Here is a 144179-nt window from a genome sequence, read left to right as displayed (position 1 = left end):
CATTTTGTCTTTCATAGTTTTAGTCTAGTTTTAGTTGACGAAAAGTCATTGCATTTTTTGTCAACTTTTAGTCAAACTGCAGTTACCGACATTAATTTTGGTAGCTATTTATATGTAGTCTTTAGACAAAAAATGTCATAATTTTTCTCTCTAGGCCAATTCAATTAAGCTTATGAGAAATGTAAATGAAGGTAACAGGCTGTATTGACATTGCACTCTTTAGCAGTAGCACTTGTGCATTTCTACATACCCATTTTCCTAGTTCAGTGGTTTTTAGAGTGCCGTACCCCTCTCTTCCACTTAGACTACAGTCACACCTTTTCTATTAAGGGACAGTGTATTTGCCCCCTTTAATCGATTTTTCCAGTTCAGTTTTTACCTTTATAAGTAGCCTACCTTTATGAAATAAATAATGCTTTAAATTAAACAATGTTCAATAAATATGCAATGATGGTAAAAACGAAGTGATATGGAGTCATTCATTCATTCATTCATTCATTCATTCAGTAACAAAGCAAGTTGCTATATTTATGAACGGGTCACTGAATCTCACGATTCGTTCAAAGCCACAGATTCGTTCATGCATCACCGGCGCTGTGTGCTGCAGTTCTGCTATGGCTTTAGTTGTAAAATAGAGCAATAAGCCAACTGACAATACTGTTTTAAATGTAGTAGGCTACATCACTTAATACCCTTCTGTTTGTTGAACTGTTGTATAAAATCAATGTCACATTTGAAATCGTGTGGATATTCAGGAAACATTGCATTCTTGTTCAAAAACACTGTTGGATGTCAGCCTGCATTTTGATCGCGGATTTCAGTCGTACAAACAGCGCGGCTCGTGGCAGAACACAGACGGACTAAATGAGAAATTACACTTTAATTTAAGTAGAAAATCTCAAATGAAGATCGCTAAACTCCAGCTTACATGTCTGTGTTTTCAGATCATCGGCGGATTCCGCGCTACTTCAGCAGTGTACATGGGGAGCGCGCGCGCGCATGGTTGCCAGATACTATTGAAAAGACCGGGTAGAAAACGTGTTCTTTTAACAGAAAAGCTCTGACTGGGGATTTAAATTATTAAAATCTGGCAACCATATGCCTGAACGCTCGTAAAAACAATCAATGTGTTGTATTTGACTCAAAGTGGTTTTGGTCAAGTTTAAAATTGTTTTAAACACATTTCAGTCTCATCTTTTTTCGTCAACGATAATGCATGTGTTGATATAGTCACAGTTATCGTTTAGTGACGTGGGTGTCGTCTCTCATCGTCTCGTCTTAGTCAGGGGAAAAAAGGTCGTCAACGAACATTTTTCGTCATAGTTTTCGTTAACGAAATTAACACTGCTCGTAAGAGAACGTACTCGGTTATAACGTAACCTCGGTTCTCTCTAGAAGAGGGAACGAGTACTGCGTATCTTGCCGTGCATGCAACACACTCTGGTTCGCTTCGGCGATGAAAAACCAGGGATCAGCTGCTCCGAGCCTTCCTTTTATAGGACTAAGCCACGCCCGTTTCGGCGGGACGTGACGCAGAGGGCGCAAAGCGCCCTTATTGGCCTGACGTCACTTCAGGCCTCGCTCGGTTGGCTGATGCAGTTGCCGCAGAGCAGCCAATGGGCGCGCGAGCTGTCTCGCCCATGACTGCATGCTGCTGCAACGCGTTTTGCAATAATACAAAATTATAAGGATAATTTTTTGGCTTCAATATCTCGTGGAAAAGAGGTTTTCCCCTAGCGTAATGTAACGACACTGACCGTCTGTCCGGTCAGATGTTCTGAAGTAGCGAATCATGATTGTTCTTCTCATGCTGACTAAATATGAACACTACACGTTCATATTCAGAAAGCCCTAATTGACTAGCTTTCTGACACAAGTCTCTACAAGCAGGCCCTGGTTAATGTTTTACCCGACCTAATGAAATCAACGAACAGGCCCCTGTTTGTTTCTCATACTATCACGTGCTGCGACCACAATTCCCTTACTGTGTCTAACGTTTGTTCTTTGTGTACTGAAGGAAAATTGCAAGACTTACCCCATTCAGTTGTTTTGGGACAACTAGGACTATCTTGCTTCTCTCAGCAAAATTATATGACGCCTCAGGCTGTCAAGTTAGTCTGCCCACAGAACTACCTTTGTTTTTGCCAAGTAACACATTCTCAAATAGCCCCCAACCCCTCACGTGGTATGCACCACGAGATGCAACAGATGGCGACCTCACAGATACACACACATACATACATATACACACAAACATCCGTTGTGTTTAACTTAATATCCTTTTAATGTATGTAACTCAGACTGGTATCTGAACATCCTGTATGTATGTGTGATTAATGTTGTTTTGATCGTATAGTTATGATCTTCGAGTGTTGGCTCTGTATTTTTCTCTGAAGAATGTTCTCCCAGTAGAACCGCATCCTGTAACCCGATCTCATTGATAACGGGGGCGCAACACATTAACACACACACAATCACGCACACAAACACATGCAGAAACCCACCACACAAGGGACTTTTACCCATAACGTCACTTTTCGATGTACTATGTTTATAAACCATAGGAAAGCATGTATATATATCCTATTGTAACATTAATCGAACTGCAAATGCCTATACTAATGCATAATAATGTATCTTTGCATTACTACAACGTCTATATTCTATTTCTGATATCTCTGTAATCCTCTCCAGCTAACGGAGTGGAATTCCGATAGCAGAATGCAGTAATGTGCATTGTTTTATACATTTCATATTTCTTGAGCAAATCTTCTCAAGTTAAATCTCCTCATGACTCATTCCAGTGGGCGTCGTCCACTGGACAGCGGAACTTCTCCCTTTTAAAATGCTCTGAGCTGATTCGTCCTCCACGCAATGGAGGCGTACACGGGACACTGATAAAAGTCCAAACCTTTATTTCTCACTCTCTTCTCCCTCCTCAAAAACTTTGGAAACCCAAGTCCGGACCGGCTTCGGCCTGCTTCTCTTTTCTTCTCTTTTATTTCTTTTTATGTTTTTCTATAGTCTAGTTTCGTTTTCCTATTCGCCTCTGTTCATTCACGAGCTGAATGAACTTAGCCGGAATCATTCCCGGCAACTTCACCTCAAAGAAAGAGACTCTTTGAACCGCACGCGCACGCCTCCCCTCAGACGACACGCAGGACCCTGTCTTCCTTCCTCATACAAAGAGAACCATATGCAATGCAAGTATCGATTATTGAATTGAACTTTTAATGTAATTTCTTTGTGGTCTCTCGAGGGTTACTGTCTGTGATTTTTGCCATAGCTTACTGCGATCTCTGATCGCAGATTTTTGCTTTCACTTCCGACCTCATCTCCCATCCTTCTCTCTCTCTCTCTCTCATCCGCTCTCTCATCCTTTTATGTCATTCTATCTTTCTCCAATTCTGATCATTTTATTCTCTCTCTCACTGTTATTCGTTATCTTGTATTGTTTAACTGTATTGTATGTACATAGACATATAATCCGTGTGTATTGTGTAGTTTGATATATTCCTTAGTTCGATGTATTAGTCCAATTATTAAATTCCATATATACTTGATTGATCCTGTCTATAATTCTCACATTACGAGTCCCTGAAATGTTTGATCTAGCTACAGGCTTTACAATTTGATTATGGTTTAGTAACCTAAATTTTATAAGGACAAAAAGAATGGTTTCATGGCCAGAAGCTATTCCTTTCTGAAATTATAAGAAGTGATAACTTTATTGAGAAGGTTAGTAAGTTAATCTTATGGTCGTTTGCGGGACAGACAACTGTTCGATAATTAAAATTAATTTTCCATTAAGGGTTATCTCATAATCGATCTGAAATAGGATTTTTGATATATGAATGATGAATTATAATTCGTTGTGATTGATTATTCATATATACAAATCGATCTATTTTCAACTTCGAATAAATTAATGCAACTGTAAAATGCAAAATATTAATCATATTCATGATTAATTATTAAAATTCCCTATAGATCATTTGAGCTAATATTAATATTAATGTACAACCCAGTGTTGCTACAGTAAGCTACCCTCTTCTAGAGAGAACCGAGGTTACGTTAGTAACCGAGTACGTTATAGGCACTATGTTAAACTATAACAAACTCATTAATGAAACCAATAAAAACAGAACTGAAAGTTAGAGAAAAAAATTTAAAATGCAAAACTATAACCTTGCATGGGCTAGCTAGATAATAGATTGTATGTGTATTAAAAGTTTTTATGTAGCCTATAAACATGTGCGTGAGAGCCTTTTATGTCGGTTATTAGTTTCTTCCTGGTGTTCAAATCTACTTTAAAACATAAATGTAAGAGCGCAGTGAAACTAAACTAAATGAAGTAAACCTGATGTTGGCTAATATTTCATAAATATTAATGAGTAGCTAATTGAGGAAACGTTGCTGCATATATTTAATTGATTCTTACCCGAAGATGATGCCATCTCAACTCCAACGCCTTGAAATCAGAATTGAAAGAAAAGCACTGAAAGACTCGCCACGCCTGCAGGAGGATGGAAAACAACAGTCATTCTGTATTGATTTGAGAGAATTAAGAATTAAGCTTGGAATCATGTGTTCCAGTTCGGTCCGTGTTTTGCAGATACAAACTCATCTTCATTATTCAAAATTCATATTGAATTAAATAATCATAAAAATGACAGCAATTAAATACATGTTTATATTGAATTGACAATATGGCAAGTGCATTAAGCAATGTTTGTTTACGACTGAACATAATTGACGTGGAGGTATAAAAATCCATGGTCACTTTTGTATACATGGAGTAATAGGACAGATCTCAACAATCACATATTGATTTTTGGCTCCTTTCAGAACATATAAAAGAGAGAGTTGAATTTGTTACTACTGAACCATCATTTTTAACAGATCACAAAGGCATATCTATTAAAATGAATGTGTTAATTGTTCAATCAAGTAGAGTTAAACAAGGATATTAGAAGTTAAATAATAGTCTATTGAAACATAATGATTTTTGTGACCAAGTTAAGAATTGAATTGTTAAATATTGGCAACAAGCTTCTTTGATTCAAACTTACAGTATGGGAAAAAAAACTATCTTTACCCGGAAGTAAATTACACCGTCGTGCGAAGTCATAGATATAGATGTCGCCTTGGCTACGGCAGTTCATTGGAACGAATGCGTATATATATATATATATATATATATATATATATATATATATATATATATATATATATATATATATATATTTTAATGAGCAAAACTTGGCCACTAAATATTTAATATTCAATTATTTTAATGATCACAATTAAAGTTTTTATTTTATTAAATTGAACAAGCGCAACATTCAGCATTCAATCAAATATTCTAAAAGATGTATTATTAATAATAATGTTATTTCAACATCTCGTTATTTCGACATAATATGTGTGTGTGCAACAAGCAAGATGTGCATTTGTAAATCCGGTGACGCGTGCATTGATTTTTATTAATAAACTAGTGTTTTCTGTCAGTGTCGGCTGCAAAGATGAAGTTGACGATCGCCATCTCCATAGTGAACGCGCGAGAAATGCACATAATGGATTACATAATCAGAGAGTTGCCTTTTTCTTTTTGTTTTGAATTATTTCGTTTAAAGACATTTCAAGCTTTGTGTATTTTATGTATTTCTTATGTCTGTGTGAGACATTCACTGACTTTCGTTAAGTTAGGATGAGATGTGCTGGAGTTCACGTGCAATGCAAGTGACCGCGCGGGCCTCCATGATTAGGGCTGGTTTTCCCGAAACCTTCTTAACGCTACGTCATTCTTAAGTTACACCTTAAGCTGTACCTTATCGTTAATACGTGTTTCCCGAAACGTTCTTAGTTAAGTATACTACGGTGGCCGAGAGAGCTCAACGCGGTGCAACTGAAGAAAACACATGCAAATAGAAAAAACACCCGCAAATTAAGAAAACATCTTCATCAGTTTCACAACACATGTGTGCTCCAAATACTCACAACACAACCAAATACAGAAACACGCTGCAAAAGTTCACAACACAAACAAATACAGAAACGCGCTGCAAATAGGACAGAACACAACGGAAATGTTTCCGGGGAACCCAATAAGTGACGGACGGACGGCTGGGACGTGCTTATTGCTTGTGAGCTTTACCTATGCCCTACTCTCTTAAAAGGGCAGACGGCAGAGCCCTTGAATTGGGCACTCTGGAGGGAGCGGGGCACTTGTGTGCCATTATGTTGATGAAGGGAGCAACGAAAGACAACGTAATTTCCTCATTATTTTCACCTGGGATGTTCCCATGACAACGCAGCGTGTCCATCAGCTGAATAGCTGTTCTTACCAGAAATATAGTATTATTGCTGTTAACATAACTGTTGCAAATAAATATACATTTTATACAACAAAGTTTTTAAAATATGCGTTATATCTGTGTGTGAGTGTCTCAACTTTAAAACTTGCCGTCTCATATTTGGACCCTAGCTGCATTCTAACATTTCTTATGAAACTTATTTTAACATAACATGACAAAATGTGTACAATGTAAGTAACTGATGTATAGATTAATGTCTTTCCCTCATGTTCTTTTTCTCTCTCTTTTTTATTTATTTATTTATTTATTTTAGTCTTCAGCTCATTGTTCTTTTTAGTATTCTTATGACATTGAACATATTGTAAATACATTTTGTATATTGTATACAAAGTTGTATGTCATAAACGTGTCATCTCTGTATGTTTTGCAAAAAAATTAAATAATAATAAAAGTAGACAGCTGTAAGCACGTCCCAGCCGGGTCCGTCACTTATTGGGTTCCACGGAAACATTTCCGTTGTGTTCTGTTCTATTTTCAGCGCATTTTTGTATTTGTTTGTGTTGTGAACTTTTGCAGCGCGTTTCTGTATTTGGTTGTGTTGTGAGTATTTGGAGCACACATGTGTTGTGAAACTGATGAAGATGTTTTCTTAATTTGCAGGTGTTTTTCTATTTGCATGTGTTTTCTTCAGTTGCAGCGCGCTGAGCTCTCTCGGCCACCGTAGTATACCTTCAGTAAGTCATACTTTCGTAAGGTTGGTCTGGACCACTCTTAGCTTTACCTCATCACTGTTGCAGGTCTATACGAATATAATTCTGAAGTTTTAATACACCCAGAGAGTGTTCAGTTAGGCTAATTTAAGTGTTTTCATGCAAAGAATAAAATTGTCAATCACACTGATTGTTGTTAGAATTTTAATTATATTATTATATAATAAAATTTTATACATTTATTTTAATTAAAGAGCGCTTTTAAATGCCAGTGAAAGCATAGGCTACTGTCAGTTAAGTCCTATTCGGACGCTAATATTGTTTATCATGGGCTCGTACGGTATTTTAAACATTTACAGGGGTAAGTCGGTTATTTTAGTGCCGTCTGAATCCATATCAGTGTTTTTTCTGACCCAACCCGCGTAAAAATACCTGGCCAAATTAGTACCTACTGTTTTTTGACAAACAGGTCGTGTGGTAATTTAATTGCCGTCTGAATCCACATCTCTGAGTTTAGAAGAGATTCAAAATCCACTGTTTAAATCCTTTTTGATCACTGCCGAGCACCGTACATGACGTACACTTTTATTACTGAAATGCTTGAAAGTATTTACAAGAACAATATTTCATCGCAGCTCCACCTCAGCGAACAAAAATGAGAAAGAGAAGAAAGCACATAAAAAATTAAAATGGTTATTATGGCAGCAATATATGATACAATTTTAAAATATGTAGGCAAGGCTATTATAGGCTATTATAGTTTGGATTATTTTTTATAATATCCTATGAGTCCTAATAAATGCAATTTCCACTATTTCTGAAGTGCTTATTTTATAAAGAACACCACTTTCTCACATAAACAGCCCCTGCACGAGAGAATAATTGATTCTCGAGCCATCGGTATCAGCAGATTCAGCACCATCGCCACTGACAGCACCCGGTAACGTCGCACGTAAGAAGGAATATCTTAAGCGGCTTCCTAAGGTATAGTTCAGGGGACACGCCTAGAAATGGTATAACTTCAGTTAAGTTATACCTTAAGAGTCTTCGTAGCGGGCTAAGAGACAACGTTATCGGGAAACTCAGCCTATGTCTGTTATATTTGTTTCTTATTTATTAAATCCAGGCAATTGGTTGATGAAAAATTTATTAAAATTAAGATACAATTTATACAAAACGAAATTCACTTTAAAGAAAGGCTTTCTACAAAGCAAAACTTAATGAAGTGGTCAAAATCATGTCTGACCCACTCCATGTCTCTCGATATACTGCGCATCCTATCTTACTCGTGCTGTTCACTTTTCATAAATCAACATAAATGGAAAAAAAATAACATTATAATATTTTAACAAATATGAAAATTATTTAATGGCTACAACAGTATAGTAGGCCTACAGACTCTCTATTTGTACAAATTGCTGCACATTCATTTAATTCTGAATTTTGCACACACAAGTTGAAAGGCATTTGTTCAAATCAAGTAATTGTGCGTGCATTTATTAATCATTATGATACTAAAATCATTACAAAGTAAGCTATGCTATGTACAAAAAATCAGATGAGCCCAGAATATGAATGCAACATTTACTTGTTCAATTTAATAAAATTAAAACTTTAATTGTGATAAATAACTAAAAACTAAAAGAGAATCAAAATTGTCCCTCTTGTGGCCATCAGTCAAAAAACTTTAATAAAATAAAAAATAATTGAATATTACATTTTAGTGGCCAAGTTTTGCTCATTTATATATATATTAATTAGGGCTGGGAATCGATTAAAAAAAAATTAACTAATTAATTGCACAATTTGCTGTAATTAATTGCAATTAATTGCGTTTCCCCCAAGCTTGTAATTATCAATATTTAAACTTAGAATAACCTAATTAAACAACACAGGAAAAAAAAGGAACAGAAAATAGCCCTATATTAAAATAATATTAAACATCAATAGATCAATATATTATTCTTTTTCAATAATCAATCAACATCAGCATCAATTTAACAGATTATTATTATTATTATTATATTTTTTTTTTAACTAGCTAATTATCAAAATAAAATATAGTCCTACAAAGTTATTATTACCAGAGCATGTGATCAGAGCTTTTACCATTGTTGCCCAGCATGGCTATACCAGCTCAGCAAACAGAAGTCTACAGAGAAATTTCACGTTATTTGAGTGGACTTTACTTTTCCAGTTCTTGGTACATGATTGAAGCGTTTGGGCCGTTAATGACAGAGCCGCCGACACACACACACACACACATACACACACACAGAACGGAGAGCGCGCCGCACACACGGAGTGGAAAAGACCGCTCAGTGAAAGCTGCGCGAGAATGAAACCTGATCGCTGAACACGGAGAGGTGGAACTGTATATTTCGGCCTTTTCAATAGCGGCCGCAACAGGAAATCATTAAAACGAGGCAAAAAAAAAAGTGCTGCGTTAATTGCGTTTTTTTTTTTTACGCGTTAAACATTTCAAATTAATCGCAAAGATTAACGCCTTAGTTAATTCCCCCAGCCCCAATATATATATATGAACTATCGCTACTTATATATATATATATATATATAGCCTATATATAGCGATAGTTCATTCTAAGTTTACTCAAGTGGAAGAATGTGACTAATAAACTTAGGCCTACTAGCACTATGCATTATATTCCAGTCCAAAATGCCAGATGACATCAATAAAGTTAAATCTACGTCGCATTATTTCATAACATTGGCCGCTATGGTGTCATTAGACATAATTATTGCAATTTATCATAATAGTTTGTAAATTGTGCTCGTTTACACTATTTACAACCTCTAGGCTTATTTATGTCCTGATAATGTGACGTAAAGCAAGTCGTGTTCTCGCGAGATTTGTGGGGGGCGCTCCTCTCAAACTTGCATTGCTGGTTTTTCAGCGGCGTCCCCCCCAAGCTTCACTACCAGGATGATTTGCCCTACTATGAGTTTGTTTACCACCGAAATGACTTTGAAGCTGTTATATTAAGGTACAATTCTTGCATAGTGTGCCTTTAAATAAACAGAACTGCATGCGTCTTGCGGAAGAACATTGTAGCCGGAGCTACTTTTCTATGTTTATTTCTATGACGCGGGTGAGTCACTCAGGCACTGTGACCCGCAGCGGTGCCGGTGTAAAGTAGTCCGAGTATAAACGCTTATTACAGGCTTACCGTAGTGATGATTCAGGATAAGACAAAAACAATTCTGTTTTGGTTGCTACCGTAGACATCAGTGTTTATTCTTATGTTCATTTAATGAAGTTATTAAATGTATTGGAACATTTTCTGGAATCTCTGGATTAAAGATGAATAAGAATAAGTCCACTTTATTCTCGTAAAGATTGTGTGTTGAAAGAAATTTGTGGGATACCAATTAAAGACAATACCACATACCTTGGGATAATGGTGTGTAAAGATTTGAATCATAGAAGCCGATTCAATTTTGAGTTTATTATTGAGAAAATTAAACACCGATTCAATATGTGGCCTATGAGAGATCTGTCCCTAAATGGACGTATTCTACTTTCAAAAGCAGAAGGGATCTCAAGGTCTGTTTGTCAGCAAATATTATTCCATATACAGCATCGATGCGGTGAAAAGTTGCCAAGCCAGCAGTGCCTGCTTATGAAAGTTTGCCAGTTTAACTGGGATTTTTTCATCTGAGAAATTACATTTTAAAAGAAAATTATTGCCACCCAAAGAGTTAAATATGTAATTTTGGAAAGCATTCCATACACTATTGTTATTTTTAATAAATTCGATTATCTATTCTATTTTAAACACATTATTGAGATCTATAAAATTTAAAACTTCAAGGCCACCAAAGTCTCTATTTTTAGTTTAGAATATCTTTCCGTAAATTGTGTATTTTCTTCTTCCAAATAAAATCATAAAGAATCTTATCTAATTCTGACAACATTATTTGGAACATTTGCTGACTATAGATATATAAACAGACCTTAATTTCAAAAGTAAGATGTGTTTCGTTATACAACTTTTTATTTTACTTGGAAAATATCACATTCATGTGAAAAAAAATGAACTAAAGCTAAGCCAAGCTTTGAACAATTTATAAAAGAGATTAAACAATATGGTAACCCATTAGATAAAATTAAGAACAAAAAAGCAAGAAAGACCTATGAAGCTTTTTGTTACTTTAAATTATTGTAATTTGACCCCTGGCATGAACTACTTTATTTTACATGTTCTTATGTATGTTATTTTCTACTTCTTGTGAGATGTATATGTATGTACAAATCTTTGTATATATTTTTGTTGCAATAATAAAACACTGATCGAATGTGTTTATTCTCAAAGAATAATGAGTTTATTCTCTACATTTTATTTCGACTTCTTTCTAAAAAAAATTCTCAAAAAGTTTCACAAAAAATTCTTAAAGTTTTGTTTTGAGTTTTTTTCTCGAAAAGTTTAATCTCGCATTATAATGACTTTAATCTTGAGATGGTTTTATTCTTTTATTATTGCTTGGCCCTAATCCTGTTCTGTATGCAATAAATTAAATGCAACAACAATAATTATAATAATACTAATTATAATAATACCAACTTGTTGTTTGAGGAAAGTTAATGGTGCTCTAATTATTTTATGGTTTTTAAATGGCAGAATATTATAATGTAAGATAGGTTATATATAAAAAATCTTAGTAAATGGACCTTAACTTCCCTAACTTCCCATAGAGTCGGCTAGGCTTGTGGTCTGGGTTTAAACATTTCGACACGCAAAGTGAAGCATTCACGTGACTGGAAACAAAGCGAAGCTTGGTTTTTCGTTGATGTGGTTTCTCTGAAAACACAAAGGTGCTCAGTGACTGGGGGAACGTAAAAATAAATTAAAAAAACCTGTGTGTAGCCTGAGATAAAATCCTGCAGGCACCTCTGATAGGGACCCTCAATCAGAGTGATCTGGTTTAGATTTATGTAGTAAAAAGTCTTGACCAGGGATTAAAAACGTTCGTACTGCTTCATTTTGGTATTTGCATTGCATTCTTTTACTATTGCACATCTGATTAGTCTCAACATGCTTTAATTTGTTGTCGCTACGTTTGCATCAAGGTCAAATGTAAAGGTCAAAATGTTTGCATGTAAAGGTCAAAATGTCTTGCTTTGGTCTGCATTGTGGAAGTGTTCAGTTAATTCTGCTTACTGAAACTAAAATATATAAAAACTAAAAAATGTGATCACAAAAAAAAAAAATGTTAACTTAAAACTATAACAAACTCATTAATGAAATCAATAAAAACGGAACTGAAAGTTATAGCAAATTTGAAAAAGATTTTAAAATAAAAACGAATTTAAAATGCACAACTATAACCTTGCATAACCTAGATAATAGATTTTATGAGTATTAAAAGTTTTTATGTAGCCTATAAAAATGTATGTGAGAGCCTTTTACGTTGGTTATTAGTTTCTTCCTGGTGTTCAAATCTACTTTAAAACATAAATGTAAGAACGCAGTGAAACTAAACTAAATTAAGTAAAGTAGATGTTGGCTAATATTTCATAAATAGCTACTTAATGAATAGCTAATTGAGGAAACGTTGCTGCATATATTTAATTGATTCTTACCCGAAGATGATGCCATCTCAACACCAACGCCTTGAAATCTAAATTGAAAGAAAAGCACTGAAAGACTCGCCACGCCTGCAGGAGGATGGAAAACAATTCTGTGTTGATTTGAGAGAATTAAGAATGAAGCTGTGTTATGTGTTCCAGTTCCAGTTCCAGTTTTTAAACTTCTTTAATTGTTCTGTTATAGAATGATACAAACTAATCTTCATTATTCAAAATTCGTATTCAATTAAATAATCATAAAAATTTGTTTTATATATATATATTGGCTCCTGACCTCCTGATCTCCAGGAACTGAATGCCCTAGTATATGTGCATACAATGTTATCTTACAACTAGATAAAAAAAGTTTGTTGAGACAAACATTAAGTTGGCTTGAGAAAGCCGGACCAGAAACCCAGAATTTGGAATTTGTCCTCTGCATTTAACCCATGCAAGTTAGTGTAGATGTAACGGTTCTCTATGGATCAGTCTCACTGTGTTGTGTATGTGGAGCTGCATCTGCACATGGGGAAACCAAACTGAATCAGGATAGGCATGTCGATGTCACGATTCATGTCTGTGTTCCCGTCTCATCCTAGGTTTAGCAGTTCCCCGTTATGTTGATTAGTCATCCCAGGTTTTTCTTATTTACCACGCCCCTTGTTATCTTGTTTAGCTTGTTTGCCTTTGTATTTAAACCTCTGTGCTTCAGTTGTTTTTTGTCGGTCGTTGTTTCATGTAGCTGTTTCCATGTTTCTGTCCTGAGTTCCGTGTTCTGTTGTCTGCCTGGATTTCCTGTTTGTTTTATTAAAGTAATGCTTGCATATGGATTCGCTCTCCGCTTCATTCCTGCCTCATCATAACAGAACGACCGACCAAAGATGAATCCAGCAGGATTAAAGGGTAATCTCCAGCCAAGTAGGCGCCCACGCCTGATTCTGGTTCCCAGGATGGCCGCCTCCACGCTTCCTGAGTCTCTTTCTGTTCCTGAAACCGCGTCTATTCCTGAGTCTGAGCCTGTTCAGCCTGATCTTCACGCCGAGCCTGAGCTTCTTCACGTCAGCCCTGTCGGGCCTGCGCTCCACGTCAGTCCTGCCGAGCCAGAGCTTCACGACGTCACGTCTGCCGATCCAGAGACTGTTCACGTCACGTCTGCCGATCCAGAGACTGTTCACGTCACTTCTGCCGATCCAGAGACTGTTCACGTCACGTCTGCCGATCCAGAGACTGTTCACGTCACTTCTGCCGATCCAGAGACTGTTCACGTCACGTCTGCCGATCCAGAGACTGTTCACGTCACTTCTGCCGATCCAGAGACTGTTCTCGTCACTTCTGCCGATCCAGAGACTGTTCACGTCACGTCTGCCTGCCGATCCAGAGACTGTTCATGTCACTTCTGCCGATAAAGCCCCGCCTTGGCCGCCCGAAGGCTCGTCTCCTCCCTGGCCGCCTGCACTGCCTGCTCCGCCCTGGTCTCCTGTCTTGCCACAGTCTCCAGGCCCTCTTCCGTTTCACGGGCCAGGTCCGCCATTGCAAGGCCCTGGTCCCGTTCCCTGCGCGGGTCTGGCCCTCCATCCCTCCCCCTGGACCGCCTCCGCTCCACCACCCTCCTTAACTTTTCCTGAGCGTCTGGAATCCGCTCCTTAACCCTCTGGGGACCACAAACGCGCCCGCGCGTTTTGCTCGTTTTGTTTTTTTAGCAATGAAAATAAACACTAAATGCTCTGTTAATTTTGATCTTTCATTTTTGTGTAATACATCAATCGATCCTGTTCAGTTTCTATTTTTTTTCTGTATACTCACAATAAAAATAAAGTGTTTTGCTTTTTGACAAATAAAGAAAAATTAACATGATGCGATTTCTGCCTTCTCTCTGTCAGTAAACTCCCATTTGAAACGCGTTCGAAAATGATCTATAACTCCGCGAAAATTCAGTCAAACAGGCAAACAGACCCACGGGCATAAAGCTTGAGATCGCATCTTTTAAATGAAGTCATTTATATAAAAAACAAATATTCTCAGCTTCTGTAATCTGTATAAAAAGAGAGCGACTCCTGTCGAGCTCATTACGAGCTAATTCACAGTAATGTGACCACTCCCCGGAGAGCGCGTGCTATTCAAACGCAAATTCTGAGAACTATTTCAGAGCTGTGAAACACCCACATCAGCTGTAAACAAAGCGCGTCGCGACTCCTCGCGAGTGAGACATTATAGCCTACCTTATGGAGAAAAGATTCCTCAGAACAGTGCTGATGAGGAGCAATATCTCCTGAAATGAGGAGCAGATTCCGCTGAGGAGTGAGGTAGGCTGTTTTCTTTTCTCACGTGTGGAATAACGTTATGGAATAACGTTAGTGTAGGCCTATGTAAACCGCAAAAAGATGAATCGCATTTCTATAATATGACTCGCCTTTCTGTGAGATGAATGAAGGGGACATATTTGTAAAGACTGTTTAGCCTAAATATGAATCACGCGTCTGTGTGTGAAAGAATAAACTGCTTTGCTATAGCCTACTGAGATGAGTAAAAATCGACTGGAATATGTTGAAATAAAATGTATTTGTATAAGCAACGTATTAAACTGCAAAAAAAATACTATTTTTGTCAAAAATAAATTCATAGACTAAGATGTTAGATGTTCCAATGTTGGCTATATTCAAACTAATGAATTTTTTTTTCTTTTTTTTTTACAAAGAAAGAGTACACTTGAAATATTGTTGAAATTGTAATTATTGTTGTAATTGTAACATTTTTAATAAAATAGCAAAACATATTTACAAGAGAGATGTAAGCGAAGTCTTAAATGGTCAATATAAGTCTTCTTCTAAATACATCTTTTGTCCTTGCATTGTGGCTCAGTCAGTGTCACACCTGAATGAATGGCTCATTATGCAGAGTGGGTGGGACATTGTAATCTAAGGTGTAAACTACTCCTCCCCCTCGCATATTGGCTTTCCAAGCAAAACCTGTTTTACACCATTTAAATCAATGTATTTTTTTTTGTGAACGATAAAGCAAGACTATTTTTACATCATTTTGAAGCTAGAACTCAAATGGACAACATCCATTAGTCAAAAGTCTTGTGGACACATATTTAATATGTGTTTTGTGGTCTTAATTCAGCAACTTTCATTTTAATTTTTTCCAATAACCACGCATAAACATTATTCTCTTAAAAATACAAACATCTACATACACGTTGCTCGCATATTATGGTAGCCCTGTTTGTGCTATATAGAGTGAATTTACACCTTTGCCATTAACATGTTTATAAATAACTGAAAAAAGCACAAATGTCAAGGCATGTCAGAACATCTCAAGGACCCCAAAAACAGCTTAGTTAAAGGGGGGGCTATGTCACGATTCATGTCTGTGTTCCCCTGTCTCATCCTAGGTTTAGCAGTTCCCCGTTATGTTGATTAGTCATCCCAGGTTTTTCTTATTTACCACGCCCCTTGTTATCTTGTTTAGCTTGTTTGCCTGTGTATTTAAACCTCTGTGCTTCAGTTGTTGTTTGTCGGTCGTTGTAGCTGTTTCCATGTTCCTGTTCTGAGTTCCGTGTTCTGTTGTCTGCCTGGATTTCCTGTTTGTTTTATTAAAGTAATGCTTGCATATGGATTCGCTCTCCGCTTCATTCCTGCCTCATCATAACAGTCGACATCACGGACAGAGATGCTCTTTTTATTAAACTTGTTCAACTGTGATCGTATAGTGGGATGGTTATTTTTAACAAAACTACAGTGATACATGTTTACAATACTTTGGGCCCTATCTTGCACCCAGCGCAATTGACTTTTTACACTGACGCATGTATCATTCCTATTTTGCACCCGCGCAAAGCGCGCTTTTCCCTTCACAGAAGCACGTCGCTAAACTAGGGAATGAACTTGCGCTCCCTGGGCGGTTCAGCGCAAAAAAGGAGGCGTGTTCCGGCGCAAACGTTCCTTCATGCTATTTTGCAGGTTTAGAAAACAATTGCGCCACTAACCAGGAAAAAATAGTTTAAAGTCAGTGGCGCGTTGCGCATGTTATTCAGATGCTATTTTAAGGGCGCATGCTTGGCCATAATCAATGTAGCGTGTGCACAACGCGCATACACTTTGATTCTCTCATCTACACAGAAGCAGCAGTTTTCATTTTTGCAAATCATACATTATTATGATAGATAGATAGATAGATAGATAGATAGATAGACAATTTATTATAAAAGCATACATCTAGCTTACACATTTACCCAAATTATCATACACCTTTTTAACCGAAGTTAATTTGGGTGGGTTTCTCCATCCCCAACGTCCCTGACGAGAGCGTTGCTCTCCTTGGCTGTGAACCGCTCCTGGCGCGCGTCTGGCAAATACGCCGTTATAATAGGAATCCGCTTTAGAACAAAGCGCGTCTGCTCTTAAAGGGAATGTGAGATGACGCTCTGATTGGTTTATTTCACGTTACGCCCAAACCACACCTATGAATAATGAAGCTACTTCAGACCAACCCATTTTAGATTTGCGCCTGGCGCAAGAGTCATTTATCCCGCTGGGAAAATAGCAACAGCGCCAAGACCCGCCCACAAAGTTACTTGCGCTTTGCGCTTTGACACTTGCGTTTCAGATCGTTAAAATAGGGCCCTTTGTCTATTTCACAATAAAATGTAAAATAAAATAAATTAAATTAAATCTTCAGCTTCTAAGGCATTTCTGCTGTATAAAAACACAGTATATGAAACAGTACAGTGTCTTCAACACGGGAATAAAGCTGTTATAGTAACATAATACATATTTCACTTAACAAAAGTCAACATCAAATTCAATATCAGTTACCTGCACATGAGGAAACCAAGCTGAATCAGGATAGGCATGTCGACATCACGGACAGAGATGCATTAGCATTAGAAGCCATGCAAAATAAGTTATTTATAATTCAGCTCTGAGTCTAAAACTAATGACTCACTCGACACCAAACAAACGACATTCATCTGGAAAAAGCAGCTGAGAAGTTTGAGATATCCATGACCAATGTAATGGTGGTTGTACATGATAGTGCTGCCAAAGTTGTTGCTGCTCTACGGATTTTAGAAGAAAAGCATGGGATTGCTTCTCTCAGGTGTGCTAGTCATACATTATAGTTGGTTGTCAGCCATGCTCTAAAGGATCCCCAGATCAGCAGGGCACTGAGGGCTGCAAAGAGCCTTGTGGAACATTTTAAAAAAAGTGAGCTGGCCAGCACAAGGCTGAAAGCAAAGCAGCAACAAATGGGTACCCCCGAGCATACGTTAATACAAGATGTATCCGTAAGATGGAACAGTACTTTGCACATGATCAGCTGCCTGCTTGAACAGAGGTGGCCTGTGACAGCAATGCTTTCAGATCCTGATGACACACCACAAGGGAAGCGCTTCCTGGATTTAAAACGTGATCAGTGGAGCCTACTTGAGGAAGTGGAACAAGTCCTGAGGCCTTTTGAGTGTGCCACTGTCTTCCTGAATGGAGAGTCCTATGTGACTGTGTAATGGTGGTGGCCGCCCTAACATGAATAAATTATTTTAAAGAAAACTTCGGGCGCCAGACAGGATTAAAACCTGTCAAAATTTAAATTAACCCAGGATAGCAAGACATAAATGAATAACCACCTGTTACACAAACAAATCAAAATAATAATCCCAGAAAAATTCAGTTCACAATGGGATATTTATTCTTCAATTATATAATGTTCATAATAACAATAACAATAATAATAATAATAATACAAACTCCTTTTAAAAAAAAGGAGAAAAAAAATATCTAAAGTTCAACACTAGCAGTAGATAATCAGAAATCCGGTCTTTGAAATCCGTGCAGAAAAATGCGTCCCTCTAATCCACGTTTGCAGATTCGTGTCCACATTCATTCACAAATTGTCCATAAAAAAAGAAAAGAGAAAAAAGTAAACATTTGATAAACATCTCATTCATTTCGTTGTAAATCAACAACATCAAACAACAATTTTAACGGGCAGCACAATTAGGAAAAACAAAACACTAAGCACACAGAATGTGCGAATGTGCAAGGTATGCGAGTGGGTGCATGCGTGTGTAGCAGTGTGTGTAATGGCGGCGCAGAGGTACTGACCAAGTTTGCAGGTATGACGGCAGCTAGAGAGTATCGCGGGTCATCGTCAGACACCAAGATAGGCGAATAAGCAGCTTTGACTTTCTTCAGAACAGCTCAAAATCAGTCGGTCTGGAAGTGCAACGCTTCAGTCGAACTTCGCGATGCAACAGACATAAAATTCAGGAAGCATCAGACTGACAAGCGGCCGTCTTTCCCCAATAATCCACCGTACTCACAACTAGCAAACCTCTCATGCAAACAAACGGATGACACGTCTTTTCCAGGTATGGCACACACTTCCCTATATCCAACTTCCTTCCGTCGTTAATTGAAACACTCCACCCATTCACGCAAAAAGGAAAGTGAAAGTAAAATAAACAATGTTGTGGCACAGATTCTCTTCACTGCCACAGCTGTTTCCGCTCTACCTCCGCTGGTGAAGGGCCTACAGAAGTCCATATAGAGCACATTATTTGAGAACGCAGCTGTCAAGGCTTTCCAAGGCGTTGCTGCACAGGAGATGACATCAAGATAGGAGTGGGAAACTAAATTCAGAGATGATGGAGAAAATGTATGTATTATTGCAGCAGCCCTTGACCCCAGATTCCGCAAACTAAAATTCCTGCAAGCAGAGGACATTTTAAAAGTTCACCTCAAAGTTCAAGGTCTTACACTGGAAGAGAAAAGAAGAGAGAGGGAGCAAACACTTCAACATCATGGTCTTCTCAAAAGCTCGAGCACAGCTACTTGACAATTGTGGCCTTTTGTCATTGGATGGGAAATCAGTTGAGAGAGTGTCTTCATACAAGTACTTGGAGATATGGATAGATAAGCTTTCCTTCAATGAACATATTACTGCTTTAGTTAAGAAACTTAAAGTCAAGCTCGGCTTCTATTACGGAAACAAATCTTGCTTTACTTTTAGTGCTAAGAAGAAACTTGTGGAAGCTACTTTTCTGCCTGTAATTGATTATGGAGATATATTGTACATGCATGCTGCATTTTCCATCCTGCGTCATGTTGATTCAGTTTACCATGCATCACTACGATTCATTACAAATACAAAGTCCCTTACCCATCACTGCATTCTTTATGATTAAGTTGGTTGAACATCACTTAAAATTCGTAGACAACAGCACTGGTATATCTTTATTTATAAAGCTATACTTGGCAAATTTCCACTGTACCTCTGTAACCTCCTCTCTGTTTGCTCTGGTACCTATCAGCTACGCTCCTCAAAGTGGTTGCTTTTTAATGTGCCACGAGTTACAACCGAATTGGGAAAAACTGCTTTTTCTTATTTAGCACCTTGGGGGTGGAATAATCTACAAAAAGAGCTAAAGTTAGAAACCCTTATGTCCATAAATGAATTTAAAACTACTGTAAAGAGTGTTGGGATGGAGACATGTTCTTGTTTTTCTTAAGAGTCTCATTGTGTTTTATATTTTTATTTTTAACATTTTGTACTTCTTTTATCGTGAAAATGTAATTTGGTGTTTGTTATGTATGTATTTGTTGTGATTTGGCTGCTACCTTGGCCAGGTCTCTCTTGTAAAAGAGATTCTGAATCTCAATGGGACCTCCTGGTTAAATAAAGGTATAATAATAAAAGGTGGGGAACAGGATGACGCAGGTTAAGACAATTTGATGTATTCCACTTATACACAATAAAACAATATACAATAAGATTTGTTAACAACGTACCTCCTGGTGTTCTTCTAAAATGAGGGCGAGCCACAAATCCGTGAGTACAGTTTACAAACCCGTGGGAACGGATTGCGAAAGCGTGGGCACGGTTTATGAATTTGTGGGTACAGATTGCAAAAACTGAAGGCACGGTTTACAAATCTTAGAGCGCGGATTAGAAACTCATGGGAACGGTTTATTAATCCGTGGGCACGATTTGTTAAACCAAGAGAACAGTTTGAGAATTTGTGAGTATGGTTTATAAACTGAGCGGACGGATTGCGAAACCATCATCACGGATTGTTTTTTTTTCTCCCACAGGTGACTTCCCGGGCTCCGTTTTTTTCAAAGTATTTTTCAGAAAATGAATTAATAAAAGTTTGAAATACTTTTGTATTGAAGTTGTACGTATTATTTATTGTAAAGTTTGCCAATGGATAAATCAGCTAATCCAAAAAAGAATCATTAGATTAATCTGAAAAATAATCGTTAGATTAGTCGACTAACCGAAGAAATAATCGATAGATTAATCGACAACAAAAATAGTCGTTAGATGCAGCCCTAGTTGAAACGCTCTGTGATCCCATTACCCATCGGGTGGTAAAGGGTAGTATGCGATTTCTTTATCCCAGCCATATCCAACAGTTCCTCAATGAGCTTACTCTTGAAATTAGCCCCCTGGTCAGAATGCACACGCTTTGGGAAGCCATATATGCAGAAAATATCATCCCATAAGCGGCGAGCCACTTGTTTCGCTGACTGGTTCTTACAAGGAAAAGCAAAGGCCATCTTGGTGAAATGATCCGTCGCTACGAGAACATCAACAGACGTGTTGTCTCCCTGCTCTGCTGTCCAGAAATCAATGCAAATCAATTCCATGGGCTCTGTGGTGTGAATGTTCTCCAAAGGAGCACGAGCATGAGGCGCCTTACCAACAATACAACGCTGGCAGTTTATGAGATAATGCACAATATCATGCGCCATGCCTGTCCAAAACAACCTGTGTCTGGCCAATGAGAGTGTACGTGAGCATCCTTGGTGACCTGCGGCATCGATAATGCCATGAAGCACTTGTTGTTTCAGGCAATCTGGTACAATGAACTGATAGAGCTTGTTGTTCATGTTGTGATCTCTTTTCACTTTAAATAGCATACCATCTCACAGTGTGAGTTTGTTCCAGTGCTTGAGCAGCTTGATCACACTACGAGGCTCCTTTGTACGCTCACGTTTGTCAGGTCTCTTGTGCCTCTGGACATAGTAAACCACTCTACTCACAGTGCTGTCCTGCTCCTGCATAGTCAGAAGAGTGCTTTAGGCAGAGCAGTGGCACAATCCTCTTTCTCCAGATGAGGGATGACTCCCGTCCCCATTACACGGCTTGTCCCACCAGAGCAGTGTGCATCCAAGAGGGCGGAGATTTCCTGAGATGTTAACTTGCCCTGGGAAAGTGGGTGGGAGAGATCAGAGCTTGGCTCAACATCTGTGCTCACAAATTGACAGTTGTTTGTGTATCTGAAAGCATCTTGAACTGTTTCATCCAACACGCCATTCAGTTGATGTAACAAAGCATGCTCACAAGGCGATGACTGACACTGGACTGGACAAAAGGCTTAGTGCATCACTATAGCGACCCCTGCCCTGTTCTCCTCACACCACAACTCAATTAGTCTCCTCTGACCGTTGTTTTGTCTAATCCTGGCCTGTCTCTGTTCTCTTGGCTGCACAGCAGGCTCATAATTATGACTGAGGTCTGTCATACGAGTAAACATTTACAATTTCCTCAGCGTACGAACTGTCATTGCGATCCATTGCTTTCCTATTGTTTACTTTGACCGCACTCACTCCCGTTACGTCACGTCCGGTTTGGCGGTTTTCAGATGCAGAAGTAAAATTTTCTCACAAAAACGACCTTAATAACGTTTTATAAGTATATATTTATATTTAAATCTAGTTCCTACATTATGTTTCTATACATTGACTCACTGGGTACTCTAACCTGCAGTATGCCCTTTAATAATGTCACGCATGCAGACGCTTCTACACACATCTGTGAAAGAATGGGTCGCTCTCTGGAGCTCAGTGAATTCAAGCGTGGAACTGTGATCGGTTTCCACCTGTGCAATAAGTCCATTCGTGAAATTTCCTCACTACTAAATATTCCACGGTCAACTGTTAGTGGTATTATAACAAAGTGGAAGCAATTGGGAACAACAGCAACTCAGCCACTAGTTATGGTAAGCCACGTAAAATCAAAATCACATTGCGCAAAAGTCACCAACTTTCTGCAGAGTCAACAGCTACAGCCCTCCAAACTTCATGTGGCCTTCAGATTAGCTCAAGAACAGCCCTTACGAAAAAGAAGTATACTTAAAGTTCATTTTATGAAGTATACTTAAGTAATGTTCAAGTATATTTTTAAGTATACATTATGTATTAAATATACTAATGTCAATATGTACTAGTAGTAATCTTGTAAGAGTACTATTTTAATACCACTTGGGACTAAATTGGCCCACTTTTAGTATATAAAAGTATATGTTTAAGTGTAACAGTAGTAAACTTTAAGTGCACAACTAGTTCATAATTACGTTTCTCATTTGTACTGCAAGTGAACTTATGGGTATAATGGGTACTCTAACCTGCAGTATGCCCTTTAATGACGTCACGGAGGTGGTGGAGTAATAACTACTTTTAATGAGTTTGTTTGAGATCGAATTAATGCGAGATGTTTTGCTATAGATTACAGACATGACATCTGAGGACTATTTCTCATTTTTCTCAGTTATTTTGCTTTATTTCCAGATTCAATCATTGGCTCGTTCTCACTAGAGCTCGTTCACACATGCGCACTCTTCAAAAAATCTCTTAACAAACTAAAAGACGTTAATGACATTTGTATATATTCTGAATAAAAGATATAGATTGTATTGAATGTCAGCTTGCTTATTTTGCTCAAGATAAGGATTTATTGAGTCCACATGTCATGCAAACAAAAAAGTCTGCTTCTAACCACAGGTCGAGATCTGTCGCTCCAAACACACCATTTTCATTTCATTAGCTATAATGCAAAGCATAGATCCAAATGAAATCAAATGAGATCGACTCAGAAAATATGTCAATGAATGCACACGCGTCACCTCATCCACAAAAACACATCTTCTTTGTTGCATGCACAAATTATGATACACTTATGTAAAAGAATACATTTGTATTCACTAATGTGTTTTCGACTACCTCTGTTAGTGGTCAAAAGTGGACGAGCTCAAAACGCTTTAGACCCGTTTACACCAGTATTTAGCACTGTCTACTTGTGATCCGATCAATTCTTAATACCAGCTGTAAACACGGCCTCCATCTCCATGTTCACAAATTGCAAATCTCTCTTTTTAACACACACACACTGAATATAGTGGTGGTTATAATCTAAGATAAATCACTTATCACTTATGTAAAAAGAATTCATTACATTTGGTTATCTGTATCAGAAATTGAAAGTTCTAATGAAACTATCTACAGAATCTGTATCTATAGATATCAATAGATGTACCAAATAATTAATTGATTAACCATTAAGTTCAGTTGAGTTAAATAATAGACAAATGTATTTAACTGATACTTTGTGATTTTGTGTATTGTACTAACACAATTGAAAACATGCTGAAATGCACTTTTGATGATCTATTGAAACTTTGCCAACTGCTTGTGAAAACTGCATCAATCATTTCTCTGGGTAACTCGGGCTCATTTTAATGCTGTAGTCTTCAGTTAACAGACTGATCTCACAGCAAACCAAAAGGAAGTGGAATTTTGTATCTGCTGAGATCAGCCTCTGCTCTCAGAACATCTGAAACTGGAACTTCAGATCGAAGGATTTTGTCAATCTTTGGAAATCTGTAATATTCTTGTATTTGAATGACACAAAACACAGAAATATCTTCAACAACAATCAAATCAAATCAAGTATATTTGTATAGCGCTTTTCACAATACAGATTGTATCAAAGCAGCTTCACAGTATTAAATTAAAATAAAATAATACAACAAAGTTTGTTTCTAGTGGAATTTATTGATTGATAGAATAAAATTAAATATCCCCAAAATATCCCCAACTGAGCAAGCCAAAGGCAACAGTGGCAAGGAACCGAAAAAAACTCCATCAAGTGACCTAATGGTGTCCTAAAACTCCATCAGGTGACCTAATGGTGTCCTAAAACTCCATCAGGTGACCTAATGGAGAAAAAAAAAAACCTTGGGAGAACCCAGGCTCAGTCGGGGCCAGTTCTCTTCTGGCATTTATGAACTAGAGGCCGGATTGTAGTTTGAACTGTGAGATTAACAATATTATATGAATGCCTGGCCGAAAAGATGCGTCTTTAATCTAGTTTTAAACTGGGAGAGCGAGTCCGAGCAACGAACAGTATCAGGAAGACTATTCCAGAGTTTCGGAGCCAAATGTGAAAATGCTCTCCCTCCTTTGGTGGATCTGGATATCCTAGGTATGACCAAAAGCCTCGAATTTAGTGATCTTAAAGAGCGCGATGGATTATAGGGTGATAGAAGATCCGCTAAATAGACTGGAGCTAAGCCGTTTAGGGCTTTATAAGTCAGTAGCAATACCTTATAATTAATACGGAACTTTATAGGTAGCCAATGTAGTGATGATAAAATCGGTGTTATATGATCATATTTTCTTGATCTAGTAAGAACTCTAGCGGCTGCATTTTGGACTAACTGTAGCTTGTTTATTGAGGATGCAGGACAACCGGCTAATAAAGCATTACAGTAATCTAGTCTCGAGGTCATGAATGCATGAACTAACTTTTCTGCATCAGAAACTGATAGCATATTACGTAGCTTAGCAATGTTTCTAAGGTGAAAAAGGCTGTTTTTGTAACATACGAAATATGATTTTCAAAAGACAGGTTACAATCGAGTATAACACCCAGGTCCTTTACTGTAGAGGATAAAGTAACAGGACATCCTACGATGTCAAAGTTGTATTGTGAGAGGTTCTGTGGGCGGTTTTTTGAACCGATAAGTATTACCTCTGTCTTGTCTGGATTTAATAAAAGAAAATTACGCGTCATCCAATCTTTTATATCTTTAACACACTCTGTCAATTTGGATAATTTAGCGTTTTCATCCGGCCGTGATGAAATATAGATTTGAGTGTCATCAGCATAACAATGGAAACTAATTCCATGTTTCCTTATAATATTTCCAAGTGGCATCATATATATTGAGAATAATAGAGGGCCTAACACAGATCCCTGCGGCACTCCATAGTTTACTGGAATTATGATCGATTTTTCTCCATTTAAATAGACAAAATGGTAGCGGTCAGATAAGTATGATCTAAACCAGCTTAATGCTTGTCCTTGAACACCAGTATAATTTTGTAGTCGATCTAAGAGTATTGTATGATCTATAGTATCGAACGCAGCACTTAGATCGAGTAAAACTAGTATTGAGATAGTATTAGATAGTACTAGTATTAACAATACATAGATAATTTTCTAAACCTAAACCCTAAATAGAGTAGGTTACTGTATCAAAAGTACAGTTGTAGCGTCTGACGTCACTGATGTGATGAATAAATAAGATCAAATGACGGACTGGAATTTTTTTCAGTGAATGACAACTTATGTTATAATAAGTATAAACAAAAAAAAGTTATTGTACGGGTTCAGAAGTCTTGGAATGTAGGCCAAGAGCTGGATGAAGTTTATTGTTCTGTTTTGCATTGCACAATGTTCTCATTGGTCTTTAAAACGAGCCTCTGAAATGCAATGTAGGCTATCTGTATGTATATTTATGAATGTGAACACATTTTGTCCAGTAGTGAACTTCAATTTTCACATGTTCAGGGAGAAGTGAACAATGCATAGGCTCCCTCAATCAGCACTTGTGTAGATTTATGGAGTAAAAAGTCTTGACTGTTTCATTTTAGTGTATATTTGCATAATTTTACTATTACACATCTGATCAATCTTGACATGCTTTAAGAGTGTGTTGCTACGTTTGCGTCACTATAAGCTTAAATTAAAATGTCTACCTTTGGTTGTTAATTCAAATTTAAAAATGCTAAACTATAATAACATTGGCCAAGATAACAGAACTGATGTGTAAAAATGAATGTGAAATGTATCCTTTTATATAAGTCAGTTATTCTTCTTCCTGTTGTTCACTGCCACTTTTGAACATAAATATAAGAGCGTGAAATAAGTAAAAGAAGTAAACCATTGTCTGCTGTTGGCTAATATTTCATAAACACTGCAAAAATCATTGAGGAAACTTTGCTGCATAGACTATATTTGTGCCTTAATTTGATTCTTACCTGGGGCCTCATTTATAACCGTTGAGTACGCACAAAACAGGCCCTGAAAGAGGCGTACGCCACTTCCAACGCATAAGTTGTGATTTATAAAAACAAACTTGACGGGAAAATGTGCGCACCTGCACGCAAACTCTGACCCATGCGTACGAACGTTTTGGAGATGGAGCAGTTTGGCGACACCGATGGTGAGCTGGAGATTAGTGTCTTTTTAGACAGAAAATCTAAAGAAAATTAAACATCTACAGAAAGATAATACAAATATAATTTCACTCACCAAGCCTGTCACTTGAAGCAAATATCCATCCCTTCTTAAATGTCCGCGCCAGCGAGCGCGTTGGGCCGTTTAGTGAAACTGACGCAGTTTAAATAAATAAAATAATGATTTAAACTATGTTTTACTTCTGATATAAACATTTAGATTAAATATGCCATTCAAATTATGGAGTTAAACACTTAAACATGAAATCATTACTGGGAAGTTACAACATTTTTTATATTCAATCAATAGAAATATTTGTTGTGGATGCGATGCTTTTGAACACTTTTCCTCTGGCATGCTGTGTTTTAATGTTTTAACCACAGAGATAATTGCTTATCATGATAATACCAGATTGTCTGAGAAAATAGTTTCGTGCAAATAATGCCCAAGGTCTATCCGTTTCCATTAAAAATAGAAATCAATTAAAAATACAATTGGCCAGTGGAAAAGATTGAGAAAAAACTTTCTCTGAAATGTATTTTACACTATTTGATTTATGTATTCAAAAACAAGGCAAGGATAGGCAACTACTTGATTTTTATTAATGTAATGTGTCTTGTACCATTAAACGTTATCACGTGGATGAATAATTATATGCAAATGATATGCAGATAAGGATCTGCATAGTAAAACTAGGCGTTGTAAGCTCCATATATGGTTATTTCGGGGAGGAGACGCATGTGCGCACAATCTTCCGCTGACTGGGATTTATAAAGTGAATTCTGCGCAGGTTCTGGCGTACGAACGGTTTTATAAGTCTGAATATTTTTTTGCGTACGCCATTTTTGGCTTTCGGGCGCACGTACACTTTTAGTAAGGATCCTACACAAAGTTTTATAAATGAGGCCCCTGAACTCCACGCCATTTCAACACCAGCACCTTGAAATCAAAACAGAAAGACAAACGCCGAAAGATGAGACTCACCTGTGCCACGCCTGCAGAGGTTAGAAAAAAGTAATTTGACATTTTTCTGTCTATTAATTTTTCCATTATTAAACCAGAAATGTAATACGGAAGATGCAGTTTATTCTTCAACTCTGGTAAATAGAATAAGTTAACAAATGAATAATAGAACAAACTCATTTTCATTATTCAAAATTCTTATTTCATATACAGTACTGGTCAAAAGTTTGGAAAAATTACTATATATATATATATATATATATATATATATATATACACTATATTGCCAAAAGTATTGGGACACCCCTGCAAATCAGTGAATTCAGGTGTTCCAATCACTTCCATGGTCACAGTAGTACAAAACAAGCACTGGGCATGCAGACACTTCTACACACATCTGTGAAAGAATGAGTCGCTCTCAGCTCAGTGAATTCATGTGTGGTACCGTGATCGGTTTCCACCTGTACAATAAGTCCATTCGTAAAATTTCCTCACTACTAAATATTCCACGGTCAACTATTAGTGGTATTATAACAAAGTGGAAGCAATTGGGAACAACAGCAACTCAGCCACGAGTTGTGGTAGGCCACGTAAAATCAAAGAGTGGTGTCAGCTCATACTGAGGCTCACATTGCGCAAAAGTCACCAACTTTTTGCAGAGTCAACAGCTACAGCCCTCCAAACTTCGTGTGGCCTTCAGATTAGCTCAAGAACAGAGGAGCCGAGTTGTTGTTCGCAAGAACAGCCCTTACAAAAAAGAAGTATACTTAAAGTTAATTTTATGAAGTATACTTAAGTAATGTTCAAGTATATTTTTAAGTATACATTTAGTAAGTATACTAATGTCAATATGTAATAGTAGTAAACTTGTAAGTATACTATTTTAATACCGCTTGGGACTAAATTGGCCCACTTTTAGTATATAAAAGTATATGTTTAAAGGTGCTGTATGTAGTTTTTAGCGGCCCTCTAGCGGTGATGTTTCAGATTGCAACCAATAAGTTTACAAGCGCGTGCTCTTACGCGTGCTCGAATTTATGAGCGAGCACTGTGGGTACCGGCCAGACTGAGACGCGTCACGCAACACACGGGAGAAAGCATCCCACAACATGCTGGAAACTCAGGTAAACTCCCACGGCAACGTTACAATAATAGGCTACTTTTATCAGCTTGACGTTGAACTAATGCTCCATGCTCGTACTATGATAAGTAGGCTATGGAACCCTATCAACCGTGCCGAATTTTGCCACTGCAAACACCACTTCACATTTTCTTCAGGAAATGTACATTCTAGGTTTGTAGATAAGGTTTCTCCGTGATTCAAATGCCCTGCCGATGCTGATCCGTGTTTTTTACCCGAAGTTCATCCGATTCACGTCTGGCCTTACGAGCTTCAGCAGAAAAAACTTTTTTTTTTTTATCAATATGTGGAGTTTGTGTTGGAGTCTGTGACGTGTTTTGTTTTGCTGGGCGCAGGTCGTTTTTTAGTGTTATCAGACATGTCATAAGTTGCATAAGTCATAAGTCCATGTCATAAGTTGCAGTGTCGTCGCTGTTGAGTGCAAAGTCAGTAGGCTAGACGAGGCAAGAGGCTCGGGAGCGCGCGTGCAGGGCACGTCACTGGCGGTAAATCCGACCCGGGACCTTCACATAAAAATAAGAATACTTGCTTTCAGAGGTAATAGCAAAACCCGCAAAGTGGATAATTTTAATGTGAGATTACAACCCTTTCACACACAGGCAATAAAAAAAGGATTCGTTTTGGTAGAAAAGCTACATACAGCACCTTTAAGTGTACTATAAGTGTAACAGTAGTAAACTTTAAGTGCACAACTAGTTCATAATTACGTTTCTTCATTTGTACTGCAAGTGAACTTATGGATATACTAGTAGTTTACTATTTTAATACTTGTAGCATCTTTGAAGTATACTCTCAGTAAACTACTAGTTTAGTAGTTTTATACTACAAGTTTTCTTTAAGTGAAATTAACATCATACTTATAGTTTACCATTTAAAGTGAGGAGAACAAGTATTTGATACACTGCCGATTTTGCAGGTTTTCCCACTTACAAAGCATGTAGAAGTCTGTAATTTTTATCATAGTGAGTACCTTCAACTGTGACGGAATCTAAAACAAAAATCCAGAAAATCACATTGTATGATTTTTAAGTAATTAATTTGCGTTTTATTGCATGACATAAGTATTTGATACATCAGCAAAGCAGAACTTAATATTTGGTATAGAAACCTTTGTTTGCAATTACAGAGATCATACGTTTCCTGTAGTTCTTGACCAGGTTTGCACACACTGCAGGGATTTTGGCCCACTCCTTCATACAGACCTTTCTCCAGATCCTTCAGGTTTCGGGGCTGTCGCTGGGCAATACGGACTTTCAGCTCCCTCCAAAGATTTTCTATTGGGTTCAGGTCTGGAGACTGGCTAGGCCACTCCAGGACCTTGAGATGCTTCTTACGGAGCCACTCCTTTGGTCTAGGGGTATGATTCTCGCTTGGGGTGCGAGAGGTCCCGGGTTCAGATCCCGGACGAGCCCCCATTTGTTTACGATCTCTTCTGAGTCGCAACAAAAACAAGGGAGTCACCACACACCACAGCTAATTAATCAATGAATTTATTAATTCATGTAAGACAAAACGACATTAAGAATCAGTATAAATGACAATCAGTGTGTCAGTAGTTGTGTGCAAATGTATATCACTCATGAAAAGTAACAGTCCAACCATCCCACGGGAGATGGAACAAAAGGCGGCGGTGATCTCCCATATCCCTCACATCTCTTCAGTTCTTCAAACCGAAAAGAGTTCCAATATAGCGCAAACGAAACCTGCACAAGATCAGCCCAAACTCAGCCCGCCCGCTCTCCTCTCTGTCCCAGTCTTTAATAGAGCGTCATAATTACGTTCAGGTGTACAACCATACACTTCAGCCAATCACCTGCAACTCAGAGATAACAGGTTAATCACTGAAACCGTCACACCTGGCTGTGTGTTTCGGGTCGTTGTCATGCTGGAAGACCCAGCCACGACCCATCTTCAATGCTCTAACTGAGGGAAGGAGGTTGTTGGCCAAGATCTCGCAATACATGGTCCCATCCATCCTCCCCTCAATACGGTGCAGTCGTCCTGTCCCCTTTGCAGAAAAGCATCCCCAAAGAATGATGTTTCCACCTCCATGCTTCACGGTTGGGATGGTGTTCTTGGGGTTGTACTCATCCTTCTTCTTCCTCCAAACACGGCGAGTGGAGTTTAGGGACTGTTCGTTATTTATTTAAGGGGCCACCGGAGGAGTTTTGAGATCTGTTGTCAAAAAAGACATGACCCTCCCTTCGCCAGCAATAAATTTTTCTATGACCCTCCAAAATGATTGTGAAAAAAGGCATGACCCTCCCCGATAATTTATTGATTAGCCTAATTCTACTGGTTTGCGCGTGGCAAAGATGTTCAGATAGCCATTGTTTGTTTGTTTTTTAAACCATAAACTCTTGCTTTCTCATCTTACTAGGGCTGTAACGATAGACCAAACCTACGATTCGGTTCGTATCACGATTTTTGATTTTAGATTTGAAAAAAAATCATGTTTTTGGTGCTGATGCGGTGTGACTCGTTCAACATGTGGCGCTGCATCTAAAAGCTGTCACAAAGAACCGGCAAAAGTAATGATTATTAATATGTCAAATATAGCTAGGAGACATTTTAATTGTTTATTAAAGGGATACTTCACCTCTGGGAAGATGAATGTGTATTTAAAATAGGTCATTTAAGTAGAAGAAATGTGAAGAAATTTTTGAATTTGGAGCTTTCTAGACTGAGAAAAGCCAGAAAATGTATTTTTGGCTTATGTGGATGAAAGACAACAACTCCCAGAATGCACTTGCTTCGCTGCCTTAGAAGGCCACGCCTACCGGTAAGAGTGCGCAGTTGAAAACAACAAGGCTAACTTAGCCTACGTGATGAGTTTGCCAGGGATTTGCCAGGGATCTCTAGAGATCGCCCAAAATGTCCGGGATTCGGCTTTTGTGTTCTACAGTCGCCATTCATTCATCTTGTTTACTGTGGCGAGCAGGACGAGGCTGATGGCCGCGGGAGAACGGCGCGAGGCCGGTGGCGTCATTAGAGAGATGCGCCGGGTCTCCCATCTCTCACGGAGGAGCGGGAATTTTCTTAGCAAGGGTAAAACGCACATCAACCGATCACTTGTTTAGCGTTCATGTAAACACTACATTCAGATTCACCAATCGGAATGAATTCAGTTAGATTGAAACAAAAGGTGTGCATATAAACAATGAATGGCGACCGCAGAACGCAAAAGCTGAATCCCGGACATTTTGAACGGTCTCGCCCGCCGGACAAGGAAGATAGTAACCCCTACTTACTCAGCTTTCTCCTACTATTCAGCTTTCTCCACAGACCACAGAACAAGAGCCTGCTAGCTTAGCTTCCAAAGAAAGACGGCTGACACTGTGTACATTCTGTGAGTGAGATCCCACCCTCTATGGGCGGGCTGAAAACATGCGGAACAACGCCATCTACTGGCTGTAGTCTTTAGCCTCTGGCCAGAAAATCCTCCGATGACGCAAAATGACGATTTTTGCGTCATCGGAGGATTTTTTCCAGACAAAAAATACATAAATCTCTTGTCTCAGGGGGATATGAGGGTGGAAAGCACGGTAATTCGAAAATACTACAGGTTTTCTACTAATACAAAGCTTAATGCTAAATCCTGAAGTATCCCTTTAATAAACAAGTGTTTTCTGTGTCTACTGCAAAGATGAAGTTGACGATGCGTCGCAATCTTCTCAGAACGCGCCAGAGAGAAATGCACATTTCATAAGCAGAAAGCAGTCTGTTTTCTTTAGTTTTGAATTGTTCTGTGTAAAAGTAGACATTTCAAGCTTTCTATATATTTCTCAGGTCTGTGAGGCAAGTAGCCTACCTTACGCTGAGTTTCGGTTCATTTATGAGACAAGAGTCCAGTTCACTCGCCCGCGCCTCCGTGTCATGATTATCTATTTTCTACTATATTTAGACTACTTCTTATTTATTAAATCCAGATGAAACATTGATTAAAATTAAGATAAAATTAATAAAAAAACGAAATTCACTTTAAAGAAAGGCTTTGTGCTTTCTGTTTGAGGTCTCTGTGAAATTTTTAAAGTCGCTTCAGAGCAGTCATGCCCGTAATGGAGAACTGTCACGCCCGTAACATTATTTTTTTTTTTCACATAAATGCGAACACGAAAAATAAAATAAAAATAATATAATATTTTATGTTCTGTGGAGGCCGATCTTTATTCATCCGGTGGGTATCTTTGGTTTGCACAGTGTAATTTATAGAATTACTAAAAAATATTTTGCCACATGTGTATTTTTCACTCATATTAAATATAAAACGCATGTGTAGTAGACTGATATTTTTCTAATGTCTTGACTCCTTTCAGACGTTTCAAAATATTGGTATTAAATGCATTTTCTGAGAATTTTTATTTTAAGTTTTGACTGCAAATGTCACGTCCATAACACTGGAATCGCCCAATTTTAACGAATTTATCCTCAACTAGTTTTTGTAGTGTAGGTCTATGTATTTTATGTTAACTTAAATAATACTAATAGTAATTTAAAGATGTGGTAGCCCTACATCTTACACATCGTGGAAACAAAATAAGAATGGAGACTAAAATATGGTAGTATCGCGCTACAGCGCACATTCCATCAGCTGCAGATCTGGCGCCTCAGTCTCAATACTGTTAAATTCGACGTACGTTCACATCACATGTTAATGCAGCGGTAGAGTTACACTCACAGGACACTGTGCACTTAACAAAAGTTCATTATTTGCTCGTGTTTTAAAGCTTTGCCGGGTAAACATTTCTTTGGCATTGTGTTCTGACATGATGCACTTTTTCTAAGCGCGAACTGAAGTGCACGCGCACTGTCAAACAGCGCCAAACTGGATTTTTGTTGGGTCAGACCCATCTGATATCGAAGGGGGGCTGATAACGCGAGAGCAACATGGAATAAATGGAAAAAAATAGTACCAAACAAGCCACTTTGAAATGTTGCTGTTTTAATGAATATAAAAGTTGGGTGACCCTCCCCCCTAGACTAAAAAAAGTTGGATGACCCTCCCCTCAACAAAGAATAAAAAGACATGACCCTCCCCTATTTTCCTCCGGTGGCCCCTTCCATAAATACCAAACGGTCCCTTAGACCAAAAAGCTCTATTTTTGTCTCATCAGCAGTGTTGTTTTTGGCGGCCCTTTTAGTTTTAGTCTTAGTCCTAGTCTTTTGGACGAAAATGCTTTTTATTTTTAGTCACATTTTAGTCACTTATAAACTTGATAGTTTTAGTCAAGTTTTAGTCGACGAAAACGCAAAAAGGTTTTAGTCAAGTTTTAGTCAATTTCAGTAAATAAGAGAAAAAAAGAGTAGTCTTTAACAAATTAATTTAGGTTAAAAAGTATTGGAAATGGGCTTGGTTTGACAGATTGTAGCAAGTGTTGCAATTCATAACAATTTTTTTTTTTTGAAAAATAACCCCTGAAATGATGACTTCTGGTGAATATTGTGGAAACTAATTGATACATTTAGATAAATATATTTCATACCTTATAGCATATTATAATACAACTAATTAGGCCTATATATTTATAGAATAGCAAAGTAGGCCTAATCAATATACAAGACTGAACCACATAGTGAAATATAAAGGCTATCATGATCATTTTGCCAACAATGAACCATGGATTTGTTTAGTTTATAATACGTTTTATTTTTAACTTAAACAAATACAACATATAACATTCAAAACTCATCGGCTTAGACTGCATTTGAAGAAAAATAAACACAACAGTTTTCTGTAGCCTTGTGCAAACTTATTCATTAGAATTATTAGATTATCTCCTGATGCGTGCTGCTTAATATCACATACTCCACCGTGACAAACAGAAAAAAACGCGACGGCATATGGTACAATTGGCCTTGTATTCATTGTCCCTCACGCATTCCAGCCACGGGTAGTCATTTTCCCATTCAATTTTACATTTCTGTGCTGTTTTCTTTTTTGCCGGCTGCTCGGAGGTAGTCATTTTTACATTTCCCGCTGTTGTCACTTGTCGTCATCGTTGCTACGATACGTGACTCACAATGACTGAAACGACCAATTAAAAGGGCATTCTCTGATGATGTTCCAAGATGTTAAAGACGCTACGCTGATCATAGACAAACGGGGAGAAATTAGTATCTACCGCACCGTCAGGTTTTTTTCTCATAGTCTGACATATTAGAAGCTATGTGTCTGTCATGGATTTGCACTGAATTGATTCTCAAAAATACAGAACAAAGTGCGTTCCGTATCAGTTCAATACGGAACAAGACTTTTATGTGTCAAATACGGGACAATTCCGTATTATACGGAACGGTTGGCAACCCAATTGTGAACGTCAGACTTATAATCATTTTTGTTCCGTCTCGTCTCATCAACGAAAACTCAAAAACGTCTCGTCATGTTTTAGTCACATTAGAGCCATTTTTAGCTAGTCATCGTCACGTTATCGTCATAAAAAAAAGGTGCGTCAACGAAATCAATTCGTTATCGTCATCGTTGACGAAAACAACACTGCTCATCAGACCACATGACCTTCTCCCATTCCTCCTCTGGATCTTCCAGATGGTCATTGGCAAGCTTCAGACGGGCCTGGACATGCGCTGGCTTGAGCAGGGGGACCTTGCGTGCGCTGCAGGATTTTAATCCATGACGGCGTAGTGTGTTACTAATGGTTTTCTTTGAGACTGTGGTCCCAGCTCTCTTCAGGTCATTGACCAGGTCCTGCCGTGTAGTTCTGGGCTGATCCCTCACCTTCCTCATGATCATTGATGCCCCACGAGGTGAGATCTTGCATGGTGCCCCAGATCGAGGGAGATTGACTGTCATCTTGAACTTCTTCCATTTTCTAATAATTAAACCAACAGTTGTTGCCTTCTCACCAAGCCGCTTGCCTATTGTCCTGTAGGCCATCCCAGACTTGTGCAGGTCTACAATTTTATCCCTGATGTCCTTACACAGCTCTCTGGTCTTAGCCATTGTGGAGAGCTTGGAGTCTGTTTGATTGAGTGTGTGGACAGGTGTCTTTTATACAGGTAACGAGATTCTTAAAGAAAAACTAACAGGTCTGTGAGAGCCGGAATTCTTACTGGTCGGTAGGTGATCAAATACTTATGTCATGCAATAAAATTCAAATTAATTATTTCAAAATCATACAATGTAATTTTCTGGATTTTTGTTTTAGATTTCGTCTCTCACAGTTGAAGAGTACCTATGATAAAAATTACAGACCACTACATGCTTTGTAAGTAGGAAAACCTGCAAAATCGGCAGTGTATCAAATACTTGTTCTCCCCACTGTATATATTATTTTTGCTCTTTTAGTGTAACTACTAGTTTAGTAGTTTTAGACTGCAAGTATACTTGCAAGTTTTCTTTTAGTGTACTCCCAGTAAACTACTAGTTTAGTAGTTTTATACTACAAGTTTTCATTAAGAGAACTTAACATTATACTTATAGTTTACTATTTATATAGAATTTTTGCACTTGCAGTAGGCGTATACTACTATGTTCAAATGTTATTTTTTATTCTTGAAAAATACCTTTAACTGTACTTTAATTTTAAAAACATTTTATTAGCTTCTTGCAATCCTTTATTATCAACACTTGAATGTCGCAACATTTTAAACAAAAAAGATGAGAAAATAAAATTTTTGTCAAAGACTACGCCTTGATCAGATTCAGAACGATGATCAAAACACAGATGGAGTTGATCGAGTCCAACACCCCCAAAGCTTCACAGTCGTTTTCTCTTCATGGGTTACGCTTAATTTCATTTGGAAACATTAAGCAGTTTTGATTTACACGCTGTTTAATGTTTGATGATCACGTTATTTTACATTTGAGTGAGCAATCTTTTATCACTTGTTTCAGGTTCTTCTTCTCCTGTGTTTTGATCCGGGATTCTGTACTAGAAGATGTGTCTTAGCGCCCTCTATCGTATACCAGTGAAAACATGGATAGCTGGGAAATTTCGTCAATGGTGTTGAGAGTAAAGTAGTATTAAAGTAAATTCATATGTACACTACCAGTGGACTAGCCTACCCAAAAATTCAGATACGCAGAATTAAAAACATATCTGTTTTATATCAATATTTTAATCAATATTTTCAAACAATGTAAGTTTCATCAGACTGTATTTGAAAAACTATGTAAAAAAAAAGTATATTTAATAGGCTACTCAATCAAAAGAGTTAACACAACTACAAGCCAAGTATACTTTTAATAATTAAACTTTTAAGTATATCTCGATCAAAAGATTGAGTACAAGTACAGGCCACATATACTTGGACTTTTCTCTCAGTATAAGTCAAGTACACTTAAGTGTAGTTAAGTATATTTCTGAGAAGTACATAAAGTATATAAAATGTAGACTGAAAGTATGCTTTCTTCTTTTTAGTTGAAAATAAGTATAGTAATTGAACACTTGAATAAACTTATTTTTCGTAAGGGAATTATTATCGCTGTGTACAAGATCAAGTTCAGTTCCATGCTTATTTTATTTACTCTATAAACTATTCCACCTGAAAATGTGTTACTATATAAACTTGAACATGTTAGTTTATAAGACAGTGAGTAATATTATGTTTTAAAAAAAAGTATTTAATAAGCTACTCAATCAAAATAGTAAACACAAGTACAAGCCAAGAATACTTAGAATACTTAATTATACTTTTAAGTATATCTAGATCAACAAGTATAGGCCAAATATACTGTATATATGTATACAAATATGTCAGTATAAATCAAGTATACTTTAAGTAGAATTTGAAGTATATTTCTGAGAAGTACATAAAATGTAGACTGAAAGTATACTTTCTTATTTTTTAGTTTAAAAGACGTATACTAATAGCACACTTGAATAAACTTCTTTTTCGTAAGGGAGAGCATAGAGAGCTTCATGGAATGGGTTACCATGGCTGTGCAGCTGCATCCAAGTCTTACATCACCAAGTGCAATGCAAAGCGTGGGATGCAATGGTGTAAAAAAGATGAAGAAAAAGATGCATTGGGATTGACATTTAGAGACAATGTGAACTCTATTGGAGTTAGACAACACGTGTCAGGACCTACTCATTGTCATAATCATACTCTAGATATAATATTATCACGGTATTTATTTGAAACAGTGGCTAGTCATCACACGATGGCAACGCAGTCCTAAAGTGCCAACTAGACTCTCCCCTTTGAAGACCCCCTTCCCTTTAGGCTACCTCTTTACAGATAAAGTTTCGTCAAAATAATTCCGGTTCGCATGGACATGGGGAAGCGATTAAAAAAACCCTCTGTTTTATGAATTTTAAAGATCAGACAGGTAGTTTGTTGAGGTCACTTTTGTAGAGAAAAACTACGTGCATGTGCACATATTCAAATGCACACACCTATAGACTAAACATGTGATGCGCATGTGCATGCCGTCAGCGTTTTCACATATTCACGTTTTTGAAGTTTGCCTGGAGATGATAACTTTTTTTTAAATTATTATTATTATTCAACGCCTGCCCTGCACCTTGGAACCTATTTCAAGGTTTGCATTCTCGAGCCGCCAGGCACTGTTGTCGTGTGAATGAGAAGATCAGAGCACATTAAGGGTTTTCTGTTTAAACGGTGTTGTGTCGTCTAAGTTAATAACTAATGATCTTTGCAATGGAAGTGAATCAATCAAAACTAACTTTAGCTGGACAATAACTTTATTCTAGAGCTGCTGTAAACCTAAACACTCTCTGTTACTGTAATTTCCTGTTATCACTGCAAAGCTGCTTTGAAGCAATCTAGTGGAGGGGGGATTATGTCAAGTCAAGTCAAGTCAAGTCAAGTCATCTTCATTTATATAGCGCTTTTAACAATGTAGATTGTTTCAAAGCAGCTTTACAGAGATAAGCGTATAATTTAAGGTAACAGAGATTGTTTTGGCTTTATAGCGGTTCTTTAATAAAGTTATTTTCCAGCTAAAGTTAGTTTTGATTGATTCACTTCCGTCGCAACGATCATTTGTTATTAAATTAGGGGCCGCTAAGACGACACCATTCTCTCTACACAGACTTTAAACGCTGATGGCGTGCGCATTAAGAATTGGTTCTATAGTTATGTGCGTTTGAATATATGTGCGCAGGTTTGGAATTCCCTACAAACCAAGCCTAAACAAAGTACTGGTCTTTCCTTATAAATTTTGATACAGAATTTTATTTTATTTGTCACTTCGGAGTCAGTACGTAAATTGAAATTTTCCCGACGACGCTTTATCTGTAGAGTGGTAAAGGGATCCTCCATAGGGAGAGACTAGTTGGCACTTCAGCACTGTGTTGTCATCGGGTCCAGGCGAAGGTCCTTCATCAGATCTGGATACGGCCTGGAGCCGGCAGGCTGCGGGAAAACCTCGGGATAAACACAGACACTAAAATTAGCGTAGATGCCATTCTTCTTATGATGTAACGAGTACATCAGGATTTATGGGAAGTGTTCCTGGTTCCAGCTGACCTAATCTATGCAGCCTAGCATTGAATTATAGAAGTCTATAATGTATTATGTGAATGCTAGGTCAAAGAGATGTGTCTTTAGTCTAGCTTTGAACTGACAGAGTGTGTCTGCTTCCCGGACAATGTTAGGAAGACTGTTCCAAAGTTTTGGTGCTAAATAGGAAAAGGATCTACCGCCAGCAGTCGATTTCTAGGTATTATCAACTGGCCGGAATTTTGAGATCGCAATAGACGTGAAGGACTATAATGCGTTAAGAGCTCGCTCAAGTACTGCGGAGCTAAACCATTTAGTGCTTTGTAAGTAATCAGCAATATTTTTAAATTTATACAATGTTTAATAGGCAGCCAATGCAGTTTTGACAGAACCGTTCTAATATGGCCATACTTCCTGGTTCTGGTAACAACTCGAGCTGCTGCATTTTGGACCAGCTGTAGTTTGTTTATTAAGCGTGCAGGGCAACCACCCAGTAGAGCATTACAATAATCTAGCCTTGAGGTCATGAACGCATGAACTAATTGTTCCCCATTTGTCAATGAGAGCATATGGCGTAATTTAGATATATTTTTAAAATGGAAAAATGCGGTTTTACAGATACTAGACACGTGACTTTCAAATGAAAGATTGGTATCAAAGAGCACACCCAGGTTCCTAACCGACGACGAAGACTTTACAGATCAGCCATCAAGTGTTAGACAGTATTCTGGGTTATTACGTGTGGAAGTTTTTTGTCCAATAATTAGAATCTCTGTTTTTTTCAGAATTTGGAAGTAGGAAATTACTAGTGTAAGAAAAAATGATGTGGACGTCGAAGATCTCAAAAATGAAGTTTATTACAGCATAGCAGTGGCAAGGTACACAAAGCACCTTGGGTTCACCGGCGTCAGAATGAACCCCGAACATACCCAATCCTAAACCTTTTATCCTGGTCTTAATGTAAATGAAGTTGCTCTTCTTGCAACAGCTGTGGTCTGTATGTTAATGAAATTGAGACACCCCATGGTCCCTAATGTCCCACAGAAGGTTCTCTGTTATTCTTTCAAATAAGAACAGTCAAAGGTTAAAGTGATAAGATTGTTTGAAGTCCCTTTAATCAAGATGGTTCTCGATTGCCCTCTGTCACTCCCAAACTATAGGTGACACCTGTGCCTCTGTGATACTATTTTCATATTACTGAGATTGGATATAATCGTCTCTATATGATAATTAAGCTCTTTTAAGTGAAGAAACATTTGATATATATATATATATATTGGAGTGGAAGTTGTTGGGAACAGAACATAATTTCTTATGCTAGTCATCCAATTTTTTATATCAGCTATGCATTCCGTTAATTTTGTGAATTGGTAAGTTTCGTCAGGGCGTGAAGAAATATAGAGCTGAGTATCGTCGGCATAACAGTGAAAGCTAATGCCATATTTCCTAATGATATCTCCTAATGGTAGCATGTGAACTCTCTAGTGAACAGCAGCGGTCCTAGTACTGAGCCTTGTGGTACGCCATACTGAACTTGTGATCGATGAGACATCTCTTCATTTACTGCTACAAACTGATAACGGTCAGATAAGTATGATTTAAACCATGCTAGTGCAATTCCACTAATGCCAACATCATTTTCGAGTCTATTTAAAAGAATGTTGTGGTCAATAGTGTCAAATGCAGCACTAAGATCGAGTAACACTAATAGAGAGACACAACCACGATCGGATGATAAGAGCAGATCATTTGTGACTCTAATGAGAGCTGTCTCAGTGCTATGGTACGGTCACACAGTATATGTCATTTCAGTTTCGTATGTGTTTAAAAAGTTCTCAGACATAAACACATTTGTTTTGCTTAACCTATATTTATGTACAATTTAATTCTAAATTAATTTTAAGGTCACACAAAAAAGTCACATTACACACAAACCATAGTTCAAAATAATAGCATTTATCTGAAATAGAAAGCTTTTGTAACATTATACACTACATTTTAAAGAAATTAAAGAAAGTAATAGCCTACTTTTATTCAGAAAGGACGCATTAAAGTAATCAAATGTGACAGTAAAGACATTTATAATGTTACAAAAGTTTTTTTATTTCGGATAAATCTACTTTGAACCTTCTATTCATCAAAGAATCCTGACTCTTTAAAAAAAAAAAAAAAACATTAATAATAATCAGAAATATTTCTTGGCCAGCAAATCACATCAGCATATTTTTCCTCAGGAAGATTTCATGTTTTCTTGCGTGGCTGGATGTTGGACTCATGAACAATAATCACGTTGTTTGAATTCGTTAAAACTGATTTGGCGAAACCAAAACCCGGTCGGACAGTGAAAGGGATTAGCCGTTAGCGCAAGTCCGGATCGAACCCTGGAGTGACCAGACAGCAGAGGATTCTGTTTGCAAATCAAACAATGATTTGTCCCAATATAATAAGTAATTCTCAATTTCGAGTTTGTTATTCGTATGATCTGATGCGCGTGAGTTTGGACTGTGATTGGATGATGACCGGTGTCGTGATCATTCTCAAGTGTCCTGTTGCTGTTGTATCAGTCAGTGGTTAGATCAGTGACTTATTTTAGGGAACAGCCCTCAGTTCAAAGGAAGAGACAAAAGCCTGAGGAAGCAAATATAAATGTTCTTTATTGTCGATCAGTAGAAAGAAAGAAGACAAGAAGAAGCAGAGAGAGTCTAAGTCTCTCAATCTCTATATAGTATATGGGTATTAGGCAAGCAGACAGTTCTTGTTTCCAGTTCTTCGCCTCTGACAGCAAAACAGGAAGAAGATCTTGCCACTTTCATTGTCTTAAAAGGGACTCTAGCCCTTTAGTAAGATACAGAAAAATAAAATAGAGAGATAGGAGAATAGTACATTAGTACATTTTGTGATACACATACATAAAGTGTTATTATACCAAAGCAAAAGCTACAGAAAATTACTGCTTCACAACATCGTCCTGTGACGGTAAAAACCTTGAAATGGAGACATTTCTTATCTCTTACTTATGAAGACCAACACCCATTAAAACCACACAATTATAAGATGAAATAACAAAAGCAAGCATTCCAATGGTGCGTTCACACCAAAAGTGAAGCGTATATTCGTATCGCGTTACTCGCTCTAGATTACTCGCGAGTATGTTTGTTTTCCATCACTCGCGCAAATAAAAACATGCGGTTAGGAGTGTCTTCACGCACATCATCATCATCAACAACAACAACAACAACATTTCTTTCTGCCATATTTTCCGTTATCAACCATGTTGGAGATAATTACTCTTGCTTCCCTGTACCTGTTGTGGAACTCCGAAATGCAGAGGTGTCTGGGTTCACAGCACCATCCACACACACAACCCACACAATTTAACAATTTCACTCCAGGAACTGCGCCTCAATGACAGCCGTTTCCAGCGCTACTTGAGGATGACTTGTCAATAAGCTGTTAACTGATTGGCTTGTGCGACAACGCGTGTGAATTTTACGCTCGAGTTGAAAATTTCCGCCCAAATCGCGTCTTTGCATTGACTTTGTATGTAATCTTGCGCAAATAATTAAATTCACATGAACACGCCATAAGAGCTAGAAAAATAGGTAATATGGTAAATGATCAAATGGTTAAAATGTATAATAAGTGATTATATGATTAAATTGAATAATGAGATGAAAAAAATGATTAAATGAATAACAAAAACTCCATTATACTCCACACCACACTACTCTATTACATTCCACACTACTCTACTCTACACTGGTAACCTCTCGAAAATGCAAACATAACAGAAACCTTTTTAAAACCAAAAATAACAGAACATGAATCACTAAAAAAATCTAACCCATGGTAATATAAACCCATAGTATTTCAACATTTACTCCTAGGGTCTGAAGTCTGGCGTAACTCATTTAAAGTTCTGGTTAATCCATTTATCTTAACTAGGGTTCCCTTTCAGTCGCTCACGTCGACGTTACGTCTCCCGTTCCCTCCTTCAGGGAACGAGGGTTACATAAGTAACCGAGACGTTTTCTGAGTAACAAAGGCATAGAACATAAATAGTACAGATTACAAATTCTTGTTTTCTGGCTTCATCTTGATGTTTCTTCTTCATCTTCTCTATTTCCTCTTCATGTTTCTGTTTCATTTCATCACACTCTTTTTCTTCTCTTTCTATTATTTTTCTCTCCTCTCTTTATCTTCTATTGATCTCTTCTTCTTGCTCTCGTTTCAGATCTTCCATCATTTTCTTCCATCTCTTTCTCTTCTCCCCTCGTCTATCTTCATCCTCTCGTTTTCTCCTCTTCCACTCCTCTTTTCTCTCTCTCGCTCCAGCTGCTCATAACATCTCTTCATTTCAGTTTTCCTGTCTTCATATTCTCTCTTTTTTTCTTCTCTCTCTCTTCTCTGTTTATCTCTCTCCTTCTCTATCATCTGTTTTTCTTCTTCTCTCTTGGCTTCAAATCTCATTCTCATTTTCTGCAGTTCTTCCTGTTTTTCTCTCAGTTGTTCCTCATGTCTCTTTTCTCCTCTTTTCCTCTTCCTCTCATTCTCTCTGCTGTCGTCTAATTTTCTCTTGAATCTCTTCATCATCTTCCGCCTCTTTTATTTTTCTCTTCCATTCTTCTCTCTCTTTCTCTTCTTGTTCCTTCTTCATTTGTTCCTCTAAATCTCTCTTTTTTATTTCCTCTTGCTGTTTTCTTCTTAACTCTGTCATGATGTGTTCCTGCTCAGGTTTCATCTTTTCTTGATCTTGTTTATTTTCTTCTTCTCTCTTTTTGTTTTCCTCTTCTCTTTCTCTTTCCTTTTGCTGTTTATCACACTGTAATCTCTGATTTTCAATCTCTCTCTTCATCTCTTCTATTCTTTGATCATATTCAGCTCTTCGCTGTTCTTCCTCTTCTGATCGTTTCTGATCCTCCTCCTCTTGTTTGTTCTGCTCTGATTTTTCTTTCTCCTCAAACTCTCTCCTCAGTGTTTCCTCTTGTCCTCTGAACTTGTTCTCCAGCCTCTCTCTCTCCTCATTTATCTTTAGTTTCTTCTCCTCCAGTCTCTTTCTCATGAGTTTGACTTCCATCTTATATCTGGCTTCTAATTCTTTAACTTGATCCTGATTTTTTCTTTTATTCTCTTTTAACATTTTCCTTCTCTTTTGAATGGAGATCGCTGCCTCCTCAAACATCTCATTAGTGAAGTATCGGCCCTCATTAGATTTCTTCACCTCTTCTATCATGTTTAACAGCTCAGTAACTTGTGTCCGGTCTTGTGTTTCTGTGTTGTTAAAAGCCAGGAATCTGTTTCCACAGTCACTGATCAGTTTCTTGAGTTCATCATTTTTCTCTACATATTCTTCTATTGTCTGTTCTTTCACATCATCTCCTTTAGTGAAGAGAACAATACTGAAATCTGCTGCTTTTGGGCCAAAGATCATCTTTATCACGTCTAAATTGTCTTTATCCTCTTCTGTGATTCTTCCCACACTCAACACAATGATGAACACATGAGGTCCAGGTGCGGACAGTGAAACACACTTCATCATTTCTGCCTCCACTTGTTCATATGTTTGTGAGGTGTCAAGGAGTCCTGGAGTATCAATAACAGCTACTGATTTACCATCAACTTCAACATCTCCCTTCTGACAAGTAGTGGTCACCAAACGTTTACTGGCTTCACTGTGAAATTCATTGTTTCCGAGGATAGTGTTTCCTGTGGTGCTCTTTCCATTTCCTCTCCTCCCAAACAGCAAGATTCTCAAACATCCTGAATCTTCATCATCTGAAAATGACAATAGAGTTTAGAAATTAATTATTATTATTAATTATTATTAGTATTATTATTAATATAATATTAATGTTAATATTAAGGCAGGATCATGGAGATGCAGTTGCTGATTTCTCTCTGGATTTCCTCATTAGTAAGTTCAGTATCAAACAGTCCTGGCGTGTCGATCACAGTAACGTGTCGGCCGCTGATTTCAGCTCTTTCTCTCTGACACTCTTTAGTAATAGACTTTTGACGTGTGTTAAACTATAATATTATTATTTATAAATAAATTAGATAGATTAGATAGTTTTTTGTGATTTATTTTTTTAAATAAAATATCAAAAGGATAAACAATGCAGATTTATTTTCACAGGCATATTTATAATTCTGACCTTGAGGGTGTGTGTCTGTATTATGTGTTTCCTCTCTTCTTTGTATTTCCTGTTGTTTCTGTCTCTCCCATTCCTCTCGTTCTCTCTTCATCTCCTCTTGAATCTTCCTCTCTTGATCCTCTGTCTTTAATATCTCTTCTATACTGTTCTTCTCTTTCTATATATTCCTCTTCTCTTCTCTTTCTCTCTTTATCGTGATTCTGTTTTTCTTTCTCCATCTTCATCTTCATTCTCTTCATCTCTTCTTCATATATGAACTGAAGATCTTCTCTCTCTCTCTCTCTTCTTTCTCTCTCTCTTTTAAGTTTCTCATAATAGTCATCCCATGTTTCCTTGTCTATTTTTCTCCTTCTCTCATCCTCCTCTTCTTCTCTTCTCTTTCTCCTTCTCTCATCCTCCTCTTCTCTTCTCTTTCTTTCTTTGTCTCGAGTCTGTCTTTCTTCCTCCATCATATTCAATCTCTCTTTCTCTTGATTATATTCATCCCTCATTGCCTTTTCTTTCTTTCTCCTTCTCTCATCCTCTTCATCTCTTCTTTGTCTTTCCTCTTGTTTCTGTTTCTCCCATTCCTCTCGTTCTCTCTTCATCTCCTCTCGCATCTTTCTCTCTTCATCCTCTCTTTCTTTAATGTCTCTTTTATACTGTTCTTCTCTCTTTCTAAACTCATCTTCTCGCTCTCTAAACTCCTCTTCTCTTGTCTTTCTCTCTTTGTAATGATTTTGTATTTCTTCCTCCATCATCATCTTCATCTTCTTTTTCTCTTCTTCATGTTTGTTCATCAGTTCTTCTTTCTCTCTGTTCAGTTGCTCCAATCTCTCCATCTGAATAATCTTTTGTTTTTCTTGTATTTCTCTTTCCATCTCTCTGAACATCTTACATGAGTAGTAACTGTCTCCGTTTTCTTTCACCATGTCGTCTATCTTCTGCAGTAGATCAGACACCTGTGTTGGGTCTCCAGTCTGATTATTATTGAACACATGGTATCTGTTTCCACACGCTTCAATGAGGTTTTTAAGTGCAGGTTCAGGATTTCCAAGCCACTGTTCAATGGTTTTGTTCTTCAGATCATCTCCTCTGGTGAAGAGCACAATAGTGAACATTAAAGATTTCTCACCAAACATCTCTTGGATGATCTTCACTGATTGTTCCTCCTCTTGAGTGAATCGTTGTGCTAGACTGAGCACAATGATGAACACATGTGGTCCAGGCAGGATCATGGAGATGCAGTTGGTGATTTCTCTCTGGATTTCTTCATTACTGGATTTAGTATCAAACAGTCCTGGAGTGTCGATCACAGTAACGTGTCTGTCATTGATTTCAGCTCTTTCTCTCTGACACACTTTAGTAATAGACTTTTGAGATGTGTCTGATATAAATGCTCCTCTTCCTAAGATGGTGTTTCCAGTTGAACTCTTCCCAACTCCAGTTTTTCCCAGCAACACAATCCTCAGATCATCCACACTCTCCCTTGAATCTAAAGATAGATCAAATAAAAATATATTGAATATAACAATATATTGCATTTCTAGAAGATTGCCAATCATCCACGTCATCAGAGAATATTGTGTATAATTTATACTGAAGCATCATGTGCTAATCATATTATTTCCTCTGAACTCAGCATGCAATGTTAATGTTTTATCTCACCAATCAAATTAATCCATGCAGATTTTCTGATCATTACCTTGTGACTGAAACCACGTCTCTAATGAATGGATTCTCTTCTTCATTTCTTCAAATGTCTGCAGTTTTTCCATCTGTACATCCAACAATGTCTCTGAGGAGAAACAAACACCACTATTTGCCTCCACCATCTGCTCTAGTTTCTCCATTAACATGGACACTTGTGTGTCGGGGCCAATGAAATGATGTTGTCCTCCAAAACTCTCAATGACAGACTGTGTTTCTTCATTCAGTTCTGCTGTCCTGTCTTCTGGATCCTGCATTATGAGGATCATGGTGTGTTTGTTGATTCTTGAGCTGATCTTCTGGATCTTCTCCATTTCTGCTCGGTCTTCATTATTAAGTGGAGCATCAGGAATAATGAGGATGAACACATGAACTCCAGGATCACAGAGAGACACACAGCGGAGCGTCTGACGCATCACTTCCTCCTCTGAGATCTGAGTGTTGAACAGAGCTGGAAGCTCCACCAGAGACACCAGACGTCCATGAAGCTCCACGTCTCTCCTCACACACCCTGAGCTGAGCTCTGATCTTCTGTCTCCCTGGTTCAGGATCAGGTTTGATATGAAGGATTTTAATCTTCTGTTACTCCCACACAGAACCAGATTCAGCTTCACACCCTCTGGATCTGTCAAAGGAATAAACTAGGTTAACATTTGTGTTTTTAACTTAAAAGTAATGCTGCTTCACGTCATGTCAGAATAACTGCAATCTGTCAACAAGAAGTGTTTCCAAGCTGTGACTCTTGCCATAAGGGCTGTTCCTAATAGGAACAGAAAAATATCAAACCGTACCGTTCTTCATCCACGGAATGGCGGAATAGCACTTGGGAGAATTTCGACTCGGCGCAGTAATATCATCACTCCTGAAAAATCCTCTCCCTCTCACTTCTGTCATTAGAACCAACGTGACTTATTACTGCGCCGAGTCGAAGTGCTCCCAAGTGCTATTCCGCCATACATTATAGTTATCCTTTTTACCCACTTAGAACTGCCTCATCATCATTTACCTTTTTCCGGCTACAACTGAGTTCACACGGGACTTCAGCACGAGACTACAGCTAGCTGTCTAAAACACTATTTAGGTGAATTTAAACAACGGCTAAGTTACTAAACGCATCTTGTTGTCATGTAAGGGCCCTGTTCATGTTGGACAGATATTTTAATTGCATTTTGTGTCTGTTAAGAGGCACAAAGACACTATTTATGTATATGCCCCCATAACTGCCGTTTTAGCTGAGTGGGAGCGCTGGGCATTAGCTGTAGCAGCTCCATGTTGCAAGCACCAATCCGTTTTTTTTCTTTTTTCTATAGACAGTACTCACAAAGGTATAACGATCAAGATTAACTTTAAAATTGCCCGGAGTTCTCCTTTAATTAACTTAAACAAGTGACATTAAATGAATGAATGAATAATTCAAGACAAGAAAATTCTATTTTCATGATCGATATTCCTGCCTACAACTGCTGCTGTGTCTGCCAGTGTTTGAGTCATGCGCATAACCTCGCGTGCATAGACAATTCATGCGCAGTCACGGTAATGTTAAGTCACAAAAATTTTATTTGATCAATGATTGATGATTGACATTTAAATAAATGATTTATCCTTTAAATTTAATGATATTCAGAACAGAACCATAATAATAATAAAAAAAAACTATAAACAAGCCAAAACAAAATAATTGAAAGCGAAAGTGAAAGTAAGCAGTGTTGGGCTCACGTATCTCTCTCATTATAATTAAAATGTTTCAACATTTGAAATGTATTTTGATGCTAAACTATTCTTTATTATAGGCTTTGTACTTCACTCACATTCCAATATCGACAGAAAAAATGATCCTCTTCACACGCGCAAAAATGTGCTTGGAAACATCGCAGTGGAGCTCTGCTTACTGTGAATGTACGAAGCTTACTACTGACTATTTAAACAGAGCAGTGTAATTTTTATATGTTAGGTTGACTATTTTATTATTATATTTTATTAAGGCTATAATGAACAGGCTGCGATGTCAATTCAGTCAGGACCACTTCGCCAAGTATGGATAAATAGATTTATTGCGATAATATAGCATACAGTTAGTGTTGGCGGTATGGTTCTATTCTGGGCAAAACTCCCACGCTCAAACCCCCCATGGGTTACAGAACAGAACCAGCATGATTACAATTCTCAATTACATGAGTTGGAATGAGCAATTACATGTGAAATACAATACATGATAAAATTTGCCATGATTATACTGTAAAGAAAACAAGTGATCAGAAAGATGAGGGAATTGCTGATGCAGTGTGAGATTTAAGTGTGCCGCTGAGATAGATGTCGACACCGGATTGGACCACGTCATGAACAGCTGGCTAACAGCTGATGCGGGCTTGGCTGACGTGGCCTGCCTGAACTAATGCGATGCTTGATGATTGCAATTCTGGAATGTTTGTGTGTGTGTGTGTGTGTGTGTGTGTGTGTGTGTGTGTGTGTGTGTGAGGCGCGGGCGCGATCGAACAGTGGAAACATAAAAACATACTTTTTGTCATTTTGTTCATACAAGACATCATTCAAACTGCAAAATGTTGCAAAACGTTGGAGGATATTTTGCAAATAATGTATTTAATATGTTTTGTGCTCTGCTTCGAGGGGAGGGTCTATCGGGCCGGGGAAAGTTCATTTTCATCTGTACTTCTGAACCAGCTGTTTTTTCAATGTATGTTCAATTTCTGCTGTCTTTACTCTCTTTTTTTAATCTCATCTTCTTTTTTGCACATACTAATAAGGTATTAATAAGGTGTGTACAGAGTTTGGTTTTTTAATACCACCGTCGTCTTACGTTAAAAGCTAAGCATTTTTTACGTTGAGTGTTTTAGAAGGTCCCATTATGATGCCATTGTCTGGTTTAGCAGCTACTGCCATCTAGTGGTTCTCAGACAGCCATGTGTGTGTGTTTGTGTGTGTGTGTGTGTGTGTGTGTGTGTAGATCATGGCTAAACTGGCAGAATGAGGCCCCGTTTACACGTACATGGTTATTTTGAAAAACTGAGACATTTCCCTTCGTTTGCGCCCTTCGTTTACATGCAAACGGAGGATTCGCCAATGAAACCGATTCTTTCTAAAAACTCCGGCCAGAGTGGAGATTTTGAAAATCTTCGTTTGCACGTTTGCATGTAAACTGAGAAAAACGGAGATTTAGGCAGCGACGTCACAGAATGTGACTATTTTCGGGATTCTGATTGGCTGAGGTGGGCTTGAGCTTCTCGTTACACTGCCACCTACAGGTTTGGCATGCTCTTGACAGCATATACACAGGTTTGTGTGTATGATGTTATTTTTGAAAACGAAGAGGGGTGAAATGTCCGTTTATGAAAATAGCCATCCACGTGTAAACGTAGCCTGAAAGTGTCAAAATCCAGATGAATCAAATAAGATCAACTCAGAAACCAGTCAATGAATGCATGCGTGTCACCTGATCCACAAATCTAAAGGCCAATTTATAGTTCTGCGTCAAGTGTATGCCGTAGAGTACGTCGTAGGCTACGCACGTAGGCGTCGCCGTCTTGAGCATTTATACTTCTGCGTTGTGTCTGTGTTGCTCTGCAGTTACACCGCCAAAACGCTAGTTGGTGGGGAGGGTTTTAATGTTCCACAGTGTTTAGATTCCTCGCGGCTGTTTTGAGTTTAGGCTACTAAGCAACTGAAAGAGAGCGGATCATGTTGGAGTTGAAGCTTATCGAGGTGGAAAAACAGTTCATTTTAGTTTAATTACTAAAACTAAAAGGCAGAAATGAGAGAAGGCGTCAGAGGAGATGGTACGTGCGACCCGTGAACCTGTTGACGGTTGAACCAATTTAAAAATGACGGGCAGTGCAGAAGAACACGTCGGAAATGCGTAGGAGGAAATGCGATGTTACCAAGCTGACCAATCACAGATCTTGCGGTCCGCGTCGTTGCGACGTGTAGTTACATTTTTGAGGAGGTGCGCGTTAGGGTACGGCGAAGGGTATGACGTATGATACACGTCTATGCGTATGCTACGCCGTACCTACTGCAAATAAATTGGCCTTAACTTGTTGCATACGCAAATTCTGACCTACATCAATACAAAATTGAGGTTTTGTATTTACAACTATGTCTCTATTTGTACAAAATGCTATTACTAAATGTAATTCTGGATTTTGCTCACACAACTTGTAAAGTATTAGTTTAAATGTAGTAATGAGCATTTGTGAATTTGTCAAATAGATGTGTAGTAATGTGCACACATTAATAATCAGCACCAGGCCTATTCATTTTAGTTGTTTGTGTGTGGGTTGTGAAATGCTTGAAAACTCAAAATCCAAATGAATCAAATTAGATCAACTCAGAAAAGGCATCAATGAATGCACGCGTGTCACCTGATCCACAAATGCACATCTTCTTTGTTGCATGCACAAATTATGATACGCTAATACAAAAGAAAACATTTGTATTCACAAATCAGTCTCTATTTGTACAAATTGCTGCACATTCATTTAATTATTGTTTCTCTCTCATTGTCGGTATAGTTGTGGTGTGATCTCTGCTATTCTTTAATATTGAGAACAATTTTTAGAACTATATCTTTATCGTTATCTTTATATCGTCCTTAGTGTGAACAGGCCTTTATCCATAATGTTTTATTAAAGGAACACATAAATGTTTTAATGTTTTTACATCTTAACACTGCCAGTGATTTAATTCACTTACTGTCAGGACGTTTAAAGGTTGGACTTATTCTACCTGCTGCTGAAAGAAAAATCACACACACACACACACAGAGAGAGAGAGAGAGAGAGAGAAAGAGAGAGAGAGGGGTCTTTAATCAATGAACAATTACACACTTAACACAATCATACAAAAATATATTATTTTATCACCAATTAAATTATATATATATATATATATATATATATATATATATATATATATATATATTCTACCCTTATTCTTTATTCAATGAATACTGTAAACAGACTATAACATTATACATAATAACCAGAGTCAATTTTCAAAAAGATCAGGGGCTTTTAACAATAATCAGGGGCTTAAAGGGTTAGTTCACCCAAAAATGAGAATAATGTCATTAATGACTCACCCTCATGTCGTTCCAAGCCCGTAAGACCTCCGTTCATCTTCGGAACACAGTTTAAGATATTTTAGATTTATTCCGAGAGCTTTCTGTCCCTCCATTAAAGTCAATGGACGGCATACTGTCCATGTCCAGAAAGGCAATAAAGACATCATCAAAGTAGTCCATGTGACATCAGTGGCTCAATCTTAAGTTTATGAAGCGACGAGAATACTTTTTGTGCGCAAAAAGTAAACAAAAATACGACTTTATTCCACTATTCATTTCCTTCTCTCTGGGCCTCGAGCGAGTTCACGTAGTGTTTTTGCGCAGCGCGTCTGTGTTGTACGTCACATGTAGGCTCACTATTGGCCGACGCTGGTCATGTGTGATGCGTGTGACGTACAACACAGACGCGCTACGCAAAAACACTACGTGAACTCGCTCGAGGCCCAGAGAGAAGGAAATGAATAGTGGAATAAAGTCGTTATTTTTGTTTACTTTTTGCGCACAAAAAGTATTCTTGTCGCTTGATAAACTTAAGATTGAGCCACTGATGTCACATGGACTACTTTGATGATGTCTGTATTGCCTTTCTGGACATGGACAGTATGCCGTCCATTGACTTTAATGGAGGGACAGAAAGCTCTCGGACTAAATCTAAAATATCTTAAACTGTGTTCCGAAGATGAACGGAGGTCTTACGGGCTTGGAACGACATGAGGGTGAGTCATTAATGACATAATTTTCATTTTTGGGTGAACTAACCCTTTAAGCCACCAATAGCTAGGAGAGAACAATATGTCTGTTTTAATCTTCTGAATCTGAACTATTCTGAGAAGTGTCTAAAGTCCGGTCTTTTGCTTCACATTTAATAGCGCTCATTATAATCGATCTTGACGAGGAGTTAATGCTAATTTGCTAATGCGCACAGTACCTGGGCGTGGCCTAATTGACTCCTCCCCCATCAAGACCGTTATTTTTAAAGGAGCTGTATGTAAGAAATCTATTTCAATTAATCATAAAATGGCCCTGATGTGTCACTAGACATTAAGAAATCATGTTAATTTCAAATACTTATATCACTGACAACAGTAGTATGGCTAGGATATTGTCATTTAAAAAGTGGACTTGCAGCCCTCAACTGATGTTGATGTTGTCATTTTGTGTTTTGGCCTGAAGCGCCTCCCTCCACCTATCTACCAATCACGAAGTCAGTAGTGTTTCGGGATCCGGGTTGCCAGCTTTGCTCTAACCTACCCTAGCTCTAGTCGGATAAAAATGTCTAACGTTACTAAATCAAAAAGACCTCGTTATAATTCAGAAATTCGTCGTGACAAAGTCCGAAATAAAACCAGAATTTGTATAGGAGATGCTTTTGAAAGATGGAGACAGCTGAAAACGGAGAAGAATTTGAACACAGATGCCAACGTAGCTAATTTTCTCCTGGACATGTAAGTTAAGATTCATCTAACTTGTGCTTGGCTAACTTGTACTTGATGTCAATGCACATATCATATATTCATGACAGTCGAACAAAGTTATGCATGTTCGTGCAAAGTAACGTAACGTTAGCTCAGATGGACGTATGCTAACATTAGCAATGCATTATAGGAGCCCGTTTCTCTGTCATTATGCTGAGACGCTGAGGAAAACAACATTAGCACGCCTATTATGGCAATTTGAAACGTAATTGAGACAGAAGCCTAACTTTACCTCAGAAAAAATTATTCGACATTCGTTCTTCACGTATATTGTGGACTAAGTTACACATGCTGCAAGTTGACCTGTATTTCACATCACATATTTTAGCGTGTTATGGACGCGTGCTGCAGGGTAAGTAAAAAAATACAGCTGGTCACTTTCACTTATAGCATCAGCTAAATGAATAGCTGTATTACACATAGTGAGGCTTGTGCTTGTACTTACATTAATGACAGATACATAACGTTACAAGTTAGACTTACAGCTACCGTTCTGTCTGTCACATACGAGCATAACGTTACATCTTTACGATACTGTCACATACGAGCATAAATCTTTACGATTATATTTATAACTAATGACAATTAGTACATTTTTTAAATACATAATTACTTATCAAAATATCTCTCATGATGCATAAACATAATTAACAGAAAAAAACTTACTGTGTACGTCTCTTCGGAAGCTCATTGAAGCAGCCTACGTTTCTGCTGAATTCAGCTTATCTGGCAACCTCGAGTCAGGGGGGAGGGGGAGGGGATACACCGCTCTATAGTATTTTTAAAGTGATTGCAGTACCAGTTTTGGCCACAATCCTACATACAGTTCCTTTAAATTTATTTTTATTTTAACAGCATTTAATTTTCTTTCTTTTTTTTTAATGACTTTTTATTTTCATGAAAGTGACACTAAGAGTATAAATATTAAATATAATAGAGATAATAAAGTACTGCAGTCGCATTGCACAATGTTCTCATTGGTCTTTATATCGAGCCTCCGAAATGTAATGTATCTGTAGGCTATGTATATTTACGAATCTGAACGCATTTTGTCCAGTAGTGAACTTCAATAATCACGTGCTCATGGAGAAGTGAACACTGCATAGGCTCCCTCAATCAGCGCTTGTGTAGGTTTATGGAGTAAAAAGTCTTGACTGCTTCATTTTTCGTATATTTGCATCATTTTACTATTACACATCTGATCAATCTCAACATGCTTTAAGATTGTGTCGCTACGTTTGCGTCACTAGGCTATATGCTTAAATGTAAATGTCTAGCTTTGGTTGTTAATTCGAATTAAAAATGCAAAACTATACATAGTATAGTTTAGTATAATAGTATACATAGTATAGTAGGCTACGCCTACATAACACAACTGATGGGTAAAAATGTATGTGAGATGTAGCCTTTTATATAGCCTACGTCGGTTATTCTTCTTCCTGGTGTTCACTGCCACATATAAACATAAATATAAGAGCGTGAAATAACTAAACGAAGTAAACCATTGTCTATTGTTGGCTAATATTTCATAATCACTGCACAAATCATTGAGGAAACATCCTTCATAGGCTATGTTTGTGCTTTAATTTGATTCTTACCTGAACTCGACGCCATTTCAACACCAACACTGAAATCAAAACCGAAAGAAAACACTTTTGTAAGAGGTTTATTGTCCTTGCGTTATTCAGCCACAGGGTGGCGCTCTAACAGTGAGTAATCCGATCCTGGAGGGTCACAGTCCCAGAGTTCAGCTCCAGCCTCCTCCAACATTATTACACGAGTTATCCTGAAGATCTTGAGTGTTAATGCTTCCTCGTTTCTCCCTCGGCATGTTTGTCTTCTTAATAATGATTATAGGATATTAGCCTGTGCTTTGGTCAAAAGACTCAAGTGTGTTCAGAGTTCGGTTATTGATGAGACTCAATCAGGATTAATGCCAAAAAGACAATACCCGACTTGTTTTAGATTTATTAGACTATAGCGAGTTGGTTAATGATGACAGTTTTATTCTCTTTTTATTCTAGTTTATTTTTCTATCTCTCAAAAATCTTGGGTTTGATAAGAATATATTTATAAGAACTCTTTACAATAATACCTCTTCCTTAAATCAAGTATTTCAGTTTTTCTTTTTCAAGAGGAGTTGGTCAGGTTTATCCCCTTATTTATTTACTTGTAGTCAAGAATCTGACGACACGACCCTGTTTTAAAAGATGAATCACAGAGACCGATTACTGTCCAACACATTCAATCTGAATCTGAATCTAAATCTAAATCTTCTGTTTTAAATGTAAATCTTGATAAATGTGAGCTGTTAAAACCTGTTCTTCTCTCTTTAGGATATCCAGTTCAGTCACAGCTGAACTATCCTGGTGTAAAGATGATAAAGTCAGATGCAGACTGAACTTTGACAAAGTTGTTGAAAAAGCTAGAAGGAAATTCAGGAGATTTCTCTCCGAGAGGACGAACTGAAGAATGACGGACCCGCTCTCACTCTAATATCCTGGATTATGTGCAGAAGCATAAGAGGCATTACGTCAAAAACACTGGTTATTGATAAATATGAACGTGCTGGTCTAAACCTTTTAGATTTTCCTTCCCTAAATAATACAGTCAGGATAAATTATCCTATTCTTCCTAATCTTGTTCTCTAGTTCTCTCTTTCTTATTGTTATGTAACTAACATCACTAAATTGCCCCTTAAATTATCAAATTTTCATGAACTAGTGTTTTTGGCTTGGCTTTTTTTTGGGGGGAATAATTGTGATATTCTTTGTACAAATAAGTCTTGCTCCTCTACTGTTTCCCAGATTGGGTCAATAATAACATTATTTTGGTCAATTAATCAATGGTGATGGACACTTATATTCCTGTCCAGAGTTTTTGAGCAGGTATAATATAATATAATATAATATAATATAATATAATATAATATAATATAATAATACAGACCTGTCACTCCACCAGAGTTTGCTGTTGTAGTGCTATTCCTTATGGAGCAATAACTCAGATCCCAGTCTTCTTCATCATGAGCTCATCCGTTTGATACCATGATTGGGAATATTTATTTTTTATCCAGGAGATTTAGACAGATATTTCACACACTGTGTTCTTCTGGAATGGCCAGTTTGTCGACATTGCATGGAAGAAAGTGTGAATCTGTCTAAATATTTAATAACCAATAAGGTAAATAATGTATCTTACAAATTACTTCATATTTTGTATCCTATGAAGCTCTGTGTAAAATAAATGTTCTCTGATGAGTTCCTTCTGTGGTGCTGAAGATGAATCTGTTTCTCTTCTCTTCTGGGAATAATCACACAAGTGTGTTTTTGTGTCTTTATACGCACATTCTCATCACAATCAGTCTTTATTTGTTATCCAAAGATGTTTTTTGGTCATCTTCTTTACATCCGGCATCTCCAAAGCCCTTAACACTGTCTCACGGTGTCATGTCAATGATATTTTCCTGTAACTGAATTGTCGATTATACTGATACTTTTTTGGTTCTTGCAATTATATAATAAAAAAGAGGGGAAAAAAGAGGAGGACCAGGGAAGCTTTCCTGAGGAATCATGCGCGAGGAAACAGGCCCTGTCCCAAATAACACCATAAACACTCGCAGTCTTACACGTCCACACTTTCCTGACGTAACACTGCTTTGGTCCGGTCCTGAATAACACGCTTCATCACTCACAGGCTTGTGGACTTACAGTGGCTGCCGTGTGCCATCCGTTACGTCCATGAGACTTCAATAATGCCGAAAGTGCAGTGAAGTGTGCTATTTGAGACAGGGCCATACACAGGTGTACCATTGTCTCTCTTCATAAGGGGATGGAGCTAGAACGCAAGGAGAGGAAACGAGGATGTACAGATGAAGTTAGCTGGTCCAAGTGTGTTTAATACGAGTTTTTGTCAGTGTCTCTCCAGGAACTGAGTTTGACACAGGGTTAGTTCATGTCAAGGGTCTATGTTGTCAAGTGGATGAATATTGTGTGCACTACCACACACACCTGTGCATGCAGATGAGCCGTACGGAATGTGGGATATGGAAAATATGAGAAATCATATTTTTTATTTTTTTATATTTTTACTCTAAAAAAATGATAATTTATATTCAATATTTTAAAAAGAATTCTCATGTGTAACACGATATGTTTTGAGTGAGCGAGCGACCCGAGTTTGAGCCCCTGATGTTGTGACGAATTCTGGCCCCCACCAAATTATTAACGGCAAGAATTAGTAGTTTGGGTTAGAATTAGGCAATCATAGCGAATTCAACAAGGGGGGTAATAATTTGGCAGGCAGTCAAAACTAATCCTAATCCCACTCCCAATCCTAACCCTATCCTCACTACAGCGCCTGGGGGGTCACAGAACTAGGCACTACACCAGCTTTGGCTCCTCTCTGATGTATTTAGACCTATAGCCTACTTTGCCTATCCTGGGTGACTATTTAACTGAGTAAAATCTTAAATAAACATAACAATGATTTATTAAGATTTTGACCGAGGGAGCGAGTCTACTTCATATGTACACTTCAGGCATCTTTTTGTCCCACAATGCATTACGATTGTGACGTCACCACAGATCTCGTATAATCGCTACGTGTCTGTGTTATACGCAAGGCCGCATTAATGCACGGGCTTACCTGGGCTGAAGCCCAGGGGCCTCCCAAGTTCAGGGGCCTCCCATGTTCAGGTTCATGATGAGCTGAAAAGGTCATATTGTTTTAACTTGTCAGATTTTGTCGCTGTATATCGCTAGTCGCTTGTGGACGTTGGTAGTGCTGTCGCTATAATGTTATTGTTATGGTGCGTTCACACCAAACGCGAATAGAGCGTCTGGCGCGAGTGATTTCAATGTTAAGTCAATGCAAACGCATTTACGCGCGTCTAGAGGTCCCGCGGCGCGAATGAGGCGGACGGTGCGTGTCCACTACAGCGGCAAAAGTCCGCTCAGTGCCGCTGGCAACGCTGTAACGTCTCCGCTTTGGGGTGTGTCTGTTGCAAGTGTGTTTAATCTAAGTTTTTTTCAACACACGGACAGTATAATCAGCAGCGATGCATGCGATTACATTTAGAAATAGACAAGCTTTGTTTCCAAATGCACTAAGCAATGATCCTTTCAATTTTATAAATGTTTATAAACCCAGCCAATATAATCACAATGAACACATCCAAAATAAAATCTTTAACGTATATAACAACTGCAAAGCGTCTAATTTGTAAACAAAATGATTTACGCACTAAATCCAGCATAAACTCACTGAGACTGTCGACAGTTTCTTTTCCATGCATCATTTTATTATATCCATGTTTGTGGTTAGTTACAGTCAAATCATATAAAACAGTGAAATCGCCCTCAAACTCTTCTGTCTTCCTGCATTTGAGACGGTGACGGGAGCTGAGCTACACTGAAAGGCTTCTTTCCTATTGGTTGTCGCTCGCGAAAATCGCTTCTCATTTGCATAAAGTTGAAATTTAGTTGCTGTGTGTGGTTGTTGAAACTAATGCATTCTGTGATGTAAATTACCTAGATATTACACTTTTTTAAAATGAGACTCTATAAATCGAGGGGATGGGGGGCCTACAAAACCTCTCAGCCCCGGGGCCTAACACTAGGTTAAGGCGGCTCTGGTTATACGTCATCACGCATCACACACATGACCAGCGTCGGCCAATAGTGAGCCTACGTGGTGACGTGCAACACAGACGCGCAGCGCAAAAACACTACGAGGCCCAGAGAGAAGGAAATGAATAGTGGAATAAAGTCGTTATTTTTGTTTGTTTTTGCGCACAAAAAGTATTTTCGTCGCTTGATATACTTAAGATTGAGCCACTGTAGTCACTTGGACTATATTAACGATCTCTTTAATAACTTTTCTGGGCCAGCAAGTTTCGGTCACCTAGCAGCCTATGGAGAAGTGAGACAGGGATCAGATTTCATCAAGAATATCTTAATTTGTGTTCCGAAGATGAACGAAGGTCTCACGGGGTTGGAACAACATGAGGGTGAGTAATTACTGACAGAATTTTCATTTTTGGGTGAACTAACCCTTTAAAGTGTTTTATATCTATGGATTTTATTGTAGCCAAGTAAAGCATTAGCGTTGATTTGAGAGGCTAAATTGATCAAACATGTTTTACTCGCTGTCGGCATTTAAAAAAAAAAAAATTTTTTCCAAACATTTGTCTAAATTAACTTAATAAAGAAATGAAAAGAAACATAACTAACAAAACTGACCTATTTTAATGGCTGCAAATAGGGCAGGCTGCCGCTGTGTAATGAAAAAAAAAAAACGGGCTCGGGTCGGAATCGGGCTGATAATTCTGATGAGCTGTTGGACACGGGTCGGGCTAGGGCCTGAGCGTCTCGGGCCAGGGCCGGGCTCGGGCCTAGATTTGAGGCCCGTGCAGGGCTCTAGTTTGGGGTCAGAGAGACTGGCTATTGGTACCTGGTTATCACTGCAACTATTTGGGTGGAAGACACAGTATGGTAATTGTAATAACAAAAATAACAAAAATGATTGTCAAGTAAGGGATAATGTACATCCAGCCAGTTGTTATCTCAGAATAAACACAGATCAGAGGGTCTTCATCAGCCTGAAGGGGTTTATTCTGAGATCACACACACACACACACACACACACACACACCTGAAGGGGTTTATTCTGAGATAACAACCGGCTGGATGTACATTATCCCGCTTATTACGCATATACTTGCCACATAAGTAAATAATTAGACACGAAATATTTATCTGAGTCTAAATATTTTATTAGGTGTTTAAATGCAAAGCTCCGCGGAGAGAGCAATTTCAGCGGTAGAGATACGGTATACAGTTAATGAGTGTGTGGAGATGGTTGTGTGTTAGTTTGTGTGTGTGTGGGTGTATATAAGGAGAAATGCAGGTTTGTTGTTTGGCCGGGAATATGAAAGCAGGATCACCTAGGAGGGTTACAGAGAAAAAAAAAAAAAAAAACTGATTGATTGATTGGCTGACTGAATAAACAAACTGCCTGGGCACCCATGCATAGCCACATTGCCGCCCGGCCCCCACACAAGGTATACCATGGTGAGACGGCAGCCATGGTATACCTCTCACCGTCTCACCTGGATGGCATAATTCAATTAAATAACAAAAAAAAAAAAAAAACTGTACACAAAATATTGGTTCGACTGAGTTTTAATATTTTATTAGCTCACCAAACGCAAAACTTCCACAAAGAATTATTTTTTCCTAGCGACCCAGATGAGCCTGTGTTTCTGTTTTCAGAGGTTGTTATCTGGGAATAATATAAAGCTGGATGGAGCGATTGACCAATCAGAATCAAGTATTCCACAGAGTCGTGTAATAACAAATATAAACAGGGTATAAATTAGCCTACTTTTAGTTCAGAATCACAGTTGCTAATCATCTATTATGCATCAACGACAAGTCAAATGCATGCCATGGCAAAATATTCAGCAAGGTCTAGCATAATAATTTTTAAACCTAGATGTATTGCTGGAGTGTATGAAATCAAATTTATTTTGATTTCTTACAGGTGTCACAAGGCGGTTTATTAGTTTTTTGTAAGTATTAGGCATAATAATACAGCTTTTTAAACTTCTAAAATTAGTCGCATTTTGTTTTGCTACAGAATTATGTTCACCATTTCTCCCTTATGTTTCTGTACATCTTTATTGGTGCAGTGGATAACAGGTTTTGTCATGCATGTCTCTGTGTGTGTGTGTGTGTGTGTGTGTTGCGTGCGACATGACTTACAGTTGTTACAGTTTCACCACTGATGAGAAGAAACCTACTGCCAGACAGGGATTGAGCAGAAGATCAGGACGGTGGTTCAGAGTGACGGTCATAAACCCGCATGTCAACAGCTTCACTCGGTCCATGATGGTGTTTAAATGGAAGATACACTGAGGGTCAGTTTGCCACCAACCACATGTCCTACAGTTATGGGTGAAGTAAAGCCTTGTCTTCAGACACTAGTTCCCAAACCAGCCCTCAACTTCCCTTCTCTTGCATGTGTTTGTCTATTTTATATTCTTGCACACTTAAAAAGGCTTTCATGGCTGTAAATTGCAGATGAACTGTACTCTGGGTAACAAACACAGTACCAAACTACTTAGAACTTTTTTTAATAGTTTAAATATATTGACTGAATAAAAATATCTTTTGAAAATAACTTGATAACTTGAATTGACTTTTTTATGTGTAATGTTATTCTGAAGTATGGTAGTATTATAATATTACTAACTATAGATTCATGTCTACACTAGAGCTTAAACTCATTGAAAGTCATTGGCATGTGCTGGAGGAGACTTTACAGAGTGCTGGACTCTTGCATTGTCAATACAAGATCTTGACCAAAAATGTATGCACCTTATGATGGAAATAAATGTTGTAAGTGTTATTTTCATGAAGAGGTACATACATTTTTGGACATTTTCTGCTCTGTGTGAGTAGCTTGTTTTGTGCGGAGAAACTTTTAATGGTGAATGAGTGATCAAATTCAAACACTATCCATCCTAAACAGTATGTGAGATTAAAATAAGTGTGTCCCAAAGCATAGAGTATGCCAGAAGTCCCTGGATAGTCTACTATTTCTGGTAGATTAAGTAGAGAGGTTAAGTAAAGAGGTTTTGATAATATTGAACAATTAATCTAATTAAAAATATATATTTAATGTTATTCATGTATATTTCATCTCCAACAACAGTGTGAACTTTTATAAAGATCTGTTTGTCCATTAACTTTAAAATGCATCATTATACAAAACATATGAGGAGAGTTCTTCACATGAAACACCCAAAACTGGCTGAACAACATGCTACATCTTTTCTCTCCAATATGATTGGAAATTAAATGAAATATGGAGGATGTTAACTGTGACGATAGGCCAGTTCACGGTGACTGATGCACGTAACGCAATTTAATGACATGATAGTTTGTCCTAAAACTTGTCTACTCTTCTGCTGCACACTTAAAAGTAAGTACTTTTTTTTTCTCCACAAATAGAGTAGGCCAACTATATCAGCCGATCTAAACCCTGTCTTTCCACGTGTTGGACCAGTTCAACCGAAGAGACAAAAGCCTGAGGCTTTATTCTTTATTGTTTATTGTCTTTATTATTTATTCTTTGTTCTTTATTGTCGATCAGTAGAGAGAACAGAGTAGAAGAAGAAAAGAAGAAGCAGAGAAAGTCTAAAGGTCCTTGCACACTGAGTCAGAAATTTTCGTATGCTGATACCCGATCCGAATTTTTTTATGACGAACGAAAGTTTCAGAGGCAGTGTGTAAAGGTGATTGACACAACATGAGGTCGTATTTATTTTTTAACATGCGAAAATTTCTGACTCGGTGTGCAAGGACCTTAAAGGGGTGGTATAATCCCCTTTTCACAAGATGTAAAATAAGTCCCAGAGTGTGTATGTGAAATTTTAGCTCAAAATACACCACAGATATGTTTATATAGCATGTTAAAGCTACATTGTGTAATTTTTTTAAATGATTCTTAGCAAAAAACACTTTGTTCTTTCAAAATTATATGTGCTCATTCATGTGTAATTACTTACACCAACTAATCAAGTATTCTCGTAAGCGTAGAATCTGCCATTCAGAATACATACGAGCAAGTCGCTCGAATGGCAACAGTCATGTTGCGCCTCCTTCTTGAAAATACATTAGCCAAAGAGGGACATACCTGGAAATTCAAGCTTCGCCTTTCCACTTTTACACTCAGTGGCACCGTGACAAATGCGAGGGGGAGATTACTCGCGACTGCCGGCAGATCTGAAAGCCTGTTGAAGATGGAGGATCACACCTATTCTCGAGGACATGTAACAGAGTCGCCAAGGAAGCGAAAAAGAGAATTAAAGTTGCATTTTGTGTCTGTCCCTTTAAATGCAAATGAGCTGCTGCTCCCGTCACAGAGGGCGGAGCTTCAACAGCTTGTGTCCTTTTACCTCACGATACAGAAAAATAAAATGGAGAGATAGGAGAATAGTACATTAGTACATTTTGTGATGCACATACATCAAGTGTTATTATACCAAAGCAAACGCTACAGAAAATTACTGCTTCACAACATCGTCCTGTGACGAGACATTCTCTTATCTCTTACTTATGAAGACCTACCCATTGAGACCACACAATCATAATAAATAAACAACAAAAGCAAGCATTGCAAGAGCTAGAAAAATAAGTAGTATTATAAATGATTAAATGTTTAAAATGTATGATAAGGGATTATATGATTATATTGAATAATTAAAGGTACAATCTGTAATATTTTCGCCGCCAGAGGTCACATTTTCAAGACAATTACAAAGACGAAGCTTGATGACGCTATGAAGAAGAGTGGAACGATGGGAGATGTCGTTTTCACTATGCAGAGATACGTGGAATTCACGAATCATATAAATTATCAGCTAATAAATTTATTTTTGTATTACCTGAAAGTTAGATCACACTATGTTATGTCATCGTAATGAATTCAATAGATTCTTTGCATCTATTGGTAAAAATTTGTCTCAACAAATAAATCCATCAGGGGCTGAAAATTATAGTTTCTTTCTTAAAAATAGTTATCCCAGCTCATGCTTTTTTAAACCTACCTGTAAAGTGGAAGTAACCAACATCATAAATAAAATGAAATGTTCTTATACAGCCGGTGCTGACGGAATCTGCAGTAAGATTCTCAAAGCCATAGTAGATGTGATAGCTGAACCACTTGCCTATATAATAAATAAATCTCTACAGTATGGTATTGTACCAAAACTGACTAAAGTGGCAAAAATAATACCAATATATAAGTCTGGGGATAAAAATGATGTTCAAAATTACCGACCCATATCGATCTTACCAACCTTGTCTAAAGTTCTTGAAATAGTGGTCTGTTCAAGATTGATGGAATATCTGGAAAAACACAATATTTTGGTACCTTCACAATATGGCTTTCGGAAACACAATAGTACATATATGGCTATTTTAGATCTGGTTAAAAAAATGAATGATGCTTTTGATAAAGGAAAATTTAGTATTGGAGTATTTCTTGATCTCTCAAAGGCTTTTGATACAATCGATCATAAAATTTTACTTGGAAAGTTATGTCATTATGGTGTCAGGGGCATAGCACTTCATTGGTTCAAGGATTATGTTTATGGTAGACAACAATATGTGAACATAAATGGGTCAAACTCAGGAATTACAGATATAGATTTTGGGGTCCCTCAGGGATCAATCTTGGGCCCTCTTTTGTTTCTTGTCTATATTAATGATTTTGTGAATTGTTCAAACGACATTCATAAAATACTTTTTGCTGATGACACAAGTTTGTTTGTTTCACATAAACGCATGGATCAGCTTGAAAAGCATTTAAATGAACAACTATCTAAAGTCAATTTTTGGTTTAAATGTAACAAATTATCCTTGAATATTACCAAAACCTGCTATATTGTCTTCAGTGCAAATAGACATATATGCAATGACCGTAATATAAATATAACCATAGATGGCAGATCAATCAATAAAGTTGATTACATTAAATTCCTGGGAATCCACATTGACAAATCTTTGAATTTTAGGAAACATATTGATGAGTTGACAAAAAAATTATCTAAACTAGTGGGTCTATTTTTTAAATGAAGACATGTGCTTCCACTAGAAGCATTGTTATCATTATATAGATCACTGTTTGAGCCTCATTTGTGCTACTGTAATATTATCTGTAATAATACATACCCTACCTATAAAAAAAATACTTATATTACAAAAAAAAAGCCATAAGAGCGATTTCTTGGTCCAAGCAAATTTCTCCTACAAATCCTCTCTTCCACAGATATGGTCTCCTTAAACTTCCTGAATATAATTTTTATCAAAATGCATGTGTTATGTATCAGGTTGTTCACAGGTTAAATACTCACTTATGTGAACTCATTCCATTATATTCATCCTTTCACCAACAAAACACGAGGAATAAATTGCTTCTAAAAGGAAAATACAGGAAATTAAAATGTACTCGTTTTAGCATAGGTTTTAGAGGACCACAAATATGGAATGAGTTGGAAAACAACATAAAACAATCTACTACATTTTCTATATTTAATTTTTTTTTTAAGCACTATCTACTGGGGAGTTATGCATCTGATGGTTTCGAGGTTTGACATTCATAAGGTCGAAACTTTCTACCTGTATATGAGGGAGGTGATGTGTAGCTATGTATCGTTTATAATTATATTGAAATGATTGTATTGCATTGTATTTGCTGAATTGAAGGATTTATGAACCATGGTAGACAGATGGGATTTTTGTTTTGGGCATGCAAACAGGGTTCTCTCCTTGTATATGGATTAGATGGAGGTTACGAGTATATATATACTTTATCAATGTATTGAAATTGTTATTGAAGGTTCTATGGACTGTGACTGAGAGATGGGATCTTACTTTTGGCGTGCGTTAACACAGTGTTGTGTTAGGTCATGCTGTATGTCGGGTGGTGGTGTCTAGGATCCCTGTTCTATAAGCTTGTAGCTTCAGAGGGAGTCCTTTTTTCACAATGTATTATTGTTATTGGCAGATTGCTTTTAAGTTTGTATGTAAAATTGTGAAAAAAAAAATGAAAAAAAAAGAATTAGCTGCCAGGAATGTGAAATGTAATGCTGTATTAGCCTGTTACTGATGACTATTTGTCAAATGACTTGGTGAGTTAAAGGAGTAGTTCACTTTTAAAAAAACTTTTGCTGATAATTTACTCACCCCCATGAGACTGTCCATGTCTTTCTTTCTTCAGTCGAAAAGAAATTAAGGTTTTTGCTGAAAACATTCCAGGATATCCCCCCATATTATGGACTTCAATGGGCCCCAAACGGTTCAAGGTCCAAATGACAGTTTCAGTGCAGCTTCAAAGGGCTTTAAACGATACCAGACGATGAATAAGGGTCTTATCTAGCGAAACGATCGGTCATTTCAAAAATAAATAAAAAAGTTTAAGTTTTATAAGCACAAATGCTCGCCTTGCTCTGTTCTGTGATGCGTGTTCGTGACGTCATGTAATACGCAATTACGTTGAAAAGGTCACGCTTGACGTGTTTACAAATGTGCGGAAGGAGGACCATATACACATTTTCAAATGTCTTTGTGTCAGTTTATCGTTTAAAATGCCCATTTCGTGTGCGTATCCTGGGTGTTTTTAATATTAAAAAGCCTAAAAGAAAAAACATTTCAGGACAAAATTTTTTCAAGCGTGACCTTTTCAACGTAATTGCGTATTACATGACGTCACCAACGCGCATCACAGAACAGAGCAAGGCGAGCATTTGTGCTTATAAAACTTAAACTTTTTTATTTATTTTTGAAATGACCGATTGTTTGGCTAGATAAGACCCTTATTCATCGTCTGGTATCGTTTAAAGCCCTTTGAAGCTGCACTGAAACTGTCATTTGGACCTTGAACCATGTTCAATTTCTCTTGTTCGTTGATAGACGCTGGCTTCTTCTTCAGCTCTGACTTCACGTGCAGCAGTGCACGAGCGCAAAACCTCACAGCACCCTCCCCCTGTCGGTGATTGGTTGGAACACTATTTGTTTTGGTTTTGAGTGGTTGGTGAAACCAATTGTTTTTGTGTGCAGATCTCAAGAGCCTGGGCTGGCTACAGAGACGCTTTTTTTTGACGGCAGCTAGCGGATCGTTAGGAAAGATTAGATGAATGTGATCATTTACGTTTGGGCCTTTTTTGGGCCTGAAATCGCTGATACAACCTTTAATATAGTTTTTATGTATATTTCTTTATTAGTTTTTTTTACTTGTTTTATTATTTTTTTTTCCTTAAATTCATTTAACATAATTCAATAAAGAAATAATAATGAATAAACAAATAAAATCAAAATTAAATGAATGAACAAATAAATTAAGGAATGAAAAATGACACTGCTGTATATGGACATTTTAAAGGGTAAGTTCGGTATTTTACACTTAAAGCCCTGTTTACAGAATGTTTCTGATGAAATAGAACGGTTAAGATTAAAATTTGGACACATGCTGCTGTCCCGAGAATTTTAGGTTTCTTTCGCTTTCCCCAAAACCTCCAGAATGGGTGTATAGGTGCACTGGAACAATCCTTCCTAATACGCATTAAACTTTCGTTTACAAAGACGTGAAACTCACAGAGTGGTCAGGGGTGTTCACTGATATGCTCACACAAAAATCGCTGCAAAAGATGCTTTCCAACAGGTGTTTTACCATTCGTTGTAAAACTGTGGATCTATTTTTCCAAAACGTCTCACACCCGTAGATTCTTCCGTTGAGAGCTTGAATAATAGACACTCCAGCCCAGTTGGTGGCGATAATGCACCTTTGCCAATTGCAAGCAAACCGCTGGCATTTCATTGAATACACAGAAGAAGCAGAAGAAGAAGCGGCGGAGTAATACCGTACCTCACACAGCTCTTTCAATACAAGTCAATGGAGTTGGACAAAAGCTACGATAAAACCTGTTGGAAAGCATCTTTTGCAGCGATTTTTGTGTGAGCACATCAGTGAACACCCCTGACCACTCGGTGAGTTTCACGTCTTTGTAAACGAAAGTTTAATGCATTTTAGGAAGGATTGTTCCAGTGCACATATGCAGCCATTCTGGAGGTGGGGGGGGGGGAGCGAAAGAAACCTAAAATTCTCGGGACAGCAGCATGTGTCCAAATTTTAATCTTAACCGTTCTATTTAATCAGAAACGATCTGTAAACAGGGCTTTAAGTGTAAAATACCGAACTTGTCCTTTAAGGAGAGTATACTCTAAAAACTTTTACTATGATTTACTTTTATTTATTTTTTGGTGAAACTTTTTTTTTACTCTTAAAATATTGACGGAATTTGAATGCAATGAAATCAATTACATATACCACATGAACTGAGTAAATGTAAGTAAAAAAATTAAGTAGATCTGAGTAACTGCATTCGGTACATTAACAAATAAAATTTAGTAAAAATAATTGAGGAAAACATTTTAAAAAACAATATTTAAGAGTAATTTAAATTTGTATTTGAGTAATATTAACTTTTTTAAATGTCCTCTAAACCTTTGTAAAATACTCAGGTACCAGTATAGACATACCACACAAACACAGGTAACGTTATACATGATATTGGCCTTTATTGTCGATGAGTACATAATATTTTATACTGTTTAAACATGCATACAACATTGCCTACATTTAAACTCATATAACAAACATATTAGAAGTAAAAACTAAATAAATTTAAAAGTAATTAAAATGTAATCAACGAGTCTGTTTTTCAATTTCCACTGTGTCAGCACCCCCCCCCCCCCCCCCCCCCCCGTCCCCCCCCCCAAAACCGACAAGTTTATTTTTTATGATAGCAGTTTTTGTTTTTATTTATTTTCATTTTAAGTTTGGTGAATTTAACTACTTCAAAAATCATTTTGTTTTTAGATTGCAATGTTACAATGTTAGAATGTAATGTAATTTGACCCATTTTTTGCACATAATAGATTCACTATGTTTGTTTTCATAGCCTTCAGTATGAACATTGTTTGTAGGACAATATTAATCAGGATATGAAATAATTTTTTTTTTAATTAAATGCAGATTTTAAATAGAAAAAAAAAAATTTAAAACTGAGATTATACAATACATCGCCATTTAGCCCAAAAATAAGATTTTTTTTTTTTTTTTGGCAATTGGTTATTGCGTATTGCCCAAACCTTATGGCATGCATTAAATGCTGAATTTCCTATTTTTAGCAAAGCAGTTATGATACATTATTATCAATGTTAAATGTTTTTTAACAATTAGCCTACAGTCAGTCTTGCATTAATAATTCAGTTTGTTTGCGCCCCCAAAAATGTTTTTAGCAGCAGCCGCCACCAGTTAATATAGTAAATAAGCACAAATGAACTATATCTTGAAAGATACATTACAACTTGATGGAATGTATCATGTCTCATTTAATCGCTCAATCAGTGTTTCAAAAGCGGAATTAGGAAAATAAAACCGCTTGAGAACAATATGTCTCCTAACAGGGTTTGAAATTAACTTTTTCATTCACCGGCCAATTTGTGTACAAAAAAGTTTTAAGTTACCGGCCATTCAGAATTTCTACAAGCCAAAAAAGAAAAGAAAAAGAACGGAACCAGATCGACTACTTCACAGCTTCAGTGCAAATGAACAAGCGCTGTTATTAGTTGTGTAGTGACGTGTGTGTGTTCAAGAGAGCCAGATATGAGCAAATTCTGAGCAATACACTGTATTTAATATATCATAAAATCTGCTAAATCTGCACAGATTTGTCTTACACAAACTTCCCCAGCAAAGTGAGTAAACATAATAACTAATACGCCAAATTAGCTCGTGATTTGACAGTGTTTTTCCGCCACAGTTGATTTTTACCCGCATTTGGCGGATGTTCATTTCAAACCCTGCACGTAAAGTAACATTTACCTCAGGAAAGTATTTTGCTAAATATATGCCCTATATTACATATTATAGTTTTACTCAATATTGTTATTATTTATTTATTATAATTAATATCTAACGAGAGGAATGTAATTAATCAATCTAATTATTATATTGTTATATCTATTATCAAATGCTATATTTTTATTTTTAATAATGAAAGTGTTGTTACAATTGTAATATTTCTTATTTAGTTAATATTTTATTTAGCAATGATACAAAATAATTATAATTATTATTATTAGTCATATTAATAAATCAACACAACATTTTTGGAATTTTCAATTTCAATTTTAACCAAGAAAAAAAAAAAAAATCGCAATTAGAAACTTTTCTTGGCCCCGGATCTCCCTAGAGGAACTGAAGTCCACCCCTCATAGTCTCACAAGATCATGTGGAAAACACTGGATGCATTGTTAACCATTAATGAGCAAACAGTGATCGTTTGATGTCACTAGTCTAGTGGTAATAGGCATTACAATCTGATCGGACCAGTCGTTTCGAGTGCTGTAGCTCCTAAAATTAGGTTTGACCAGTAAAAAAAGAAAATCTGTAATTTCCAATATACACTCTGCTCGTTTTTTAACTGTAGAGTGAAGGGTGTAAGTTCTTACAGTTCAAAAACAATGTTTTATGTTTTAAAATTTAATCTCACTTCAACTAAAGTTACTGTATGTTGTAATAATAAACAGTTATTTTTCCAATAGCTTTCACACAAAGAGAGAAGCTCAAAGAGTGGTTCAAATAAATGTAATTTTAAACAGGATGGGACTATAGTTCTAGAAGAGGTTTTGGGGCCTTCATATTCACATATGGCCAAACAGTAACAGAAGTTACAGGGGGCCCTCGTAGTTCTTTGTTTAAAATGCCCTGTATAGGCTATGGGACACATATATATTAGAGCAATAAGGACCCAGTTGGGTCACACTTTATATTAAATGGCTTTAAGTACTATACTTACATTGAAATTAATAATTTGACACAATGGATTTATTGTGTACATGTTTTTACATTGTACTTATATTTTGAAAAAACCTGCATGCAATTAAAGCTGTAATTAATGTATGTAATTACATTTGTAATTACACTGTTGACCCTAACCTCACCTGTATCACGCCTCAATAGCAGCACAAGTGTTTTACAATACAACATCAACGCAATAAGCACATTGTAACTGTACATAGTACTTAAAGCCACTTAATATAAAGTGGGACCCACATTTGTTTTCATTGCTAAGGGGTTTTCTGAACCAAACTGGATCGCGTGGCCTTAAACCCCATGCAGGGGTTTCTCCTGACGAGATAAAAGATGTAAAAGACATTTGTATATATTCTAAATAAAAGACAGATTGTACTGAATGTCAGCTTGCTTATTTTGCTCATGATAAGGATTTATTGAGTCCACATGTGATGCAAACCAGAAACTAGAGCCGTCGCTCCAAACACAACGTTGCGAAGCTGTTTGCGAATGTTCGTTGGAATGATGGTTTCGGGAAACACCGACTCGTTGAACTGCTGATAACGACGGAACTTACAACCATAGTTGGTAACGATGCTTTCGGGAAACACCCCAGTTTAATTCTCCATTCTCAAATATTAGATAGAAATTTCACAAATATATTAAGTATTTTAAATAAATAATTGGTTTGTCAAATACTAAATTAACTGTTGGATTTTTAGTCAATTATTTTGGTTTGTTCAACTCAAACCATCAAGTAAATGATATTCAGAGTTTTTATTAAAGGCCGTGTTGCAGGGTTAATTTTTCAACGAATTTGTGCAATTTACTTGTTAGTAATAAACATTTAAACTGTTATCCATTGTATTTTATGTTGTTGGGTATCACAAAACGGAATAATACGAAAAAGTAGGTACTATCTTACAGCGGTTTGCAACGATTCTCCTTTCCCCCACAATGCATTGCATTACGTCACGTTGGGGAGAGAATTTAATAAAGCCCGCCTTGAGAGCACTGAGAGTGACTAGAGAGACGAGTAGTAGAGTATTCAGATAGCGCAGATTATAGATAAATAGATAAATACATAGATAGATATATAGACTAGATAGATAGACAGATAGATAGCTAGATAGATATAGATAGACAGACAGACAGACAGATATAGATATATAGATAGATTGATAGATAGATAGATAGATAGATAGATAGATAGATAGATAGATAGATAGGCTAGTATAGAGAGAGAGATAGGCAGACAGCCAGATAGCATAACGTTAGCATAGAAAGCTAGCAGCTAGATAGATAATTATATAGAAATATATAGGTAGATTGACAATGGTGAACTACTGTGTTTGTGCTGAGTGTAAAAACTCTGGATGCTAAATGAGATACGTCACATCTGGTCGTGGGGTGAGCTCCTTGACCAGCGACCAAAACGCACTCACTCACTTCCCTACAGCACAAGCTTTCCAACGCAGTTTCCATAGGATGGCACCGCTCACACAAGCACCTGCCAAACACAGCGACAGACACGTGGCGGCTACGTTTGCAACAAAATTTTCACCGGAGGAAGAGATAAAAGAAACGCCCATATAGCTAGCATGATGCCTTCTATTTCTAGATGACAAAGACAACGTTTACCAGTACTACGACACTATGACAAAGGTTAGCGGTACTTATCTGAACTAATGTCATGATCACTGCTACTAGATATAAAGAAAACGTTGATTTTTCACTCTGTGCTATTCAATGACCGTAAAAAAATAAAAAAAAAAAATAAATGTGTCGTTATTGTGCACTGCTGCTCGTAGACTAGATCCAGTGCTCATTGCTGCATTGCTAAATGATAGCAACTCACCAGGACACTTCACCAACTCTCCACTCATTCTCCTCGGACCATGCATTTATGCATTTAATTATTAAGTATTTACGACATTGTGGTGGCGTTCAAGTGCGTTCAACTCATAAATACGATCTATACGAGATGACTTGAACGCACCATAATACTAGGCTGGGGCTACCTTTCCTCCACTTCTCCCCAACGTGACGTCATCACCGAATTGCGAAAAAAAAACATTAATACCAAAAATGTAAAAAACTGGTCTTTAAGACCATTTTTAAGACATTTTAAAAATTATATACATATCTTGAGCGACAGTGGTGGTTAACCTGCAACATGGGCTTTAAGTTAATATTGTTAAATAATACCGTTTTACTTACTAAACCACTGAATTATTTTTTAGAGTGTTACAACAAAATGTGTGTGTGTGTGTGTGTGTGTGTGTGTGTGTGTAAGCATGCTTAAAGTGTATTAAATGTGATTTAACCCTTTCATTTCTCTGTGTTTGTGTGTTAAGCATGTTCTCCATCGTGATTGTGTTATGGGAATGGGTCATTTTTAGCCCCAAAACATTCTCCCAACGCCTTTAATAATAAGATTTAACCCTGATCTTTTTTTCTCTTTATATAGTTGTTCAAGCCTCTCTTTGAGCTCCTGAACCTGCTGCTCTTTTCTCTCACTGAAATCATTCAATTCTTCTTCTTGTTTTCTGGCTTCATCTTGATTTTTCTTCTTCATCTTCTCTATTTCCTCTTCATGTTTCTGTTTCATTTCTTCACACTCTTTTTCTTCTCTTCTAATTCTGTCTCTCTCCCCTCTTTCTCTTCTCTCGATCTCTTCTTCTTGCTCTTGTTTCAGATCTTCCATCATTTTCTCCCATCTCTTTCTCTTCTCCCCTCGTCTCTCTTCATCCTCTTGTTTTCTCCTCTCCCACTCCTCTTTTCTCTCTCGCTCCAGCTGCTCATAACGTGTCTTCATTTCGGTTTTCTTGTCTTCATATTCTTTTTCTATCTGTTTTCTGTCTCTTCTCAGTTTCTGTTTCTCCTCCTCTATCATCTGTTCTTCTTCTCTCTCGGCTTCAAATTTCTTTCTCATTTTCTCCAGTTCTTCCTGTTTTTCTCTCAGCTGTTCCTCGTGTCTCTTTTTCATCTCTCTTTCCTCTTCCTCTCCTTCTTTCATCTGTTGTTTCTTCTCTTCCTCCCATTCTCTCTGCTGTCGTTTAATTCCCTCTTGAATCTCTTCATCATCTTCAGCCTCTTTTATTTTTCTCTTCCATTCTTCTCTCTCTTCCTCTTCTTGTCCCTTCTTCATTTGTTCCTCTAAATCTCTCTTTTTTATTTCCTCTTCCTGTTTTCTTCTTAACTCTGCCATGATGTGTTCCTGCTCAGTTTTCATCTTTATCTTTTCTTGATCTTTTTTATATTCTTCTTCTCTCATCCTATCTTCCTCTTCTCCTTCTTTTTCCTGTTTATCATACTGTAATCTGTTATTTTCAATCTCTCTCTCCATCTCATCTATTGTTTGATCATATTCATCTCTTCGCTGTTTTTCCTCTTCTGATCGTTTCTGATCCTCCTCCTCTTGTTTCTTCTGGTCTGATTTTTCTTTCTCCTCAAACTCTCTCCTCAGTGTTTCCTCTTGTTCTCTGAACTTGTTCTCCAGACTCTCTCTCTCCTCATCTATCTTTAGTTTCTTCTCCTCCAGTCTCTTTCTCATGTTTTTGATTTCCGTCTCATATTTGGTTTCTAAGTCTTTAACTTGATCCTGTTTTTTTCTTTTATTCTCTTCTAGCATTTCTTTTCTCTTTTCAATGGAGATCGCTGCCTCCTCAAACATCTCATTAGTGAAGTATCGGCCCTCATTAGACTTCTTCACCTCTTCTATCATGTTTATCAGCTCAGTAACTTGCATCCGGTCTTGTGTTTCTCTGTTGTTAAAAGCCAGGAATCTGTTTCCACATTCGCTGATCAGTTTCTTGAGTTCAGCATTTTTACTTGTCTCTAAATATTGTTCTATTGTTTGTTTCTTCAGAGCATCTCCTTTAGTGAAGATAACAATGCTGAAATCTGCTGCTTTTGGGCCAAAGATCATCTTTATCACGTCTAAAGTGTCTCTCTCCTCTTGAGTGATTCTTCCCAAACTCAACACAATGATGAACACATGAGGTCCAGGTGCGGACAGTGAAACACACTTCATCATTTCTTTCTGCACTTGTTCTTTTGTCAGTGAGCTGTCAAAGAGTCCTGGAGTATCAACAACAGTTACTGATTTACCATCAACTTCAACATCTCCCTTCTTACAAGTAGTGGTCACCAAACGTTTACTGGCTTCGCTGTGAAATTCGTTGTTTCCGAGGATTGTGTTTCCTGTGGCGCTCTTTCCATTTCCTCTCCTCCCAAACAGCAAGATTCTCAAACATCCTGAATCTGAAGATGAATCTTCATCATCTGAAAATGACAATAATAGGGTTTAGAGATTAATAACAACTTATTCAATTTGAGACCCAGAGCGACTAGTGTTGAACTTAAACCTAAAATTTAAACTATTTACAGTCCATCTCAGTGGTTCTCAACCTTTTTTGGTTCAAACCCCCCACTCAATCCATTATCCAGGTCTCTTACCAACCTATTAAATAAAGTGTAGGTTACTCTTTTCACTGAATATTCCCTGTGCATAAACAATGCAGATTTATTTTCACAGGCATATTCATAATTCTGACCTTGAGGGTGTGTGTCTGTATTATGTGTTTCTTCTCTTCTTTGTCTTTCCTGTTGTTTCTGTTTCTCCCATTCCTCTCGTTCTCTCTTCATCTCCTCTCGCATCTTTCTCTCTTCATCCTCTATGTCTTTAATATCTCTTCTATATTGTTCTTCTCTTTCCATATATTCCTCTTCTCTTCTCTTTCTCTCTTCATTATGATTCTGTCTTTCTTTCTCCATCTTCATCTTCATTCTCTCTTTCTCTTCTTCATGTTTGGACTGAAGATCTTCTTTCTCTCTCTGTCTTCTTTCTCTCTCTCTTTTAAATTTCTCATAATATTCATCCCATGTTTCCTGTTCTATTTTTCTCCTTATCCCATCCTCCTCTTGTCTTCTCTTTCTTTCTTTATCTTGATTCTGTCTTTCTTCCTCAATCATCATCTTCATTCTCTCTTTCTCTTGATTATATTCATCCCTCATTGCCTGTTCGTTCTTTCTCCTTCTCTCATCCTCTTCATCTCTTCTTTGTCTTTCCTCTTGTCTCTGTTTCTCCCATTCCTCTCGTTCTCTCTTCATCTCCTCTCGCATCTTCCTCTCTTCGTCCTCTCTTTCTTTAATGTTTCTTTTATATTGTTCTTCTCTCTTTCTAAACTCCTCTTCTCTTGTCTTTCTCTCTTTAGCTTGATTCTGTCTTTCTTCCTCCATCATCATCTTCAATCTCTCTTTCTCTTGATTATATTCATCCCTCAATTCCTGTTCTTTCTTTCTCCTTCTCTCATCCTCTTCATCTCTTCTTTGTCTTTCCTCTTGTTTCTGTCTCTCCCATTCCTCTCGTTCTCTCTTCATGTCCTCTTGCATTGTTCTTTCTTCATCCTCTCTTTCTTTAATGTCTCTTTTATACTGTTCTTCTCTCTTTCTAAACTCCTCTTCTCTTGTCTTCCTCTCTTTGTAATGATTTTGTATTTCTTCCTCCATCATCATCTTCATCCTCTTTTTCTCTTCTTTGTGTTTGTTCATCAGTTCTTCTTTCTCTCTGTTCAGTTGCTCCAATCTCTCCATTTGAATCACCTTTTGTTTTTCTTGTATTTCTCTTTCCATCTCTCTGAACATCTTACATGAGTAGTAACTGTCTCCGTTTGCTTTCACCATGTCGTCTATCTTCTGCAGTAGATCAGACACCTGTGTTCGGTCTCCAGTCTGATTATTATTGAACACATGGAATCTGTTTCCACACGCTTCAATGAGGTTTTTAAGTGCAGGTTCAGGTTTTCCCAGATACTGTTCAATGGTTTTCTTCTTCAGGTCGTCTCCTCTGGTGAAGAGCACAATAGTGAACATTAAAGAGTTTTTACCGAATATCTCTTGTATGATCTTCACTGATGTTGCTTCTTCTTGAGTGAATCGTCCCACTGGTATCAGTAAGAGAAACACATGTGGTCCAGGCAGGATCATGGAGATACAGTTGCTGATTTCTCTCTGGATTTCCTCATTAGTACGTTCAGTATCAAACAGTCCTGGAGTGTCGATCACAGTAACGTGTCGGCCGTTGATTTCAGCTCTTTCTCTCTGACACTCTTCAGTAATAGACTTTTGACATGTGTCTGATATAAATGCTTCTCCTCCCAAGATGGTGTTTCCAGTTGCACTCTTCCCAGCTCCAGTTTTTCCCAGCAGCACAATCCTCAGATCATCTGCTCTTTCTTTTGAATCTAAAAATAGATCAAATAAAAATTAAAAACAATATACTAAATTTCAAGTGAATCATACAGGTCTTTAGAGAATATTGTGTATAATTTATACTGAAGCATCATGTGCTAATCATATTATTTCTTCTGAACTCGGCATGCAATGTTATTAATTTATCTCACTAATCTGTTTAGACTTTTGCGATCATGAAAAGTCTGATTTTCTGATCATTACCTTGTGACTGAAACCACGTCTCTAATGAATGGATTCTCTTCTTCATTTCTTCAAATTTCTGCAGTTTTTCCATCTGTACATCCAACAATGTCTCTGTGGAGAAACAAACACCACTATTTGCCTCCACCATCTGCTCTAGTTTCTCCATTAACATGGACACTTGTGTGTCGGGGCCAATGAAATGATGTCGTCCTCCAAAACTCTCAATGACAGACTGTGTTTCTTCATTTAGTTCTGCTGTCCTGTCTTCTGAATTCTGGTATATGAGGATCATGGTGTGTTTGTTGAATCTTGAGCTGAATATCTTCTGGATCTTCTCCATTTCTGCTCTGTCTTCATTATTAAGTGGAGCATCAGGAATAATGAGGATGAACACATGAACTCCAGGATCACAGAGAGACACACAGCGGAGCGTCTGACGCATCACTTCCTCCTCTGAGATCTGAGTGTTGAACAGAGCTGGAAGCTCCACCAGAGACACCAGACGTCCATGAAGCTCCACGTCTCTCCTCACACACCCTGAGCTGAGCTCTGATCTTCTGTCTCCCTGGTTCAGGATCAGGTTTGATATGAAGGATCTTAATCCATTACTCCCACACAAAACCAGATTCAGCTTCACACCCTCTGGAACTGTCAAAGGAATAAACTAGGTTAACATTTGTGGTTTTAACTGTTTTAAAAACCTTTCATGTCTTAGCTGAACTGAACTTAGTCCTGTGGAAATATTGAAGAGAAAGCTCTAACCTCTCCCATGTGATCGTTGTGAAATCAAGTAAAAACAGGTAAAATGGGTAGTGGCTTCGACAGGGAGTTCAACGATCTTCATTTGAGATTTTCTACTTAAATGAAGGGGTCATCAGTCGGTCTGTGTTTTGTCATGAGCCGCTTGCGCTGATTACTGCAACTAAATCTACGATCAAAGTGCAGGCTGATTTCCAGCAGTGGTTCTCAAACTGAGAACAAATTACTGAGTTTTGCCGTTCATTTAATTCTACTCAATCTTAAAATGCCATAAATACATACCATCCAATCAAATTACCTTATCTTTTGCAGTCAAAACTGACTGCATCCACACAAACCAGCAATTGCGCTACATTACTGCTGTTCTCGACAATATACCTTTGTAAAAGTGGGTTTTTAGCACTTACTAGCAAGAAGAACAAATATAGACACAGACTGTGCATAGAGATCGATTCAAAGGTGCAGTGTGTAAAATTTGAGGATCTATTGTCAGAAATCCATTATAATATACAAAACTATGTTTTGAGTTGTGTTTAAAGACCTGACAAGATGAACTGTTCTGTTTTTAGAGGCAACTTGCACCGTCACTACGTTGAATACGCACAATGAAGTAGTAGTAGTAACGTTAGGAGTGAAGTTTGAACAAATAAAGGACCACACATATTATTTTGCACAAGAGCCGACAGAGCGTCAATCTTCATCGGCAAAGAAAAGAAAACATGATGCAGCCAGACGAAGTCGGGATAGATGACTGCAGAAATCCCGGGTTAACATCGGTGTGGCTTTTTCCAGATGGAATATGCTGGAGAAATGTTTTAAAAATGTCGGCGAAGTTGCCTGTTTTCTGCTGGACAGGTAAATTAGTCCAACTTTAGCAATGTAACATTAAGTGAAAACTGTTGTTTGGTTTCTTTGGCTACAAAATGGGCATAAAGTAACGTTTCCCTATCAGTCGATCACTTCAGGGAGACCTATCATCTTCGAGTATCTACAGAATGAGCCAATGAACGTTGGCGTGCATGAATTGCGTCGCCAACGTGCGTCGCCGTCTGGATGCGGGTATAAACACGGAAGCGGGCGCACGCACCTTTGTCTGATAGGGCTCCCTGAAGTGATCCTCAGTTGGACGATTCTGGTGGACGCGCTGGTTCTCAGCGTTCCGCCCCTGTGTCATTCTTCCTGGAGGTGCATGAGAAGTTTAAAAGGACGTGGACGGTGCCGTATAGTGCCAGAAGCCGTCCTAGTGGCTCCTCCCTCCTCACCACCCTCAATGGCGGAGCAACTAAGGCGTATGTGGATATCCCGCCAGTGGAGCGAGCCGTCGCGATGCAGCTGTGTCCGGCGTCCGCTTCCTCTTGGTGGGGTAATCCATGCCTCCCATCCAGGGCCTGCAAGTTTACGTCCGGTCTAACGGCGAAGGCTTACAGACCCCGTGGACAGGCTGCTTTCGCCCTCCATGCCATGGCGCTCCTGCAGGTCCACCAGGCCCAGGCGCTCATGGATAAGCACGAGGGTGGTTCTGACCCAGAGCTCCTCCGAGAGCTCCGTGCGGCAACTGACCTCGCTCTCCGGGCGACGAAAGAAACCGCATGTTCCGTTGATCAGGTGATGTCCACCTTGGTGGTCCAATTACGCATACCCTCCGTCCGTTCGTCGCCGAGGTCTACCTCCTGCGGCATCCTCTGCTCCCACTAAGCCGCCGCATCAGCCATCACCCAGACCACAGCGTGGACCCAGCTGTTGGAAGTTGACCCCGCCCGTCCAGGCCGCTGCCAAACCAGGTGGCAAGCGGAGGTGCAAACGACCCTGAGACAGGTAGATCTGTTTGCCGCCCCGGACATGTCCCACTGCCAGTTGTTCTATTTCCTGACTGAGGGCACCCTCGACACGGACACACTGGCACACAGCTGGCCCCGGGGGCCTCCGCAAGTATGCATTTCAGTGAGCCTTCTTGCACAGACCCTGCGCAAAGTCAGGGAGGATGAGGAGCAGGTCTTGCTCTTTGCGCTGTATTGGCCCAACCGGACCTGGTTCCTCCCTGGCCCATTCATCTTAGAGAGGACCTGCTATTTGCATAAATAAAGTGTAACTTATTTGTTGGTATTGCTTCACTACTGTGCACAAAAAGGTACGTGTAATTTGGTAATTCAAAGGTATTTTTTGCTCAAAGGTGAGCAAAAATTTGGTAATTAAATGCCTATTGCAAACGTTTCATTGTTTTACCACAACCTCAAACGATGGCTATCAGTACTACAATGGCAAACTAAAAAGACAATTAGGTAAGATTTGAGCATAATACTCATCTAATAGAACAATGTGGAGAGGACTCTTGATCCTCACCTGACTATTTCTCTATAAACTTCATCTATTATGTCATTTATAATGGACTGTGGTACAAAAACAGTGACAATGTTTGTCTTGTTTTGGCCACCGTAGCTTCTTCGAAAAGGAGGGGTGAGCGGTGGGCTGAGCCGTTGGTTGCAATTCGCAACCAAACTTCTAAATGCCGCTAAAACCTATACACTGCATCTTTAATTTGTTGGTATTGCAAATACCAACGTACTTATCAGACACTACCATTTTGTCTGTTTAAATGGGGAAAAATCAAAGATAACATCAGTAAACTATGGAGTGCCGCAAGGATCTGTGTTAGGCCCTCTGCTATTTTCAATATATATGCTGCCACTTGGTGATATTATAAGAAAACATGGAATTAATTTCCACTGTTATGCTGATGACACTCAATTATATATTTCATCACGACCAGATGAAAACACTAAATTATCTAAATTGACAGAGTGTGTTAAAGATATAAAATACTGGATGACGTGTAATTTTCTGCTATTAAATTCAGATAAAATGGAGGTATTACTTATTGGTCTGTGGAATAACAAAATTATTAAATGTTTAATTTAGATTCCAATATAAACTGAGAAAGTTATATTGGTTTTCATGATTATATCAAGAGATTCCTGCCAGTCCTGTTCTCTAAATGAGTCAATCGCTGAGACTCTCACCCTCACCCTTTGTCTTTATGCATTTCCTGACCATTAAGCTCAATGTACAGCTGTGCTTTTGTCTCTGTGATCATATGAAGGTATGGGTGAAACTGTCAGGTTAATTGGATCATTTGAATGATAGTGTTATGCTGATTAAGGCCTGTTTCTGAGTTTCCAACCGTTTTGGTGCCGTGACCCAGATGGAGAAAAAGGAAACTCAACAAAGAACTTCAAGCTCAAAGATCTGATTCTTGAAACTTCAAGCCCAACAAAGATCTGACTAAGTTCCAGACTGAATCTTCTGAATCCAGATTGAAACTTCAAGCTCAACAAAGATCTGACTAAGTTCCAGACTGAATCTTCTGAATCCAGATTAAAAACTTCAAGCTCCAAAAAGATCTCAAAGAATGAACTGTTCTGACTGAGTTCCAGACGAAATTTTTCTGTACAACCAACGATTCGGTGAGTTTCACTCTATTCAAAGAACTGATGCAGACCAGTACAAATTTGTTTTCCTCTGCGCCGACAGAGAAGAAGTTAACAAACAGCTGTAGAGTTTGGTTAACCCTCTGGGGTCTAAGGTGTTTTTGGGGTCCTTGACATGTTCTGACATGCCCTTACATTTGTGCTTTTTTCAGTTGCTTATAAACATATTAATGGCATAGGTGTAATTACACTCTATTTAGCACAAGCAGGGCTACCATAATATGTGAGCAACATGTATGTACATGTTTGTATTTTGGAGAGAATAATGTTTATGCATGGTTATTGAAAAAACTAAAAACTAAAGTTTCTGAAATAAGGCCACAAAACACATACTAAATATGTGTCCACAAGACTTTTGACTAATGGATGTTGTCGCCTAGAGTTTTTTCTTCAAAATGATCTGAAAATCATCCTGCCTAATCATTCACATAAAACAATACATTGATTTAAATTTTGTAAGACACTTTTTGTTTGGAAAGGCAATATGCGCAGGGGCGTCAACGATCCAAAACCATCATGCATATTTAGTGGTTCACACCTGAGGAGACAATGGGGCCCGCATACATAATGAGCCATTCATTCAGGTGTGTCACTGAGCCACAAGAAAGAATGCAAGAGCAATATATATATATATATATATATTCACAGTTGGAAACAAAGTTGTTGTTGTTTACACAAATTGTGCTTGCAAATTGTATAATATCCAAGGTAAACATTTCTAGTAACTGTGCAGTTAATTGTTCTCATACTGTATTTTCAGAAAGTTTTAGAATATATTCTCTACCCAAATGTGTCACTAATACAATAAAAAATATTTAAAGAGAAGGCTTATATTGACCTTTTTAGATTTTGTTTACATCTATCCACATATATATATGCTATTTTATTAAAAAGGTTATACAATTACAACAATTAAAATTGTAACAATATTTCCAGTGTAATCTTTCTTTGTACAAACTAAAGTATACATTTTATCATATTTATTTCAAAAGTTAAGGATTCATTAGTTTGAACATAGCCTACATATATGAGCAGAAATTGGCAACATTATAAGCTTATTTGATGTGGCAGTATTTTACAGTAAAAACTTTATAATCTATCCCATTTTTGTAGTCGATTTTTACTCATCTCAGTATAGCAATAGAGTTTGGTAACAGCTGTTCATTCATTCACACACAAAAACGCAATTCATTTTTAAACAGTATTTTTGCCAGCTGTAGCTACATAACAGCGCGCATCTGTGCGTTCATTCATTCATACATAGAAACGCGATTCGTATTTAAACATGTAGATGTCTTTTTGCATGTACAGACACTTGCGATTAGAACAAAGCAGATATAGAACTGACCCATTCCTCAGCGGGATCTGTTGCTCCTCGAAATGAAACTTCCAGCACTTCTGAGGTAAATTTCCCAGGATTGTTATTAAGATAGTATTATTCCTCACAGCGTCATAAAGTACATGACTCTGTTAACTCGCGGTGTGTGTTATCCAGCTGATGTGGGCATTCACGGGTTTGCCTGGATTACCTCAGATTATTTGCGTTTGAATAGCGCGCGCTCTCCGTGGGCAGAGTCACATTAAATTAGCTCTCTCTTTTCATACATATTACATAAACTGAGAATATTTGTTTTTTATAAAAAATACTTCATTTAAAAGAAGATAATTCACGCTTCATGCCTGTGTGTCTGTATGCCTGATTGACTGAGTATTCGCTGAGTTACAGTTCATTTTCGGACGCGTTTCAGAATGGACTTCACTGACAGAGAGAAAGCAGAACTCGCATCATGTTTAAACACATTGTTTTTATTGTGAGTATACACAAAAATAATACACACTTAACAGGATCGATTGATGTATAACACAAGCATGTAAGATCAAAATCAACAGATTATTTTGAATCTCTTTTGCACTGATAAGGGAAAAAACGAGCAGATCACGCCGGCGTGATTGCCGACCCCAGGGGGTTAACTAAGTTATCCTCTAAAAGTTTGCTTTTAGAGATGAAAGATATCCTCTGCCAGGCAGGGAAGATTAGCATTACATGTTAATATTGTTTTATCCTCTTGCTAGAGAAGGTTTATCCTCTGTAAATTTAGTGAAGATTTTATCCTCTGCTTTATCAGGGACGGTTAGCAGCATGTGCTAATATTTTGTATCCTTTGCTTTAGGCAGAGAAGGATTAGCTTTACGGGCTAGTTATTTCTGTTTATCCTCTGTTCTTGTCGGCAGGGAAGTTAAATGTGAAGTGATGGTAAATGGGAAAGTTTACAAGTGTACCTTCTTTTGATCAGATGAGTTTTTAGTGTTTGTTTGTGTGGTAACAAAGAAACTCTCAAAATGGTTTAAGAAATGCTAGACTAATCACCATAACTGAAAAGGGTGGTCTTGCAACTCCTTTATGGACAGATTTTGAGTTCAAGTCATTGTTAGGACAGCACATGGACTCTATAGTGACTGAGTCAGTCAGATTGAATTTAACAAAGAAATTTGGCATTCACCCAGAAAAAGTATGGTCAATTGAAGATTGTAAAAAGATACTAGTAGCAAGTATTCGCAAGAACAATGTGAAAGCCATTATCTGTTGTCATAGAGAATTTAGCTTATCCATTGCACAAGAACAAGCTCAGTGTATTGCTAAGTTAAAAGAACAGAACAAACAATTCCACACTCAAGTGTCCTCTCTCAAGAAAAAGATGGGCCATAAGGCCTCATCCAAATGTGACTCAGAAAACCTACAGTCAGATGAAAGCTATCCTGATTTACAGTCTTTTGATAGAATAGAGGACAATGTCAATGCTGGATTGATGAAAGATGTAAATGCAGTTGAAGTGTGTGGAGCAAGACAAAAGGCTCAGAATAGGGGAAAAGGGGTTGATCCAGTTCCATCTGCAACCCCCATACAAGCAGTCAACACAGCTTTAGGTCCTAAAGATATAGAGAGACTTGCTGAAAGTTTGCCATCAGTGCAAAGAAATTTTTCTGAGTTTAGGAGAGAATTGTCCAGAAAGATGCGGCTTTATGATATGTCTCTAGCTGAAGTCACCCAGCTGGTATCACAGATCTTGACTCAGTCAGAATTCAATGATTTTGAAAGTGCTGTAAACAATTCTGAGTTTCAAAATGCCAGAAAAGAGAGTTCTGAGAGTGTTAAAAAACATTGTTGGACCGAACGTGGACTGGTCGAAGCCCACTAGTTGTGTACAGAAGAAGGGTGAAACTGTTTGTGAGTACACAGAAAGATTTTGCCAGACCGCTGCAGCTTACAGCGGAATTGCTGACACTTCAGAGAAGGTACTAGATGATAATGGTCCCTTAGTTCACGCATGGTTTCAGGGTCTTTTGTCAGAACATAAAAATGCATTTCCTTACTTAGAATTAACATGGTCCAATAGAACCCTGCAAAACAAATTGGACAGGTTAGCTACTTGGGAAAGAGACTCTGATGTCAAGGCAAGAGTAAAAATTGCAGCAACATCCTTTAAGGTCAACACAGAGAATCAACAGAAACGCAAACGTCCTAAGAGAGAGGGCAGCTGTAATTACTGTGGTAAACCTGGCCATTGGATGAAAGAGTATAGGAAAAACAAAAAGAACTTTAAAGAAGTTATCAAGGTTACTCAGCTTCTGCTCAGCTTGCTTGCTACTCTGAAGCAGCCCCTCCCCTCCTCGTTAAACTCATGGGGCAACTTGATATTGTGTTAACCATTTAGGCTGTGAGTGCTTAATTTCCCCAGAAACAACAACAAAGATGAAAGACTGATTTTTGTTTAATAGAACAAAAGGAAAGTGACTGTCTCCGCCTTCCTTTGGGGGACCCTGGTTAAGTGGAATCACAGCCTTAAATGTTATACCACAGAATAGTCCAGTCAGACACCAATCCTGTATTATGATGTCTATTATGACTGATGTTTCACTGAAGAATGGAAATGTGCCAATTTTTCTCACACTGTACAGTGTGCACACAACACAGGGACAGAATAGGACACACAGACCAGTGCGGAGCCCATGGAAGAACCGAAGTACAACAGGCCTCGGGGGCAAAACCTTGTGGTGAAGATTACCGTCTCACCTGCATATGAAGCCACAACCTCAAGAAGACAACTAGACCCACTGCTGAACGAACTATCACAAAAGAAAAAGAAAAAAAATACACAACGCAGAGACTCACCTACGGAAACTTCAGTCATCCATCAGAGAACTTGAACAAACTACAACAAGACATTCTTGATCTTTCAACAAAATTACACCAGATGACTGAAAATAACTCTTCATGGTTCGGAAACCTGTTAGTATCAAGTGTGTCAACCAACAAATGACTCGCGTCCAGCACAAGGAAATAACAGTTTCAACCATAAAAGAATATTACCCGTAAGAACTTCATGGACCCTAATTGCATGTTTGTTTCTGTGTCAGCATGCAATTACAGATGAACAACACAGATCATGCTATGTGCCTGTAACTATCACACGTTACAAGAATGAACTTGCTATATGCCTGTAACTTACACAAGTTACAAGAATGAACTTGCTATGTGCCTGTAACTTACACAAGTTACAAGAATTAACTTTTAAGTGTCTAAATTTGTATTTTGTGAGAGTTTTTAAGAACTCTCAAATGGGGGACTGTGGAATAACAAATTTATTAAATGTTTAATTTAGATTCCAATATAAACTGAGAAAGTTTAGCAGCGGTTATGATGATTATATCAAGAGATTCCTGCCAGTCCTGTTCTCTAAATGAGTCAATGGCTGAGACTCTCACCCTCACCCTTTGTCTTTATGGATTTCCTGACCATTAAGCTCAATGTACAGCTGTGCTTTTGTCTCTGTGATCATGTGAAGGTATGGGTGAAACTGTCAGGCTAATTGGATCATTTGAATGATAGTGTTATGCTGATTAAGGCCTGTTTCTCTTGAGCAAGCCAGATAACCTGCCAAACTGGTTTTCACTTGATTGAATCAAATCATCCTCTGCATTGTTTTGAGTTGTCTCCACCTCCAAAAGTCCCTCCTCCTTGTAAATGTATAAAAACTATACTGTATAGAACTCAGATTGTTGTACTGCAGCCACGCTCAATAAAGAAGAACTTCTGTTTGAACGCGATCCCAACATCTCCTGGTCTTCGATTCTGAGTTTCCAACAGGTCCAAAAAAACTGCCCACAAAACCTCTTACAATACAACTTTAATTTAGAAGGATGTCCTGTTACTTTATCCACTACTGTAAAATACCTGGGTGTTATACTAGACCGCAACTTGTCTTTCGAAAATCATATTTCATATGTTACAAGAACAACCTTTTTCCACCTTAAAAACATTGCTAAGCAACGTAACATGCTATCTGTTTCTGATGCAGAAAAGTTAGTTCATGCATTCATGACCTTGAGACTAGATTACTGTAAAGTTCTTACTAGGTCAAGAAAATATGATCATATAACACCAATTCTGTCATCTCTACACTGGTTACCTATTAAGTTCTGTATCAATTACAAAATATTACTACTGACCTATAAAGCCCTAAATGGTTTAGCTTCTGGGTATTTAACGGAACTTCTATCGCCCTACAATCCATTGCGCTCTTTAAGATCACTAAATTCAAGGCTTCTGGTCATTCCTAGGATATCTAAGTCCACTAAAGGAGGGAGGGCGTTTTCACATTTAGCTCCTAAACTGTGGAATGGCCTTCCTGATATTGTTCGAGGCTCAGACTCACTGCCCCAGTTTAAAACTAGATTAAAGACGTATCTCTTTAGCCAAGCATTCACATAATACTTACCTCTTATACTACAGTTGAATCAGATCGAATGCATTAATATTATGAACAGCAGCTATGCTAATTATTTCCCATCTGCTTTTCTGTTGTTATCTCGGGACGCTAGTCCTGAGGTAAATAGAGTTTGTCAGCTCCAGTTTGTATCCAGCCTCTCATGGAAACTTCAGATGCCCCAACACGCCTGTGAAGAGACAACTCGATGCCTGTGAAGAGACGACTCGACGCCTGTGAAGAGATGACTCAACGATATGTTATGCCCTAATGAATACATGATTAACTAACTGTATTTTTCAATGTACATTTCTGAAATGCACTTTCTGTAAAGCTGCTTTGAAACATTATGTATTGTGAAAAGCGCTGTACAAATAAATATGAATTGAATTGAATAAAGACAGTGACCATTTAAAAGTATCACTTTGTTTTTACCATCATTGCATATTTCTCTATTGAATTTTCATTTTTATTTCAAGCATTCTTTATTTTATAAAGGTATTTATAAAAGCACTAACGTAGCCAGAAAAGAGTCTCTGGGTGTGCATAAGAAAAACTGGGTGTGCCACATTTATTGTCAGATTAATGTGCAAAAAACCCAGACTCTGCGTATCACTAACTTTAAAGAATAGACTGGGCTGATGTGTAAAACTATACTCGGGCTCGGCACATAACCATAATACTATATAAAATATAACTCAGGGCTCAACATTAAGCCTTTTCATGTGCTTGTCCTTCGAACAAGTAAATCGATCATTCACGTTTTCAAGTAAAAAATTTAAGTTGTCTAGAATTTTTTTTAATTTTTTGTGTGTTTTAAATATAATTTTATGTAATAAATATATGCTTCATCTTTCATTTTAAATTCTTAAATTTGATCAATAAATTAAACTAGAATAATAAGACACTATATGGCTGTTACCAATCAAACTAAATAATTTACACTGAAAAATTACAACTGCATTAAATAATGTTATGAGATATTTTTTGAATATACAAATATAAAATATTGGAAAGAATGATACTTTTAAACACAAAACTAAACCACCAGTAGGTGGCGGCAGGTGACAATCTTAATAAGTGAGTCATTTATTCGAACGATTTGTTCAAAAAGCTGAATCATTCAATAATGAAAACAGCTTATGTGTTCGGTTAGGTGAGATGTATTATGCTATGATCTTTGTTTGGAACTATTTTTCACTGCTGAAATAGAACAAGAACAATCAATCTTGTGTCTAAAATGTAAGTGATGTAATATTAATTACTTGTTTATTGAACTGTCATATGAAATCAGTGTCATATTTTCAATCGTGATGGTATGCACTCTTTGTCGTGTGATGTTGCTTAACTGTATCATATGTTATAAATATAAAAACTCCACATACATTTTTACCGCTGTATGTTCACTGAGTTTCTTTGTGTGAGCTGTGCTCATTTGTTATAAGCTTAACCTTAATTGAATTTGTCTAAAGTCAGACCTTATTTTCAGTAGTAATTTGTCAGACCTTAGTTTCAGTAGTCATGTCAAAGCAATAACTAAATCAGCATACTATCATCTGAAAAATATTGCAAGAATTAGATGCTTTGTTTCCAGACAAGACTTAGAGAAACTTGTTCATGCTTTCATCACCAGCAGGGTGGATTATTGTAATGGACTCCTCACTGGCCTTCCCAAAAAGACCATAAGACAGTTGCAGCTCATACAGAATACTGCCGCCAGGATTCTGAGCAGAACCAGAAAATATGAACATATCACACCAGTCCTCAGGTCTTTACACTGGCTCCCAGTTAGATTTAGGATTGATTTTAAAGTATTAATACTGGTATTTAAATCATTCAATGGCCTAGGACCTCAATATATTGCAGATATGCTCACTTAATATAAACCCAACAGATCACTCAGATCATTAGGATCATATCAGCTAGAAATACCAAGGGTTCACTCTAAGCATGGCGAGTCCGCTTTTAGCTATTATGTCAGCCGCAGCTGGAACCAGCTTCCAGAGGAGATCAGATGTGCTCCTACTGTAGTCACATTCAAATCCAGACTCAAAACACATCTGTTTAGCTGTGCATTTACTGAATGAGCACTGTGCCAATGTTCGTCCGACTGTCTGTACTGTACTGTATTTTATCTTATTTTTCTAAACTGTTTTAATTATTCTTATTTCTTTTTATTATTTTAATTTCTTCTATGTAAAGCACTTTGAATTGCCATTGTGTATGAAATGTGCTATATAAATAAACTTGCCTTGCCTAAAGGAAAAAATTATAACGACTATTTTTGTCTAAAGACTACATATAAAATAGCTACCAAAATGAATGTTGTTAACTGCAGTTTGACTAAAAGTTGACAATGCAATGACTTTTCGTCGACTAAACTATGAAAGACAAAAATGATTAAAATGTGACGAAGACTAATAAGCATTTTCATCTGAAAATGAAGACTAAAGGCACATTCACACCAAGGACGATAACGATAAAGATATACAGTGGGGAGAACAAGTATTTGATACACTGCCGATTTTGCAGGTTTTCCCACTTACAAAGCATGTAGAAGTCTGTAATTTTTATCATCGGTACTCTTCAACTGTGAGTGACGGAATCTAAAACAAAAATCCAGAAAATCACATTGTATGATTTTTAAGTAATTAATTAGCATTTTATTGCATGACATAAGTATTTGATACATCAGAAAAGCAGAACTTAATATTTGGTACAGAAACCTTTGTTTGCAATTAGAGAGATCATACGTTTCCTGTAGTTCTTGACCAGGTTTGCACACACTGCAGCAGGGATTCTGGCCCACTCCTCCATACAGACCTTCTCCAGATCCTTCAGGTTTCGGGGCTGTCGCTGGGCAATACGGACTTTCAGCTCCCTCCAAAGATTTTCTATTGGATTCAGGTCTGGAGACTGGCTAGGCCACTCCAGGACCTTGAGATGCTTCTTACGGAGCCACTCCTTAGTTGCCTTGGCTGTGTGTTTCGGGTCGTTGTCATGCTGGAAGACCCAGCCACAACCCATCTTTAATGCTCTTACTGAGGGAAGGAGGTTGTTGGCCAGGATCTTGCGATACATGGCCCCATCCATCCTCCCCTCAATGCGGTGCAGTCGTCCTGTCCCCTTTGCAGAAAAGCATCCCCAAAGAATGATGTTTCCACCTCCATGCTTCACGGTTGGGATGGTGTTCTTGGGGTTGTACTCATCCTTCTTCTTCCTCCAAACACGGCGAGTGGAGTTTAGACCAAAAAGCTCTATTTTTGTCTAATCAGACCACATGACCTTCTCCCATTCCTCCTCTGGATCATCCAGATGGTCATTGGCAAACTTCAGACGGGCCTGGACATGCGCTGGCTTGAGCAGGGGGACATTGCGTGCACTGCAGGATTTTAATCCATGACAACGTAGTGTGTTACTAATGGTTTTCTTTGAGACTGTGGTCCCAGCTCTCTTCAGGTCATTGACCAGGTCCTGCCGTGTAGTTCTGGGCTGATCCCTCACCTTCCTCATGATCATTGATGCCCCACGAGGTGAGATCTTGCATGGAGCCCCAGACCAAGGGAGATTGACCATCATCTTGAACTTCTTCCATTTTCGAATAATTGCGCCAACAGTTGTTGCCTTCTCACCAAGCTGCTTGCCTATTGTCCTGTAGCCCATCCCAGCCTTGTGCAGGTCTACAATTTTATCCCTGATGTCCTTACACAGCTCTCTGGTCTTGGCCATTGTGGAGAGGTTGGAGTCTGTTTGATTGAGTGTGCGGACAGGTGTCTTTTATACAGGTAACGAGTTCAAACAGGTGCAGTTAATACAGGTAATGAGTGGAGAACAGGAGGGCTTCTTAAAGAAAAACTAACAGGTCTGTGAGAGACGGAATTCTTACTGGTTGGTAGGTGATCAAATACTTATGTCATGCAATAAAATGCAAATGAATTATTTATAAATCATACAATGTGATTTTCTGGATTTCTGGATTCCGTCTCTCACAGCTGATGTGTACCTATGATAAAAATTACAGACCTCTACATGCTTTGTAAGTGGGAGAACCTGCAAAATCGGCAGTGTATCAAATACTTGTTCTCCCCACTGTAGCTCTAAAAATCGTTCTCAATACATTAATGAAAAGCAGAGTTCACACCTCTGTTATAACGATAATGATATAGAAAACGATATTGTTGGGATCACTTTCGGAACAATTTTTCATACCGTCTGAATAAATGGTGAGAAGTATTACCTCAGGTATCAAGCGCTCGTTTCGACATCATTGTCTTGCTTAGTTGCGGTGTAAAAGACTAGCTGTTATTTTTTTTCCACTATATCGACTACATCAGTTAAATTCACTGTTAGATTATTAGATCGATTACACTAGCTTCACTCGAAACACAGCATACTGAGGACATCTGCTGGTTAAAACCTGTAAATGCAACAAGAACACCAAAAACATGTTCAATGATGTTGTACACACTTGAAAACTGCAGCGCACAAGCTTAGAATAAACAGAACGTAATCGTTCGTTGGTGTGGACGCAAATATAGTTATTGTTACGTGCCACATGCACTAACATATAGAGCGACGCCTATTAAAAGGTGTCACCTGGAGTTCCATCTCCTGCTCCCGTAATCACACAACGACAACAAGGTAGTCAGCAGAAAGTCAGGATTTATTTTTTAACATATAGGGGTAAGACTTCGTTTGTTGTGAAAGGGAAATTATAATTCAAAAATGAGAGGATTCAATCGGCCAAAACAACAAACAAAACGGGTCTTCTAACTAAGTTTTAAGTCATCTTACCTGGAATTAGAAATAACAAAAGTACAGTTCTTACCTCCCTGCTAGCCAGTAAACATGAGAAAAAGTAAAAGTAAAATAGGGCCTCAGACCTCTCAATATCTTTAGTTAAAGCTATGGGATAACAAAATTACCGTCCTATACCGTTAACAGTCAGGAATGCCGCACACAAGCAGCTTACTCTACGAAAGAAACACACGACAGCCAACCTGCTTTTCCGCACCACTGTATCGGACACAACTCTTATCACACACACTATACAACAGCGTGAAGCAGGAGGGGGAACTCGACGAACAAGCCTTCCACACAGCTTATATTCACACGAGGAGTCCATCAGCCCCGCCCTTCTAATCAGCTGCACCTGTGACACTCAAATGAGCGCAAAATGACAGAGAGAGAGAGAGCAAAAAGAGAACAAAAAGAAAACATGCGCACACTCATTTGTTCTACACAATATAAACACACTTACGTTCTGATACGTAACATTATCGTTATAGTTATCTTTATAGTCATCGTTCTTGGTGGGAGCGGCTCTTAAGACTAAATCAAAAATGGCTTTCAAAATTAACACTGGCGGGCACTTTACAGTCTCTTGACTAATTATAAGAGACCTATCTTAAAACCTCTGACACACTACTACACAATTTCCCCAATGTGAAAAACAATGTTAACTATAACTGTGCATTTAATGTCAATGTGAATTAACACAATAGAAATATTCAGTTTACTCTTTTACCCATGCTATATAGTTGCCACTTTAATATAATCCACAGATGAACACAGGAGAAGCTCAGGGGAAAACCACAACCACATTACCTAGACGACACGGAACACAGAACGGAGTAAACTGAGGGCTCAAATAAACACAGAGATAGTTAATATAACACACAACACCTGGCAACTGATTAGGCACACAGAAAACAATGAGGATTTAACTAAAACTCAAAAGAAAATGCAAACTAGACAGTGCATAACCCTGACAGTGGTACACTTATTGAGACCACTTAGAATAAACAATCACTGTATGTAATAAAACTGAATTTAAATAGGAAAAATTAAACCAGACAGATGTAAATAAACAATAAATGAATATTCTAAATGCACAATGAAAACAATTTAACTGTATATTCAATACCCTTTTCAGAATAGAAATAATAAATCAAACTTTTCTTAAAGGGTTGGTATTGTAACGATGCGGTAGGAATGAAGCAGAGAGAGAATGCACATGCTAGCACTACTTTAATGAAACAAACAGGTAATCCAGGGCAAACAACAGAACATGGAACTCAGGACAGGAACAAGGAAAAGTTAACAGCAAACAGCTACAACGACCGACAAACAACAACTGAAGCACAGAGGTTTAAATACACAGGCAAACAAGCTAAACAAGATAACAAGGGGGTGTGGTTGTTCAGAAACACCCAGGGAGACTAATAAACAAGAAAAACTACAAAGGACTACAAAACATGGCACAGGACAGGAAATAGCAAAAGTCCACACAAGACAAGGGGAACACAAGACAGGAATCATGACATAGCCCCCCACTTAAGGAGCGGATTCCAGACGCTCCTCAGGAAAACAGTCCAGGAGGGTGGTGGAGCGGAGGTGGACCTTTTGAGTGGAAGAGGTCCTGGAGACTGCGGTAGGACGGGAGGCCAGGGCGGAGCAGGCTGTGCAGGCGGCCGGGGCGGAGCAGGCAGTGCAGGCGGCCAGGGCGGAGACGACCCTTCAGGCGGCCAGGGAGGAGACGACCCTTCAGGCGGCCAGGGTGACAGACACCGGCTCGGGAACAGGAACAGACACCGGATCGGGAACAGAAACAGACAGCGTGGCGGCGTCCATCTTGTCCGGAGACACTGGCTCGGTGGCGGCCATCTTGTCCGGAGACACTGGCTCGGCGGCGGCCATCTTGTCCTTGACTCTAAATTCGGCGGGCGTGACGTGAACAGTCTCTGGATCGGCGGGCGTGACGTGAACAGTCTCTGGATCGGCAGGCGTGACGAGAACAGTCTCTGGATCGGCAGACGTGACATGAACAGTCTCTGGATCGGCAGACGTGACGTGAAGAAACTCAGGCTCGGCAGACGTGACGTGAAGAAACTCAGGCTCGGCAGACGTGACGTGAAGAAACTCAGGCTCGGCGGGCGTGACGAGAACAGTCTCTGGATCGGCAGACGTGACATGAACAGTCTCTGGATCGGCAGACGTGACGTGAAGAAACTCAGGCTCGGCAGACGTGACGTGAAGAAACTCAGGCTCGGCAGACGTGACGTGAAGAAACTCAGGCTCGGCGGACGTGACGTGAAGAAACTCAGGCTCGGCAGACGTGACGTGAAGAAACTCAGGCTCGGCAGACGTGACGTGAAGAAACTCAGGCTCGGCGGGCGTGACGAGAACAGTCTCTGGATCGGCAGACGTGACATGAACAGTCTCTGGATCGGCAGACGTGACGTGAAGAAACTCAGGCTCGGCAGACGTGACGTGAAGAAACTCAGGCTCGGCAGACGTGACGTGAAGAAACTCAGGCTCGGCAGACGTGACGTGAAGAAACTCAGGCTCGGCGGGCGTGACGAGAACAGTCTCTGGATCGGCAGACGTGACATGAACAGTCTCTGGATCGGCAGACGTGACGTGAAGAAACTCAGGCTCGGCGGGCGTGACGAGAACAGTCTCTAGATCGGCAGACGTGACATGAACAGTCTCTGGATCGGCAGACGTGACGTGAAGAAACTCAGGCTCGGCGGACGTGACGTGAAGAAACTCAGGCTCGGCAGACGTGACGTGAAGAAACTCAGGCTCGGCAGACGTGACGTGAAGAAACTCAGGCTCGGCAGACGTGACGTGAAGAAACTCAGGCTCGGCGGACGTGACGTGAAGAAACTCAGGCTTGGCGGGCGTGACGTGAACAGTCTCTGGATCGGCAGACGTGACATGAACAGTCTCTGGATCGGCAGACATGACGTGAAGAAACTCAGGCTCGGCGGGCGTGACGTGAAGAAACTCAGGCTCGGCAGACGTGACGTGAAGAAACTCAGGCTCGGCGGACGTGACGTGAAGAAACTCAGGCTCGGCGGACGTGACGTGAAGAAACTCAGGCTCGGCGGACGTGACGTAAAGAAACTCAGGCTCGGCGGGCGTGACGAGAACAGTCTCTGGATCGGCAGACGTGACATGAACAGTCTCTGGATCGGCAGACGTGACGTGAAGAAACTCAGGCTCGGCGGGCGTGACGAGAACAGTCTCTGGATCGGCAGACGTGACATGAACAGTCTCTGGATCGGCAGACGTGACGTGAAGAAACTCAGGCTCGGCGGGCGTGACGAGAACAGTGTCTGGATCGGCAGATGTGACGTGAACAGTCTCTGGATCGGCAGACGTGACGTGAACAGGCAGACGTGACGTGAACAGTCTCTGGATCGGCAGACGTGACGAAACTCAGGCTCGGCGGGCGTGACGAGAACAGTCTCTGGCTCGGCAGACGTGACGCGAACAGTCTCTGGCTCGGCAGACGTGACGTGAACAGTCTCTGGATCGGCAGACGTGACGAAACTCAGGCTCGGCAGACGTGACGTGAAGAAACTCAGGCTCGGCGGACGTGACGTGAAGAAACTCAGGCTCGGCGGGCGTGACGTGAAGAAACTCAGGCTCGGCGGACGTGACGTGAAGAAACTCAGGCTCGGCGGACGTGACGTGAAGAAACTCAGGCTCGGCGGACGTGACGTGAAGAAACTCAGGCTCGGCGGACGTGACGTGAAGAAACTCAGGCTCGGCGGACGTGACGTGAAGAAACTCAGGCTCGGCGGACGTGACGTGAAGAAACTCAGGCTCGGCGGACGTGACGTAAAGAAACTCAGGCTCGGCGGACGTGACGAGAACAGTCTCTGGATCGGCAGACGTGACGTGAAGAAACTCAGGCTCGGCGGGCGTGACGAGAACAGTCTCTGGATCGGCAGACGTGACATGAACAGTCTCTGGATCGGCAGACGTGACGTGAAGAAACTCAGGCTCGGCGGGCGTGACGAGAACAGTGTCTGGATCGGCAGACGTGACGTGAACAGGCAGACGTGACGTGAACAGTCTCTGGATCGGCAGACGTGACGAAACTCAGGCTCGGCGGGCGTGACGAGAACAGTCTCTGGCTCGGCAGACGTGACGCGAACAGTCTCTGGCTCGGCAGACGTGACGAAACTCAGGCTCGGCAGACGTGACGTGAAGAAACTCAGGCTCGGCGGACGTGACGTGAAGAAATTCAGGCTTGGCGGGCGTGACGTGAACAGTCTCTGGATCGGCAGACGTGACATGAACAGTCTCTGGATCGGCAGACGTGACGTGAAGAAACTCAGGCTCGCAGCAGACGTGACGTGAAGAAACTCAGGCTCGGCGGGCGTGACGAGAACAGTGTCTGGCTCGGCAGACGTGACGTGAACAGTCTCTGGATCGTCAGACGTGACGTGAACAGTCTCTGGATCGGCAGACGTGACGTGAACAGTCTCTGGATTGGCAGACGTGACGTGAACAGTCTCTGGATTGGCAGACGTGACGAAACTCAGGCTCGGCGGGCGTGACGAGAATAGTCTCTGGCTCGGCAGACGTGACGCGAACAGTCTCTGGCTCGGCAGACGTGACATGAACAGTCTCTGGATCGGCAGACGTGACGTGAAGAAACTCAGGCTCGGCGGGCGTGACATGAACAGTCTCTGGTTCGGCAGACGTGACGTGAACAGTCTCTGGATCGGCAGACGTGACGTGAACAGTCTCTGGATTGGCAGACGTGACGAAACTCAGGCTCGGCGGGCGTGACGAGAACAGTCTCTGGCTCGGCAGACGTGACGTGAACAGTCTCAGGCTTGGCAGACGTGGCGTGAACAGTCTCTGGATCAGCAGACGTGACGTGAACAGTCTCTGGATCGGCAGACGTGACGTGAACAGTCTCTGGATCGGCAGACTTGAAACCCACAGAAAAAGTTGAGCCGCTCAGTTGCAGGGCCAAGTCAACATACTGTTTCAGAGTCCAGCTAGGGTCATGCAATGGCATAAGGTAGCTAAGCAGCTCAGATAGTCCTCCCTGAAAAAATATCATAAAGCATACCTCATCCATACAAGTCAGGTGAGCAAGCTCCAAAAAGTCAACCACGTACTTCTCAATGGGTCGATCTCCTTGATGGAGACGCATAATTTGTGCTGCTGGATCATCTTTTGGTCAGTCGTCCTGTAATGATGCGGTAATGAAGCAAACAGGTAATCCAGGGCAAACAACAGAACATAGAACTCAGGACAGGAACAAGGAAAAGTTAACAGCAAACAGCTACAACAACCGACAAACAACAACTGAAGCACAGAGGTTTAAATACACAGGCAAACAAGCTAAACAAGATAACAAGGGGGCGTGGTTGTTCAGAAACACCTGGGGAGACCCCTGTATGTTTACAGCATTAGATTTTTTTTCTTGAGAAAAATTAACACCTATCTTGTGTACCTAATATTTATCCAAATGAGTCAATATTGAATCAAATCACAAGATTCGAATTGAATTGAAATCGTGAAATTTATGTCAAGTAATAATAAAAAAAACATAGCTTACCAGAAATTGTACCATGTAAACATTGTAACATGGTATCACTAAACCTAATAAAATTCAGTTTAGTTACTAAAATGTTTTGACAATCAGAATTAACTCAAACTTGTTTGTAAAACCCACGTTTTCCACATATAAATTACAACTGAACATTATTACATAAGGACTCTCTTAAAGGGACAGATAACCATAAACACTATGTTTTTTGGTTGTGCTGTTCATTAACTACATTTCCCATAAGGCACTATGTTACCTGTGTTAAGGAGGATGTTCCGGTATTACGATGGTGGCAAGAAAAACGATAAAATAAAAAAAAACTAAGTCATGCAATGTCAATGTGTTTCATATTCTAAATGAGTCATTATATTCCCTTTAAATCACAATTCATATCGTTAAGAATAATGAAATCAGTACCCAATAAACATTGTTAGCAAGCGTTTTTAACTACTCCTTGTTAATTTTGGGGAAAGCTTTCTTGTGCATAAGCTTAAAGGTTCCGCAAACTGGTTGTGTTGATGTGAGAAATGACCAAGATCATGGAGTGATACACGATATGAGAGCAGCACCTCTACTGTATATGCAAAACAATAATGAGTCATGACCAAGCGGCAACCTTACAACTCTTGAATCAACACTGAAGAGACTTAAACTGCAGTTCATCGACTGGCCACTAGAGACCGGCTGCAGAAGAGAGTCAATCCCATAACCCCCCATGTTAATATGCCCAACTTTACAGCAGAAATAAACATGTTTACAGCCTGGTGCAAAAAATGGTTTTGGTCTATAGAGCTAATGTTGCCCTTCATGACGACGGTGAGGGGGTGAATTTTTTTATAACTCATCCATTTAAATTATATTAAGCCTTAAAGTTCTGCATAATTAATGGCGTGGCCACTTGAGTGACAGGTGGATTGCCGCTGATGTCACTACTAGCCGTTTGTCTGCTAGCGTTAGCGTCACCATCACCTCAGCTAATCCGCCTCGCTGCACATTTCCATTTATCCGGGAGTGGCGCTGCCAAGATGGCGACGGCCGGCTCCGCCCACTTTGGGCTCAAAAATGCTCTTCAGAAACACTACGGGTGACGTCAAGGACACTACGAACATTTTTTTTTTTTTTTTTTACAGTCTAAGGTCATGACTGATGAGCAGCCTTTATTCAGAAACATTTGACAAAACAGAATCAAGTATTCCAGAGAGCTGTGTAATAAGCTTTTTTATAAGCTCATTAAATGCTACTTTATAAAAATATAGGTTTTATTAAAATTGATATTGAAATATGAAATGTTTTTTTGAAAAGAAATGAAATTATACTCTTAATTGTGAAACTAAAACTGCCAGTAGGTGGTGGCAAGTCACTGTCTTAATGAGTGAGTCATTGAATCATTCACTCAACCAATTCATTTAAACGGTTGATTCATTAAGGAACAAAGCCATGCTGCGTCCCAATTTGCCTACTCATACTATGCCCTAAATGTATGTATTTTTTCTTCAGAAAAAAGTACATACTTTTGAGTGTGTAGCAGAAGAGTAGGCAAGCTTTGGGACAAACTATTACTTCATAGCATATATTTCATCATTAAAAGATTCTCTTTGTCACATAGTTACATGCATCCTGTCACCGTAAACTGACCTGTCAATCATCTTGTCACGATTAACATCCTCCACATTTCATTTAGTTTCATTTCCTACCATAGTCGTGGGTCTTTCATGCGGAGACTCTTCTCATTTTTTGATTAATGTTGAATTTAAAATTCACTAACCGTCAGTCAGGTCACGCACATCTGCCATGCTTGTGGTTTTTAAACTCTTTACACGCATTTGTAGTTCTGAACCGAATCCTCCAAAGTGCAGTGGGTTGAGTGCAATATTAGCCTTTATAGTGAGCACGGATCCACACTTCCAAAATCTACTGGAAATAGTAGACCATCCCGAGACTTCTGACATACTCTTTTCAACATACTATGCTTTGAGATACATTTTTCTAATCTCACATATGATGGATAGTATAGACATTGGGATGCAGGGTTAGTGACTGTTACTCTCTGTCACAAAGAGTTACTGAATTATTGTCTTAATTCATTTAGATGATATTTTTTAGTCAATTTTTTTCTCCTTGACATTGGTAAAGGGTGTTTATCAATGTATGGTACTGTACTGTAATAACCTGTAAGCTTATTACTGTATTCTCACAAATTCAAAATGCTTTATTCAGAAAAGTAAATGAATTCACTCACCCAGTATCTTGATCTTCTCCTGTAACTCTTTGATTTCATTATCTCTCGCACTCAGTTTCTCTTCTAGTTCATCTCTGACTCTCTTCTCTGGAGCTCTTATATACATCTGAAGTGAATAGGGTTCAGTCTTCATGTTCTCTATACAATCCAGAATATTTGAGATCTGTCCAGAGTTTCTATCATCCTTTAACCCCATCACACTGTACCAACTCCCATAGAGACTCACGATGCTTTGAGATTCTGTGGATGTTACAAAATCTGACACACTTCGGTCAACAGTGAGTCCTGTAGTGAAAAGCACCATGAAGTGCTCATTAGAGTTAAATATTCTCTTAATCTTCTCCATTTCTGCTTTGTCTTCATTAGTCAGTGAACCGACAGGAGTAATGAGGATGAAATGATGAACTCCAGGATCACAGAGAGACACACAGTTGAGAGTCTCCCGCATCACTTCCTCCTCTGAGAGCCGAGTGAGAGCTGGAAGCTGTATTACAGTGATCTGCCGTCCATGAATCTTCCCCTCTCTCTTCTCACACACTTTACTCATCTCTTTCTGAGGTTTACTCGTTACCCCTCGAAATATTTTAGACACTGAGTCCTTGAAGGTTGCATTGTTTCCACACAGGACAATGTTCAGCTTTGTTTTTCCAGAAGTAGTCACTGAAACAATATTTAGAGACAGATGACTCAGTTTAGCTTTGGTACCAAATGTACACTTAATTTAACAACAACAAAAATATAATATTGTAAATAATATTACATTATATCGGAATAGTTCACCCAAAACTGACAATTCTAGTGAAAGTGCAAATCGACCATACATTTGAAAGCGTTTACAAATGCGTGAGATACACGCACCCTGATGTATGTTTAGTGTTTAGTAGTTTTTGTTCATTTTCTTGTTTTGTTTGACATTTAATAAAAGCCCTACTCATCCATCATGGATTGTAACTCAAAGTCAAGATGGCGCCGTTGTGTGTGGCTTGCCGTCGGACGCCTGGTCCAGTCCTTAGTTTGTTTGTTTTATGCTGTTTGATCTTTTATCTAACACAATGCGCTTCCTCAATATTGATATATGACAGACTAACTCTTTTAAGTTTGCAAACTAGTACAAACGATCTGATATATCAAGCGCGAAACGGCTCATCTCATTCATCTCCGTTTCTGACGTCCATACCTGGCTACCTGCGCCGCTGGCCGTGTTCTCTACCGGTGAGGAGGCGTAGGAGAAAACGCGGAAGACGGGGTGGCTTTGCCGTTAAGTTGAAGCATTTCCTGGCTCAACAACAACAACCAGAGTCGCGTCGATCCTTTCTGGGTTTCCATGTGAAGGGTTTGGTCGGCGATTTCTCCATTCGCTGGCGCTCTCTGGACCCAGTGTATCAATGGAATAAGAACACCTCAATGATTATGGCTGAAGCTGCTCCGCTACCTGCCTACGGCTCGCCTCGTTTTCACCACGCTGGAGTTTGTGTGAGTAATCTTCAACGTTTTTCTCGGATTCGGAATTCGGAGTCGACTAAAAATCTACCTGGTCTAAGGATGGCGTTGCTAAATGCCAGATCAGTGGTAAATAAGACTGTTATTATTAATGACTTCTTCTCCTCGCGGGACCTTGATTTTTATTTATTACTGAAAGCTGGCTTACAAATGGGGACTTAAGTCCGTTTTCTGATCTTCTGCCACAAAACTGTTTGTTTTTTAATTCACCACGTACAACAGGCCATGGTGGAGGACTGATCTCTATTTTTAAAGACAGATTTTCTTGCAGCCAAACTATGTTTCATGTTTATCAGAGTTTTGAACTGCAGTTGTTTACATTTGATCTGAATGGTCCACTACTGGTTGCTTTGATATACCGTCCTCCTAAGCACAATATACATTTTTTAAACGAGTTTGCAGACTTTTTGGGGGAATTTTTACCCAAATTTGATAAACTGTTAATCCTTGGTGATTTCAACATTCATGTGTGTTGCACAAGGGACTCATTATCTAAAGAATTTTCTAATCTGATAAATGCCTTTGATTTCATTCAGTATGTGAATGTCCCGACTCATCAGTCGGGACATACTCTTGACCTTGTGCTTTCTTATGGCATTTCACTTTATGAGCTTGAAGTAGACTTGTAGTCAAGACCGCCTAAACCGAGACCAAGACACTACCAAGACCAGAGGGTATCGAGACCAAGACAAGACAAGACCAAGACCAAGACCAAGACAGAATAAGTCAAGACCAAGACCAAGTCGAGACCAAGATCGAGACCAAGTCGAGACCGGAGAAAAAAAAACAAAAAACAGACTAGTGTTGAAGCTAAGCAATAACTATGAATTCAAGAACAGCAGCATACTAGGGTTCAGCCGCAGTTTACATTCAATACATATTAGACGGTATTACTTCAACTACACAGGCAGAACAATACAGAGACAGACCATGTCATGTGTGTGACTGTGAGCTCACTGTAAATGTTTTTGCAGACTGGGTGAGATCAACTATGTGTAGCAATTGCATGACGGCTGTTACTGCACTATTAGAGGTTAATTTGAGACTCCCTTAACTTTTGTGTACTGTTGATGACTGACATGACTGGTACTGACTGGTTCATCTGACAAAACATCAAACACCTCCAACACCATCTTGCTCCTCCAACAACTGTCTAAAGAATGAGAAATATGTAACCAATTGAAATTATACTTAATGTGTAGATGAAATTGTAACATCAAATTAAAGATACACAATTATAAACTTGGATTAGGCCTAATGTTTAGTCAACACAACGGAGATATGCAGATGATATTTAAAAGACCATTTATTTAGTCTAACACCATCTTAAATACAATACTGTAATCAAACAACACACACACACACACAGAGAGATATCAAAGACACAAATTCATCTAAGCAAATGCCTGCCTATCTCTGCCGATTTCGGAGTCTCCAAATGAATCCATTCTGCAACTTTTAAATACATAATAAAATGTTTAAAAACGAAATTATAGGCTTAAGTGCAGGATCCGAAAGTTGGTCGTTTTGTCGCTACGGTTACACACACACACACACACCGTTTGCGGTGCGCTCAAAGTCATCTGTCAGTTGTGCAGTTACCCAAAATCTCCTGAATGAAGTTAAAACCCATCATGTCACTTATATGTGTTTTTATAAACCAAGTGATCAAAGTGCTCGTTGCCGCTGCGATCAGTGGCGCGGATAAGTGTTTTCTCGTGTGACTCACGCACACACCGCACCGTCTTCACTCGGACGCGCGCTTCAATCTGTTCCGTTGCGGATAATAATATTGCATTACCGAACGTTGTGTCGTCGTGGATATTGTAGTATTGTATTGCTAAATCCCCCGACCACTATGTCCGATGTCGGTCTGAGACAGCGAGACCTAGACAAGACCGAGAGGACCGAGACCAAGACAAGACCAAGACCAAGGACCATCAAGGCCGTGACAAGACCAAGACCACGTAAAAGTGGTCTCGAGACCGGTCTTGGTGAGACATACATCACTAGCTTGAAGTAACTGAAAACGGGTTTTCTGACCATAAAACTGTTATGTTTTCTGTTCCCTGGGTACCAACTTGTACTAAAGTTACTAAATGTGTCCGTAAATCTAGAATAATTACTCCATCTAATAGCATATCCTTTTCATTAGCTTTCTGTGATGCTGTTCAAACAGTTGACATAAGTCAGTGTGATCTGAGTCCAGATGAGCTCCTACTTAAATTTAACTCGACTTCTTTGATTATCTTGGATTCAATTGCTCCTGTAAAGACTTTAAAACTCAAACCTAGATCTGAACCCTGGATTGACGATAACGTTCGCGCCTCGAGGCAGATCTGTAGACGGGCGGAGCGAAAGTGGAAAAAGGACCGGCTCCAGATTTCGCTGGAATTATTAAGAGATTCATTATTTAATTATCAGAAGGCAATGAAAGAATCAAAATCAAGGTATTTTGCAGACATTATCAATAATAATTTCCATAGGCCCAAAACTCTTTTTACTGTTTTTAACACTGTTGTCAACCCAACGGTGACATAATTAAGTAATTAATTAACTAATAACTAAGTTAATTAGTTACTAATAACTAAGTTAATTAATTAATTAACTAATAATTAACTAATAATTAATGAACTAATTACCCAAAGTACCCTGCTGTGTCAAAAACAATGTGTGAGGATTTTCTGAGATTCTTTGTTGACAAGATTAATTCTATCAGACGGGGGATATCTCACCCTGATTCTGATCCGTCCATCTACTCTGTTTGTTGTGCAGAGTTTAGTCAATTCAAACCTATTTCTTTTGAATATCTCCAAGAAATAGTATGCCGGCTTAAGCCGTCAGGCTCTACCGTTGACATCTTGCCTCCTTATTTCCTGAAACAAGTTTTTGATGCAGTGGGTCCATATCTTGTGACTTTGATTAACCGATGCTTTGAAACTAGTTCTGTACCTGAGGTGTTAAAACATGCTACAGTATATCCTTTGCTCAAGAGACATAATCTAGATCCTACTGTAGAAAACTATAGACCAATTTCAAATTTGTCTTTTATTACAAAGATCCTCGAGAAAATAGTGCTTTTACAGTTGCAGAGTTTTTTAGATGAAAATAAGATATTTGAGGTTTTTCAATCAGGTTTTCGAAAATTCCACTCTACAGAGACTGCACTCCTGAAGGTTTTAAATGATATTCTACTTGCTGGCGACTCTGGAAACCATTCTGTGCTTGTGCTCCTAGATTTGAGTGCTGCGTTTGACACTGTTGACCATGCAGTCCTTCTTACTCGCCTGGAGCACTGCACAGGCATAACAGGAAGCGCTCTTGAATGGTTCAATTCATATCTTTTAAATAGACGTTTTAATGTTAATATGGGTGAACACTCATCTGAGTCAGCTCCTCTAGCATGTGGTGTACCTCAGGGTTCCATCTTAGCTCCGATTCTTTTTTCTTTGTATATGCTACCATTGGGTTCTATTTTTAGGAAGCATGGTCTGTCATTTCACTGCTATGCAGATGACACTCAAATATATTTGCCCTTAAAAAAGAGTTCCAATGGCTTAGAAGCACTCATGACTTGTTTGGCTGATGTGAAAGCCTGGCTGTCTTTAAATTTTCTTAATTTTAATGAGAGTAAAACTGAGATAATAGTATTCGGTCCTTCAGACTCTGTTAGTACACCAAAAATAAATTTTGGTGAGTTATCTTCCTCTGTAAAACCTTGGGTTAAAAATGATAAGCTGAAATTTGACAAACACATCAATACTGTGGTTTCTTTCAGCTTAGACTACTAGCTAAAGTTAAACCCATTTTGACGAGTAAAAATTTTGAACAATTGATCCATGCTTTCATTACGACAAGACTGGATTACTGTAACTCACTATACTTTGGGATTAGTCAGTCAGCTTTATCCCGGTTACAAATAGTTCAAAATGCAGCTGCTAGACTCTTAACCAGGACTAAAAAACGGGAGCACATTACACCAGTTTTACGTTCTTTGCACTGGTTGCCCGTGCGTTATCGAGTAAAGTTCAAAATTATTATTTTGGTGTTTAAATCATTAAATGGTCTGGCCCCTCTGTATCTCTCGGAATTACTTACTGAGTATCGTCCGGTTCTGTCTCTCCGGTCATCTAACCAGAAACTGCTATGTATCCCAAAGTCAAAGCTGAGGTGCAGAGGCGACCGGGCTTTTTCAGTAGCTGCCCCCAGATTATGGAATGCTTTACCTCTGTGTATTCGCTCTGTATCATCCTTATCTGTTTTTAAAACTATGCTAAAAACGCATCTTTTTGAATTAGCATATACTTAGTGAGGAAGTGGTATTGAAATGTTTGTTTCATTATGATGTTTTTATTGCTTATTTGTTTTGTGCAATTGTCTATTACAATATGTGCAGCACATTGGACAACCTCGGTTGGGATAAATGGTGCTATATAAATAAATTTGACATTGACATCAACACTGACACTATGATGTTGAATGTGGTGTGCTTCTGGCAATATACAAACAAAGAATGTTCATTTTGTGGTGAAGAGTGACAGTCTAACAACAGTAGCAGTATTACTCAAACTTTGTCTGTAAAAGCAATTTAAGTCTTTCTGTCAATGTCTGATACTCTATTCAAAAATATAATTTCTTTTTATTTCCAAAAATTTTAGAAGCTTTTAAACCTAAACAAAAAAGATTAGATTGTTTCCCTGTCATAACCTGTACAGTATAACAGTACAGTAAAAATACGGAAGGCACAGAATGGCTGGGAAAAAAGTTAAAGGACAAAAAATGTAGTTCATGAGCATATTCTTAGACGTATTATTCTGAAAAAAAGACTTTAACAAACCTCCTCCATTACTTCCTATTTTTGTGCTTTGATTGAGTTTTCCACCCACTTTGTGATCAGAATTAACTGGAACTCCATCCACTAATGATCCACCATCTCCATCCTCATACATGTTACAGACGAGAAATTCTTCATGTTCTTCCTGGAGCATCTTCTCTGTCCTTCTGATCATCTCAGAGCGCCATCCTGTGTTTCTTGCATCAAACTGAAGATTTCTTCCTCCACACTCCTTTATTAAATTATGAATAGCGTTATTAACAGTCTTATAAATCATGAATGTGCGTGTCTCTTCATCAGTGGTCAGCACTATGGTGTGTTTAATGGCCTTCTCACTGAAGAGGTTCAGCACAGTTCTCACTCTTCTCAGGTCCTCCTCACTGAAGTCATTAAACTGCAGTACGAGTAAGATCACATGAGGTCCTGGAGCAGACTGAGACACACACTCTCTCACTCTCTGTGTGATCTGATGCTGTGAGAGATGTGGCTGGAGCAGGTGAGAAGTGTTGATGACTGTGATGTGTCTCTCCTCCACCTTTCCACTGACTCTCACACTGTGCTGCTGTACATAAGATGAAGGAGCTTCACTGTGAAACGCTTCGGTATCCAGTATAATGTTTCCCACTCGGCTGTTTTCTAATACATTCTTTCCCAGCAGAACAATCCTCAGATCACTCACTGAAAAAGAGCACAGACACACACACATTGGGTTTCAATGTTTTATGTACTTTCTAAAGATATAATGATTTTTATAGAACTTTTATAGAAATTATGTGGCTGCCAGGTCTTAGTTTAGTTCCGTTTATTCATCCCTTAGAAAATTTGGTTTGCACAGGTGCTACACAGTCTCACACATAAACATCCAAAACAAAGAAATTAAAAGAACATAAATAAGAAACTAGTAAAAAAAAAATGATAAAAGAAATGGGAGAAGTGGATCCAATTACCATCAATTCAAGTATCAACATATTACCCATGGTTACAGACGATTTATCATAGATATAGAAGTTGGTATTGTTGTAAAGTTTTCTTTCTTCAAAGCAGAGACCAGTGAGACAGTCGGGATCGCGTTCAACAGAAGTTGTTCTTTATTGAGAACTCCACTGTACGCGGCTGTAGAGACTTCCAACATGATCTAATCTAACATAACTTTACATGGTGTCTTATAGGCATTTTAGGAGGAGGGACTTTTGAAGGTGGAGACAAATTCAAACAAAGCATGTAAATGAGTATACAAGTTAAGGAAAGGGTCCGTGAATTCTCTGCGTTGTGTATTTTTCATTTTCTTTTGTGATAGTTCGTTCAGCAGTGGGTCTGGTTGTCTTCTTGAGGTTGGGGCTTCATACGCAGATGAGACGGTCGTTGCATATGGACCTCGGAAAAGACATCAAGTTTTATCTGCACACTGTAAGACAGAAAACAGAAAAACAGAGAGCAGTATTTCTTCAAAACACTACGGTTGTAGCAGTTTAAACACTATGGTTCTATCGTTTTCAGAGTCTACTGTTGTCGTTTCATTCTTTCCCTATTTCTTAATTGATTTGACACCTATGGACCAGTGAGGTAAGGATGGACTAAATGGGGAAAGGCCTATGAGGTTGTCTTCACCCTGGATTGGCCCCCGACGCCTGTTGCGTCAGTTCTTCCCAGGGCCCTCACTGAACCGTGTCCTTTTCTGTCCCTGTGTTGTGTACACACTGTACAGTGTGTGAGAAAATTGGCACATTTTCATTCTCCAGTGAAACATCAGTCTTAATAGACATCATATAGAGCATGGAGGTCTGATTGTAGTGTTCTGCAGTGTAACATTTATGGCATAACATTTAAGGCTGTGAGTCTTACTTAACCAGGGTCCCCTAAAAGAAGGCTGGAACAGTCACTTTCCTTTTGTTCTATTAAACAAAAATAAGTCTTTCATCTTTGTTGTGAGTTACTGGGGAAATTAAGCACTCACAGCCTAAATGGTTAACACCGTATCAAGTTGCCCCACGAGTTTAACGAGGAGGGGAGGGGCTGCTTTAAAGTAGCAAACAAATGTAGTAAGAGCTGCATAACATTGTTAACTTGTCTTAAGTTATTTTTGTTTTTTCTACATTCTTTTCCAAAATGTCCGTGCTTGCCACAGTAAGAACAACTGGCTTCTCTAGGACTTTTGCGTTTCTTTGGCTTCTCTGAGTTGACCTTAATGGATGCTGCTGCAATTCTTACTCTCTCTTTGACATCAGAATTTCTTTCCCAAATAGCTAAACTTTCTAGGTTACTTCTGAGAGTTCTTTTAGCCCACGTAATATCTAGGAATGGCAAGGCTGTTCTGTACTCAGCTACAAGACCATCTGCCCAAATTCGGATTAGAGCTCCTTTGTCAGCTAACACACTTTCGGAATCATCCACTATTCCACTGTACGTTACCGCTACCTGACAGAACCTCTCAGTATATTCACTCACAGTTTCTTCTTTCTCTTGTACACAGCTAGTAATCTTTGACCAGTCCACGTTCGGTCCAACAATGTTCGTTAACACTCTCAAAACTCCATCTCTCAATTCATCTTTTCTGGCATTTTGAAACTCAGAATTGTTTACAGCACTTTCAAAATCATTGAATTCTGACTCAGTCAAGATCTGTGATATTAGCTGAGTGACTTCAGCTAGAGACATATCGTAGAGACGCATCTTTTTGGACAACTCTCTCCTAAACTCAGAAAAATTTCTTTGCACTGATGGCAAACTTTCAGCAATTCTCTCAATATCTTTAGGACATAAAGATGTTTTGACTGCTTGTGTCTGTAATATGGGGGTTGCAAATGAAACTGTATCAACACCTTTTCCCTGAGGCTTTTGTCTAGCTACGCACACTTCAACTGCATTTACATCTGCATTGACATTGTCCTCTATACTATCAAAAGACTGTAAATCAGGATAGCTTTCATCTGACTGTTGGTTTTCTGAGTCACATTTGGTTGAGGCCTTGAGGCCCACCGTTTTCGTGAAACAGGACACTTGAGTAAGCAATTTTTTATTCTGTTCTTTCAAATTATCTATACAACGAGCTTGTTCTTGTACAATGAATAAGCTAAATTCTTTGTGACAGAAGATAATGCCTTTGACAATGTTCTTGCGAATACTTTCTCCTAGTACCTTCTTACAATCTTCGATTGACCAAACTTTGCCTGGATTAATGCCAAATTTCTTTGTTAAATTCAATCTGACTTCCTCAGTCACGATTGAGTCCATGTGCTCTGATAACAAAGACTTGAATTCACTGTCTGTCCATAAAGGTTTAATCAGTCTAGTACTTTTCCTAAACATTTTTGTGAATTTCTTTGTTACCACACAATCAAAAACATTAAAACTTCTCTCTACTGTCTACAATAGAGGGTACACTTGTTAACACAGCTTAACTATTGTTAACTTTCCAAATTACCACACTTAACTTCCCTGCCAACAAGAACAGAGAATCAACAGAAATAACTAGCACGTAAAGCTAATTCTTCTCTGCCTAAAGCAAAGGACACCAACTGTTAGCACTTGATGCTAACTTTCTCTAGCTTACAGATAGGTCTTCTCTAGCAAGAGCATACACACAATATTAACATGTAACTGTTAATCTTCCCTGTCAACAACAGAGGATCAATTTCATCTCTAAAAGAAAACTTTTTAGAGGCTTATCTTTAGTTAACCAAACTCTACAGCTGTTTGTTAACTACTTCTCTGAACGGTGCAGAGGAAAACATTTGTACTGGTCTGCATTGGTTCTTTTAATGGAGTGAAACTCACCGAGTCTTTCATTTGTAGAGAAAGATTCCGTCTGGAAAAATTCAGTCTTTGAGATCTTTTTGGAGCTTGAAGTTTTCAATCTGGATTCAGAAGATTCAGTCTGGAACTCAGTCAGCTTTGTTGAGATCTTTGAGCTTGAAGTTTCAAGATGCAGTTCTTTGAGCTTAAAATCCTTTGCGTTTCCTTCTTCTCCATCCGGCTCACGGCACCATCTGTTGTAAAGTTTTCTTTCTTCAAAGCAGAGACCAGTGAGACAGTTGGGATCGCGTTCAACAGAAGTTGTTCTTTATTGAGAACTCCACTGTACGCGGCTGTAGAGACTTCCAACATGATCTAATCTAACATAACTTTACATGGTGTCTTATAGGCATTTTAGGAGGAGGGACTTTTGAAGGTGGAGACAAATTCAAACAAAGCATGTAAATGAGTATACAAGTTAAGGACACAGATAAAATAGTTTCATTAACAATATTTTTGTAAACAATTAATTTCTGCAGTCACTGCTTTCCTGGTGCTCGTGTTTTCGATGTCGTTGCTCAGATACCCGAGATCCTGAACTGTGACGAGAGCATCGGAGATGTCGTGCTGGACGCAGGGGTGAACGACATCAGGCTGCGGCAGATGGAGGTTCTGAAGAGGGACTTCAGGAACCTGATCCATACGGTACACTGCACATCACCCACATGTCTTTTTTTTTTTTTTTTTTAAACCTTTGTTTATTGATTTTTCAGTGACATAACAAAATCAAGAGGTAACATTTCGGGAGTCAAAACAGTGTTTTGAACAGTACATTGAAAAAAAAATTGAAAACAAGATAAGGAATAATAGTAATAGTTTAAATAGTAAAAAAACAAACAAATAAACAGCACAAAACAAAAACACAAAATGGTCACCCACTTCTAAATAAAAGCCCAATATATTCACTTACACAGAGATGAATAAAAAACATCCCAGCATGCTAGAGCTTAAATCGGGCCCAATAAATCAAGCCCGACCCTACCCGAGCACGTTGTGTCCGAGCCCGGCCCGACCCGACACGTTCACTGTAATTATGAGCCCGAGCCCGATTTAAACCTGACCATTTTTAATATGTGGGCCGTTATAACCAGGGGCGTGCCAGAATTTTTTTTAAGCAGGTGCTGCTGTGCTCATTTAGGCTACAGGGGGGAGCTGCGCAGTTATATATATTATATAAATACTATTAATAAATGAGCAAAAATTGGCCACTCAGTATTCAATATTGAATTATTTTAATTATCACAATTAAAGTTTTAATTGTATTAAATTGAACAAGCACAACATTCAGCATTCAATCAAATATTCTTAAAGATGAATTATTATTAATAATGTTACTTCAACATATTGTTATTTTGACATAATATGTGTGTGAGCAACAAGCAAGTTGTGCATTTGTAAATTCGGTGACAGCGTGTGTTATGAGTTTCAAATGGTGTAAGTGACCGCGGCGCGCCGGCGACTCCATGTCATGATTATATTGTCTGCTATATTGCTTTTTATGTATTAAATCCAGGCAATTGGTTGATGAAAAATGTATTAAAATTAAGATACAATTTATACTAAACGAAATTCACTTTAAAGAAAAGCTTTCTTCAAAACAAAACTCAACAAACTTGAAACTATGTGCTTATTTAATGGCTAAAACACGTAGGCTACCATAGACTCTTTTTGTACAAATTGCAGCACATTCATTTAATTCAAAATTGTGCACATGTAAGTTGAAAGGCAATTGTTTGTGCATAGTAAAACATATCTGTAACATTTATCAAGTTCATAATTGTGCGTGCATTCATTAATTATTATCTTAATGAATAGACCTAATGCGACAAGGAAGAAGCATGCAAACTGCGTTGTTTGTTTATTCAGAAATAGTTGAATGGATCGGAAAAGTAACAAAAGCGGATATTGAGGCCTGAGGCTGACTACTATAATAATTTCTGTCATGGCAAGACTGCTTGTCTGTTCATCGTCGAAGTCCCCGTTTTTTTTGGGTTTTTTTTGCTGTCATAGGCATGTTATCGCACTTAGAATTGCAACTTAGAATAGCAGCAGAATAGCCTACAGCACGCACAGCAGGTGTGATGCCTCACACATGCGAGACTGCGAGTGCGAGTGGACGAGACGCTGCGCATGACACGTGACGTGCTTTATCAAGGGCCCGACCCGACCCGGCCCGAGGACAGTGGCGGGAAATATCGGGCCGACCGTCGAGTCCGGGCTCGGGCTCGGGCTCGGGCAGAGAATTAAAGTTCTACAGCATGCTACAAATTCACACAAGAAAAAACTCACAATTAGTAGACAATCAGGGTGGCTACTCTGGAATAGCCGCAAAAATCAATCCTTCAACATGTGCAAAAGATGGACCCCAAGTTTTTAAACTTTGCAAGAGAACCATGTATCGAGCACCTAACTTTCTCCAACTTCACAAACTGAAGGATGTCCCTGATCCAAGATGAGTGAGAAGGCGGCGCAGGAGACTTCCACCTCAATAAAATCAAACGTCTAGCCAATAAGGAGACAAAGGCTACAAGTCAGCTTTATATTTAGGAAGCTGCAAATTAGGGGGTAAAACCCCAAACAAAGCAATACATGATGTTGGATCAAATTGAACCCCTGTACAAACAGAAATACAATTAAATACCTGTCCAAAAATTAAATAGTGAAGGGCAAGACCAAAACATATGGACATGGGTAGCTGGAGACTGATGACATCTAATACACATGGGATCGACATCATTATAGATTTTGGAAAGCCTTACTCGAGTGAGATGGGTACGATGTAGATCTTGCACTGTAGTCTGGTAGGAAGGGGAGGTCCACCTGCACCCGAAAGGTATATTTTTTTAACCTAGTTTTTTGTAATCCTTAAGGTGTCTAGTAAAGGAATTTTGATGTTCCCCACGCAAATTATTGTCCCATATGTGATTTTTTGTATCATCTTTTGTGTCCGTGCTTGATTTTCGGCTGTGAAAAATGAAAAATTTAAATCTACATAGAATCTGAACAATAAACCCTACAGACACAATCCACCCCATTTTCTATTCGTCTTTGCATGAGGAATTGATAGATATGAGGATTGTCATGATTAGATGATGTATGGTGCATTAAAACTCAAATAAACGCAAAAAAATGTAAAAAATCCGTGACATTGGATCACTGGAACTCCTCCCCTATGGACCCTACTGATATATGTTTTCTAACTTTTGTATTTTTATAGTCTTTATGATGTCTAATAAGCAAATGTTGATGATCCCTACTTGAAAAATTGTCACATGTTGGTCCAAATGAACATCTCCCATAATAAGGAGTTACTATTCAAACCGTTATATTGGTATTATATTTATTGAAACAAAACAGAAAACCACTCATATAGTCAAATGTGTGTATATATAGGGTATAACAAATCCCCATTAGAATAAACTGAAATAGAAAAAAGTGATTCTAATCAAAGGTCAAAAGGTCAAGGGCAATGATGTCCATTCATCATACAGCAGGTCTTCATAATCGACCTCTTGCTCCTCGTCTTCTTCACCATCTCCATCCATCTCCTCGACTGTTTCCTCCTGCAAATTAGTGAGTAAAGTGGGGAGGATAGGTCCACAAGACCACACTGGTTCCAGGGTACCCTCTTTAGTCTTTTCCCAGCCTTGGCCAGGATCATGGGGCTTGGGACACCAGAATATCGGTGTGGCTGCTCTCTTGTAGTTGGCCAGACGGTGGTCGACACGGTTGATGTGTGGGACCAGGTTGTCTCTCCTGGGCGGGAGCCGGGACAAATCCACCTTGAATCTGGTGGTAAGCGTCTCATCCTCTCCAATCATTTTTTTCAGCATGATGCTGCACACGTTGTTCACAGATTTTTCGCGGGCCTGGCCATACATTACACATGTAAATACCTCGATGTCATCCACCACATCTGGCTCCACAGAGCACTGATCACCAAGTTTTCTGAGGACATAAATAATTAGTACATCGATATTGGGACCGGAAAGCACAGGCGGATCCTAAATGTCAGCGAACTGGCAGAATGTAAGGGGGCAGACTACTGCACAACAATACTCTGCCTATATGTCTTCACAGGAGAAGACGTTACAAGTACCTTTAGAGGCAAAGGGAAGGTTGGGCCTCTGAAAAAGCTGCAGAGTAATCCAAAGTACCATGCAGCCTTCAAGTGAGTATTTTAGTCAGATATCCTGTAGCATGTAATGGCAATTAATGCTTAACATAGGTATTGATACATTGTGACTTTGCAATACAAAACTTGGTGATCAGTGGTCTGTGGAGCCAGATGTGGTGGAGGACATTGAGGCATTTACATGTGTAATGTATGGCCAGGCCCACGAAAAATCTGTGAACAACGTGCGCAGCATCATGCTGAAAAATATTATTGGAGAGGATGAGACTGTTGTGTATAAAAAAGGACGCTGGACGAGAGATTTATGCATGCAACTCACTTTACTTTTCGGACAAACCGGAACCAAACATTTCAGACCAAAACAGCTGCAACCTAAACATGCAGCGAGGTGTTACCAAACGAACACAGATTAATTCATCCTGAGCGGACATAACATTTTCCCCTCTCTGGGGGGTTCAACTATGAAAAGTAGACACAAAGTCCTTCAGGTAATCGGGCCGTGCCCTGGCGCGCACTGGCTGTGGAGAACACACAGCTGATGGTAAGGCGAACAGTGGTAGGGAGGCTGGGGAAAGGGGCAGCGACAATGATGATGGGGGCACTGGGTGTGACAACGAGGGAGTATCTTCAGGCTGTGCGGCTGCTTGTGGTATGGAGTCCTCCTGCTCCGCTCTGGGTCGCATTATGTCCCCGCTGTTCTGAGTTAACATTGCAGGAGGTGCTGGCACCTTCTGAAGGCAGCTGGCGTGCCAGCGGGTGCCATCATCTAGGAGGTATGTGGCTGGTCCCAGTCGGCGGACCACTTGCTGTGAAGTGGACCAAAATGATGCCATCTTGTTTTCCCTGTGCGGTTGGCGAGCTCTCACCCAGTCTGCCACAGCGATATCTGGTATCCTGACCTTCTTTTTCTTGTCAAACCACTGTTTCATCCACTTCTGACAGCGGGTGACTGAGGCTTTGACTGGTGTGAGTGTGTTCTGGACTGCGGTGGGGTGGAGCCTGTCCAGTGGTAGGTGTAACTCCCTACCCAGCATGAGCGAGGCTGGGGAAACCTCTGTGGTTGAATGCTGGGTAGCACGGTAGTGTAGCAGTGTTAGACGTATGGCTTGTTTAAAGGAACAGCCCTGGGCCTGATGTGCTCTGATGTCATTTTTTAGGGATTGATGGAAGCGTTCCCCCCTGCCGTTTGCCTGTGGGTGATACAGGGCTGTACGGATGTGTCGAATCCCCCTGTTCTCCAGGTATGAAGTAAACTCCACAATTACAAACTGTGGACCATTGTCGGTGGTAATGGTCTGTGGAAGGCCCCAGCGGGAGAAGAGAGACTCCAGAAAGTCCACAATGACCTGGGGTGCATTTCCTGAAAGCATCGTTAGCCAACTATGGTCGCAAGTTCCGTCGTTATCAGCATAGTTCAACGATTTGGTGTTTCCCGAAACCATCGTTCCAACGAACGTTCGCAAACAGCATCGCAAACTTGTGTGGTTGGAACGACAGCTCTCGAGCTGTGGTTAGAAGCATAGTTTCTAGTTTACATGAGATGTAGACTGAATAAATCCTTATCTTTAGCAAAATAAGCAAGCTGTCATTCAGTACAACCCGTGTTATTTAATTAGAATACATACAAATGTAATTTACGTCTTTTAGTTTGTCAAGAGATTTAAAGCACCGTTTTTGAAGACTGCGCATGTGCGGACGTGCTCTACTATGTAAGAACGAGCCAAATACTGAGTCTGGTAATAAAGCAAAATAACTGAGAAAAATTTGAAATGGTCTTCAGATGCCATGTCTGTAACTTATATGAAAAAATCTAGCATTAATTTGATCTCAAACAGATTAATTAAAATAAGTTATTAGTCCACCACGTGCGAGACGTCATAAACCAACGTGGTTGAATGATACTTTGCGACATATGGTTTCGGGAAACAGTCGTGACTAGCTAGTTGATTTCTCCAATGATGCATCGTACTATGGTAGTTAAGCAGCGAGCTATATAGTTGTACGGGAAACGCACCCCTGGGAGGTGACGGAGCCGGTAGTGGTCAGCTCAGGCCATTTGGAGTGTAAACCATACACTACGACCAAGAACCGCTGATAGTGGGGGGCACCGTGGATCTCGCCACATATGTCTAATTGCAGATGCTCCCATGGTTTTGAGGGCCAGGCCAGGGGTTGCAGAGGTGGCGGGGGTCGACGACCAGTCTTTCCACTTACAAGACATGCTGGGCATTCTTTAACAAGGGCCTCAATGTCTTTGTCTATGCCTGGCCACCACACCAGGTCGCGGCATCTCTGTTTAAGTTTCACTATTCCCAGGTGGCCCTCATGTGCCATGTCCAGCACACGGGCGTGAAGGGCCCCTGGAATCACGGTGCAAAACCCACGCGCCACACATGTCTCATTCCAACAAGAGAGCTCCTGCTTGACCAGAGAAAATGCTAACAGCTCCTCTAGTAATTCCCGTGGCCATCCCTGACGACTGTAGATGCACAGCTGGGAGATAACTGGATCCTGTTTTGAGGCTGCCTTCAGTTCCTGTAGAGTGACCGTGGACTCGAGCAGAGTGTGTAGCGTGAGAATAATCTCACTTTCGATGTGGTTGACGCTGGTAGGCAGGGCCTGGGCAGGAACTGACCGAGAGAGAAGGTCTGCAACGACATTATCCCGGCCCGGGGTAAACTGTAGAGTATAGTTGTATTGGCGGAGGCGGTCATACCAACGATGCAGTTTCAGCGGCCTGTGCCCGGTGCCAGTAGAGGAAAGCAGAGCTGTCAAGGCCTGGTTGTCTGTTCTCAGCGTAAACTGGTGGCCATAAAGGTAGAGGTGCCATCTCTCACAAGCCCACATACAAGCGAGTGCCTCCCGCTCCCCAACTAAGTATCTTTGTTCGGTTTGGTTCAGAGCTCGGGAGGCGAATGCAACAGGCCTCTCCACGCCATTCTGTACTTGTGACAGTACAGCCCCTATCGCCATGGCCGAGGTGTCACAGGTGACCAGGGTGTGACTGGATATGTCAAAATGTGCCAACACTGGAGGTGAGGTAAGTTGAGCTTTAAGAGTTTGCACTGCCTTGGTGCATTCTAACGACCAGACCCACGGCTCATCTCTCCGAAGCAGCTGGCGCAGTGGGGCTGTTATGGCTGAATAGTGAGGCATGAACTTCAAGTAGTAGCCTGTCATGCCCAGGAATGAAGCGAGCTGGGCAGCCGAGGTCGGTTCAGGAACGGAGAGGATGGCCTCCACATTAGATTGAAGGGGAGAGATGCCCTCAGTGGAAAGTCGGAAGCCTACATATTCAATGGCCGGCACAACAAAAACACATTTGCTGCCATTGAGGGTTAAACTGTGCTTGGTGAGGGCTTCGAACACACTCTGCAGGCGACTGTCATGGATAGCCGTAGTAGCACCATGTACCACCACATCATCAAGGTAAATAACAACACCTGGTATACCTGCCAGTACTGAGGTCATGACCTTTTGAAAGCAGGAGGGGGTGGAGCTAAGGCCAAACGGCATCCTCATGTAGTGGAAAACACAGAGGTGTGTAACGAAGGCCGTCAGGTTTCTGCTTTCAGGGTTGAGGGGCACCTGGAGATAGCCCTCTCTGAGATCCAGTTTCGAAAAGACAGTGGAGCCGTGAAATTGTGCCGTGAGCTCCTCCGACGTGGGCAATGGGTATCTGTCTGGGATGACTACTTTATTTACTGCGCGGAGGTCCACACAGACTCGCAGAGCCCCTGTTTTCTTTCTTACCACAACCAAATTTGAAATCCATGGTGAAGCATCAACCGGCTCAATGATACCGGCATCCAGCAGCCGCTGCAGCTCAACAGACACTCCATCCCTTCAGGGCCAGTGGAATACGGCGCAGTGGCTGGACGACTGGCGACACCGAGGAGTCAATGAGGGGTTGATGGGCAAAAGCAGACAGACAGCCCAGCCCTTCAAACAGTGATGACCACTTCTGATGTGGTCCGGCAGCGACAGTCATAATGGCAGCCCCCCCTGTGTCAACGAGTGAAAATCCCAATGCCATGAACAGATCCAGCCCCATTAAATTCACCCCTTGTCGGGCCACATTGAAGACAAAGGAGGGCAAGACCCTAGTGCCATAGCTAACAGTCACTGTGATGGACCTCAACAAGTCCATTTTTGAGTTACCATACCCATGTAGGACAGCAGTGGGCGTGGACAGTGGACAGGAATGAAAGAACTTATGGTTTGTACTGGCATTCAGAAGGGAGACACTTGCACCTGTGTCTAGCAGCAGGGGAATACACACTGTGTTTATATTCACTGTACATGACTTGAATTGCATGGGCCCCGATGTTACATGGCGAATTATGGTGGGTGAACCACGGGGAGTGTGTGCATCCGACCTTGAATCATCCAAAGTGATTTTTCCTGCCACAGTTACGGCATGTGTGCTCATTAGCTGGACAGTGCCGGGCTCTGGTGGCATGCGTGTTTGATCCACAGTTACCGCAGGAAAACTGCCTTTGACGCTGGCCCTTGTTGTCTTGTGAGATGCATGACTGGGTCTGGGGCTGTGTCTGGTACATCCAAACCAGAGCTAGATGGCTGCTGCTGTTGCTGGTCATGTGACTGTGCTCTTATGCATACTGCTTGGCTTAATGATGATTCTGTCTGTGTTAATTTAGCTGCACATTCCGCTGCACTTTCAATTTGGAATGCAATGGCAACAGCCTTAGCTAGTGTTAAGTCGTCTGATTCGAGTAGCAACGTCTCCCTGATTTTAGCCTGTGTAGTGTGCTCAATCAGTTGATCGTGTATCATCTCATCTGTCAATGCGCTGAATTTACAATGGCTGGCTAAACCTTTTAGGTTGGAGACGTACTGATGGATGGACTCCCCTGGTAGTTGGTGTCGTTGTCTAAACATAAACCGTCTCAATAAAGCACTCTGTGGGGCAGCAAACTGGTCTTTTAAAAGTTTCACTGTCCCTGCATAGTCTGTATTTGTCCCGTTGCCAGTTAACGTCTCCAGTACCCGTTGTCCCTCGACTCCTAAACAGTGCCTCAGCAATGCTGTTTTCCGAACTGCACTCACGTCAGCTAGTCCCGTAGCTTGTAGGTATGTTTCAAAAGACTGATGCCAGTGATTCCACGGTATTGTAGGCTCACCGGGAAGTGCGAGGAAAGGAGGTGGAGGAGGAAGAGAAAATTCAGCCATCCTCGTCGCCAATTGTTGTGTATAAAAAAGGATGCTGGACGAGAGATTTATGCATGCAACTCTCTTTACTTTTTGGACAAACCGGAACCAAACAGTCCCGGCTCCCGCCCAGGAGAGACAACCTGGTCCCACACATCAACTGTGTCGACCACCGTCTGGCCAACTACAAGAGAGCAGTCACACCGATATTCTGGTGTCCCAAGCCCCATGATCCTGGCCAAGGCTGGGAAAAGAGTGAAGAGGGTACCCTGGAACCAGTGTGGCCTTGTGGACCTATCCTCCCCACTTTACTCACTAATTTGCAGGAGGAAACAGTCGAGGAGATGGATGGAGATGGTGAAGAAGACGAGGAGCAAGAGGTCGATTATGAAGACCTGCTGTATGATGAATGGACATCATTGCCCTTGACCTTTTGACCTTTGATTAGAATCACTTTTTTCTATTTCAGTTTATTCTAATGGGGATTTGTTATACCCTATATATACACACATTTGACTATATGAGTGGTTTTCTGTTTTGTTTCAATAAATATAATACCAATATAACGGTTTGAATAGTAACTCCTTATTATGGGAGATGTTCATTTGGACCAACATGTGACAATTTTTCAAGTAGGGATCATCAACATTTGCTTATTAGACATCATAAAGACTATAAAAATACAAAAGTTAGAAAACATATATCAGTAGGGTCCATAGGGGAGGAGTTCCAGTGATCCAATGTCACGGATTTTTTACATTTTTTTGTGTTTATTTGAGTTTTAATGCACCATACATCATCTAATCATGACAATCCTCATATCTATCAATTCCTCATGCAAAGACGAATAGAAAATGGGGTGGATTGTGTCTGTAGGATGTATTGTTCAGATTCTATGTAGATTTAAAGTTTTCATTTTTCACAGCCGAAAATCAAGCACGGACACAAAAGATGATACAAAAAAATCACATATGGGACAATAATTTGCATGGGGAACATCAAAATTCCTTTACTAGACACCTTAAGGATTACAAAAAACTTGGTTAAAAAAATATACCTTTCGGGTGCAGGTGAACCCCCCCTTCCTACCCTACTACTGGGTCAGACCATGTCTAGCACAAATAGATGAGGAGTGAACCCAACGCAAAATGGCATCCCACAGCTCCTCCGAGATCCCCTCCCCTAGATCCTCCTCCCATTGGGTTTTATTTTTTTGCTGCGGTGTAAGCTGCAAAGAATAGATAAGATTGTATAAACGTGAAATAGCACCTTTAATGGTAGGCAATGGGGTTAAAAAGGAGTCAATTAGAGAGACCGCTGGAAGATTTGGAAAACTGGGGCTAAGATAGCAGATGAAAGTACAAACTTGAAGATATCTAAAAATATGCTGTCTAGGCAAATGGAATTTCTCAGAGAGTTGCTGGAAGGATGCAAATATACCAGCAATGTACAAGTCCCTAAATGCCTTGATGCCGTAGTCAGACCACAAAGAAAAAGCCCCATCAATTAAGGAAGGATGAAAAACAGGGTTAGCTGATAAAGGTGCTATAGGAAAGAGAAGGTCTGTAGACCAAAATAGCGACGAAATTGCTTCCAATTTTTAAAAATGGATTTAACTAAGATATTATTGCAAAAAAGGGAGGGAGAAAAGCTAAGAGGAGCGTGGGTGAGAGCAGTCAACGAACCAGGTTTAACAGAAAACATCTCCATACTCAACCATGTAGGAGGAACTGGTGCCCCCTCCAGAGAAATCCAAAGCTGAATTACTCTAAGGATGGAAGCCCAGTAATAAAACCTCAAGTTGGGAAGGGCCAAGCCCCCAAGGGTCTTAGGTCTCTGCAACAGCTCCTTTCGCAAACGAGGGACCTTCCTGTTCCATATAAACTCGGTGATTGATTTGTCTAATTTGTGAAAAAAAAGTCTGAGGGAGAAAGACAGGTATGCACTGGAAGAGATAGGACAATTTGGGGAGGATATTCATCTTAACCGAATTGTCCCTGGCCACAAGGGAAAGAGGCAACAGTGACCACCGTTGAAAGTCCATCCGTATCTGATCTAACAAAGGGGCAAAATTATAATCAAACAAATCTTCAAATCGGTCTCTAATCTGGATACCAAGGTATTTAAAGCCAAATGGGACAATTTTGAATGGGAAACCCTGAGCAGCATTTTGGGCACCTTGATTTAAAGGAAACAGCTCACTCTTGTCCAAATTTAGTTTATAGCCTGAAATCTGACCAAATGAACTAAGGATGTCAAGAGCAGCTGGAACTGAGACAGAGAGATTGGACACATATAGTAAAAAGTCATCGGCATAGAGGGAGACCTTCTGTTCAAGACCATATCTTGTTATTCCAGTGATGCGTGGCTCTGAACGAAGCACAATGGCCAGAGGTTCAATAGCAAATCACCCACATGTCTAACAACTAGATCACGAGGATCATCGTGTTCGGACCGCTTCCCACGTACCGACAAGGACATGAAAGGTTTAGTAGATTATTTGCTATAAATGAATAGCTAATGTCATGGTGTAACGAACAGAAACTGCTCTTTGTAAATAATTTAAATCTTTTCTGGGAGCGACCTAGGCTTTTCCGTGTTGATGGCCTGCACCCCAGCAGAATCAGAGCAGATCTTCTGTCAGACAACATCTCCAAGACGCTATTGAAGGGTTGAATGGTTTGACCAGGAGTAAAATACTAGCATACAGCAGCAGAGATACGTATTAAGATACAGCATCAGCAAGACTTTTATGTAAGGTAAAGGCTAAGTATAGTGAACATGAGAAAATGTTCATGAGAAAACAGCCATTTAACTGGCGCTATTACTTTATTTACAAACTTCCAACAACAATTTTAAAGGCTAATGTTTCATTTACTCGTACATGTTTAGGCTCGGTCAGCTGAAAACTCATAGTCACTGCGACATTCTTCGCGCATCTTATATGCACCTCATGGCAGCCCACATGTCTAACGACCAGGGGCCGGTTTCACAAAGATAGACTTTGACTATGGCTTAGATATAGTAGATAGTCAGACTTCAGATAGACATCTAAATCAGACCGTTGCACAAAGCACTTAAGACTCTGACTATCTTAAGTAGGACTACACTGCAATGCATTCTGGGTAAAATAAGACACTTTTCAAAACAAAAAACATGGCGGATCGAGTAAGCGCATTCAACCGCTCAGTGCAGATTACCCCAGCTGAAAATATGTGTTTGTTGGAGGAGTATAACAGTTACAAGGACATTTTGTAAATCTGTGAATCATCAAATCCTTCTGTCCAGCCTCTCAGCACTGGGCATCACAGGAACTTCACTCCACTGGTTTGAGTCCTATCTCACAGGTAGGTCATTCAAGGTCGCATGGAGAGGCGAGGTATCCAGACCACATCAACTGACCACAGGGGTTCCCCAGGGTTCAGTTCTTGGTCCCCTCCTCTTCTCCATCTACACCACATCACTGGGACACATCATACAAGCACACGGCTTCTCCTACCACTGCTATGCTGATGACACACAGCTCTTCCTCTCGTTTCAACCAGATGACCCCACAGTAGCTGCACGGATCTCAAGCTGCCTGGCAGACATCTCGACGTGGATGAAGGAACATCACCTGCAGCTCAACTTGGCAAAGACTGAGCTTCTCGTCCTCCCCGCCAATCCGTCTCTACAGCACAACTTCACTATCCAGCTAGAGTCATCATCAATCACCCCATCAAAGTCGGTGAGAAATCTTGGAGTAACGTTTTATGACCAGCTGACCTTCACAGATCACATTTCAAAGACAGCTCGATCATGCAGGTTTGCACTGCACAACATCAGGAAGATCAGGCCTTTCCTAACTGAGCATGCAACACAAATTCTCGTCCAGGCCCTGGTCATTTCTAGGCTTGACTACTGCAATGCTCTTCTGGCCGGACTTCCAGCATGTGCAACTAAACCCCTACAGATGATCCAAAATGCTGCAGCCCGTCTTGTCTTCAACGAGCCAAAGAGGGCCCACGTCACTCCTCTATTCAGCTCACTACACTGGCTACCTCTCACTGCTCGCATCAAATTCAAGGCATTGACGCTTGCTTACAGATCTATCACAGGCTCAGCTCCCTCCTACTTTCACTCACTCCTACGAGTCTACATCCCTACCAGAAGCCTACGATCGGCCAACGAGCGACGTCTCGTGGTTCCATCACAGAGAGCCACAAAATCACTTTCCAGAACATTCTCATTCACAGTTCCATGCTGGTGGAACGCTCTCCCCTCCCTCATCCGGAATGCAGAATCCCTGACAACCTTCAAAAAACATCTGAAAACCCATCTCTTCCGTGAGCACTTAACCTCATAAAATAATAATAAAAAAAATAAAAAACCTCCCCTTTCCCTCTAAACCTCACTTATCGGGCTTATGCTACTCTGAATAATGCCTGAACTTTGTATCTTGAGCACTTCTTGCGCTGCTTTTTGTTTTTTGCCTCTTCATGATGACTCGCTTAATCTAGTCCTACTTTGTAAGTCGCTTTGGATAAAAGCGTCTGCTAAATGACTAAATGTAAATGTAAATTTTACTTGGGAAATTTAGCGGAGAATGTAGTAACAAGAAGAAATGTTTAATTTGGAAAAAGATTGCTACGACAGTTAACAGCGTTAATCCGACCGTTGAGCGGAGAGTTAAAGACGTACAGAAAGATACAAAAACATGGTACAAGATGCCAAAAAAGAAATATTTAAGAGGAAACATCCAAAAATGGGAGGAGGACCCAAAGAGAAACTTAAAGACACCACTGAAATGGTGAGCAAACCACAAATTATGAGCCTTTTTCCCTTTTCTTTTGGCTGTTTGTAATGTAACTAATTGTTACTGCTGGTTGCCAGGGTTACATAAAGTCTTAGACCTAAGTTAGCCTGGGGTAAGAGGTGTCTAATTTTTTTTGGTCTAAATAGTCTTTATTTTTGTGAAACAGTCTAACTTGCATTAGACTAGTCTATGAGCAAATTTTAGACTTGTCTAACACTATAGACCGGTCTAAAATAGCTTTGTGAAACCGGCCCCAGATCTGCTTGGGCGAATACTGCGTATGCAGATCTATTCCGCCAAGACCAAGCATACGCCCCATTTCTCATACTCAAAACTAAAGGGCCAGGCACACATAGCTAGCATACACACGTTCCTATGGCTCTTCAGAGAAGCAGCAGTACATATGTTTTGGCGGTAGATCTGCTGGGGGTGGGGGATTTTCTGACGTACAGTACACTTGGCTTGTATTGTTCTGTCAAATACTTTGTCACCTGCTCTGTTGGGGGGTAATTCATGTACGCTATATTGTACAGCAGCAGCATGTCTGACTTTCTCACAGCAGAGTGTCGTGTATGTATTGGCAGTAGCAAGACCCGTACTTGCTCTGTCGCAACAGCAGCGTAGCAGATCTATTCCGCCAAGACCAAACATACAACATTGTCATACCCATTACCATCCCAATAAATCTGAGAGTTGTCATAACTCAAAAAGATATATCTATATCTATAAGATTGTCTGCACCTCTCACTGAGAGAAAGAACATGTTATCTGTATGTTTTGGGGAACTTTCCTGTTTAGAGCAGAGTGTAACGCAGTTCGTTGTTATGGGGAGGAGGAGGCGGGAACCGGCGAACATTTAAAGACTGCTGTCACATCAAATAAAACATAAACATCAAATAAAATCCAGGCCTGGCCTTTCTCGATCTCCACTGTCATCACTCCTCCTTTTATGCTTCCGCTCCACCGAGAGAGAAACGAGACCGGTGCATCTCACAGGTGTCACCCATTAGCAATCACACCACCGGCCTCACGCCACTCTCCCACAGCCCTCAGCCTTGTCCTGCTCGCCACACAGAGCTTGACCAATTTCAACCTTGACAAGGCTGGAAGCTGTGAATCTAATGTAGCTAATTTTCTTTTTTACAGGTCCTGTATTGGTAAAGTGAACAACTGGAGAGCCCCCTCCGTGCCTAAACCAGGGTCTTGGTGCCATCCGGATAATCTATATGTGGCTATGCTGTTGTTACAAGAGCTGAGTGCCTAAGGCAGGGGTGGATTGCTGGTGGTCTTTTCATCACGAGTGCTATGTCGTAAGTGGTGTGTGTGTACGTGTGCGTGAGTGTTGATGCACAGGTGTACGGAATGCTGATTTGCCGTGGATGCCTTATTGTGCCCTTTATTCCCTCCTGTCACGCCTTTCAGAATCATTCAAACTTAAGCTTAGTGACCTTAGGGAAAAAGTTAAATTGTTGTGGAAGTGCAGGGGAGCGGCATACAAATTCCTTATGAGTCTTGAAGTTGATTTCATCTTCTGCCTGATGAAACTGCAAACTATCTTTTTTTCAATTTATTATAATTCTGACTCTTGTCTTCAGTTGTCTGCTCTTCTGACTCGAGGTTTTCATTCATCAGATCTGCTCCTTGGGTCTTTAACTATAAATTCCCCTACACTATGACTAGTACTGTAAGTCAAATCAGTCATTGTTCACCCACTTAATTGATAGTTATGCCTGTGAAGTCCATTCTATAGAGACTGTATCTATTCCACAAATTGTGATTTCAATAATCTACTATAGGATCTTGAAAAAAATACTGCTCTACTTAGATACTACTCAGTGTACCCAAATACACAAATTTGAGGAAATGATTAGCAGTATGGGCATCACTTTCTCTAGTACATTAGAAACTGTTGCTCCGATCAGATTAAAATAGTTTAGAGTGAAAAGTAATGGACAATGGCACGACACTCACACACTCACTTAGAATCGCGTGGAAAGACAGTATTTCACGTTATGAAAAGGCTCTAATAGCAGCCAGGGCTCGGCATGTCCCCAAACTCAGAAAATAACAAAGTCATAAATGCAAGAAAAATGTCAAAATACAATGTTGAGAATAAACTCATTAAATTGAGAAGTAAGTCATTGTGTTTCGAGGAAAAAACTCATTACATTTTGAGAATAAAGTCAAAATAATAGGTTGAGAATAAACAAATTTGATCAGTGTTCATTGCATACTGATAGAAGACATGACAGTTGAATCACTTAGTCAAGCTATATTTTACACTTTCTTTCAGTAACGAAAAAATTGTTGTGAAGCAAACAGTCAGAGAGATCAATTTGCAGCTTAATTTATTGAGCAGACTAGTCAAACAGTCAAGGGTCAAAACCAGCAGATACAGCAGTGAAGACAGGGCTAAATCATAGTACAATACCAGGCAGAAGATCAGGGCAGGCAGCAAACAGTCAGAGTCAGAGAACAAAGCAGAGGTAACGTAGGCAGGCAGCAGACAGGGAGATATCCAAAACGGGTAGGGTCACAAACTATCAGGCAGTCACAGGAATAAATGCTCAGTAATGTTCACAGTAGCAAAACAAGACTTCGCACTGAGAGCTGCGAGCAGCGCAGCTAAAAAGCCTGGTAAATGAGAAACAGCTGGGCATAGTGATTAGAGTCAGAACTGGGGCTGTTGGGAAATGTAGTGTGTGTAGTGAAGGGTCAATATTCAGGCGAGGGTGCCCTCTGATGGCTGGAGAGGGAGGTTAAAGAGTCTGAGATTGTGACAGAAATACTATCAACTTTAGCTAATTATGACAGGATAATAAGTAGGCTAGCTTAGCATTACTTTAGAGTTTAGAATTTGCAAGTGGCTAGGTCTTTTTAGAAGAAAAAACGAGTCCAATTTGCACGACCATAACAACCAGTGGACGAATGCAAGATTATCAATGGCTTCACCTACACGCCATTCATCCAGGAGCACGTTCAAGCTCAAACCCCCAAGCAAAGGACATTGCTCATCGAGTTGGAAAACCCATTGCAGACAGCGGGAAGGATAACAAACCAAGGCCAGTGATAATAAGATTCACTTCCAAAACAGTGAGGGACCTCATATGGAAAGGAGCAAAGGGAAATTACTTTCTTAAGAAGAACAAGATGTACTTCAAAGAGGACCTCACGATCCAAGACAGGACTACACAGAATCTCCTTTGGCCTTCGATTGACAAAGCACGGAAAGAGGGCAAAAGGGCCTTCTTTGTGGGAATCAAGGCAATCGTAGATGGTAAAGAAATTAAAATGTAAACCACTGCTCTTTTTACTATGGATTCTGAATCTTAAAGAGGTGGTATAATGCCATTTTTACAAGATGTAAAATAAGTCTATGATGTCCCTAGAGTGTGTGTGTGAAGTTTTAGCTCAAAATACCCCACAGATATTTTTATGGCATGTTAAAATATTCACTTTTTGAGGGTGAGCAAAAACGCACCATTTTGTGCCTGTTCATTTAAATGCAAATTAGCTGCTGCTCCCGGCACAGGGGGCGGAGCTTCAACAGCTTGTGTCCTTTTACCTCACACACACATGTACTGAGAATTTCTAAAACTTTTAGCCTTTTATGTTCAAACCGGAGTCAGACAATGATGGAGAGACTCAAGAAGAAGTGACAACATGTAGAAGCAACAGGACATTTCTGAATGGTTAGTTGATGAAGTTATGTAGCTTATGTGTAGTTATCTTCTAGTCATTGATTAGCATATTCTGTCTTGGGCCCCGTTTACACATACATGGTTATTTTGAAAAACAGAGACATTTCCCTTCAGTTGTGCCCCTCGTTTACACGCAAACGGAGAATTCGCCTCTGAAAACGATTCTTTCTAAAAACTCCGGCCAGAGTGGAGATTTTGGAAAACTCTACACGTTTGCATGTAAACTGAGAACGGAGTTTTAGGCAGTCGACGTCACAGTATGCGACAGAACTTGCACTGCGTCAAAGGTGCGACCTATATTTTCAGGATTCTGATTGGCTAACATGGGCTTGAGCTTCTCGTTACACTGCCAACTACAGGTTTGGGATGGTCTTGGCGGCATATACACGGGTTTGTGTAAACAAACACTTTTCTGAAAACGGAGAGGGTGAAATGTCCGTTTATGAAAATAGCCTACCATGTGTACACGTAGCCTTGATAATCTATATGTTGTGTTCCAGGGCGGGGTTTATGTAAATTTTAGGGTTTGTGATGTCACTAACCCGGGAGGAATGTTGAGTTGTCTCAACCAGCCGTTTGTTGTAGTTTTTAAAAAGCGATTTATTTAAAAGTAAATATCTCCCTTTGCTTTGAACTTTGAGCGTCGTAACTTTGCAGATGTTGTTTATGCTCAAACAGCAACATTACACACTAACTAAAGTTAGAAAAGTCAAATCATAATCAACCATCAAAAGCACTAAATGGTTTAGCTCCGCAGTGTTTGAGCGAGCTCTATAACGCATTATAGTCCTTCACGTCTATTGCGATCTCAAAATTCCGGCCAGTTAATAATACCTAGAATATCAAAGTCGACTGCTGGCGGTAGATCCTTTTCCTATTTAGCACCAAAACTCTGGAACAGTCTTCCTACCATTGTCCGGGAAGCAGACACACAGTGTCATTTCAAAGCTAGATTAAAAACACATCTCTCTGACCTAGCATACACATAACACATTATAGACTTCTATAATTCAATGTTAGGCTGCATAGATTAGGTCAGCCGGAACCGGGAACACTTCCCATAAATCCTGATGTACTCGTTACATCATAAGAAGAATGGCATCTACGCTAATTTTAGTGTCTTTGTTTATGCCGAGGTTTTACCGCAGCCTGCCGGATCCAGGCCGTATCCAGATCTGATGAAGGACCTTCGCCTGGACCCGATGACAACGCAGTGCTGAAGTGCCAACTAGTCTCTCCCTATGGAGGATCCCTTTACCACTCCAGATAAAGCATCGTCGGGAAAACTCAATTCGCGTATCTACCCTGAAGTGACAAAATAAAATAAAATTCTGTATTAAAATTTATAAGGAAAGCCCAGTACTTTGTTTAGGCTTGGTTTGTAGGGAATTACAAACCTGCGCACATATATTCAAACGCACATAACTATAGAACCAATTCTTAATGCGCATGTGAACGCCATCAGCGTTTCTCACAGGTTCGCGTTTAAAGTCTGTGTAGAGAGAATGGTGTCGTCTTAGCGGCCCCTAATTTAATAACAAATGATCGTTGCGACGGAAGCGAATCAATCAAAACTAACTTTAGCTGGAAAATAACTTTATTAAAGAACTGCTATAAAGCCAAAACAATCTCTGTTACCATAAATTATATGTTTATCTCTGTAAAGCTGCTTTGAAACAATTTACATTGTTAAAAGCGCTATAAATGAGGATGACTTGACTTGACTTGACCACCCCTTTAACTTACTGTGAAATGAAAAGTCAGTTTGCTTTAGGTTATTATTCTTTAAAAACTTGAAAGAATTATATATAAGGTTTATTTAGGGGCCAAGCACCGAAGGTGCATAGGCACCTATTGTATCTGTTCCCGTTCCTATTATTATTATTAGGGGCCAAGCACCGAAGGTGCGGAGGCACCTATTGTATCTGTTCCCGTTCTACTTCTTATTATTCTTCCGACTGGGAGTCTATGGCAGCCCATAGAACCGATTGCAGGAAAGTTGTAATGGTTTGACATTCTGATAGAGGACAGTCCCAACATTAAATACACCAATTTTGGTGTGTCTAAGTCATTCCCTCTAGCGCCACCACCTGTCCAAAGTTTCACTTATATTTTGCTAATAACTTTTGAACCATAAGGCCAATCAACAAAACTTTTTTTCTCTAATTCCTGAGCTCATGACGATTCGATTGCATCCTATGACGTCATTTTCCATCATAAAAATATGGCCGCCATTTTGAATTTGCCTAAAAAGCTACTTTTTCAAACTTGTCCTAGACGGTTTGTCCGATTTGCATGAAAATTGAACCAGATCATCTTCAGGAAGTGCTGACAAAAAGTTATGGAATTCAAATTGATTCGTCAAACCGTTTTCGAAAAACACTCGAACAAATTGTACGTAGCGCTTGCAAAAACAGTCGTAAGGCTGTATCTCCGCAACGGTTTATCGTATTCAGACCAAACTTGGTACATGTCATCCCAAGCACGACCTGAGGCAACATTCTGTGTTTCGGTGCAGCGTCACCTACTGGTCCGGAGATATGAAAAATTTATATTTTTGCTTATAACTTCTGAACACTTTGTCCAAAAATCATAAAATTGGTCTCGTTAGATTCAGGGCAACATGCCGAGTCGACTGATATCCAATTTTACCATATCAGCCATTTTGACTGTCTGCCATTTTGAATTTTGTGCTAAAATGCTGTATTTTAAGAACGCATGAACGGATTGTTACGAAACTTGGTATGGGTCATCAGCACAATGTCCTGAAGGAGTGTGAGAAGTTTGGAAACAGCGCCACCTAGTGGTGAATTTTTTTTCCCCAAATGCTTATAACTTTGGGTGTGGTCGACTTATTTTCATGAGACTCATCTCCGTAGACTCCTGAAACCTTGCCGAGTCCTACGATACCAAACATGCTAGGTTTCGCCTTACGGTTTCTGTAGCGTTGTGATTTAGCGCTTAAAAAACATTTGGCTATATCTTCGAAACCGTTTGTCCGATCGAGACGAAACCACCATCAGAAGTTTGGAAACATAGGTCGATAGCTAAACACTAATTTCCAAATGCGAAAATATTGATAGTAAGGGGTAGTAAAATCCAATCAAAGTCATGTGTCATTTTTTACGTGTTTTTTCATATAAATGTCTATAACTCTGAAACGAATTGAGATATTTTCACCAAAATTGACACACATATGTATGGGCTCACTCTGAGGACACACAAAAAAAATGGTGGGACTGAGCCTCTTGGTGGCGCTATAATAGAACAAAACATGAAATTCCCATTGACTTCAATACATTTTTGTGAAATAAAATGCTATACTAAACAAATGCATTGGTGTAATATTACGAAACTCAGAATGTGCCATCAGCACCGTCCCCTGAAGGTACCCAAAATATTTTGAGACAGAGACTGTTTGTCCTAGACCGTTTGTCCGATTTTCACCAAAATCGAATTGTATCATCTCCAGACTGTGCCGACTAAAAGTTATGGATTTCGTGTCGATAGACGAAACCGTTTTTGTATAGCGCAGCAGCAAAGTTGAGGCATGATGCTAAAAGCACTATTCAGGCTTTATCTCTGCAATGCCTTGACATATTGACACCAAACTTTGTATGTGTCATTGTCACTTCACTCTGACCACATCACATCAGTTTTGTAACTGCGCCACCTATTGGTCGAAAGTGATAATCCATTAAATCATATTTTTATTTACTGTTTCTATGATTTTTCAGGCATTTTGGCTAAAATCCTCTTTAAATGTCTTTAATTGCTCATTGTTGCAGTTGGTCTGACACTTTCAGCAATGTTGGCATGTCTTGTCATCTGATTGTGCTTGGCCCCGATAATTGCTGCTTGCAGCTATATTTATTATTATTATTAATGCTTATATTCATTCGTAATGTGAAATTACAACTACAGGAGGTTGTTATTCTTGATCTGTTCCTCAAATTGAAGCAAACGGGATCTCAAGACTGGATACTGAACTGTGACTGATTCTCGAAAAGATTACGTGTAAGATTTACACACTTACACCCTTTACACACTCTCAACACTTTCAACCTTAATTTGCTCACTGTTCACCTAATTGTTCTATTAGAGTGTTTTTTCCTTCTTGTTCGAGTCTATGTCAATAACAATATTTTCTGTTAATGCTAGGGGTATACGAGACATTCTAAAAAGAAAAGCTCTGTTTTTGTTTTGTAAAGGTAAAGAAGCAGATTTTTGTTTTATTCAAGAAACCCATGCCTGCAAAGATGATGTGCTTTTTTGGAAGAATCAGTGTGGTTCTGACATTTGGTTTTCTTTTGGTGCCTCAAATAAGACAGCAGGTGTCGCTATTTTAAAGGACAGGTTTTCAGGGAAGGTTAGAAGTCACAAAACAGATGATCAAGGTCATTGAATTGCTCTACTTATTGATATAAACCAAGCTAAAATTATTGTTATAAATATATATATGCCACCAATAATAAAAAAAACAAATGAGTTAATCTTTCAAGATATTGAAGGCCATATTAATCATTTACGTTCAAAATTCCCCAGCTGTAATTTGGGGTGGTGACTTTAATGCGGTGGTTGATGGAAAACAAGATCGATTGCCACCTAGAATTGACAATATGGCAAGTGCATTAAGCAATGTTTGTTTACGACTGAACATAATTGACGTGGAGGTATAAAAATCTACAGTCACTTTTGTATACATGGAGTAATAGGACAGATCTCAACAATCACGTATTGATTTTTGGCTCATTTCAGAACATATAAAAGACAGAGTTGAATTTGTTACTACTGAACCATCAGTTTTTTTACAGATCACAAAGGCACATCTAAATTAATGTGTTAATTTGTCTATCAAGTAGAGTTAAACAAGGATATTGGAAGTTAAATAATAGTCTATTGAAACATAATGATTTTTATGACCAAGTTAAGAATTTAATTGTTAAATATTGGCAACAAGCTTCTTTGATTCAAACTTATGGGAAAAAGGGAAAACTCATAGGAAATATCCATTGTAAAATCCATTAAAAAAAGATAATGATTACAAAATAATTAATGAAATAATTAATCAAAAATGGATGGAAGCAGGAAAAAAAAAAAGTTTTTTTGGTTTAGAAAAAATAAAATAGAGAAATAACTTCTGTAAACAAATTAATAATACATGGACTTACTAATGCTAATCCCAAGGATATTTCTTGTTTTGTTAATCAATTTTATAGTGAATTGTATAGTTCAAATAATCAACTAAATGATGCAGATTTTTTTCTTAGTAATTTATAAACCAGTATTAATAAGATTACGCCAGACTACAAAAAAATCATGTGATAAATAATTAAACATTGAGGAAATTAAATTAATTTGAATACATTTTTCATCAACCAATTGCCTGGATTTAATGAATAAGAAGCAAATATAACAGACAATATAATCATGGAGGCGCCCGCTCGGTCACTTGTCTTGCACTGCACGTTAACTGGAGCGCATCTCAAACGAAACTCAGCGTATGCCTCACACAGACATGAGAAATACATCAAATACACAAAGCTTGAAATGTCTTTAAACTAAATAATTCAAAACGAAAAGAAAAAGGCTACTCTCTGATTATGTAATCTATTATGTGCATTTCTCTCTGTATACTGTAGGCGCGTTCACTACGGAGATGGCGATTGTCAACTTCATCTTTGCAACCGACACTGAAAGAAAACACTAGTTTATGAATAAAAATCAATGCACGCGTCACCGGATTTACAAATGCACATCTTGCTTGTTGCACGCACACATATTATGTCGAAATAACGAGATATTATGTTGAAATAACATTATTATTAATAATAGCCTACATCTTTTAAAATATTTGATTGAATGCTGAATGTTGCGCTTGTTGAATTTAATAAAATTAAAACTTTAATTGTGATCATTAAAATAATTGAATATTAAATATTTAGTGGCCAAGTTTTGCCGATTCAATATGTGACTTATGAGAGATCTGTCCCTAAATGGACGTATTCTACTTTCAAAAGCAGAAGGGATCTCAAGGTCTGTTTATATATCTATGTCAGCAAATATTATTCCATATACAGCATCGATGCGGTGAAAAGTTGCCAAGCCAGCAGTGCCTGCTTATGAAAGTTTGCCAGTTTAACTGGGATTTTTTCAACTGAGAAATTACATTTTAAAAGAAAATTAATGCCACCAAAAGACTTAAATATGTAATTTGGGAAAGCATTCCATACACTATCTTTATTTTTTAATAAATTCGATTATCCATTCTATTTTAAACACATTATTGAGATCTATAAAATTGAAAACTTCAAGGCCACCAAAGTCTTTTTTTTTTTTTCTTTTTTTTTAGATTTAGATTTTTTGTTTAGAATATCTTTCCGTAAATTGTGTATTTTCTTCTTCCAAATAAAATCATAAAGAATCTTATCTAATTCCCTGACAACATTATTTGGAACATCTGCTGACATAGATATATAAACAGACCTTGACTTCAAAAGTAAGATGTGCTTCCTTATACAACTTTTTATTTTACTTGGAAAATATCACATTCATGTGAAAAAAAATGGACTAAAGCTAAGCCAAGCTTTGAACAATTTATAAAAGAGATTAAACAATATGGTAACCCATTATATAAAATTAAGAACAAAAAAGCAAGAAAGACCTATGAAGCTTTTTGTTACTTTAAATTATTGTAATTTTACCCCTGGCATGAACTACTTTATTTTACATGTTCTTATGTATGTTATTTTCTACTTCTTGTGAGATGTATATGCATGTACACATCTTTGTATATATTTTGTTGCAATAATAAAACATAAATAAAATAAAAAAATGATCGAATGCATTTATTCTCAAAGTATAATGAGTTTATTCTCTACATTTTATTTTGACTTCTTTCTCAAAAAAAACAATTCTCAAAGTTTCACAAAAAAAATTTTTTTCTCGAAATTTAACAAGTTTAATCTCGCATTATAATGACTTTAATCTTGAGATGGTTTTATTCTTTTATTATTGCTTGGCCCTAATCCTGTTCTGTATGCAATAAATTAAATGCAACAATAATTATAATAATACTGATTATAATAATACCAACAGAGTTGTTTGAGGAAAGTTAATGGTGCTCTAATTATTTTATGTTTTTTATGTAAGATAGGTTATATATAAAAAAAATCTTAGTAAATGAACTTCCATAAGCCCATAGAGTAGGCTAGGCTTGTGGTCTGGGTTTAAACATTTCGACACCCAAAGTGAAGCATTCACGTGACTGGAAACAAAGCGAACCTTGGTTTTTCGTTGATCACGTGTTTCTCTGAAAACACAAAGCCGCTCAGTGACTGGGGGAACGTAAAAATAAAATAAAATAAACCTGTGTGTAGCCTGAGATAAAATCCTGCAGGCGCCTTTGATAGGGACCCTCAAGAGTGCTTCTGGTTTAGATTTATGGAGTAAAAAGTCTTGACCAGGGTTTAAAAACGTTCGTACTGCTTCATTTTGGTATATTTGCATTGCATTCTTTTACTATTGCACATCTGATTAGTCTCAACATGCTTTAATTTTTTGTCGCTACGTTTGCATCAAGGTCAAATTAAAATATCTGGCTTTGGTCTGCACTCTGGAAGTGTTCAGTTAATTCTGCTTACTGAAACTAAAATATATAGAGGGTTTTCACCTACGTCACGATTTGGTCAGTTACCCGGATGCGCGGCCATATTGGAGGTACTCGGATGTAAACAACGGCATGGATTGCACTGTTTATGTACTACTGAACACATTGTTACACTAATTTCTGATGTCTAAACCACGGGAAAAACACATGGAAGCTGCGAAATCATATAGAGAAGGACTTAAAGCAGGAAAGAGCTCAAAATTTTGACAAACTTAAGGTAATATGTGGTAAAGATCTGAACGAGCTAGCTTCTCTAACTAGTCCTTACTTCATATCCCGACATTGGCTACGTTCAGATTGTCAGTCCAAAAAAAAGCACATGAAATCCGTTTCAAGCTACATCCATATGTGGTTTAATATCCTATTCAAATAACATATCAGGAAATCCACCAGTCTGAACGCTCTTCCGCGTGGTTTATGTGACTTTCTCACGCCACGTAAAATGTAAACATCAGACGTTGTTATAGGGAACATGCTGAAAGTCGCTGCCGAAACAAGGCTGTGTTGTTGCAAAGTGCCGGACGAGCAGAAAATTATTATTTTTGAAAAGTATTTTGAAACCGCCGCGGAAAAAGAGTTGTGCATACAGTACCAGCCTCCTACAGTTCTGCAGCTTGAGACGCAGTAACGTTAGTCCAGCGCGGCGGCTATACATTTCCATATTGTAAAATTTAAATAAGAAAACATTTATATTGCAAATGCAAACCCCTCCATCAACGCAACATCATTGCCGTATTGTCAAAGAGCTGCATGGACACACAAATCGGATCTGAACAGTTGCAATACAGTGTGGACATCATTTTAGATCATATTCCAATCGGATACAAAGATAATCGGATTGACAGTGTGTATGTATATAGTTAACTATTTTACGTCAAAATTTTAGCCATAGTTAACGCTTCATTTACACATGTGGCTGATGCTGTGCCTCTCTCAACCACAAACGCCATCTTTCATCAGTTTTTTGCACTCTTCTCTTTAACTTTCGGCAGTCTATAGAACTAGAAATGTTTTTTCTCGGTGCGACCGATGAGTACAGACCAAAACTTGACCATTTTTCAGAAGCAATAATCAGCCAAATTTGCGAGTCCGTTCAGTTCAATGGCACTGTTTACGTTCAGTGCCTCCAAAATGGCCGTCTTCCGGATTGATGACGCGTCGTGAAAACCCTCTATAAAAACTAAAAAATGTGGTCACAAAATAAAAATATTAACTTAAAACTATAACAAACTCATTAATGAAACCAATAAAAACGGAACTGAAAGTTATAGCAAATTTGAAAAAGATTTTAAAATAAAAACGAATTTAAAATGCACAACTATAACCTTGCATAACCTAGATAATAGATTTTATGTGTATTAAAAGTTTATATGTAGCCTATAAAAATGTATGTGAGGGCCTTTTACGTCGGTTATAAGTTTCTTCCTGGTGTTCAAATCTACTTTAAAACATAAATGTAAGAGCGCAGTGAATAAACTAAATTAAGTAAACCTGATGTTGGCTACTATTTCATAAATACTTAATGAATAGCTAATTGAGGAAACGTTGCTGCATATATTTAATTGATTCTTACCGGAAAATGATGCCATCTCAACACCAACGCCTTGAAATCTAAATGGAAAGAAAGGCACTGAAAGACTCGTCACACCCACAGGAGGCTGGAAAACAACTGTCATTCTGTATTGATTTCATTGAATTAAGAATGAAGCTGTGTTATGTGTTCCAGTTCCAGTTCCAGTTTTTAAACTTCTTTAATTGTTCTGTTATAGAATGATACAAACTCATCTTCATTATTCAAAATTCGTATTCAATTAAACAATCATAAAAATCATAGCAATTAAATACAACTTGTTATATATATATATATATATTGGCTCCTGACCTCCTGATCTCCAGGAACTAAATGCCCTTGTATACGTGCATAGAATGTTATCTTACAATTAGATTAAAAAAAGTTTGTTGAGACAAACTTTAAGTTGGCTTGAGAAAGCCGGACCAGAAAGTTTGAATTAGTTTTAAAATATTAAAGTTTGAAGGTTTTCAGTTGAAGTAGTTTGAAGTGTTAAGTAGTTTACAATTTAATAAAAATTAAAGACATGTGAAGGCCAAGTATGGTAACCCATACTCGGAATTTGTCCTCTGCATTTAACCCATGCAAGTTAGTGTAGATGTAACGGTTCTCTGTGGATCAGTCTCACTGCGCTGTGTATGTGGAGCTGCATCTGCACATGGGGAAACCAAGCTGAATCAGGATAGGCATGTTGACATCACGGACAGAGACAAACAGCCCAACACAACGCACAGTAAGTCAGACGGAGGAATAGCATTAGAAGCCATGCAAAATAAGCTACATTTATAATTCAGCTCTGAGTCTAAAACTAGTGACTCACTCGACGCCAAACAAACGGCATTCATCTGGAAAAAGCAGCTGAGAAGTTTGAGATATCCATGACCAATGTAATGGTGGTTGTACATGATAATGCTGCGAATGTTGTTGCTGCTCTACGGATTTTGGAAGAAAAGCATGGGATTGCTTCTCTCAGGTGTGCTAGTCATACATTATAGTTGGTTGTCAGCCATGCTCTAAAGGATCCCCAGATCAGCAGGGCACTGAGGGCTGCAAAGAGCCTTGTGGAACATTTAAAAAAAAGTGAGCTGGCCAGCACAAGGCTGAAAGCAAAGCAGCAACAAATGGGTACCCCCGAGCATACGTTAATACAAGATGTATCCGTAAGATGGAACAGTACTTTGCACATGATCAGCTGCCTGCTTGAACAGAGGTGGCCTGTGACAGCAATGCTTTCAGATCCTGATGTCACACCACAAGGGAAGCTCTTCTTGGATTTAAAACGTGATCAGTGGAGCCTACTTGAGGAAGTGGAACAAGTCCTGAGGCCTTTTGAGTGTGCCACTGTCTTCCTGAGTTGAGAGTCCTATGTGACTGTGTAATGGTGGTGGCCGCCCTAACATGAATAAATTATTTTAAAGAAAACTTTGGGCGCCAGACAGGATTAAAACCTGTCAAAATTTAAATTAACCCAGGATAGCAAGACATAAATGAATAACCACCTGTTACACAAACAAATCAAAATAATAATCCCAGAAAATTTCAGTTCACAATGGGATATTTATTCTTCAATGATATAATGTTCATAATAACAATTATAATAATAATAATAATAATAACACAAACTCCTTTTTAAAAAAAGGAGAAAAAATCAAATAAAAATAAAAACAAACAAAAAAATAAAGTTCAACACTAGCAGTAGTTAACCAGAAATCCGGTCTATGAAATCCGTGCAGAAAAACGCGTCACTCTAATCCACATTTGCAGATTCGTGTCCACATTCATTCACATTCATTCATGTCCATAAAAAAAGAAAAGAGAAAAAAGTAAACATTTGATAAACATCTCATTCATTTCGTTGTAAATCAACAACATCAAACAACAATTTTAACAGGCAGCAACAATTAGGAAAAACAAAATGATGTTTTATTAACAAAGTTCGGGAGGAGCACGGTCAAATAATCAAGCAAGCAATCAATCAATCAATCAATCAATCAATCAACTCATCAAACAATTACCATGTCTACCCTATCAGCATGAGAGGAAGCATATATATATTCACTCTGTCTACTCACCTAACTTCCTTGACAGTTTCAGCATCCCTCCACCACCTTGACTCCTCACTCTTGGCTTGTTCTTTCACAGCCAGGAATACGGGGGGAGTACTCTGGGTTCGGGCCAAATACCGAGCCCGGAGCCCTCTCCTCGGACAGCACGCCAAATACGCATCTGACTTATTTGTAAGTGTGAACTCGTGAAACACTAAGCACACAGAGTGTGCGAATGTGCAAGGTGTGCGTGTGTAGTAGTGTGTGTAATGGCGGCGCAGAGGTACTGACCAAGTTTGCAGGTATGACGGCAGCTAGAGAGTATCGCGGGTCATCGTCAGACACCAAGATAGGCGGATAAGCAGTTTTGACTTTCTTCAGAACAGCTCAAAATCAGTCGGTCTGGAAGTGCAACGCTTCAGTCGAACTTCGCAACGCACCAGACATAAAACTCAGGAAGCATCAGATTGACAAGCGGCCGTCTTTCCCCAATAATCCACCGTACTCACAACTGGCAAACTCTCATGCAAACAAACGGATGACACGTCTTTTCCAGGTACGACACACTTCCCTATATCCAACTTCCTTCCGTCGTTAATTGAAACACTCCACCCATTCACGAAAAAAGGAAAGTGAAAGTAAAATAAACAATGTTGTGGCACAGATTCTCTTCACTGCCACAACGGTTTCCGCTCTACCTCCGCTGGTGAAGGGCCTACAGAAGTCCAAATGGAGCACATTATTTGAGAACGCAGCTGTCAAGGCTTTCCAAGGCGTTGCTGCACAGGAGATGACATCAAGATGGGAGTGGGAAACTAAATTCAGAGATGATGGAGAAAATGTATGTATTATTGCAGCAGCCCTTGACCCCAGATTCCGCAAACTAAAATTCTTGCAAGCAGAGGACATTTTAAAAGTTCACCTCAAAGTTAAAGGTCAAGCACTGGAAGAGAAAAGAAGAGAGAGGGAGCAAACACCTGAACATCAAGGTGGGGAACAGGATGACTCAGTCAGTGCAGATACAACACTTTCAGAGAGGAGGCCAGTTTCTCTGCTGGACACTTTGCTCGGTTCGGATTCAGATGAGCACAGTAACGGTGAAGAAGACACTGGTCACGTCCAAGATCAAGATTCTCACAGCGAAGCAGTGAGGAATGAGATGCTTGTGAGGAATGAGATACTTGTGTACTTTGGTGAGCAGGCCATCCCAAAGAATGAAAATCCATTAAAATGGTGGAAAGAAAATGAAGCAAGATTTCCCCCTTGGCCATGCTGGCAAAGTGTTACTTGTCTATGCCTGCAACTTCAACCCTATCTGAACGCCTTTTCTCAGTCGCCGGCAACTTTGTGACTAAAAAAAAGAGCAAGCCTGACTTCAGAACATGTAAACATGCTAACATTCCTCCAATGCAATGCTATTTGAGATCTTGCTGACGTACAATCCTGACATTGATATGCAGAATTTAGTTAGATTATCTGCCTTTTTTTTTACGGAGCCTGGGAAGTCACCTGTGGGAGATAAAACAACAATCTGTGGTGACGGTTTTGCAATTTGTCTGCTCCGTTTATAAACCGTACTCACAAATTCTCAAACTGTTCCCTCGGTTTAATAAACCGTACCTACGAGTTTCTAATCCGTGCTCTCAGATTTGTAAACCGTGCCTTCAGTTTTTGCAGTCTGTACACACAAATTCATAAACCGTGCCCACGCTTTCACAATCTGTTCCCACAGGTTTGTAAACTATACTCACGGATTTGTGGCTCGCCCTCATTTTAGAAGAACACCAGCAGGAGGTACGTTGTTAACGAATCTTATTGTATATTGTTTTATTGTGTATTAAATGGAATACATCAAATTGTCTTAACTGCGTCTGCATGCTTAAAGTGTAGCGGGTATGGGGTGGAATATACAATTTAATATGAATGACGTGCATCAAAATCTTTTGTTTATTTGTGATCATCTTAAAGCACTTTATTATTATTGTCTAACCAGTATTATTACTCATATTTGACGAATTGCTCTGTTCCTTTTTTGTAAGTTTTGGACAAAAGCGTCTTATAAATATGTAGCCTAAAATGTAATAATAATTATAATTATAACTATAAATGTGTCTTTATAACCAACCTGTGTCTGGCCAATGAGAGTGTACGTGAGCATCCTTGGTGACCTGCGGCATCGATAATGCCATGAAGCACTTGTTGTTTCAGGCAATCTGGTACAATGAACTGATAGAGCTTGTTGTTCATGTTGTGATCTCTTTTCACTTTAAATAGCATACCATCTCACAGTGTGAGTTTGTTCCAGTGCTTGAGCAGCTTGATCACACTACGAGGCTCCTTTGTACGCTCACGTTTGTCAGGTCTCTTGTGCCTCTGGACATAGTAAACCACTCTACTCACGGTGCTGTCGTGCTCCTGCATAGTCAGAAGAGTGCTTTAGGCAGAGCAGTGGCACAATCCTCTTTCTCCAGATGAGGGATGACTCCCGTCCCCATTACACGGCTTGTCCCACCAGAGCAGTGTGCATTCAAGAGGGCGGAGATTTCCTGAGATGTTAACTTGCCCTGGGAAAGTTGGCGGGAGAGATCAGAGCTTGGCTCAACATCTGTGCTCACAAATTGACAGTTGTTTGTGTATCTGAAAGCATCTTGAACTGTTTCATCCAACACGCCATTCAGTTGATGTAACAAAGCATGCTCACAAGGCGATGACTGACACTGGACTGGACAAAAGGCTTAGTGCATCACTATAGCGACCCCTGCCCTGTTCTCCTCACACCACAACTCAATTAGTCTCCTCTGACCGTTGTTTTGTCTAATCCTGGCCTGTCTCTGCTCTCTTGGCTACATAGCAGGCTCATAATTATGACTGAGGTCTGTCATACGAGTAAACATTTACAATTTCCTCAGCGTCCGAGCTGTCATTGCGATCCATTACTTTCCTATTGTTTACTTTGACCGCACTCACTCCCGTTACGTCACGTCCGGTTTGGCAGTTTTCAGATGCAGAAGTAACATTTTCTCACAAAAACGACTCCAGAAGCCTTAATAACGTTTTATAAGTATATATTTATATTTAAATCTAGTTCCTACATTATGTTTCTATACATTGACTCACTGGGTACTCTAACCTGCAGTATGCCCTTTAATAATGTCACGCATGCAGATGCTTCTACACACATCTGTGAGAGAATGGGTCGCTCTCAGCTCAGTGAATTCATGCGTGGAACTATGATCGGTTTCCACCTGTACAATAAGTCCATTCGTGAAATCTCCTCACTACTAAATATTCCACGGTCAACTGTTAGTGGTATTATAACAAAGTGGAAGCAATTGGGAACAACAGTAACTCAGCCACGAGTTATGGTAAGCCACGTAAAATCAAAGAGCGGTGTCAGCTCATACTGAGGCTCACATTGTGCAAAAGTCACCAACTTTCTGCAGAGTCAACAGCTACAGCCCTCCAAACTTCATGTGGCCTTCAGATTAGCTCAAGAACAGCCCGTACGAAAAAGAAGTATACTTAAAGTTCATTTTATGAAGTATACTTAAGTAATGTTCAAGTATATTTTTTAAGTATACATTATGTAATAAGTATACTAATGTCAATATGTACTAGTAGTAAACTTGTCAGTGTACTGTTTTAATACCGCTTGGGACTAAATTGGCCCACTTTTCGTATATAAAAGTATATGTTTAAGTGTACTATAAGTGTAACAGTAGTAAACTTTAAGTGCACAACTAGTTCATAATTACGTTTCTCATTTGTACTGCAAGTGAACTTATGGGTATAATGGGTACTCTAACCTGCAGTATGCCCTTTAATGACGTCACAGAGGTGGTGGAGTAATAACTACTTTTAATGAGTTTGTTTGAGATCGAATTAATGCGAGATGTTTTGCTATAGATTACAGACATGCATCTGAGGACTATTTCTCATTTTTCTCAGTTATTTTGCTTTATTTCCAGATTCAATCATCGGCTCGTTCTCACTAGAGCTCGTTCACACATGCGCACTCTTCAAAAAATCTCTTAACGAACTAAAAGACGTTAATGACATTTGTATATATTCTGAATAAAAGATATAGATTGTACTGAATGTCCGCTTGCTTATTTTGCTCAAGATAAGGATTTATTGAGTCCACATGTCATCCAAACAAGAAAGTCTGCTTCTAACCAAAGGTCGAGATCTGTCGCTCCAAACACACCATTTTCATTTCATTAACTATAATGCAAAGCATCCAAATAAAATCAAATGAGATCGACTCAGAAAATACGTCAATGAATGCACGCGTCACCTCATCCACAAAAACACATCTTCTTTGTTGCATGCACAAATTATGATACACTAATGTAAAAGAATACATTTATATTCACAAAAATGTCTCTATTTGTACAAATTCCTGCATATCTGAATTTTGTGCAGTTCAGTTGAATGTGTTTTCGACTACCTCTGTTAGTGGTCAAAAGTGGACGAGCTCAAAACGTTTTAGACCCGTTTACACCAGTATTTAGCACTGTCTACTTGTGATCCGATCGACCAAAACGCTTCTTAATACCAGCTGTAAACACGGCCTCCATCTCCATGTTCACAAATTGCAAATCTCTCTTTTTAACACACACACACACACACACACTG

The 144179-nt window shown here is 39.1% G+C and overlaps 2 protein-coding genes across 3 annotated transcripts; both read right to left on the bottom strand.

Annotated features, from left to right (window-relative positions):
• Window positions 1–42086: 42086 nt before the first annotated feature.
• On the bottom strand, window positions 42087–55667 carry LOC311085325 (GTPase IMAP family member 8-like). 2 transcript variants are annotated; one of them, XM_084117801.1, is made up of 5 exons: window positions 55448–55667; window positions 52005–52043; window positions 47293–47922; window positions 45609–47082; window positions 42087–45228 (listed from the first exon to the last, which is right to left on the bottom strand). In XM_084117801.1, exons 1-4 carry the CDS (start codon window positions 55461–55463, stop codon window positions 45629–45631), a joined length of 2139 nt encoding a protein of 712 aa, XP_083973927.1. In that variant the 5' UTR covers window positions 55464–55667; the 3' UTR covers window positions 42087–45228; window positions 45609–45628. The 2 variants fall into 2 exon arrangements, with proteins under 2 accessions (XP_083973927.1, XP_083973928.1); XM_084117802.1 differs by lacking the exon at window positions 52005–52043 and having other exon boundaries at window positions 55448–55666.
• A 17883-nt stretch (window positions 55668–73550) lies between these two features.
• LOC311085316 (uncharacterized protein) lies at window positions 73551–137533 on the bottom strand. Its single transcript, XM_084117785.1, has 6 exons — window positions 137500–137533; window positions 106666–107340; window positions 100329–100988; window positions 77736–78365; window positions 75836–77524; window positions 73551–75563 (listed from the first exon to the last, which is right to left on the bottom strand). The coding sequence occupies exons 1-6, from the start codon at window positions 137513–137515 to the stop codon at window positions 73675–73677; spliced, it is 5559 nt and encodes a 1852-aa protein (XP_083973911.1). The 5' UTR covers window positions 137516–137533; the 3' UTR covers window positions 73551–73674.
• Between the last annotated feature and the right edge of the window lie 6646 nt (window positions 137534–144179).

This window comes from Abramis brama (assembly GCF_963993115.1).
Source record: "Abramis brama genome assembly, chromosome: 6".
Lineage (NCBI taxonomy): Eukaryota > Metazoa > Chordata > Actinopteri > Cypriniformes > Leuciscidae > Abramis > Abramis brama.
This window is presented reverse-complemented; position numbering and strand designations above follow the sequence as displayed.

Coding starts and splice junctions, on each gene's coding strand:
- LOC311085325 (XM_084117801.1), bottom strand. Junction 47,923..52,004: donor AACCTTTAAACGTCCTGACA/GTAAGTGAATTA, acceptor TTCCTTTGACAG/ATCCAGAGGGTGTGAAGCTG. Junction 47,083..47,292: donor GACGTGGTTTCAGTCACAAG/GTAATGATCAGA, acceptor ATCTATCTTTAG/ATTCAAGGGAGAGTGTGGAT.
- LOC311085316 (XM_084117785.1), bottom strand. Junction 100,989..106,665: donor AATAGGAAGTAATGGAGGAG/GTTTGTTAAAGT, acceptor ATATTGTTTCAG/TGACTACTTCTGGAAAAACA. Junction 78,366..100,328: donor GGAGAAGATCAAGATACTGG/GTGAGTGAATTC, acceptor TTCCTTTGACAG/TTCCAGAGGGTGTGAAGCTG.